The sequence below is a fragment of the Elgaria multicarinata genome, chromosome 2 (genome assembly GCF_023053635.1).
Source record: "Elgaria multicarinata webbii isolate HBS135686 ecotype San Diego chromosome 2, rElgMul1.1.pri, whole genome shotgun sequence".
Taxonomy (NCBI): domain Eukaryota; kingdom Metazoa; phylum Chordata; class Lepidosauria; order Squamata; family Anguidae; genus Elgaria; species Elgaria multicarinata.
Window position 1 is genome coordinate 95,105,004 of NC_086172.1, and position 122,474 is coordinate 95,227,477.

Below are 122,474 nucleotides of genomic sequence, written 5' to 3' on the forward strand. Positions count from 1 at the left end.
CTGTAGCCAACAGCTCCCCACCTCTACAAAAATTTTAGTCATAAGCTTCCCACTGGCCTGCGAAGTGGCCAGTTAGGTGCTAATGGATAAATGTTCCCCATGTCTCCTCGGCATGGTCACTGTGGTACAGGCCTTAGTAATCTCAAGACTGGATTACTGCAATGTACTCTGTGTTGGGCTGCCCTTGAAGCTGCTCTGGAAGTTGGAGCTAATGCAGAATGCAGCAACTCGGCTGTTGTGAGGAGCTGCCCCTTTACAGCCTGCAACTCCTTTGCTGAGGGAACTGCACTGGCTGCCTATTTGCTACCGGGCCAGGTTTAAGGTTATTGTACTAGTGTACAAAGTCCTAAACAACCTTGGACCAGGATACTTGAGAGAGCGTCTTCTCCCTTACTAACCTGCCTGGTCACTGACAGGGCATGTTCCTGGTGGTTCCACATTGACCTAAGGTCTGATTGGAGTCCACCAAAAGTGCCTTCAATTCCCTGCTTTTGGAGGTCAGGCAGGTACCAACATTGTATTGCTTCCGGTGCCTCTTGAAAAACTCACTGTTTAAGGAAGCTTTCCTTGAATAACCGGCCACAGTATTACCAGAACTGTTTTTATCAGAACTTTGTTTTGTTTTAAAATAGTATTTTTAATATGGTTTTTATACTTTTTTCCTTATTTGTTGTTCACTGTTTTGAAATCTTTTGGATACGTAGCAGTATATAAATATTGTAAAACAAATAAACAAATAAGCCTTCAAGCAGTGGCATTCAGTGCCCACTCCCACAGGCCCTTCCCCAAAGTTGGGCTACTGTGGACCATGCCATGTTGGACCGCTGCTAGGAAGCTTCCCAAGGGAAGGGGTGGTAGAGAGCGTAGAGGGCTGTGTGGCTGGTCTTTCCACTTCAAAGCTACTCGTGTGGGTGGGTTGACCCCCACCTTGACCACACAGCTACCAAACAGCCATTAGTCAAGATTATCAACAGCTGCCAAGATGACGTCTGCCTGCCTCTGCAGTTTCAAAATTGGGAGGAAGGCTGTGGCCGCTCACCATATTCATCAAAGTACTATTCCACTCTCAACATGATAAGACCAGCTGAAATCTGTATAAAATGCATTGATTTTTGTGAACCGCCCAGAGAGCTTCGGTTATTGGGCGGTATAAAAATGTAATAAATAAATAAATAAATAAATAAATAAATAAATAAATAAACAAACAAACAAATATAAAATGCATTGATTTAATAGCAGAACAAATGTTGCACAATTCCTGTGAGAATGATTCATCCTGTCCCAAACTGTCTTGATGAAACAAAGTACTCTTAACCCACAAGGTATTGCACTGGTACACTGGGATAAAAATGGACAGACTGATTCCTTTAGAATGACAGAGTCATGATAAGAATCTTAAACTGGTCTTAGGAAACTGTATGGTTATTAAGAGCTATAGGAGGCCCTATTGAGAAAACATCTGGTAGAGGATACCCAAACAGGGATACACTTCTGCGACATTATACAGGACTCAACAGTTCCCAAACTATTCTCCCCTCCCCGTCCACCTCCATTAAGTGACTCTCCACATCCTCCATGCGAGCGATTTTGTGATGGTCCCCACAGATGTTTCTCAAATTCCCAAATGTGCCCACATATCCAAAAAGATTGGGGACCCCTGACTTAGTGAATTAAAAGCATGATCCTATGCATATTTACTCAGAAATAAGACCCACTGCATTCAATGTTCTTCAGCATAAAGATTTTTTTTTTGTAAAGGCTGCTCCTGCATTTTTTTTTTACCCTTTTTACTAGCTGAGCATTGATGGTGAAATTTCAATTAACTGCACCTTCATTCCATAATCCATTTTGTGTCTAAGTTTTATACTTACAGCTTTTGGTACTTATATCTGGAATTTGCTCTGTAGTCCATGTGCAAGACTGATTTGCTTCTTTAAAAGTATAAAAACACACACACAAAAAAAACAATGGCTCTCATTGGGGTTTTTGTATGATTCAGGTATACTTTAGGGAGGATTCATGCATTGAGCAGGGGGTTGGACTTGACGCCTTATAGGCCCCTTCCAACTCTACTATTCTGATTCTATGACTCTTCCCACCCCACTTCCTAGCATAGGCTTGGCTGTCACTTTTTGAGCATTAGTTGCTGTTTTCTCAGAGATGGATCTTTTGTGATGTTTTAAAATCTGTCCATTTCCAACCTAGTGCTCTAGGAATTCATCCCATAATAGTGCACTCTTTAAAACCTGGCTTTCATTTTGGCTGAGCTCAGCTGAATAGGATTATAGTTGCAGCTTGAGCCACATTAATTGAAATTAGAATTGAACTGGCAATACATTTTAGTAGTTTGGAAAGATTGAGCAAAATCAATATGATGGCATTTCTGTCGAGAGCGCAATTCACTTGTGTAGACCTTTTCACTCAAGTAGGACTACATGAATCTAAATAGTTGATTGACATCACTGGAAACTGTGTCATTTATGTGTTCTGGCAATTTTTGACTTCAGATAAATAATTATGTTTGCATGAAATTATGTTTGCATGAAAGTTTGCACCATCAAATATTACCATTTAGGGAAGGTAGAGAAACATCAGGTTGGATCCCAGATTCATCTTCCATGAAGGGAAAGGCTCCATTCACAGAAAGGGACAACTTTGAATTTTCAACCACAGCTCACCCCATTCAACAAAGTACCCTGATCCTCTGTATAGTATTTTCAGGGGGCTGTGAGGAGGCTGCTGTGGGGCAGAGGCTGCTTCCACCAGCGCAGTTACACACAGCTAAATCTGGATCCAACTTATTTACACTTTTAAAAATATTGTAATGGGTCTAGCCTTGATTTTGACAGGGATATAAACGTTTAAAATATAAAGGCAGGAAAATTAGGGCTGATAAAGTCAGACAGGGTTTGTTAATGACTTCAGTAGTAAGCTTTTATTCAAAACCTTACATTTGGATATAAAATTTAAGATTTCCGATAGAGCCATCAGCCAATTAAAAGCAAGTATAGTTAATTAATCAAATAAGTTGAAGTTGAATAGTTGTTTATTCAACTAAATCTTTATAATTTTGCAGATTTTAAGCTATTACATTTTATGCTATATTTTTGTGGTTTAAATTTTTGTGAACCACTCAGAGAGCTTCAGCTATTGGGCAGTATAGAAATGTAATAAAATAAATAAAAGAGTAAAACCAATAATTTTGAGGTAGAAACCATATGTTTCTAGAGCACACACATTGGTTTCAGAGGAAGGATCAGGGACATGGGAAACTGTCTTCTACTGGGTCAGACTAACTTATCTGGTATTGCCTACTCTGCATAGTAGTGGTTCATCATTTTAGAAGCATTTCCTCCTGTATAAAAGAGAAAGAAGAATACCTTTTCCAAGATTGTGCCTTCCTTGATGGTTATTGGTGATGTTTCCATCACCCCCTAGTTTAGCACAAATTGGTTCAGCATAAACCAAGCAATTCCCTCCAAAATTATTCTAAGCCAATTCCAGTTAAATTCATTTTATCCTAAGCCAATTCCAGTTAAAACAGACCTTGAGCTTTTCTACATTTAAAAAAAAATTCTGCTGCTTTACCAGGGTTTTCTGCTTCCGCTTTCTTTCTGGGATTGCAATCAGCACAATTACATGAGCAGCCACATGGTTTAAATTGACTACTTCCTCTCTCTGCGTGCCCAGTTCACTTTCATTGAGAAAATGCCATCTAGTGGTGGAATTATTGTGCAACACGAAGATTACACACTGGGAGATCACGCCTTTTCTGGATATTGCATTATCTGTGGTTCTTTTAAAAGCAGGATTTCTAGGTGATAGTGTGGGGGGATTTATAGGTGATAGTGTCCTTTGTGTGCACTGAGAACTCAGACACATTCTATCCTCCTGTGGGAACTGTCAAAAGCCAAAAACTTGCTATTTATACTGGAAAGGAAACTCTCATTCATCTCAATAGGAGCTTTCCTTCCAATGGAAATAGCAGATACGGGCTCCCCAGTTTGGATTGGGACTGTAGCTGGGAGAAAATGGTGTACAAGATTAAAACATAAATAAATAAATAAATACAAGATTTAAAAAAACAGCACAGAACAATGAAATTCAATAAATACAATACTTATAAATAAAACTAACTAATTGCATAAATGGTGTCATGTGTACCCTCAGATGAAATAAACGAGGGTGAAATCCTATGTACGTTTTACAAAAACTTACAATTCCATGCTGGCTGGAGAATGCTGGGCGTTTAGGGACATTTTTCTGTCTTAAATGTGCATAGAATTACACCCTAAGTGGACTGAAATCAGACACACTATTCAGAAACAAAAATATATGTCTGCTGCAACCCAGTGCAATGTGTATTTTTAAAGTAAAGTGAAACTGAAATGGGCACAATATAATATGGGACTTTAAGAATTCATTTTTAATCTAAAAGATGTCTGATTGCTATTGTCAAGAATATTCATCATGTTGGATGCTTTGTAAAGTGAAGAAAATTGGAGTTTGGAACAACAGTTCTTTATAGAAAACAATCCTTTAATTTGTCTGAAGTTTACATACATAGAGAAAGACTTTTTTTTAAATGGACACCTAGCATTAGCACAGGATTGTAAATATAAAATCTGTTGTGTCATGTTTCTAAACATGAATCCTGAGTAAGAGTGGAACATATTTGTAACATTGACTAAAAGAATAACATCCCTTAATTATTAAAATAGTGAAATAGCTTTTATGTTCTTTTACAGAACAATGAGAAAAAGGCAACAGGTGTATCTTTAGTAAATTAGCCTGTATACTCACTGCAAACCTGAACATTTTCAGAAAAATAAAATGGCAGGTTATGCACCACAATAAAAAGCATCAAACTGATGCACATGGGATTCAATTCTAACCACAAAACCCAGAATTTAGCTATTCTGGTTGCAGTCATCAAATGGTAAAATCAATTCAAGATAACATCATTAAGAAAACTACTGCAAATCAAACTGGCGTGAACTGCAGCATTCATACTGGTAGTTAGGCACAGTGATTTTTAGATTCACATTAAAAATAAAATACACATTCCGAAACATTATAGGTATTAAGCCAAATAGCTCTTAAAAGCAAAATGTTCTGGTGACTTTGGTAACTGAGGCTGCTGATTTCCCCCAAAAAAACTGTAAATACCACTTTGTTAATAAGCAGCTATTTTCAGCAAGGCAGCAAAACAAGGAAATTGAACACCAAGTTGGGCATAAAACCTTTGCATCATGGAATACAATATTCAATATATCTCTGAATAAAGTTTTCTAATTCCATGTGATAAAAGTGCATAGGAGTGGGATACTGCTAGTGAAACAAATGTCATTTCACAGTATTCAGATCTTTCATAGTTCTGTCAACTGTGTCAGTCTAAATTCAGCATTACGAGAAAGAATGCTTCCTATAGCAATCCTGTATATCAGTCTGAATTTTTTTAAAATGTTTTTCCTTCTCCTTGCTGACGTTCCTCTTCTTCATCTGCTTCCTCAATAACCTGAATTTCATCTGTTTGACATAAGGATGTGTTCTCTGACTGTTTATCCTCTTCTGAGTTATTTAGTTCTTCTTCTTCCATTACTTTCTTCCATACTTTATGATTTTCATTCAAATGGTATATTAATTGACAAAATATTCGCTGTCTGCTTTTTCTTCTCTGTAGTTCTGCAAAAGGGAGACGGGGGAAAGCGTTTTTCAAAACCTAGCCCAAAATAAATGTGAAGTGATTTTTCTGTGTTTAACAAATGTATGTCCTCCTATTCACGTATTACATGAAACAGGTTTTAGTATTGCTTTCAAATTGCGTATCTCTGATGTGCTACTACTGGGTCAATGTGAATGGGACTATGAGTAAATTTTCATAACTATTTCTGGTTGATTAAGCAGGGAACAGGATAGGAGGAAGAAACGGCTAGTAAGCTCAGAAAGGTGAGGTATGGCAGGGCTTTCAGAAAAGTGGAAACGAAGGACCTTGGAGGCAGAAGGACTTATGGCTAGCATGGGGAATCAAAGTGGAAAATATTCAGAAATGGTTGGTAAAAAAGCAAGCTTCACAGATACTCATGGTGATATTCTACTGCAGTATCTGCTACTGTACAAGTAGCTAAATCCAATTCAATTTAAAATTTTATATGTCAGTTCAAATAATATTTAGTCTTACTTGTGCAAAAATCTTCCATTTCATCTTCTTCACTATCAAACTCGTCTGCATCATAATCTTCAGAACTTCCCATATCATCTTCTTTTTCATCAACCCATTGGCCTGGAAGCAAGCCAGCTGCATCATAAGAATTACAGAGGGGACCAACAATGTGAGTAATAAAAGATTCTTGTAATTTTGCAAGTTGAGGAGAATGTCGGTCCATAAAAGGGCTTATAGATAATCCCAGACTTGCTTCTTCATCTCCCTGAAAGTTCATAAATACAAAACACTTAGAACAGTGCATATCAGTGTAACGTTTGGAAACTGGAGAATATAAAAAAAAACACAAACAGCATGTTGAAGTCCAAAACACCAGGTTCGGGTAGGCTGATATTAAAAATCCTAATATACGCCTACCTGCTCATAAAATTCATTAACAATGCCGTCTGTCCATTTCAAGTGTAGATCTCTAACTTTTGCTGGGCCATTGATATCTGCCAGCTTGATGCATATCTGACACACTAACAGGCGATCACTCTCATTGCTCCATTCAATACCACGATTGTTTCCATCGTTAACCTGTCCAGAAAGGAAAGAAGACTTTTGATGATTTATTAAACTACAGGTTTTCCTTCATTCCTTTCATAGCATCATTCAGTGAACTTTGTTGCTGATTGTATGAGGAAGAGCATAATTTATTTTATAAACTGTGCAGCACAATCCTATTCGTGTTTACTCAGATGCAAATCCCATTTATTTCAATGGGGCTACAGAGGGAAGGGGGAGGAGAGAAAGCCCCATTCTGTGAACATGAGCTCTGTTCTGTTCACAGAAGTTAGGATCCGAGCCCAAGGGACTGACTTCTGAGTAAATATGCATAGGATTTCACACTGTCCCCCCAGAAAAACTACCTCAGCTATAATATTTTATCCCTATTTATTCAAAGAGAAATTTACTTAGATTATGTTCATTTTCTTTTCTTCAAATAATCAAAGTTTCTCTCTGTCTGTGTGGCTCCTGTGCAGTTTCCAGCAGTGGAGAATTCTAGTACATAAAGTTGGCGGTGCCTCTTCTCAGCAAAATGTACTTTTATGCACCTGCTATTTCAGAGAGGAAGGGCCATCACCTTGCCCATTTAGTTTCTTCAGTAGCACGTAACATGCTCCTAGCAGCATATGACAACAAGGGATGTAGCAGCTTTTTAAGTGAGAGTATATGACTGGCAGCATGATCCTAACTGGGACTAGGGGGGGGGGGGGGGGCGGGAATAAAAGTAGTGGATTGCCTGCCACTTCCAAAGCTGGTGGCGGCGGCTATACTGCACTATTTAGCATGACAGCTCTTTTGGAGGATATAACTGGGGGCAGACGTACCCCTGCCAGTGGAGTTAGCGCCTCTATCCGAGGGAATTAGGATGTTCTGTCCCACATGATGGAACTCAACCTAACTACTTATTTATTATTATTATTATTATTATTATTATTATTATTATTATTATTATTATTATATTTATTTGTATCCCGCCTTTTGCCCAATACTGGGCCTCAAGGCGGCCTTACAAAGTTTAAAACATACATTGAAAAAGAAAAAAGAAAAAACACGTTTAAAATACACAACAAAATTATAAGTCAATTAACATAAATGGAGGGACAGATTATTATCCAAAGGCCTGCTGGAACAAACAAGTTTTAGCCTGCTTCCGAAAGCCCATCAAGGAGGGAGCCAGCCTAGCTTCCCCGGGAAGAGAGTTCCAAAGCACTGGAGCAGCCATCGAGAAGGCCCTCTCCCATGTTCCCACCAAGCACGCTTGTGAAGATGGTGGGACTGAAAGAAGGGCTTCTCCAGAAGATCTCAAAGCACAGGCAGGAGCATAAGGGAGAATACGGTCTTTCAAATAACCTGGACCCGAGCTATATAGGGCTTTATAGGTCATAATCAGTACTTTGAATTGTGCCCGGAAACAGACTGGAAGCCAGTAGAGCTGTTTTAACTGGGGAGTTGTATGCTCCCTGTAACCAGCCCCAGTCAATAATCTGGCTGCAGCTCTCTGAACCAGCTGGAGTTTCCAAACACTCGTTAAAGGCAGTCCCATGTAGAGCCGTTACAGTAATCCAATCGGGATATAACTATGGCATGTGTCACCGTGGCCAGGTCTGACAGGTTTAACTTCCTTTCTGTCTTGTTATTTTTATGTGAGCAGGGGATTCTTAATACGACAGAAACATTTAAAGGAGACTGAATAATAAAACGTATGATAGCCTGATGAAGAATTTTTGTTCCAAATTAGGCAAATGAATATATTGAAATAAATATGTGTTAGAATATATGGCTAACATTAGAATTTTATCATTAGAATTTTATGATTTATAGTCTATGTGAAAGCATAAACTTGGGTAACAAACCTTGGCATTAAATTCAGCAAGGAAATCAAAATGTTTCTTGAGATCTGTAGCAAGGATTGCTTCAATCACTAGGAATCGAAATCGTTTGAACTGTACATGATCAAGATTAGGCAGAAAGTTATATTCTGGTAGAGATAAGAAAAGGCTCCATGCAGCAGCTGCATGATGATTTTCCAGAACTGATCTGTCGTTGTACAGCACAGCCTGCAAAATAATTGAATGCAAGTATTTTAAAGACCGAAACTTCACAAAAATATAAAGACCAAATAAAAGTACTTTAGTTTTAACTGAATAGTTTGAATATTAAATTGTCTAACTAAATAGATTGATTAAATGGTTTTAAATTGAATATTAAATTGAATATTGAACTGTTTTACAAGTTGAGCAAAACCATCACTTTTGTATGGGAAAGTGAGGCTAATGACAACCCAGAGATTTTTTCAGCAGGTGTCATTTTTATAATGAGAAAGGGAGATGAAAGCTAGACTGAAAGAGTAGAAAAACAATCATAGAGCGTATATGGTATGTAGTTGATTCCCCCCTTTAACTTTGCAGAACAATTTCGAGTATTTATTACTGTGTCCCACTAATAACCCATTTCTGGTGTCTCCATCGGTGACTAAAGAAATAAACTAAGATAAAATTACTTAGAAATTATGATTTTTGTTCCTTAATCAGATTGATTGTAGCAAGATCCTACCTGCGGAGCATTTGTAGCTACCAGAAAAGCATTTGTACGACCAGGATGATCATAATCATGCATAGCTGCTGCTACATACAAAGCCATTAATTCTAAGGCTGGAATATTTGAGGCTAAGCATCCATAGTTCTCATCAACAATTGTACAGGTCTTGGAAGAAATATAAGTAACTCGGCCAGTTGAAATACCGTCATCCGTATCTAGGAAAAATTAAAATGATATTTAAGAATATTCAGGGACAGCATTATCATAAGCATTTTCAAGTCATATCCATCAAACAGATTTCAATGGCAAAATTCTCCCACAGAAGGATTCCCCCTGCAGGCCCCTATATCCTCAAAAACTTTTGTGATCTGCCCAGAAAGTTCCAGCTATTGGGTGGTATAGAAACGAAATGAAATAAATAAAAATCCACTCTAGAGCAGTGGTTCTCAACCTTCCTAATGCCGTGACCCTTTAATACAGTTCCTCATGTTGTGGTGACCCCCAACCATAAAATTATTTTCTTTCTTCTCTACACGATCCATTGTCATGGGATGGTTTGCTAATGAAAATAATACATAACAATAGCTTTAATAATACAAAAGATGATACATGACATAGTTCAGTCAATACAGTTTCCTAAGACCATCGGAAATATTTGTTTTCCGATGGTCTTAGGCGACCCCTGTGAAAGGGTCATTCGACCCCCAAAGGGGTCCCGACCCACAGGTTGAGAACCGCTGCTCTAGAGGATTGGGGGACCCTACAGAACAGTGGGGGAAGCTGCACTCCCTCCCTTTCTGCCAGTAGGAGCTTTCTGAGAAGAACTCCACTTCAAGATACTTCTATCTGTGAAAACCTCCCTCCATTGCTTCTCCATTGTCAGGAAAGGAAAAATAGGGTCATTTTGGGATAAAATATGGGGAGTTTTTTGATCTGCTGGATCTCACCTAGAGTGTGACACACACACACTAGGTGAGAAAATAAACCCAGCCTTGGAGCTGGGATAATTATTTGCCTTCCCATTGAACGCAGTGGGAAGAGAAATTTAAAAAAGGAGCGGGGGGGGATCCAAAAAGGGGGGGGAACACTCCCTCTACCTGTTGCCTAGCCTGATGTGAGCCCAGTCGCAGACTCTTCTCCCCACTCCCTATAGAAGTACTCTGTTAAAGTCAGAATTTGGAATCAGTTCCTGGAATATGTATTATCTAAGGGGAGTGGAAAACCACCTCCAGAAGAAACAATGAGATTTTGGAAACAGGAATAGATCCCGGGGTGGGGGGGTGCACTTTATGTTATGAGATGATGTTAAAATATTAAATTAGAAACGTTATAAGGTTATTCAATTCTATGTATTATGATTTTAATTTGTAATTTTTTTGTTTTTTTGTTTTTGTTTTCTTACTGTATTGATGTATGTTTAAGTTTAATAAAAAAAATTAAAAATTAAAAATAAAAATAAAGTCAGTACATGTCTAATGCCCATTCCTACATACCTATCAGTATTAACCATCTAAACAGTTATACTCTTGAACTGGGGTGGTATTTCTCAGTGAACATTTTTTTAAAAAAAAAAATAGTTTTAACAAAATTATTTTCTCACTTTTCATATGCGTCTGCACACATATATTAGCCTGCCAGATTTCAGGAATGCCTGAGACAATTGCCTTCCCCCCAAAACACAGCCAGCCAGAAGTTGCGTGGTTTCATCACAATTCACCAAGTTTATTTCTACGATCATATTCCGATACTACCAGCTAAATGCAAATTGGGCACTTTGGGGTGTGGGTGGAGGCTTCTTCTGTAAGGTTCAAGGGGGAAGCTCTGAAGGGAACTTCAACAGGCTCTACTCACTTCTTCAGCTTATGAACTTACCCTGTACAGCAGGGATGAAGGATCTTCAGCTTGTAAGTTTGAAAATTGTCCATGATGATGATGATGATGATGATGATTATTATTATTATTATTATTATTATTATTATTATTTATTTATTTATTTATTTATATAGCACCATCAATGTACATGGTGAGAGGTACCATCTGGCTTACTAGCTTTCCCCCCCACTTCCATCCCAGAGAAAAATCTTTATTGGAGATAAAATACTTTCCCAGCTGAAAATCTCTTATCACCAATCTCTGCAGCGATTGGAGAGAAGAGATATCTGCTGCTCCCCACTCCACTGGTCTGCATTTAGACCTTAATAAAAGCCTCCATTGGTGCCAATGGCTATTTTGGTGTGTGGATTTTGGGGGTTATTGCTGGGGAAGACTAACTGTCTCCTCCTGAATGCTGTGACAGTCCTTGAAAAATCATCGCTCTCTGCTGCAAGCAGGCTTTTTAAAAGCCTCTATTGCTTCCAATGGAGACTATTTCAAAGCCTAATTGCAGTACAGAGCAGCTGGGGAGGGAAGAGCTAAACTTTAAAGAAGCCTAATTGTAGCAGGGGGGAGATATTCAGGAGGGCTGCTGAGGAGAGAAAAGCTAATTAAGGACACTGGAAGCTTTCTAAAAGTCTAATTTCGGTGTTTGGAGGGACATTTTCAGGACGTGTGTGTGTGCGGTGTGCGCAAGAATGCATATGTGTGTGTGTGTGTGTTTGTGCGTTTGAGAGAGAGTGGGTGCATGACTGTGAATGGGGTCTGGCCAATCATATCAGGGACCACATGCCAGCAGAGGGTGGGCCCTGCTTACTTTGGGTGTGGCCCCACCCACTTTGGGATATGGCCCTGCCCACTGCTGGCATAGAGCCCTTAATGTGGTTGCCTGGAGCCAATCTAGAAAAAGGTTCACCAACCCTTCTGTATAAGTTCCTCTTTGAAAGCTTGAAAGGGTGCTACCAGCTCAATTAATATTGACCAAGGTTTTTGAAGCTGCTCTTGCGTTTGTGTCTGGGCACTGAGCAACAAGGATAAGGAACAGAGTATCAATCTAGACAAAACAGAAGGGATGTTTATTGATAAATCGGGTGAGTTGGGGCAGGGAGATTAGCTGCATTGGACAAATCATATTCTCCCTGAAGGATCCAGTTTGCAGCTAGGTGTGCTCCTGAATTGTATTTTGCTAGTCAGTTCTTGGGTGCTGAAAATTGCAGGAGTGCTTTTCTATGAGCTTTGGCTGGTGCGCCTATTTGACTCTCTCTGTGATTGGAATTTTGTGACTGTCATTAATCTGATAATCTCTAAATTGGACTGATCTAACATAAATTATGTAGCTCTTTCCTTTAAGTTCCTTTGAGTGCAGAACTCTGTGGTTTGTCTAGTAAGAACATACTATCCATTCAAAGATATTGTATTTTATGTTGTTCTCCGCCTTGATCCAGAGGGAGAGGCAGGTAAGAATAATAATAATAATAATAATAATAATAATAATAATAATAATTCTGGTTTCCAACTAGCATCTGGGACTCATTCTAGACACTGATTGTTTCCATTAGGAAACATCCTTCCACCCCACCATTCCAATCAGAGTTTACTCTGAGTTGCTGTTTCTCAACAGTAAGATTGACTAGGACATGGGGCAGGACCTTCTATATAATGGCACCCATTCTTTGGAACTCTTTGCTTCGGAAGATCTGCAAACTGCTTGCATTTTGCCAATCGGTGAAGGAATTTTTATTTATAAGTTGTTTGCCCCACTATTTATGTTGTTTCCGATTTCTTACCATACTTTAACCAGAAGCTTATCTCTTAATAATGTATTTTTAATTGGGTATTTTTAACTACTATACTGATACCTTCAAGTCGCCTTTCATCTGAAAAGTAGCTTATACATTAATGATACCAATTACATGTGATGCTTTTATTGTATAAAGAATATATGATCAAAATAAGAAAACACCTGCCATTATCTCAATGTCTTTTATGCAATGATAAGCAGTTTTATTGCTTATCATATTGATCTAAACTTAACAGAACATTTTAAGATGGGTATATATATTAATTAAAACAAGATGTTGAATGTTCAGAACTATTTGAATTTTACATTGGAATAATTAAGAAAAACTCTAATTAAGTTAAATAGTTTAACCTTAGGTATTTTTAGTCTGAGATGTTTCATTTCCTAATTAAATAAAGAAATATTAGCCTAATGTATTTTAGTTGCTAGAAACCTGCTGACCGCTGCAGGAAGATATAGGTCTCATTCAGGAGAAGAGATCTAAGTGAAACAGTTTCCTTGGCTAGGAAGCAAAGTATGTCAGCAATTATTCATTCAATTATCCTAAAATCAGACACACATTGCTTGCAAATGACCAATGTTAGTTTTATCTTTCAACCATGAAATCTTCAAGTAAGAGAAGAAACTTAATATATTCTTTTTTAGTTCCTCCCCACACAAAGTATCCATTTGATCTCATTGGGAAAAATATCTTTGTAGAAAACCAAAACCAAATCACATACCAATAACAGTTCCTGTCATAGAATCACTGTGTATTTGCTGAAATCCAGGAACTGGTCTTGTTGTAAGATACCACACGGCATGAAGAACATCTGTTGCATGTATCCGATTGTGATCTAAAATCATATTTTTAAAATTTCAGTATTAACATCTTATCACTAAAGGCAAAAATTGGCAGTTGCTTAATTCACTCACTGAACTGCTGTCAGAGAATGTTCATGAACATTCTTACTGCTGTGGCAGAAGGCTTGTTCCTGCCACGTTGACAAAAGGCATAGCTTCTGTGAGGAAGTAAAAGTTAAATTTGGCTGGGAACATTATACAGAGGGCCCAAGGCCAGAAAGGACTATGAACTGTGGACAGGATGAGGATGGGCAGACAGAAACAAGAAGACTTGAGGCGAGGAAACTGAGTGGGAAGAGAGAACATGAGACTGTGGAATTACAATGCAACCATAGAGAGCCAAGGGTGAAAGAGGGCTGATCAAGGAGGAGACTCACATTAAGAAATGTATGGAGGCAGGGGCAGAATTTTATTTATAAGTAAATTCTAATTCCAGCAGAGGTTAGGAGTCCACAAATGATATGGTAATAACATTCTGCCCTTGCCATTAAACAACTTGCTTGCATACTCTTCATTAAAGTAAACAGACTATCAGTTCAGAAATTTAACCCAACACATCAAGTCACATTGTGACATTAAGCACTCGGATCAAAAGGCAAATCAAGCAAGCACATGACCAAAAACATTGAGTTGTTCTGGAGCCACTGCCATTTATTTAATTGCATGTTATGATCTTTTGATTAAAATAAAATAAACTGAAATGTAATTTTCTAAATATTTCTACTGCTTTCTGTTAATCTTGCACATGTGAAAGGTTAAGTACTGATGAGCATTTAAGATAATAGCTAGGTTGGTTGGGCACACCCTTTAAAAAAATATGTAGGTCAGGCCTGCCTAGAATTCAACCCCTTGGTGGAGGAAGTCTTGGAGTGGAAGGAAAAGGGAAGTTTCTTACTGTGAATTCCTGTTTTCTCTATCAACTGGAGGACATTCCAAGACATTTGGGTTAGTCTGTCTCACTGGTTGAATCTAAACAATCCTCTCCAGGGGGAGGGGCTACCCTGCCTTCCCAGACTGGACTGAAAAAGCAGAAATCCCCTCAACCTCCAAACTCAGAGAATAACTTAAAAGAACAAACACCAAAAACAAATGCAAAAGCACCAACTGAAAATGAGAATACATGGCAAAAATAGAACAGGAAGGAACTGACCCAAGAGACTGCATCTACCATCTCCACATGTATGGCAGAGGCAGAAGCTTGTAAGGAATATGTAGGTACATGAACTTACTATGGTGGGTAGAATGCCCCCCAGAAGATACAGAAAACAGGAATCATTGGTAAGAAATTCCACTTGTATTTTTTTTTTTCTGGAGGGCATTCCAAGACATTTAGGCTGTACCTAAGTAGTCCCTCCCTGGGTGAGATAAATGGTGTACCAACCAGTGTATGTGCACTCTCTGCAGAACCTGCCTACTAAAGGCAGCATCTGCCAATGAGAAAACATCTGTGCAAGGAAGCCCAGGTGGCCACCTTGCAGATCTCTTCCATTCAATGGCTGTAGTGAATGCACCTCTGAAGGAGACTTCCATAGAGACTGATAAGTCAAGTTAATACATTCTCTCAGCCACCTTAAAATGGTAGAAGAAGAGACCTTACCCAAAGAACTATCCTAATGTGGAACAAACTAAGCTTCCACCAGCCTAATGGCAGCTGCCCTATTTAGGTAGAAATGGAGGGTCCTTCTTCCATACAACTTGTGCCAAGCCTTTACCAGGGGATAGACAGGCTTAGCGAAAAACCAAGACTCTTAAGAGAGCAAGTGGCTAGAGGATCAATTAGGAACCAATTCAAATTCCACATAGGAAATCTATGAACCACAGTAGGATTAGAAAGAGTACCAAACATCCCTCAGAAAGTTCTTCCCATGGGGATGACTAGCAAAGGACTCCCACTCACCCCGCAGAGGTGGCATTTGAGGGTGCTGCAACAGAGCTCCTTTAGCAGACATATCTGGATAAATTCCAAAGCCCCTGGATAGGTCATTCTCCCCCATACTTTATTCAAGCTATGGCAGCAGGAAAGGAAGGCCTTGGTATTGTTGTATACTGTTAGTGGAACAGGGCCAAAGAGACAGCATGGACCCTGTTTAATGGGCTTTAGGCAGGACCAATCTGAGAAGGCAGGATAACCCCTTCTCCTGGAGAGGGCTGCTTAGATTGGACCCTGCCTGTTGACCAGTGGGAGGGGTTAGACTGAGTGTCTTGGAATGCCCTCCAGAAAATACAGAAGAAGAGGATCCCTGGCAAACCCCACCCTCTTTTACTGTATCTAGAGACGGAAGAGGCAAAGCATGTTGTTGATGCTGGCATTCTTATAGTAGGAAGGGAAGGGGTGGCAGAGGCATTCTTTTGCAGAAAGATTCTCCAATCCATTATCACACGGGTTGCCCTATTCTGTACGCTTTTAACTCTACAATAGCGTTTCTGAGATGGGGCTGAGGAGAACCATACACTGGCCATGTTCAGATGTAACTTTAAGCCATGATGGGTTAATAAGCTACTCACAGTATTTTGAAAATAAGCTATTGTGATCCCCTACACGATCAGACAAATACACTACTGTGTGTAGCTTATTAAGCTTCTATGCATAATCTGAGGCATCCCCCTGCCCCCTATCCTGTTGTAGTCCTCCCGACCCAGCAGTGGTGCTGTTTCATATATTGACATCGCAGCAGCCTGTTTGACCCTTCCACAATATCCCAATGAGAGGGGAGAGGTGTGGGATAAAGTACAGGGGCTGAATTCAGCTCTTCCAGCATCACGTTGACAAGGAAATGGTGGTTCTAAAGTGCTGGAAGTTTGCAGGATCAGAACAAAACTTCATACACAGCCTCCCCTAGTCAGAAGGCACCCAATGCACCATCAAAATGCACCCTGTCTGAAATGATGTTTTATACTTGGGGAGGTTGCAGAGTGCACCACTGGGGGAAGGGTTGGAGTGCGGTCAGGCTGCAAGCGCATTCAGTTGCTAAGTAGATCATGAAAGGAGAGATCCGCTGGCTGGAGAGCAGCGGCTGCAGTTTTAACCGCTCTTGCCAAGCAACTCTATAGGCAATGAAAATAATCCATTGTGACTGCCACCACACAACATGAGAACCTATGAAGGGTTAAATAACCCACTCTGCAAAGTGTAGGTTATCACAGAGGGTTTTTGGCCAAATAAGCCACCATGGCTTAAAAAATTCCCGAAAGACAACATGATGAACCCACAATGAGTTAAATAAGACATAATGGCTTATTTAACCCATCATGGATTATCACGACATCTGAACCTGGTCACTGTATTCCAAATGTGGTTGCACCACAGATTTATATAAAGCATTATATTAACTGCTTTGTTTTCCATCTCTTTCTTAATAGTCTTAACAAGGAATCTGTTCTCTACCCCCTTTAGTTTTCTCTTTCTGCTTTCCTTGGTCTTTCTGCCATCCCCTATAGTAAACAGGTTGACATCAGGTCTAATACCTGTAACAAAGGGAAAGGAGAAACAAGTGAGCACCTGAATTTTGCACCCATACAATTCTAAAGACAGTACAATCATAATTGCTTCAACCCTAATACCAGAAAATGTTCAGGATGGGGTGTATTAGCTGCTGCACAAAAGCAATTTCACAAACATGTATCACACAAATATTTCAAGAATTTTATAATAGTGCTGCAGACATACATAATAAAATAGGGCATGGAGGAGCAATGCAAATGAAAAAGAAACAGACTGGGGTTATGTTGCAAAATTTGAAATGAGAGAATTAAGACACATTAGAACCCTTAGGATTTGATGGGATGCTGAGAATTCTGTTAGAAATGTTCTACCATTGTGTCTACCAATAAAACTACAATAAGCTGAAGAGGAAAAACAGTTTAAACCAGTTTAACTCTATGGTAAACACATGCTCCCAAAAGAAAGAATCAAAATTAGAAGGCAGTCCAAATTTTTCTAAGTTCCAGCATAAAACTTTATATTAATTCTATAAATCTTATTAATATATCTTTGTAATGTATTTGCCAGGCTAGCAATACCTTACCAAAACCTCATTTGTGTAATAACACAAACTATTATTAGTTTTTAAAAATGATTTACTATAATGCATAAGAAAACATTCAGGACAGAAATGCAGTCACCATATTGTCATACTAAACTGTAGTAATAGTTCTTTGAAAATATAATATAGTTAAAAGATAAACCACAAAGTATGGCTCGGAAGAACAAAGAAGCCTACTGTTGTGAAGTATTACTTACAGGGAATGTCTCGGTAACCATTTTCTAGTGCCTGAAAGTAGTTCATGAATTGCCGAGTTGGTATTTTGAAAATTTCAAATAAACCAGTGTCTTGAAACAATGTGAATGCAACCTAAATGCATAATATAATTATTTTCATTCTCAGGAATGTTAAAGCACAATGATTTACATTTCACTTTCTTTTTCAGGTTTTACATTTTGAAATATATAGGCTTCCTTCTCACAGCAATCCCATCCATCCTCCAAACGCTATTCCGGAAGATCAAGAAAACCTCCAGAATAAAAGGGGGTGTGGAGCCTCCTTATGTAGGGGCATCTTCTGTGAGCAGAGAGAATCTCTGTATCCAAATTATTGATTTTTTAAAAAAAATCTAATATATGTTTATTGCTAATGAGGTTTCCTACTGCTAATGAGGTTTCCTAACCAAAAAGCTCTTATTTATCTGCTCTTCAAGAGAATTCTGTGCAAGATTCACATACCTATATTTTATTTATTATGTCCACATCTTAAAAGCACATACATCTCTCCACTTTTTAAACTTTGCTTTCGTGAAGCAAAGTTGTTCAACTGCATGAGTAATAAATGTAATTTTGCACATTTATATTGTAATTTGAGGTGTTTTTTTCTAGAACCTGGCACTAAAAGGGAAAGTTTGTAAAAGCATAATCTGCCTTTCCTCATTCTTCTTTCTTAAAAATCGATAAAAATGAAAGGTCTAATGGTAAATATATCTCTATAAGTTATCGAGTAAATATGCCAACAGAGAGATCTCCAGAAAACGTCGGCTCCACTTTCTGTGACCAAAGACATTCAAGCATATCCAATCACACCTGTGGTGAGAGGGGGGCTTCTTTGGCAAGCATGCTGATCTCTTTGCCATATCAAGTTCAAAGAATGAGGTAGTGCCATCCTAGAGCACAGCAATGTATAAATTTGCATGGTTTTATGGCGAGTCTGCTGAGCTGGCGAGCATCAGCAGCACAAATATAGGAAAAATGGGTAGGAGTGCAGACCTATTCAATACCATAGTGAGGCCTATGGGCCCTCCTGCTATTGTCCAAGAGTGCCAAAATCTCTTAGTGGTTGTGTAACTTGCAGATTGGCCACCTATGAATAATGGTATATCAACAATAAGGCTACTGGTTTCTTTGAGGTAACCTCTAGGATGTATATACTGAACAGTATGAATTTTGTCTTATTCTGAAAGCAGGATGTAGGATAATATATATGCCAGCTGTTTGTAATATACTGATCTAGCGCAAACACAGTGCTGGTCAGTTTACAAAACATGGTGTGCAAAATGTGTGCTCTCTCCTCTCTTCTCTGGTGCAAATTCTCCACACCTTTCAATAAGTTCCTGATCTTCCCTATGGTACAGTACTACAGTATGCTATGCATCTATTAAACAGTTCCATCTCAATCAAACCCCTGGTTTCAGATCCATACTACTTCCTTAAAAGATCAAAATAAATAAAAAGATGAAGTGCCAAAAATCATACAACTGGAGAGAGAAACTTACTCTCTAAATTATTTTTATCAACCATAGTGAAGCCTGCTTTATTAGTTTGACTGGAGGCATGGGGATGGTACTAGCATGACCCATGGTAGTGTGCAAGGCTAATCCTTTTAAGATGCAGTTCTATTGATTGCACCCTTGCTGCCCAGAAGCCTCCAAACTCGAAGGCTGAGATACCTATGCCCTGCTGGGCTGAAGCAAACAGAGTGGAAGGAGTGGTAGAAGCAATCTTTGCTTCCTCACTGTCCCCTTCTTTGTTATTTTGCGAGATGGGCTTTTAGTCATAGAATCATGGAATCGCAGAGTTTGAAGGGGCCTACAAACTACAACCCCCTGCTCAATGCAGGAATCCACCCTAAAGCATCCCTGATGGTTGTCCAGCTGCCTCTTGAATGCCTCTAGTGTGGGAGAGCCCACAACCTCCCTAGTCTAATGAGGGCACTTTGGAAGGTGAGGGAAGGGGGTTGGAATAGTCTCAGGATAAACAGTATCCTGGTCTCTTTGATCTCCTCCACAGCAATGCCCCCTTTTCCCCCCTCTCTGAGGTCTGGTTTCTGATTTTGGAGAGGCTGCCAACATGATTCTCTCCATGCCAACTGTGAGGAGGGGAATCGAAACTATTGCTCGCCTGGGGCCCATAGGATCATTATCTAAGGGTGTAATGCTATGCATGTTGAGGAAGAAAAAAGTCCTACATCTCCCAGCATTCCCCAGCCACCCATGCTGGGAATTGTAGGGGTTTTTTCCTGTCTAAACTTGCATAAACTTAGGTCTATTGCAGAGGCAGGCAGAAGGTAGATTGGCATCTACTAGTAGTACTGCCCCAATAAACCCTGTTAGCCTTTTTGTGCAACTCAATGCTTTCTACAGAAATTTGAAGGAAGATTACTTTATTACTCCTCTAATGTAGTCTCAATAATATTGTAGACAGAGTGCAGAAATGACTGTAGAAAATGATAGCAGAAACATCAGAAGTGAAGGAAAAGTTACGCCCTTCTTTTTTTACAATGTCACAAACTTCCCTCTGACTAAAAATCAATATTTAACATACATGTAGAGGCTAGAAAAATAGCATAATTATGCTACATATATCAAATAGTTCAGGAGGTATCAAATATAACTAAAGGCATCACGATATGAAATACGACATATTTCCAGTAGCAACAAACCTGACTAAGGATTTTTCTAGATTTATCTCCCATTTTTTGAACAAGATCAAATATTTGAAAATTCCAATTATTCATTTTCTCCATTAATGAGTCATGGTCTTCTATTGCCATCAGTTCAAATGAAGGATCTTCCTCCATCTATATAAAACAAAGTATAATAAACAGACAAGAATACTAATCTGTAATATGAATTTAGCAAGTGCATTTATAGCAAAATACTTCATTTTGTTATTTACTGTGATCACCTTCATGTAGAGTCAGACATTGCTAACTGGAGTAAAGTTAGATATTCGCAGAGTAACGGAACAATTTTATGTCATCTGAAACCGACACAGCATGAATGATTGTCCTTGTATAATCACTATAGAAAAACATTAGGCAACAGCCTTTGCTTAGAAGGCTCAGAAAAGCCTTTTATTTTAGTGATAGTGAATTTGGACCAGCTTTGTGGTATTTGAAATTGCTCTATCATCCTGATGCCTGCAAAGCCTATGGGTAGGATACAAAACTGCCAGTGGAAGGAACCGATTTTGAGAATAACGGGGTTACAAGGGGCAGGGGGAGACAGGGAAGTCTCATTCAACAAGCAGTATCCTTCCACAGGCAGAATGACAGGTCTAGATCCAAATCCTGTTAGTCCTTTCACAACAGGAGTCCTAAGATATTCCCTAGTATGACTGATAAATTGAAGAACCTGCCAAATCAGGTTCAAGAACTGTAGTAACACTTCATCACTGTTTGGCGGCTAATATCTATTCTTGGCTATTCAGGAACCTGTGGATCCAATATTTTTTATTTAATATTCTGGCTTTCTCGTGCTTCTTTTTCCTTCTACTCTCATACTCATGTAGAATACCCAGCCATATAAGATTGAATATCCACAGTGATCTCTGCATATGCAAGTAATCCTGGTGTAATGAGTAATAATGTCACAACAACTAACATTTTGCAATGGTATATTTTGTGTAAAATATATTAAATATTTTAATCTTGATCATACTCAATTGTTGTAAAGGCCTAAAACCAATGAACACTGAAAATACACTATCATCTGCAAAGAACTAAGACAGTGCATAAATATTTCCAGTGGGTCCAGTAAACAGTAACACTAATAGTAAAGTTAAACACATGCTATTAATCCCAAATATCACAGCTGAAACATAACTTATACGTATGAGAGGGGGGAAAATCCATGAGGATGACAAACCTTAACATCCAAATTTAAAACTCAATGGCTTTGTGGGAGTGGTGTGGGGGCTTAACTCTCCCCAGCAGCAGCAGCCCTGGAAATACTCCCCACATGGCAATTAGGTTTTTTAAAACCCTTCATTGGCATCAATGCAGACTTTTTAAAAGCCTACTTGGACCATAGGTGGAAGAGAGGAGGAGACCTTGAGAGTTGCATGCAGCCCATGGGCCAGAGGTTCCCCACTTATATATGGTTGTGCTGAACTTGCATTTCATGATCATGTTAACTTTTGGTATGTGTGCTTACCTCTATTTCCATCTGCCTCTATTCAATCTGGAAAGTCAGAGGGATGCAGATCTTCCTCTGCCTATACACAGCCCTCTCTAACAATCACAGATTAGAAAAGAAGATAGCAGGCCCAGTTTCTACTGGACTAGAATTGGGGGGTGGGGGAGGCAATGGAAGGTAAGTCTTTGCTCCATTAATACAACATAAGCAGATTATAGAATACGCTGACATGTAGTATTATTGTAGAAACTGAAAATGGATCACTTTCTAATAACTGATGGAATGTGGACTCCAAGAGATTTCAACAGAGATCATGTGAACCTCAATGGGAAAACTATTCCTCACACTTGTTTGAGTTGGTAAAGAACTAGAGGTGACTTTCCCACCTATATGGAGTATCATGGTGTGACATTTCTAGAGTCTGGAAGGTCTTGGTTTCTCTTTTCTAAGAGAGACTAAGCTTTTCTTCTAGTGTAGATTTTCTCACCAGGGTGGTTGTTGAAGGCCACACCCATGATTTGGGTTGCGCTTGTGATCACTTGGAGAATAATTCATACCTCCACATGTGAAGTATAAAAGGTTAGAAAGATAAAAAATCAGGGACAGAGTGCTAGTAAGAAACCACTGCCAAAATGTAGAGAATTATTGGAGTAGTGGCTTGGATGTCCTAGACAGAGGTAAAAATGTCCAGTAACTTTTGATAAGAGCATAAATAGAACTAAAGTGGGACCTACAACAAAATGTTACAGAGAGGAGTGTTCCTGTTCACTGTTCCAGTCAGTCAGACATGCCTTTCTCCAGGATACTCCATTCCATTTCCCCTACAATCCAGTTTTTTGTTTCCCTCACTGAATATTCAGTCAGTATTCCATGGCCATTGATTATGCCCAATCCTCACTGGGCTGCTTTGGGGGGGGGGGGTTGCCCTGCCTCTTAGGATATTTCCAAAAAAGGAAGGTTTCCCCCTACATTTTTGGTATTTTTACAAAATATTTTGTTTTGTGTGACTGATGCTGATCTGGCTACATATGCATCAGCACTCAGACACGAACATCAGAAATAATGGGAACGATCAGTAAAGCTGATCAGATGGGAACTCAATATATACTAACCAGGAGTACTATTTCAAAGGAAAATGGAAAACCAGCTCCCACAACTTAAACAAGGATGTTCAGACCAACTAAGGTTTTACTTCTGAGGCACAATAGGTGTTTTTTATTCTTCATTTCTATAACGCCCTACAGCTGAAGCTCACTGTTACTTTATTATTATTATTATTATTATTATTATTATTATTATTATTATTATTTATTTAGTGCCATCAATGTACATGGTGCTGTACAGAGTAAAACAATAAAATAGCAAGACCCTGCCGCATAGGCTTACATTCTAATAAAATCATAATAAAACAATAAGAAGGGGAAGAGAATGCACCAAACAGGCACAGGGTAGAGTAAAACTAACAGTATAAAAGTCAGAACAAAATTAAGTTTTAAAAGCTTTAGGAAAAAAAAAAGTTTTTAGCTGAGCTTTAAAAACTGTGATTGAACTTGTAGTTCGCAAATGTTCTGGAAGAGCGTTCCAGGCGTAAGGGGCAGCAGAAGAAAATGGACGAAGCCGAGCAAGGGAAGTAGAGACCCTTGGGCAGGTGAGAAACATGGCATCAGAGGAGCGAAGAGCACGAGCGGGGCAATAGTGTGAGATGAGAGAGGAGAGATAGGAAGGAGCTAGACAGTGAAAAGCTTTGTAGGTCAACAGGAGAAATTTATATTGGATTCTGAAGTGAATTGGAAGCCAATGAAGAGATTTCAGAAGTGGAGTAACATGGTCAGAGCGGCGAGCCAAGAAGATGATCTTAGCAGCAGAGTGGTGAACAGAAACCAATGAACGGATGTGAGAAGAAGGAAGGCCAGTGAGAAGAAGGTTGCAGTAGTCCAACCGAGAAATAACCAGTGCGTGAACGAGAGTCTTGGCAGAAGAGACAGACAAAAATGATCGAATCCTGGCAATATTATACAGGAAAAAACGACAGGATTTAGCTACTGCCTCAATATGAGGAAAAAGTTACACTGTGGGCATGTCTACACCATGCCTTATCTTGGGGATCACCCCGGGATCATCCCTGTGTGTCCACATGATGCACAGGGGATCCTGGGGGCAGGGTGGGATGATGCCTCCATTTCCCCGGGATAACTGGGTTGGCTTTTAGCCTGATTTTTCCCACGGCCTCGGTATCGTCCAGAGACTGCAGGAGGTGTGGGCAGCCATCGCAGCTTAATCCTGGCACAGGGCATGGAGCTCCATGCCCATCGGGGGTGGGAGCACGATTGAGTTTTTTTAAAAAAGAAACTTACTTTCATGTTGAAGCGCTTGTGCGCTCACGTTCAGTAAAAAAAAAAAAAAAAAAGGCAGACAAGACATCCCTCATTCCTCCCGGGATGTCGCACGCATCGTCTGTCCAAAGGGGAGGTTTTTACGAGCAGAATACCGCGAGATCCTCCCCGCTCCCTCCCAGATCGCCGGGAGGTGCAGACATACCCTGTATTTTGAATAGTACATTTATCACACATTTACTTCACCTTTTTGGTGATTTCCACATTTTAAACATTTATTTTTAGACCTATTTGGAATAACAAGAGTCAGCAAAACAATATTCCATTGCCAATATTGTAAAACAAATTAAATATAGAAACAATTTATTTAGTAAAGCTCTTATTAAATATATGAATTACATTACCACGTATTATTGCAATATTATTCTTACATCAGGTTGATTATTCTCAGTGTGATCCATCTGATAATTGTGATTTTCTGTTTTTCCTGTTTCATCCAGAAGTTTCTCTGTAAAATCGGTGGAATCTTTTGAAATATTGCTGTCTCGTTCTTCACCTTAAACGAATGCAAACAATACTGCAGTTTAATTAAAGTAAATTCATTCAACAACAAAAAGTTGTGCAACCTGTATTCTGTTAAGTTTCTATAACATACATTAGATTCTTGGCTGTACCAAACAGAAGCTCACATGACTGAATGCTCCTTCATAAAAAATATGCTCAGCACTTAGAAGCTAAGAGATTTGTAATGGCCTGTCTGGACTTCTTCACTTTCACTAGCTGCTTCTGGATGTGTTGTTCCATGGTAGCAAGTGGGAAGAAAGAGACTATGCCCTAGGAAGCAGCCTCTGTTATGTATTAATCCTCATGAAGCTTCTCATAAGGGCTACTTATACCTATGTCTTAATGTCATGTTTAGTTTTCAGTTTAATAGTATTCTCGGTTATTAAACAAACAGAAAAAAAATCTTATCATTTAAAAATAATTTTAAGGGCAACCTTTCCAATAGCTCTCCTACCACAAATATTTATAGTTCAAAAAAGAGAAGAAAACATATCAAGAGTTTGGCATTTCCTATACTATTCTAAAATCTGTGGGGAAATAGATTCGAATTTTTGCATATACCTATCAGTGGTTTGGATACTGAAGAACTTCCTCACTGGATGAAGAGGGTGGAGCAGCAATTTTCAGCAATTCCTCCAAACTGCTACACCCCCAGCACCACCTCCCATGCTGTTCAATGGGTCCTCCAACCCTCCGAGCAGATTTTAGTGATTTGAGGGGGATACGGGGAGAGGAAGACATCAGGGAAAATTGCCCCCCCCTTCCGCCCACATGATTTTGAGTCCAACTCTGCACTGATTTAAATTGATTTAGATTAATTCTGTTGAGCAACATGAATTCATCTTCTACAAGGATTAGTCAATAGTAACAAAGGATGTCAAATGTACCTGTGTTGAAATTCCCACCTGATTTTCGGCTTTGATATTCTGCTATAGATTCAGATAATGAAGCTGCAACAGACTTGAATATCTGTCGTCCACAACTTATGGAAAATTTAAAAAGATACAAAAGTCATTTCACATTTCTGTTCACAGTTTTCTGAGTATCATATTGTTTTCCCTTAAGAGTACATACACAAACAAGAGTTTTAATCACTGATAGTATATAACTAGTGAAACTCCTATTCAGAGTATCTACAATCATGCAATTTTAGTTGCTCCCAGGCAGAAGGTTTCAATGAAAATTAGAGGGCCAGGCATCTTTATATACCAGGTTTTTTCAAGCCCTAGTGTCCCACACTATTTGCAGAAAGTATGCAGGAGGACATGACTATAAAAGAGGAAAATTGCCAACAAGGACATTCATGAAATGTTTTCTGTTACTTCAATCTGCTATCAACACAGAGGGCCATCAAGGTGGAAAGCTTATAAAAGTATGAGGAAAAGCAGCCAACAATATGCAAAACATGTTACAAAGAGCATGACTCAAGAAATAAGATACAAAGTGTAGTTTGGAAATAAGTAGGAAGGGATGCCCCTTCTCAAATTTTGACTGTAGAATTAACCAGGAGAGCATGACAGAACTGCTGGTTAAATAAAAAGAGAACATTACCTACTACATGCATAAGGTGAAGATGTTCTAAATTGTTGCTGAACATCTGAAGAACTAAGTGGGCATCCCAGAGATTTATGCATATTAACACTTGGCTTAGTAAGGAAATCAGCAGTATCAGGAAATTCTACAGGTGATCGGTTTCCATTACTAGTTGAAGTCACAGGACATAGGTTCTGGGAAGTTCCTACAGTGGGGATGGGAAGTCAAAGAAATAAATCATTAGAAGCACAACACATGAAAAGCACCTGGTGTGATACAAGAAGTTCAGAAATGCATCCTAAAATATAGCTTGTGCATATGGGTGAATATAAACCTAAATATGAGTAATCATATCAGTTTCAATGTCTAGAATTTATATGTGTGCATCACAAGGCAGGACTGGAGATCTGAGTAAACTGCTCAGCATACTCTGCTCCGATATATCCAATCTTTCATTAGACAGAGCCTCGTGTGGCGCAGAGCAGTAAAGCAGCAGTTTCTGCACCTGAAACTCTCCCCACGGCCTGAGTTCAATCCCGGCGGAAGCTGGTTTCAGGCAGCTGGCTCAGGTCGACTCAGCCTTCCATCCTCCTGGGGTCGGTAAAATGAGTACCCAGTTAGCTGGGGGAAAGGTAATAACGGCCGGGGAAGGCAACGGCAAACCACCCCGCTATAAGGCCTGCCAAGAAAATGTCAGCGAAAGATGGCATCCCTCCAAGAGTCAGTAATGACTCAGTGCTTGCACGAGAGGTTCTTTTCCTTTCTTTTCCTTCATTAGATAGTGAGGTTCTCCTTAGGCTGCTTTACTCTAGCTGTTCCACAAGCATATTATGATATACTAAGAATAATAATTATAAAAAGGACAATGTGTATGCGCTCCACGGACATTCCCAAAACTTTTTTTTTATTGATCAAATAAGTACCTGCTGCACATCAGTTTCAAAATAGAATCTGTATGCTAATACCAGCTATCTTACACACACACACACACACACACAATATGGGCATCATGCTAGGTGGCTTAGCAAGGTTGTAGAAAGATCAGAGCCTGACAATTTTCGGAAACTGAAAGTATCACCCATATAGTAGTACCAATTCAAGTCTTTTTGTGCTTGCACTTATGTAGCCAAAACAACATCACCCACTCACAAGAAGACTCTGGGTAACCGAATCAGCAGACTCAGGATGACTCTCAGGTTTGTCAGAGTATAAGTAACTTTCCAGAGGAGGGGGAAACCTAAGTGGGGAGGGAGCCCCAGAAACAGCCTAAATAATATTGTTCAGTGCCCATGGTATGCTGACTGATTGGTGAGAGTGGGGAAATTAAAAACAGGTTGGAGTGGAAATAGAATGGAACACAACAACCATCTCTGGATGGGTCCTTTCCTTATTCACAATGAGGAGCTATTTTTAAATATCCCCAAGGGTGGAAGAGCTGTCCACAGAAATCAATGGAAAATCCAAAAATGTGATGGGGCTGGGATTGGACACAAGTGTATCCATTCTGCCTACCCGCAATCCCCAAAACAGTTGGGATTGAGCAAGGAGTGCTGACTAGCTGCTCAAGGGGGAAGGGAGAAAAGCAGAACCATGAGGAGGAGACTATAAGGGAAATGCTAGAATCCAGAGAAAAGCATTTTTTAAAAAACAAAAACAAAATGTAATGGCAGTTTCCCCACGTGTTACATCTAATGGCAGTTTCATGAAATAGAATAGCATTTGTACTTAAGCAGCAGGCTGCAGAATCCAGATTATTATTATTATTATTATTTATTTATATAGCACCATCTATGTACATGGTGCTGTACAGCGTAAAACAGTAAATAGCAAGACCCTGCCGCATAGGCTTACATTCTATTAAAATCATAGTAGAGCGATAAGGAGGGGAAGAGAATGCAAACAGGCACTGGGTAGGGTAAACAGGCGCAGGGTAGGGTAAAACTAACAGTATAACAGTATAAAGTCCAAACAGCATCAAGTTGTAAAAGCTTTAAGAAAAAGAAAAGTTTTTAGCTGAGCTTTAAAAGCTGCGATTGAACTTGTGGATCTCAGATGTTCTGGAAGAGCGTTCCAGGCGTAAGGGGCAGCAGAAGAAAATGGACGAAGCCGAGCAAGGGAAGTGGAGACCCTTGGGCAGGCGAGAAGCATGGCATCAGAGGAGCGAAGAGCACGAGCGGGGCAATAGTGTGAGATGAGAGAGGAGAGATAGGAAGGAGCTAGACCGTGAAAAGCTTTGAAGGTCAACAGGAGAAGTTTATATTGGATTCTGAAGTGAATTGGAAGCCAATGAAGAGATTTCAGAAGTGGAGTAACATGGTCAGAGCGGCGAGCCAAGAAGATGATTTTAGTGGCAGAGTGGTGGACAGAAACCAATGGACTGATGTGAGAAGAAGGAAGGCCAGAGATCTCCCATTGCTGGCTAGGGGTGCAGTATCAGCACCTTTAGGCTTAGGAATTTGGTATAATCTACCACTTCAAGCTGCCTCCTCCCTACACAACCACTGAACAAGAACTATTTTGTGAATGTTAACAAATAAAACAATAAAAATAAAATAAAAAGGGACATATGCAACTACATGCTTCAAAAGCCTCAGTTTCAAATAGCACACCATTCTAAATCAAAAAGAAGAAAGGGAAAGTAGTATAAATTACAGATAAATTTCTGTGAAGACAGACCAAAAGTCTAAATAGAAGTCCATTCATAAACAGCGCCTGTATACCACTCTTCCAAATGTTTCTAGTGTTGTTAACTTCAATCCACCACTGAACAAGAACACAGCACTGGCCTTAAGGCAACATTATCCCAGTACTACTTAGCTATTAGGTAGGTTAGGAGGGGTTACCTCTAACTCCAACATAAATCCTCTGGAGATTTTAGCATGTGTTAGCCACATTTTCAAACTTATCTTTGCAGTTATAAGAATCAAAAATGTGCTTTTTAAGAGAAAGCCAAACATTTTCACTGGTTATGTAGTGAAATGGTGGTCACACAGAATTTAAACACTATCTTATTGTATCTACCTTCCCAAAATATAATTTAACCTGCACAAATAATGTCACTCTTAGGCCAATCTATATTAATTTTATAATACTTATCATGATTTCTCCCAAAAATCCTGAAACTGTCATTTGGTGAGGGTACTGATAACTCTGTTGGAGATCACAAGCTCAGACTAGTTCCCATGGTTCTCTTAGGCGATATAATGATTATTAAAACAGTTTATATCTCCAGCACAGATATCCCCTTAATTATAAATTACTTGTGAAATTGTAGAAACTAGCAGTTTAAAACCCACATATTTGGGGCACAATTCAGAGATCTCTTTTAGCTGTACTCAAGCTTTTTCAGAAATCTCTTATGCTGCATGGAACTATTTTCAGCCTCTTCCAGATTGTTGTGTGGTTAGTCACTAGATGATTGCCATTATCTGCAACATGCAAAATATTATACAAGTGGGATTAGCAACAAAATGTGGCAACATGGAGTGCTCCTGTTCAGTATTCCAGCCAATCAGCCACACCTTCTTCCATTCCCCTCTCCCACCCAGATTTGTTGAGTCCCCCCGCTCCAAAAGAAGATACTCAGCATTGAATGGGTTCAGATGATCAGCAGGGGAAACAACACAGCATTGGTTGTTTCCCCCACTCCCACACGTGCTGGTCATATGACTGGGATTACTCTAATTACCTGTACCGTGGGTTGCTGTGTTGTCTGAACCAGGTACGTGGTAGTGACTTTTCACCCACCCTTCAACCAATGGCTTGCAGTGGGATGGTTGAAACGTCACTGCTGCCACACTGCATGCCAGGTTTGAACGACACAGCAACCTGCAGCATGGAAAATTAGGTTAATTCCAGTTGCACAACCAGGATGCATGGGGGCAGGGGAAACAACCAACACTGCATTGCTTCCCCCACTGATCACCTGAAAACCCTCATTCTGTGCCCAGTGAGAATCCTCATTGTTGTGCTGGGAGGTTTGCCCCCTCATGTTTTTATCTCTACAGATATTTTGCACTTCTGGAAACCTTGAAGTTGCACTGAGCATACTGGTAACTCTCTCTTCGATGGTGGTGCTGTTTTCACTCCATTAAGTATATGCACTGAGACAATGATGTGATTCGCGTGTCATGACTGACCCATAGTTAGTCGTGATCTGGCCATGCTAGAACGAGCAAGCGCTGCATCCTGCACACTCATTGCTTCTGCTTTGTATCGGGCTTTGTTCCTGGGTTGTTGCCATGATGGCCGAACTTGGCACTCTGGGTTGTTTAGGGTTAAACAACTAAGAACTTTAACCCAACAATCACCATATTTTTTGGTTGGGTTAAAACTCTGGGCTGTTTAATCCTAAACAACCCAGAGTGCCGAGTCTACACATCGTGACAACAACCCATGAACAGGGCATTCCTGGGTTGTTTACAAAGCTAGATATAAAGTGGAAACAATGAGTGTGGGGGAGGTAGGGTGCTCACTCACGCCCACTGTACCCTGGCAATTCATGGGTTGAATGACCCTTGAATTGCCGTTGCATGCAAACCAAATAAATGAATTTGTTATTAGTATACACACGAGTGGGAAATGTTGCACTCTGGATTGTTCCATGTCCAGGATTCCAGACACTCTGATCCATTCACCCACCCTGCTTCTCCATTCCTCTTCCCCAGACAGTCAGCCTTCCATGGTCATTCAGCATGCTCAATTCTCATCAGGTTGTTTTTAAGGGTCCTGCCCATTAAAAAAAAAAAAATCTAATTTTTTTATACTTTTCAAAACCTTGGAGTTTTCCCAAGGTTCCTGATTTCTCCATTTTTGTGTAGTGGTGCTGCTGTTTTGGCTACTTAAGAAATGGCATTTACAGCCTGAACATCAGAATTAGAAGAAATTATTATGATATGCAGTATCTTTAAATCCTTTGTAAAAGATATATTTTATTTGAATAAGCAACAAAATACATTATTTAACTTAGATACACTTATGAGAATCTTAACAAAACAAAACTATTTTATGTGGTATAAATGGCGCTGCTATTCAGAAAACTCTATCATTCGAGAGTCACTTCTGCAGCCAAGTCATAAAGAAGTAATTCACTCTTATCCTACCAGCTCGTCTGGATCCTATATTATGAGCTAGGGTCACTGAAGATGATCTTTGTTTTGGTATTGTCAACAGGTTTGCGTTCAAAGGTCCATTTGGATAAGATCCTTGGCTAATTGAAAAACAGAAAAAGATTTTGTTTTTCTTTTGTTATTCTACTCGACCAAAATGCAGATAAGCACATTTTAATCTTGTGACTGAAACATAAACAATCAAAGCAAATTACAGCATTGGTGATTATTAAAAATGAATTCTATACACAAACATCTCTAGACACAAATCCATCAGTAAATGATTAAAACACACACAGTTAAAATAGCATAAGCCAGCCTTAAAAAACTGGTTAAAGACCTAAACAGAAAGATAATTTGTAAATAAGGAAAATCATGCTGGGTCAGACCAAAGCACCCTCCTGCTCATGCTCACCAGCAATGTCTTCTTAAATATTATGGGTTCAATCCAGAGTTCTAGTGAGCATTGGAGGAAAGTGGGGGAGAGGTGATTTTTCACTGATTCCTTCTTCCCCCTACAACTCACTTCCTCCAGTGGGGACTTTGTTGAACCCAAGTCCCTTCTCTTTTGGAAAAGAGACACACTGGATCCAATCCAATGAAATAATTCCAAAAGTATTATGAAATATGTATAGAACAAAAGTTATGCTTTAGAAGAGTTGACTAACAGCCCAATCCAACACACGTGTACTCAGATGTAAACCAGATTAACCCTCTTTGCTAATCATTGCAGCCCACCATGTTTAAGCCATGGTGGGGTGCGGTAAATACCATGGAGTTTTTGAATCTTGAAGCTGTGGCTTGTAGTGTTGTCCTAACCTGGGCAGCAGATGATGTGTAAGTATTAAACAATTCTCATATAACTCTAGAACAGGCCATGGGTTATGTGAAGTTGTTTAACCCTCGCACAAACCCTTTTCCCAATTTCAGATGACATGGCAAGCTCCATTATGGCTTGAATATTAAAAATGTCTGTCTGCATGAGCTGTAGCCCACTGTGTCTTAAATAAGCTATGGTGGGTTGTTTGTGCGAACCAGTCCATTGATTTCAATGGATCTTACTCCTTAAGTTACTCTGTAAATAATTAAGGCTGCAGTCCTAAATACACTTATCTGTGAATACGACCCATTTAACTAAATGGAATTTACTTTTGAATAATCATACATAGGATTGAAGTTAGTTTACATTATATATAAATAGGGATGCTCATGGATTTCATTTGATCTGTATTTTTAAGTGAACTGACCTGATTCACACTTCCTGGACTGAGATGCAGATTTGAATGCAGTTAATCTTAGTTTTCATACTTCTCCAAATTTTGCAATGCAATTCTTAAAAAACATGAAAAAGTGCATTAAAAATGCTTATTTTAGGTTAAAATGTGTACATGTCTATGTATTTTAAGATAAAATGCATACAAAAATGCATCTTTTATGAGAAAAAAATGTTAAAAATAATGTGAACATATGTGTGTGTTTTAAAGCACATATTGATGCAGAAATGAGATAGGACGGAGGTATGAATGACATGGACCAGAAACAGACTGATTCACCCATTCCTTGCTATAATCGTTAGATGTACTGCAATCTTTTAGTATCACTCACACTGCCAAATTTGTTTTGCCTTGACTTACATACAAAGACAGCATAAACAGTTATGATACACTGTTACTAGTTTTTCTCCTGTATAAGTAGATGCTAATTACACTGCTTGAAAGAAATGGAGAACCATCACCTCAATTATAGCACTTTGCTTAATTCTAACATCATGATAATTGCTCAAATGAAACTAATACCAATCCTTAAAGGTTTGGTTCAGCTTTTAGAATCAAGTGTAGTCAAAGCATTCATGTTGACTGTTTAAGATAGCTATATATAACTGATTTAAAGTCTATGCCATTATTTATTTATTGCATTTTATACGGCCCCACAGCCGAAGCTCTCTGGGTGGTTTACATAATATTAAATAAAGTGGTTTCACTTGTTACCACTTCCCACTAACAAAAGAGGAATTTGTTAATTATTAAACATTGTTAAGAATAATGATTGAAGACAAGTATTTTCTGTTTCCACTGTGTTAGCTAATGTATCCATGGAGAAAAATTCCTAAAATGATCACTTTTACCTTAAAGTCTTAATGCGTGTTATGGCTATTCTGAGAACTTGCTTTCATTGCTAACAGTTAATCTTTGTGACTTGGTGAATCTGTCAAGCTTAATTTCATTCAAGTTACATTTTCCACTGCTCAGTTTGTTCTGTCCCATTACCATATCAGACTGTGCATTTTTCAAGATGTACAGATTCTTGAAACTTACATATTTTGTGCAGTTTTCAAATGTACACATTTTGGCAAATGATTTTTCCATTCAATAAAACATTTTTGTATGCATTTCCCCAAATGTACACATTTTTACGCAGTGTTTCAAATGCACACATTTTCAAATGTACACTTTTTTGCAAACTGTATCGCAAACTTCAGAGATGTACAAACAAATTACAACATCTAGCTGTGTTCCAGTTCATGTTTAGGTTCAGAAGGTGTGAATTCAGTCAGTTTGCAAACCAAACACATTTCTCACCCCTCTCTAAACATGACATTTATTTATTTTCACTGATTGTAACTTGCTAAAGAAGAATTTTCCAGTTTGTAGTAGTAGTTTCCAGACAATGCTGCTCTCATTATTTGGAGTATACAAATTGAGAAACTGAATGTTGAGGCATGTCTGACTGAATGCTTTTTCACTGTACATTTATTGCCTTGCCACTTCTGTGACTGTGTGTTGATTGATTGATTGATTCAATTATTTCTTATAATGCTGGACATTTCCTCACAGCTACTTGCAAGTGGCATGTTCCAGGTTAATCCTAACAGGGGACAATCCCTTTGAGATTCAAATAGCATATATCTATTCCTCTTCTTTCAATACTTTCTATGTATCTTTTCCCCTCCATTTTCTCTTCTCCTTCCCATTTTTGTTTCACAGCTCCTTCCAAATACACATACATGCATGCTATCCATATGTATTCCTCTCCCAAAGCCACCCACCTCTTATACTGTAGCAGCTTCTCTCTTCCTCAGGCAGTTGAAACTCACTTAATTTGTCATAAAGAATTGGTTATTTCCTGTATTATTTTAAATCATTTTCTACTACATTTAGAGTACAATCCTATGGCCATTAGACACTGTCTAGAAGACCATGGGGTTGTTTGGTTTCTGGGAACCACACTTCCCACCCCTTCCCTCACCCCATCACAGCCGGCACAGCATGGTTCTTGCCATGCCAGCTACGTCTCTGAACTCGGAAATGGTGCATGGAAATGGCAAAAAAGGGGCAGTCCCAGAGGTGAGAAGAGAAAGAAACTGTGAAAGCCGCTTTACACAGCTACCTATCGGGTCTCCAGGCCCCTTGCTTCCCCTTCCCCAAAGCCATGCCTAGATGGGCGAAATGCAGGATGGCAGGAACCCTGCATAGGATAGGTTTGTGCCCCCCAATGTGTGGTGCCAACCTCTTCAGTAATGAATCTTAACATCACCAATTTCGTAAAACACTGTTGTGTGTGAGGGGAAAATAGTGAAAAAAATGTTCACTTTACAATGATAGACTATTTTTCAAAATTCACTCATTTATACATTTTTTTTAAGATAAAGCTTGTGTTTAGTGCACCAACACATATTTAACATTCAAAATCTTGATCAAGGCTGTTTTGGTCCTTTATTCAAATTTAATACTAATAATTGTTAAGAAATACTTCTTTAAGCTCTGTATTCTATCCTTTTCAGTTTTGATAGCTGACTATAAACTGGCAGCTATGTTGCTAAACTATGCCATCTGCTGTTTGAAAGCTTGAAAATACATACACAGCATACAATTTAATAGACATGTTGTAAAATCCATAAAGTTTTCAAAACCTTGTCTTTTATTTTCTGGGTAGAGAGAACAAATGTTAATATATTTTGTATGCAACCCAAGTGACAATTTCCACACCCTGCATGATATCTATATGTTTTTAGTCAGGTCCAGTGGCTAGCCTCTTGACTTAGATGTCTACTTGAAAACCTATACCATTATACTGCAAAGTAAACATATTGTGAAAAATCTCACTACTAAGAATAATTCCTAAATTTACTTAAGATGAAAGATTTATGCTACCAGTTACTTTTATATAATAATTCAGATATTTCCTATTGTTACTAAATGGCAAGTAGAATGTGACATTTTATATTAGCAAGCATTGCATCACCCCCTAAAACAGCCTCCCTCAACCTGGTGCCCTCCAGATATTTGGGACTACAACTCTCAGCATCCCTGAACATTGGCCATGTTACCTAAGGCTGATGGAAGTGTTGGGAGGTCAAGAATCTGGAAGAATTAATAGAGTAAATTCTGAAAAGCAGTACAACCATCAAGGATGATAGATTTGTAACATGTTAATATGTTACTTGTAGGTCCTCGGTTTCTATATGAAATACAAGAGCTTTGCAAGAATGAGTTCTAATGGGCATAAACTAGTAACTACCAGGGTTATGCACAGAAGAAGATATTCAAGCCTGAATCCACTGTGTGAGCTCAGATAGGGGCCTGCTTTGGTTTGGAGACTTGGAATATTACCGTGTTTTGGCTTGGGATTTGAGTTGAAGGGCTGCTTTGTATCATTTTCCAAAGCCTCAGATGACTTCCCCATTGAGTGTAATGGGAAAAATCAACAAATACCTATAACATTTATACGTTTAGGCAGATTTGGATAAGATCTGGCATATTTCCAATAAATAGGTCCAGGGGTCTGAGCAAGGAGTCTTTTAACATTTGAGGTTGTTGGGTTGTTGTTTTTAAGGGCTTTTTAAAAAGTTTGTACTTTTTTACTGAATGAAATAAAAATGTACAAGCTTTAAAACTTGATGAAATTTTCAGGTATACTACATAGGCCCTTATTAGGGGTAAAGGGGGTTTGTGCTAGTGTCTGTAAAGATGCAAGGGGTTTTTTGCTGGTGCCCTTAAAATTTGAGAGTGTTTCAAAAGGGAAAATAGTCTCCCCATGCCCATAGTTTTGTGGTTAATTTGCTGTGTTCTTAGTTGTTTGTGACTGTGATTTATGTGCACTCCTTCTGATATATTCCTTCTCCATCCCTCCCCAAAGCACTTTGACTGGAACTAAAAAGGAGAGCTCTGGTAAAGTCATTCCTTGATTGGAAGCTGGCACTCACAGAACTACATCTACCTTCCTCACCTTCATCCTGCCACTGAATATGGTTTAGTATTATGAGCATGAGCAGCAGCAAACCCTCACAAATTCAAAATCTCTTCCTTCATGACTGAGGAGAACAAATTGAATAAACCAGTTTTCCGTCATATCCAAATAAAGTTAGTTAACAACTCAGAAACTGAATTGACAGTTTGATTCTGGTGGATTGTTGTCCTGCTTCTGCCTCTGATACTGCAAGCACCACTCTCCCTTATACATGTATACCTTGAACTTGTGGATGACTTGTGGACAGGGCTTAACTTGCTTGCCACTGCACCACTACTTCCAGGTAATCTTCTATATCTTTTCTGAGCAATAGGTTAATTCCTATTTGGATAAAATCTGGCATATTTCCAGTAAATAGGTCCAGGGGTCTGAGCAAGGAGTCTTTTAACATTTGAGGTTGTTGGGTTGTTGTTTTTAAGGGCTTTTTAAAAAGTTTGTACTTTTTTACTGAATGAAATTGAGATTGGGAGGATTCCCAAATTGTTAAATTAGAAGCTCTACACAACAGTTTTCTGATAAAGTTCTCAGTTTTGCTGTCTAGTACTATAACACCTCTCATTTGTGCAGAGGTTGGACTTCCTTCAATTGTACCTTGTATCCATAATGCTATAATTAATTATTTTTTTCCAGATATCTATCTTTCTAAGTTGTGTTACTTCAAGTTACAGAATTACAAGGATTGGGTTTCTAAATACCACAAGGTATTCAAGTTTTATTTTATTTCTTCACATTTTGGGGTCACACCTACTATAGGTGCTAAATTCAGAGACAAGATTTTTGAACGAACTGCATTTTCTGATAGAGCAATAATCTTAAATACTACATTTTCAAGGTGACTTTGGATGCATAAAAATGATTAATTATTGAATCTCTTATTTGGTTAATGTTACTTTTCCCAAGCCCAAACAAGCCTTTGTACCTACAATGCCATCAACCATGGTTAATGGGTAACATCTTTGGATTCCTCTGGTCCAGTGTAGATGCTCTTGTGGAAATGCTGAGATACAGTACATCTTGTTTTGTTCTATGTACTCAGATCCTTATTTTAAGTTTCTAGATAGTATAATTGGGATTACATTAAAAAAAACTCCCAGAAAAGATATTTTATTATTAGATATCGCCTTTTAACGTCAGTCTTTTTGCACTGGCTGCAGCAAAGATCAATGCAAAGGAGCTATCAGAGATAGCATGAAATTCCTATAGCGATGCTCTGATTTAATCATTAATACTTTTATTTTTTAAGTGCTAGTACTTTCAGCAATTGTGTTTGCAAATGTGATTTGTGGGGTCACATGTTTTGAATTTTTGCAAAGGCCTTTGGACATAAAGGTCTTTGCAAAAAGGCCAGTGTGGCATAGTGGATGAAGTGTCGGACTGGGAGTTGGGAGATCTGGGTTCTAGTCCCCACCCTGCCATGGAAGCTCACTGGGTGACTTTGCGCCAGTCACAGACTCTCAGCCCAACCCACCTCACAGGGTTGTTGTTGTGAGGATAAAATGGAGAGGAGGAGGAGGATTATGTATGCCGCCTTGGGTTCCTTAGAGGAAAAAAGGCAGGATATAAATGCAATAATAAATAAATAAAAATAAACAATAAACGTTTAACCTGATCTACTTGATTCCTCTTCCTACTCTTTAAGCTCAGCATGCTAAAGTTACAATATTGGGCAAATAAAAAACTAAGAAATCCATAAAGATTAATAAATCTAGTTAATATATACTTTATTACTCACTAATGCTTCCCTGAAGAGCAAAATAGAATTTTAGGATGTTGACGGCATCCATACAAGTTATATTACTTTTGTTGTGTTTCTACCCTAAAAGAGAGAGATAAATTGATGATGTGCTTCCACTGATGCCAGCCTCCAAAATTTTCTCTCACTATTTTATAAGAAATATATAGATAGAGAACATATTATAATTTATCTTTAATTGTAATTTCCTTTAAAACCTGAGCTTCAGAAATAGTGGTTGCCATCAAATATCAATTGCATATCATGAGACATACATGGTGGGACACGGGAGAGGGCTTCCTTTGTTCTGGCATCCCAGCTGTGGAATTCCCTCCTGCTGGAGGCCTGACTGGCACCGGCACTGGCTTCATTTAGGCGCCAGGTTAAGACATGGCTTTTTTAACAAAGACTTTGATGGCTAAATCCACCAGTCTGCACACTGTCTTGTTTTAATTGGATTTTACTGTTTTAAAAAATTCATACTGGTTTTAACATATTAATAGTTTAATTTGTTTTGAATTGTATATTTATTGTTCTATTTTATATGTATGATTTTATCTGTATGCCGCCCTGAGATCCTTGTTATATAGGGCAGGATATAAATGTTTTAATAAATAAATAGTAAATAAATATCAAAGTGTCACCCTTTAAATATATTGGATGAATGAAGTAACACAATCATACATAATTATTTTTATACATTTTTACTGTGGCACCTGTAGTGTAATTAATTTTGTATAGTTAAGGCAAAGCATTTTACCTGAAACATTTTCTCCACTTCATCCCAGAACTCAAGTCAAATTTTAATTCTAAAAATTATAAATGCTAAATAACATGGACAGTAGAGGGAATTTTATATTTATAAAATGCTGACCTTAATGGATTATATTCATGATGCAATCTTTTGCCATTATTGCGTTCCCATCTAGACAATGGATCAATAGGCAGCAATCCCGAGGCTCCTGAACTCCGCCTTAACTGTGGTGTTGGTAAGCTATTTCGGCTGTTTAGTACCTGTTGAAAAAGTTAAGAAAAGTTATGTTTTTCCTACAGAAAACAGTTTATAATTCTTCTTATTTCTACAACAGTACACAAACACACTCAATATAAGCATTATTCAGTTAAAATAAAGTTATTAAGATGGATTACACAACTGGCTGAACTATTTTAACTTTAAATATCCATATATAAAACAACTGTTTGAACATTAGAAAAGTATCTAGCTCTATCTTTCATTTGTATTGCAGCCCACTCCTAGAGGAACAACTTGGCACAAACGTAATAAATGTTCTATAATGCAGTTGTGACAGTGAAGCCTGCAACACTGTTTGGCTGACATGGAATGTTCTGTTTCTTAGGAAATTTAAACAGTTTGTAATCTAGCTTCTGGAAGGAATGGCAAATTTTCAATTTGGCAAGGATTAAAACCTCAAACAGGGATAGAAGACAGAGAGTGAAGGAAAGATGCAAAATTGGCAATTGAGTGAAAGACGAACCTGAAGGAATGGAGGGAGAAAGCTGGAAGAAAAAGGAAGAGAAAACAGGGAAGTGGCTAAACTGAGAGGGGGGATTGGAAGAAGTTGCACAGTGCTTATGAGAAGAGGCCATGCGATATGGGAGAAGGGAGAGACAAGTGACAGGGCAACAGATGAGGAGAAAGGCTGGCTAAAGAAAGTGGTCCAAACACCAGGATTCTGGGGAAACAACAGCTAATAGAGAAGCCAATTAGAAACTAGGATAGGAGAAAACCATAAAGTAGGGCTAGGACAGTGCATTATTGACAGGAAGGAGGACGACAGGGTAGGAGAAGTTTGGAGGGCTGGTAATTGGGACAGGGAGCCAAGGGTAGCTAGGTAAAATGTCCAAGTCCTGACAGGGTTTTCTACCAGGTGTGGTTTGTACTGAATTAACCAGCCAATTATTTGTTGCGTTCTTCAATTCAGGGATGGGGTAACTAATCCAAATGGTGGGGGACTCAAATGTTTTTCCCATTTCAAGTTTTGCTCAACCTTCCATTGATCTGGACCAAACTATCTTGCACCCTGCCTAACACACAATTGTTCAGTGCAGTCAGAGAGTCATATAATATGTATATAATTCTGTTTTGTTTTCGTTTTTCATGTTTGTCTACAACCTAATCAAGAGAAATATGAAAGTTATCAAATTCTGAGTGAGGGGAGGGGAGGGGAGGGGGGCAGAATCCAGAAGTGTTTCAAACCTCAATATAGATACATAGATATTGCGCTTGAATGTATTTTAACATGTCATGTACTGATTACAATTGTAATATGTTGACCTTGTGCAGCTTACGATCTCCTCTTTCAGATGAGTCTTCCATTTCTGGACAGGGGTAAAAGCCCGGAAAAGGGGTGAACAGGTTAACCTTCGGTCTGCATGAGCCTGAGAAAGCACTTATCAAGCTATTGATGCTTCGCAGGGAAGAAATCACATGTGGGGGAAGGACTGGATCACTCAGAAGATCAGACACCATGTTGCGAGTCTCATTTAGTACCGAAAGATCAACTCCAGTTCCACTGCAGGCATTCTAAAACAGAGAGAAATATTGTCCGCTATTAACAGCAGCCTGTTTATTGTAAGATCGATATATCAAATCTTCATACAAATAGGAACATATGTCATGAGAGTTTTGATAAGGTGGTATTATAATATATTTAAACAAAAAGGTTTTAGATACATCGATATTCACAAATTAGTACAAATAATGTTCATATAAATATACTACAAAAATTAATACAAAATATTTGATTATGTCATTTTATTTAGTTTGGGGGAAAAATAATGTTTGCCACCAAACATTTATATGTGAACTTGTAGCATTTATTCTGTTCTCCAAACATAGGGTTTCCTCTACAGTTGCCATGAAATACATGATTTGTTATTAATTTGTTCACATTTTAAACACTCTTTCCTTGATGTTATGCTTTGTTGAAACAATATATTTCCTGAGTGAAATACAACATATTGTTCTTTGGAAAATTAGATGCCTCCTCAATATAGCATACTTCTACTACTCACCATGGGAGAGGAGGTCACACAATGATAAATCATACTTTGACAAGCAACAGAATTCCATGGGCGTTGCAAGCATATCCATGAAACTTTGCAAATGTCCTTTTTCAGATTTGGAATAATAATTATTGTCAGTAATCATGTCTGATGAAGTACTCATAAAGAAATATTTTTAAAGCAGTAAAAACACAGCAAGACTACCATTCCTGCTACCACTATGTTAATATTTTCCAAATCTCTTTAACATTTTCATTGGTGGCTTAGCACACACATCCCTTTTCTGTGCTGGAGCAGTGGAGTATGTAACTAGCTAGATTTCTTTTAAAAGGGAGAACAGCAGCACAGCACTTGCCATGGAAAGTAGCTGCACCCTTCTGGCAAGTGTAATGAGTGGCCAGTCTTCCCAACTTTGAACCTGCAGATGGAAATTATCTGGGCAGTTGCCAAGTCGCCTAAAGATTCTTAACCACATAGGACCAAACTGGCAACACCTCACCCACCCAACCAGGTGGGGGTTGGATGCTGCTGTTGCTGCCTGAAAGCCCTGGAGTGCCTTCAAGCAGTGGCAGCCAACAAAGCACACTGTCTTCCTATCCTTCCCTTGGGAAAGGCAAGTGGAGGGTATTGTGCGCCACTACCGGAAGGCAGCCCAAGCAGCTTCAGTAAGCGATGTCCAACCTTCTTTCTTGCTCACCTTTCTGCCTCTGGGGCAGCCAGGTAAGCCCCCCTCCCCCAACTTACCTGGCTCCGTCCCCCACACCTAAGGCTGGAGATACACCGCGGCCTACTTCCGGTCTTAGGCATTGGTGGCAGTCGAAGCCACCTCATGGAGGAGTAAGCCCCCCTCCCCCAGTTACCTGGCTCCACTGCCGTCGCCGCACAGACCGTGGCTGCGGCAAACAGGGGAGCCAGGTAAGCCCCCCCTCCCCACTTACCTGGCTACAAAGCTTCAGAACAGTCCAAATCAATTTGGACCGTTCTGAACTGCTTCGGGTCGATCCAGACCTCCCCTGATCCGAAATCGGGCTTAGGAGGTCCGGATCAACCCGCTCCACTTCGGATTCATGGATCCGACACAGAGTGGAGCACGCCCCTAACTGGGACTACAACTCTCCAATGCAAGTGTAAGATGCATTTCTGCCTCTAGGGGGCACTGCCATTGAAGCAGAGACTGAAACTGATAGTGATAGCCATATAATAGCTCAGAAAATGAGTCTGATTAAATTTCATGCATATTCATTGAATCTATTGGTCCCCCACTTTTTCTCAGTTCTTTTTATGGGAATGGGTGTTTTATTTCTGCTTGACACTGTGGAGGACTAGTGGAGACATAAATAATTTTCTTTGTTTCTAATGTTGATGGTTTCTTCCAGGGGTTTTTAAATTGTTCTTTTGCCTGCTCCTCATAAACTGGCAAAACCAAAGAGGTTCCTTATAGTTCAGGTGTTAACCTTACAGTTCAGGAGCTTGTAACTCCACTTGTTACAAAAAAAGGTAAAAAAGTTTAAAAAGTAAATTCAATTTGTAATAATTGCTTGAATACACTGTAGTTTTAATATACTAAATGTGATTATTTTATGCCAAACCAACTTGAACAGAATTACATTTTATGTCCCTAAAGTAACAAACTGACTTTCAATCTGTAAAAAGTGTTATTATTGCTTTTTTAATTTCTCCCCCAAAATTCGGTTCTTTACCTAATTTTTTTTTTTTTTGGAAAAAAACCCATTCTGCCTTCAAAATTTCCAGAAATTTTGCATCTCTAGCTATGCATGCAAATTACGATTGCACACCATTGTGCAGCTTTGCCCCTACCAAAAATAAAATTTCAGCAGAGACTCACAGATAAGGGGCTTGATACAGAGAAAACTCAGCTGACATGGTTGCTTTTCTCAAGAACTGCCATACTTCATTAACTCACTTTTTATGGAGCATTCAGACATCCTCATTAGTGGCTCACTGCACTCCAGTTGTTGTTGTTGTTTTGTATAATTCTCCAGTGTTTTTTCACACCAGATTAGTGGTAATTCTTTCATAATAAAATGCAACTGTAGCAACAGCCTGTCTAATATGAAGAGGAAACTCTAGTGTGGACTATTGAGACCTTTAAGTGCAGCTATTCCTTTAAATTCAATACATCCTGTTTGCAGTTTTCATCTGTTTTATTGTTTCCTGATGAGCCGTTTATTGTTTCCTAACGAGAACTGGTTAGGGGATTTGTTGCTGGCCTATTAATTGCTCCTAGAATAGCCTCTATTAATTCCCTCAATGTCAGTTTTTATGCCTGTGGAATAGAATTAGTGGAATTAGTGGTTTCCTCTCATTTTTCCGCCTTTTGTGTTTTATAGTGAAATCTTGCTATTTCAGATTGATAAATAACTGGTCAAGGAACTCCTAATTTCTTTGAATGAGTTCAAATCTCCAGGGTCCGATGACCTGCACCCTAGAGTATTAAAGGAGCCAGCAGAACTCTCAGAACCACTGTCTATTATCTTTGCGGAATCATGGAAGATGTGTGAAATGCCAGATGACTGGAGAATGGCTAATGTTGTCCCTATCTTCAAAAAGGGCAAAAAGGAGGAACCTGAGAACTACAGACCAGTTAGTCAATTCCTGGGAAAATTTTGGAGCAGATTATAAAGAAGTTAGTGTGTAAGCACCTTGAAAACAATGCCGTGATTGCTAGAAGCCAGCTGATCTCATTTTTTGATGGGGTAACCTCCCTGGTGGACTGTGGGAATGCAGTGGACATAATATATCTTGACTTCAGCAAAGCTTTTGACAAAGTGCCCCATGACATTCTGATTAGCAAACTAGCTAAAAGTGGGCTAGATGGAACAACTATTAGGTGGATCCACAGTGGGCTACAGAATTGAACTCAAAGAGTGCTTATCAATGGTACCTTCTCAAACTGGAGGGAGGTACTGATCAGGGTTCCGTAGGGCTCAGTCCTAGGCCCAGTGATCTTCAACATTTTTATTAATGATTTGGATGAGGGGGTGCAGGGAATGCTTATCAAATTTGGAGAAAACACAAAATTGGGTAGGATAGTTAATACCCTGGAAGACAGAAACAAAGTTCAAAGAGATCTTGAGAGGCTGGAGCGCTGGGCTAAAAATGACAGAATGAAATTTAATAGGGATACATGCTAAGTTCTACACCTAGGAAAAAGAAGCCTAATGCACAGTTACAAGATGGGGGATACTTGGCTCAGCAATACTACAAACGAGAAGGATATGCAGGTTGCTTACCTGTAACTGTAGTTCTTCGAGTGGTCATCTGTGCAGTCACACAACAGTGGGATCTGCGCCTGCGCGGAGTCCGTTCGGGAAAACTTCTATAGCTAAGCCGTTTTTGGCTGGAACCCCTCCCGCATGCCGAGAGTACGCATGCGCAAAGAAGGGGGTTCCTGACGATTACCTCAGTTCCTGGAGACCGACATTGTGGCCTCGGAACTGAGAAAAAAATTCTCGGTATCAATGGAGACATCGACACAGAGGAAATATATCCATAACACTAACACTTAAGGTACATAAGATGGTAAAGAAAATAAAGAAAGTGAATACACTTATATTCCCCATAGACACCGAAGAGGGGATGGTTGGGTGGGTTGTGTGACTGCACAGATGACCACTCGAAGAACTACGGTTACAGGTAAGCAACCTGCATTTCTTCTTCGTGGTCTCTGTGCATCACACAACAGTGGGAGATTAGCGAGCTGACTTACCGGAGGTGGGTCGGTGTCCTATGTCAAGATGGATGATAAAACAGCTCTGCCGAAAGAGCAGTCGGCTCTGGCTCTCGTATCCAAGCGGTAGTGCCTGATAAAGGTGGATGGCCTCGACCATGTTGCCGCTCGACAGAGGTCTGGAATGGGAACACCCTTTCCGAATGCTGTCGACGTAGCCATCGCTCTGGTGGAATGAGCTCGTATTGGCGTGTCTAGCGATAGGCCCGCTAATTGATATGTTAGAGTGAAAGTATTGACTATCCAAGCCGAAAGCCTCTGTGAGGAGATAGGCATGCCCTTGCGTTGTCTGGAGTAAGACACAAACAGGCGAGGTGATTTCCGAAAGGGTTCCGTGCGTTGTTTATAAAACGCCAGAGCTCTTCGTACGTCAAGTGTGTAGAGAGTAACTTCCAATTTCGAAGAGGGAGACGGAAAGAAGGCAGGCAGAACAATGTCCTGATTTAGATGAAAGTCGGATACTACTTTGGGAAGAAAAGAAGTATCTGGATGTAATACCGCCTTATCCCTGTGGAAATTTAGATAAGGGGGATCGACACAGAGAGCTGTGAGCTCACTAGCCCTTCGAGCAGTGGTGATGGCTATTAAAAACGCTGTTTTGAAAGAAAGTAGGCGGATGTCCGTCGTGGCCAGTGGTTCAAAGGGTTTTGAAGTTAGAGACTTTAGTACCACTGAAATACTCCATGTTGGGACACGTGTGCGGATTGGGGGAGCTAAGTTGTTAAGCCCCTTCAGAAAACGCTTGGCGAGAGGGTGAGAAAAAACAGTAGTACTGTCAATATTTGGACGAACTGACGAAATTGCTGATAAATGAACTCGTCGATAAACCTTTCTCAGACAACGTGAGTAAAAACATTAAAATTTGCTGAATAGAAGAGGAAAAAATATCAAAATTGTTGTCCTTGGCGAATGCCGAAAAGGAAGACCATTTGCGGTTGTATGATCTTTGAGTCGATGGCTTTCTAGCTGCATCGAGAACAGTTTGTAAACGCGAGGAAGTTAGATCGATGGGGATAGTTGTATCTTCCAAGCTGTTAGACGTAATGTCTGCAAGTCGCGATGTCTGATCTTGCCGTGGTGTTGCGTGAGCAACATTGGAAGTAGCGGAAGCCGTCGGTACCGAGTGTTCGATAACCATAGGAGTGTGGCGAACCACGTTTGCCTCGGCCACCAGGGAGTGATCAAAATGCAACTGGTCTTGTCGGCAGGAATCTTGGCAACTACCCTGGGTATGATGGGAAAAGGGGGGAAAGCATAAAACATGGCATTTGTCCATTGGAGTGCAAAGGCATCGCCCTGTGAATGTCTGCCTACCCCCGCACGACTGCAAAAATTCTGTACTACCCTGTTTGCCTCTGTGGCAAACAGGTCTATGTCCGGGGTGTCCCATGCCTCGAATATCTCCTCGACAATAGTTCTGTGTAGTTGCCATTCGTGTGCAAGATGATGGGAACGGCTTAGGAAATCTGCTAATCCGTTGTCGGTACCGGCAATATGAATGGCCATTATCGTAATGTTCCTTGGGATGCACCAGTTGAGAATATCGAGTGTCAGATTCAGAAGTCTTTCTGATCTGGTGCCCCCTTGTTTGTTTAGATATGCAACTACAGTTGTATTGTCTGAGGATATCTGGGTGAGGTGACCAGTAACTTCTGACTCGAAGGAGTTGAGTGCTCGTTGAACCGCTCGTAGTTCTAGAAGATTTATGTGGTCCTTGGATTCCTTGGTGGACCATCGTCCCTGAGTTGTGAGCATGTCCAGATGAGCTCCCCAGCCCCTCATTGAGGCGTCTGTGGTGAGTATCTTAGTTGGTTGTTGTTGAGTAAAAGGAACTCCTTGTGTGAGATTTTCCATTAGGGTCCACCATAGAAGAGAGTCCTTGACCTCGATAGGTAGACAAAGTCGGAGGTTCTTTCGATCTTTTTGAGGGTTGAAATGTCGTATGAACCACGATTGGAGAGGTCGCATCTTGAGGCGGGCATATTGGACCACAGCCGTAGTCGAAGCCATAAGGCCTAGCAGTTGCTGAACTGCAAACGCCGAGGTGTGCCGCTTGTGTCGAAAGCTCTGTGCGAGGTGAACTATGCGTAGGCACCGATTGGTTGGTAAAAAAGCCTGGGCAGAAATGGAGTCGAGGGTTCCTCCGATAAATTGGATAACCTGTAAAGGTTGTAATTGGGATTTTACGTAATTGATATAGAGTCCTAATTTGTGAAGCAAGGAGCAAGTAATTTGGATAGAATTTTGGAGTTGCTGTTTCGTCAATGCCACCAAAAGCCAATCATCAAGGTAGGGGTATACTTCTACTCCCATTAAACGGAGGTGAGCACATACCACAGACACACACTTAGAGAAAACTCTCGGAGCGGTCGAGAGACCAAAAGGAAGAGTCTTGTATTGGTAGATGTTATGTCCAATCGTGAATCGTAGGTATTTGCGGTATGTGCTCTCCACCGCAATGTGGAAATATGCATCGCGAGGGTTTCGAATTCTATACAGTATCCTCTTTGGATTATCGAGAGGACCCATATGTCAGTGGTAATTGCTTCCCATTGGTGGTAGTAATGGGAAAGTCTCTCGTCAAAGAAAATGGTGGGATTGATGTATCGTGGTGGTGGCAAAAAGAATTGAAAGGAATCAAAGGCACCGTCTAAGGGAGCCGTCAAATTTGCGAAAAGAACCCCTGCCTCTGTAATTTGTAGGTTGCTTACGTTGTTGAAAAGTTTGTTATTGCTGTTGTTGTTGCTGCTGTTGTTGAGGTCGGGTTTGTTGGTACTGCTGCCTACTAGGATAATAGGAGGAGCATGGTCGATACCAACGTCGCTGAAACTGTTGTTGTGGTTGGTTGAAACCCATCAGACGAGCTGTAGTTCTTGCTTTTTGCACGTTATCAAGCGAAGTGTCAGTGTTGGCGTTGAACAGACCGAGTCCGTCGAAAGGTAAGTCCTCGATTCTGGAGCGTGCCTCCTGGGAGAGACCCGCAGATCGCAGCCAAGCATGGCGGTGCAACGCTATAGTTCCCATTAGGGTTTTTGCTATGCAGTCAACCTGGTGTCTTGAGGTATGCATTTGCTGGCGAGAGAGCTGTGAAGCCTCGGAGTGGAATAGCTTGGCCAAGTGTTTTTTCTCCTCAGGTAAATGTTCCATTAACTTTCCCATTTTATCCCAGAGAAGGAGCTGGTAACCAGACATAGCTGCCTGGTAATTTGTGACCTTTAGGGCTAACGAAGATGAAGCATATAATCTGCGAGCAAGAAGATCTAAACGTCTTCCTTCTTTATCTACAGGGGAGGAATGCTGATGATTACTTCTACCCTGGGCCGCTTCGACAATTATTGAATTCGGCAGCGGATGTTGGAATAAGAACTCGACGTCGGACTGCTGTATCTTATACATACCCTCCAACCTCTTGGAAGTTGGTGGGTTTGTTGAAGGTGATTTCCATGTCTGTTTTATGGTGTCAAGTAAAGCTGGTAACATAGGTATAGCTACCGGTTTTGTCGTGTCAGAAATAATAGAATCAAAAACTGGGTCCTGTGTGGCGGATGTAGGTTGTTCCACCTGTAGACCTAATGCTTGTGCCATTCTGATGACCTGGTCCGAAAAATGTCCGAGGTCTTCTGACGGAGATATACCCCCCTGTGGGGCGACCTCTATGTCAGGGGATGAGAGTGAAGGCCGTGCCGACGACGATAAAGATTAATCGGAGCCATAATCATCTTGGTCCGATATTGGAGAGCCAACTGGAGCTGTCGGGAGTGGTATCAGTGGGGCTGACTGAGACTGTGTCAGAGCTAGAGCCTCCGAAGTGAGTGCTATAGATGGTTGCACTGGCTGTCGACGTGCTGGTGGGTCGATTCGAGGTGGAGGATTCGAAACAGTGGCTGTTGGTCTAGTCCGGTGTTGTTCCCGAAAAGACCGATCCTGATAATAATGGTCCTGAGGGAAATCTTCCCATTGACCTTCGCACGGTCGTCGATAATAGGGATCCCGGTCCCGATAGTGATATCTCTGGGGACTTTGTTCCCATCTGTCCAAGCAGCGTGGTGAACGGGACCTGTCCCGTGATCGAACTGAGCGATCGTAGTAATAGTATGCTCTTCCAGAACGAGCTGAGTACATGGAATCTGGGGAATCATGTCTATATCGCCTGTCCTGGGGGTGCACCTGTCTAGGTGGTATCGGGGCTGGCGATAGATCTCTAATCTCGCCTTCCGATGTCGAAGTGAGCCTCTGATCACGCACCACAGGCAAACGTACTGTCGGTATAGGGGACAGTAACATAGGCGGCAGAGGAGGCGGTAGTTGTTGTGCCGGTATCGGCATCGAAGGTGTAACCTCGGTCACCGAAGGTTGTGGCAAAGGGTCGTCTATCGGTACCGATGGATGTTGCACCGTATCGACGGTCGGTATCGACCTATTTGGGGTCAGAGGAGGAGTAGACGGCCGAGTAGGGTTCGGCACACTCTTTTTAAGAGATTTTTTCTTTCTCTTTTTGCTGTGCTCCTCCGAGCCCGTGGCGGTATGTTTCGCCTTCTTTGCCCTTTTTGTGAGCTTTTTAGCAATGGAAAGCGTGACGCCTCTCCCAGGCGTGGCTGGCAATTCAGGTTGCTGAGAGTCAGCAATTAATGGCGACTTTGGAGAAACTTGAACAGGTTCCATATTAGAAGCCGTTGATGTCGATGGTTTGTCCACTGCCTGTAATGCCTTGCTCCAAAGTAAAGCTTTGAGTCTATCTGACCTGTGCCGTCGCGTTTGCTTCGAAAAGGCTTGGCAAGAACGACAGGTCTCTACGACGTGGGACTCACCCAAACACAAAAGGCAAAGGGAGTGCCCGTCTGACGGAGGGAGCTTACTCCCACAATTTTTGCATTTTCTGAACGGGGCCTTGAGGGCCATGCGCCCTTTCGGGCGGTCGCTTTTCGCGAAAGAAAAAAAATGAATTTATGAAAAGAAAACAACGCTAATTAGAATAAAGAAGAAATATGAGAAGACAGAAAGAGAAGAGAAGAAAAAAACGCCTCTAATAATGGTTTTATTTTGTTTTCTACAGAGAATTTCCCAAACGATGCTACCACAATAGAGGTCAAAAGAGAACTGAGGTAATCGGCGGGAACCCCCTTCTTTGCGCATGCGTACTCTCGGCATGGGGGAGGGGTTCCCACCAAAAACGCCTCAGCTATAGAAGTTTTCCCGAACGGACTCCGTGCAGGCGCAGAGCCCACTGTTGTGTGATGCACAGAGACCACGAAGAAGAACTTGGAGTTGTTGTAGATCACAAGCTGAATATGAGCCAACAGTGTGATGTGGCTGCAAAATTATTATTATTATTATTATTATTTATTTATACATGGTGCTGCACAGAGTAAAAAAGCAAATGCTATTTTGGGATAAATTAATAGAAGTACAGCTTCTAAATCGCATGAGGTATTGGTTCCCCTCTATTCGGCATTGGTTAGGCCTCATCTTCAGTATTGTGTCCAGTTCTGGGTACCACACTTCAAGAATTATGCAGACAAGCTAGAGGGGGTTCAGAGGAGGGCAACGAGGATGATCATGGCTCTGGAAACAAAGCCCTATGAGGAGAGACTGAAAGAACTGGGCATGGTTAGCCTGGAGAAGAAAAGACTGAGAGGAGATATGATAGCACTCTTCAAGTACTTGAAAGGTTGTCACACAGAGGAGGGCCAGGATCTCTTCTCAATCATCCCAGAGTGCAGGACACGGAATAATGGACATCAGGAAAAACGTCCTGACTGTAAGAGCTGTATAACAATGGAACCAATTACCTAGGGAAGTTGTGGGCTCTCTCACACTAGAGGCATTCAAGAGGCAGCTGGACAGCCATCTGTCAAGGATGCTTTAAGGTGGATTCCTGCATTGAGCAGGGGATGGATTCAATGGCCTTAGAGCACCCTTCCAACTCTACTATTCTATTATGAAAATGAGAAGAAATCAGTAATCAGGCCTCCACCCAAGAATAGAACCTGACATGGGGCACCACCAACTTGGATGGCTTTGAAAGGAGATTAGAAAACTTCATACTAGAGTGACCAGATACAAAAGATGGCAGGGCTCCTGCAGCTTTAACTGTTGCGATGAAGAGGGAATTTCACCAGGTGATACATACATACAAATGACAGCTGCTGAAATTCCTTTTTCTATGCAAATGTTAAATATACAGGAGCCCTATCCTCCTTTTCATATGATCACCCTCCTACTGTGGCACTGTGGTGACAGAGGTCAAGCTTGTACCATAGGAGGGGGAAGGAAAAAGAATAGTAGCTGGATAGGTAAACACAACAGTGTTGGCTGAACTTATGTTCTTACCCCCATTTCTGTCTAGAGGCAGAATCCATCCAGTCTAGTGTGCACATTCAGAGTAGCAGAGCACAGAGGGGCAGAAAAGAGACAGCCCTGGCATGCAGTCTTATGAAAAGGACCTTGTTTAAGGCAGAGTTCTACTTGGGCTCAGCCTTTCTATGCACTGGGTTGGCTGGAGAGACAGAGATCATCATCACACAGGGGAAAATTCGGTTTCCTTATCGTCTTTTCTCCACCTCCACTTTTGTCCTTCATTACTTCCTCTTTCTTCCCAGAGAGGAAAGAGGAAGTAAACAAAGAACATGTGGCCCATTCAGGGGCTGTTTTTATCACGTCACTTTTCCTGCACACAGCAGGAGATCGCGGCACGTTCCATTTTTAAAAAATGGATTAAGAGACGTCTATTTTGCGATGGAAAAATGAGAGGAAGGAGCAGGCAGCGGGTGGGGGATGTCATAATCTAAAGGACACGCAAACATCCATAAGTGGGCAGTATTTATTTATTTATTTATTACATTTTTACACCGCCCAATAGCCGAAGCTCTCTGGGTGGTTCACAAAAATTAAAACCATAATAAAACAACCAACAGGTTAAAAGCACAAATACAAAATACAGTATAAAAAGCACAACCAGGATAAAACCATGCAGCAAAATTGATATTAGATTAAAATACAGAGTTAAAACAGTAAAATTTAAATTTAAGTTAAAATTAAGTGTTAAAATACTGAGAGAATAAAAAGGTCTTCAGCTGGCGACGAAAGGAGTACAGTGTAGGCGCCAGGTGGACCTCTCTGGGGAGCTCAGTAGTGAGCATGCGATAAAACACTTGTCTGATGATGCCCAGAGTATGGGGGAAAGCAGTTAGTAGGGCAAACACATTGCAGCTGGCTTGATTTGCACTTTTCTCTGTCTCTTGTCCCACATAATCCCCACCAGTGGAGGCAGACAGGCAGAGAAAGAGACAAGAATAATCAAGCCAGCCTTCAAGGCACTAAAGCAAAGTTCATCTTTTTGGAAGCAAAGGAAAAAGAAATGAATCACATGTAGCCTTCAGGCCTATTGAAAACAGAGCACTGTTCCAGGATAGGCAGTGGGATTGTGCTTCCTCCTGTTCCAGGAAGGGGAAGGGAATTAACCCCAAGTTCCACTTATGTAAAAAGTAATATTTTAAATAGGGTAGTGCTTTGAAGGCTCGATAGTCAGGGCTCGATATGCCCTTTGTCTAATGTAGGATCTATCTACTTGCATGACCCTGACACTACCAACTCCTGATTTGGTAACAGAATCAAGCAAGCATGAGTGTACGACTCCCACAAGATTAAGTAAGATCTTCCAACAGACATCTTTAAATGTTGGAAATAGCTTGCTACCTGTGCAACTTACTTTATATTTGAATGATGGGAGGTGAACATTTAATTTGTTAACCCTGGATTGGATCCAGCTTCAGAACATGCAAGAGGCTCAATGGAAGTGGAATTTCATGTTTCCTTCTGAAAATGTTACACACAGGACCAGGAGACCCTGCTGAATGGGATGAGCTGAGGTGTGTGTGTGGGGAGGGGGATCCCTAAAAATGGGTAGAGTTAAGTGAGTAGAACCCTTCTCTTCATGGAAGTCAGATCCTTGATCCAATCATTGTCTTGAAGAAGATTTTCAAGTAGCAACAAATTCTCTTACAGAGTATTTTGGCCACTGCAAAGATTCTATCAGCTCACCACTATAAAGACACATACAATTCTAAGATCATGGAATGGTTGTGTTTTGATCAGGGATCTTGGAGAGAAATGTACTTCCTCTATTTTGTATTTGGATTATCATATAAGAATAGAAATCACATATATTTGTAATATTATATTAGAAACGGAATAATCTTTACTGTGGCAGAATATAGGCCATGTGTAAAAAGAAGATAAACTACATTCAAACAGGCATCCTACACAATTTCGCTATGGAAAAAAAGTAGCAGTTCCTCTGAAATAGTAACTATCATCTTGGTTCAGGATTTTTGATGGCTGAAAAGCTTCAGAATGTTTGACACTAATACTAGTTGTTCTAGGTTAATCAGATTTAATAACAAAGTCCCTCTGGTAATGTATGAATCCATCAGCAAAAAGGGAATTTTCAGTGGCAGTTGAAGCTACAGATTAGCAATAAACCACTAGCACAAATAAGATCTCTGGTTTTAAAACGTTATAAAACTGATTTTCAGTTAAGTTTCCATAATATTTAAATTCTTCGTATTATAATTAATTATATGTTAAGGTATGCTGTACATAAACTAGACAAGCAAATGGGGAGTAGGTGGAAGGACAGAAAAATCTTTCACTATTGGGCGGTTTAGAAATGTAATAAATAAATAAATAATAAATAAAAAGCAGCAATAATATAGAGGTATGCAAGAGATTTTACAGTTGCTTGGAGTACTGTGCTACATCCTAAGTCAAAGATTGCATAATAAACATTACTTTTCTCTTACATTAAAACAGAATTTTAAAAACTCACAAAAACTGTTAAGGAAGAAATGCTTAATTAGAAAATATGCTTTTAATGAGTTATCCAAAAGAAGAAACATATCAGGATTTGGCAGAGTTACGTTTCTAACAATATAGTAAAGTTGAAGAAAAAGGACAAATAAGACATATGGTAGGTCCAGACATAATTACAAAGTATAGGGTTGGATCCAATGGTATTGTTTTTCCAGTAGAAGGGGAACTGCTGACAGGATGAATTTTCCCTGCATGCCCCCAAACCTGCTCTCTGGAGCAAATGGGAGCGCAGGTTTAGATCCCATTGAAACCAATGGAGCTTAAATACATCAGGATTAACGTCTCCCATTGATTTTAACTGAAGCATGACTAACTTGGTCTACATCCAACCCATTGAAATGTATCAGAACTCCCAATAGTATATGTAGTTGTCTTTTTTAATAAGAAAATATACAAGAGAGGAAGAGTCAACATAATTTGAAACAAGTTCAATATAGATAACAAACATTTAGTAGAAGTTTTACATTATTTTCCTCTTTAGTAACAACTTTAGGTTCTTTTATTATATTGAAAATATACTGACCTGATAATGAGGTTTATACCATTGCTTTAAATCCCAGTCCCAAAGAATCATCTGTAAGAAAACAAAACAGGAAGTTATAAACAATAGAGAACTGCATACAAAACGTAAACATTTTACCATCATCATCTTGAATTCTCTCAAAATAACCATGAATTGTAAATAATCTTTGACTAGATTAACAGTGGTTGCTGCACTTGCACTCCAATCAGTAAGACTGAGAGAAAAAACCTCTCAAATGAAGTTAGTCTGCTTAGCTTGAACGGAAATTCAACCTTAACTTTTGAATTGGCAAAATTTAGAATGTAGGATCCTGAGGGCATGAACTGTTGTTGTTTTTTGCTTGCATGTAAATGTTGCTATTTAAATAAATAAAATGATCATACATTTACAAAATCAAAGCCAAATTTTGCTAATCAGATATAGCAAGGCTGTGACCATAGAGCAGGGATGAGGAACCTCTTGCACATTTCACGATGGAGCAGTAAAGCTGATGGGAAATTATGCAAATTACATAGCGGCAGACTTTTGAATCTGTGTACTTGCCAAGACCAAAAATTATTATTATTATTACTTAAAAAATAAGATTGCTAATCTGTTTGGGAAACTCTTCAGTGTCCTTTCTTCTTGATTTTTAGGTTCATGGGGGTGAGGGCACTGACATGGGATGAGGGAGGATGATGACAGCACTAGCAACATCATGAGGAGGAGTAGAGTTTTTGCCGAGAGGCTTTCTAGCCATTCCCAACAACCCACAATGTCACCCTGCTGCATTTAAATATCACGACAAGCCACCCTGAAAACAACCCATCTTGAACAGCCCACCAACAAGCCATCGGTTTTCAGGGTGGCTTGTTCATGAAAAATAAGCTACCTTGTGGGGACTTGCCAGTTTCAAACATCACAACATCCCACCATAGTGGATTGTCATGTCATGCGAACTAAGTCAATTAAGAGGCAGTTTGATAGCCATCTTCAGAAATATGAAGGGCTGTTACATAGATGATACAGAACATTTGTACTCTGTTGCTCTTGAAGAAGGACGTGAACCAGTGGGTTCAAATTATAAGAAAAGGGATTTAAGGTGTAATCCAATGCATGTTTACACACACACACAAATACTACAACTCCCAGCATTCCTCAGCCAGACTAAACATTAGGAAGAACATCCTGATAGTATGAGCTTTTCAACTGTCCATTGTAGATTTATAAGCAGAGACTGGATGACCCCTTGTCAGGAATGCTATAGTAGTTGATTTCTTGCACTGACAAGAGGCTAGACTAGATGACCATTGGGGTTGCTTCGAACTCTGATTCTATATGTTCTAGCCAGAAATAGTCTTTTAAAATTTTACAACATTCCACAAGGTGGCACTCAAACCTAAAATCCAAGAAAAACAATAATAAGTTACTTGGGTTCATGACTAAAACTTTATATTCTAAGAGAAATGGGAAGAAAGCTGAAAGGCACCGTTCAAATGCTTGTATTCAGTATTAATAGATGCATCATTGTCCTCCGTGTATTGCTTCTCCTACTGTAAAAATTTAGACTGTAGGATCCTGAGGGAATGAACTGGTCTGTTTTGCTTGCATATAAATGTTTCTATTTAAATAAAAATAATAATAATCATACATTTACAAAATCAAAGCCAAATCTTGCTAATGACTGTACAGCAGAGATAAGGAACCTCCAGTCCACAATCTGGCCCACAGAGGCTCCCTCCCTCACCACTCCCCTTTCCCAAGACCCATCCACTGGAGGCTACTAGGGAGATGAATCCACTCTATTATCTCCAATCAGTGATCAGAGATAACAGCAGAAATCCCCCTTAGTGCGCCACTCACCATCTCATTTGGGAGGGCAAAAAGCATACTAAATACTTTACCCACCCTGCATTCTTCCCAATGGGAGGATGCAGGCAAACATGTCCTGACTGAGGTGCAAGCTGGAGGAATGCTCTTCCAGCTGGCTCCTCGGTCAGGGTGGTCTTGCTGCACCAAGGCTTTCCATGGCCGCAGAAAGCTCGCATGCAGCAAAGTCAAATCCCCAGCGCTCCTCCAGCTGGCACCTCAATCAGGGAAGCTTTGTCTGACCTGCGTTTCTCACACTGGGAACTAACACATCAGTAACCACGTGTTAAAACTGACTAGCGCAAACAGGTGTCAAGAGACAAACTACACATTATCCACCAAAACGTGCAATGAAGCCCTGATGGCCAGTTTTAGGGAAACTGCTTAGGGTGGGGACTTTTTTTTTCATATTTACTCTGCCTAGCATCTTCCTGCTGCAATCTCAACCACTGCTCCCTGTGACCCAAATCAGATTCCAGTTGCACGTACTGGACAACTGGAATTCCAAAAGGAGTAAAGTATTCCCCCCCCATCACAGCTCTGTATAAAAACACCCTCCGAGAAACTTTTATTTACTAAAACTCGACAACAAATGTGATTACCCCATTACAAATGTGGTTACTTCATATAATTACGGAAGCTTGTTCCCTTGATCCAGCAAGTGGGAGATACCTCCCAAGATTCTTGCATAATGAAGGGACCTCAGGAGAGAGCTTTCATTTCATCCTGAGGGGGAAAGAAACAACCCTCTGTACTCCCCTCCACTGGCATACACAGGTGAGGAGCGGGGTCTTTTTTCAGACCTTATGCTGGGAGGCTTCAGAGATGCTCAGAAGTTCATCATGAAATCACAGATAATCTTTTGTAAACCACCCAGAGAACTTCAGCAATGGGGCCATATAGAAATGTAATAAATAATAATGAATAATAAGCCTCCATCCTTCACCTGAGCATGTGATTCCAGGGAAGGCAGTCTCTGATATCATGGTGTTCTCATAGTGGGTATAGTTACTGGGTAGCAAATTACATATTCAGACACACTTAGAAGCTGTGAAACATCTGAGTACTAGTCTAGATGACCCCACAGGAGAGTAGTGTCCCCTGCTGTTTTGCCAAACCTCTGGATGTGTCCCCATTCTCCAAACTCGTCATTGCCAGTTTAAAGAGTGTTCAGACAGTAAATAAATCTGTTCAGACGGATGTTCATTCCCACATCTGTAATACAAAGTGACTGTTGCCTTTTTTCTAAGGGTCTCTTCTGTTATGGATATTTGTTATTAATTAAGGTGCAGTTCTATACCAACTACCTAGGAATAAGCCTGATTGAACATAATGGGACTTACTTCCAAGTAGATATCTATAGAATTATTTTCACCCCAAGGCCAGGAATGCTCCTTTTCTGCAGCAATATGAACTACCTATTTGTTTCCCTATTTTGTTCTCACTGATCTTTCAGCATACTGAATAGTGACCATTTGTTGTTATTATAATTTGTATAATGTTGCATCGTACTCCGAATTTCAGCAATATAAGGCAACCTTCCCCAACCTGGTACCCTCTAGATTTTTAGACTTCAACTCCCATCAGCTCCAACCAGAATGGCCAATGGCCAGGAATGCTGGGAGTTATAGTCCAAGACATCTGGAGGGCACCAGACTGGAGATGGCTGGTATAAGTCATATGGTACCCTGAATGCTGCATGGTTGTTTTTGAAATACACATGAGTAGTTTTGTCTGGGGTAGCACCTGAAGGGTGCAAAGCAAGAGGCAAAAACAATGCTGTTGTATGTATAACCACTCAAAGGTAACACAAAATTTTGCTACTTGGTAGATATAAGTCTTCACATACAGCCATGCATTTGGCGGTGGTTCAGATGCCCTATAAATGACATCCTGTCTCCCAGAACTAAGCAAGTGAAGATTTGTTTACGCAGTTAGTTGCTCTGCTAACATAAATAATATTCTCTTTCTCAGTAGAGCATGCACTGGAGGTTTTCTTTTTTTTACAGCCTAGCCAAATTTAGCCTAGAAATGTGATGTGGGTGACTGAAGTGCATTAAAAGTGTTTTATTTACTAAAAGCAGAGATTTCAATTGCAAGTCTTCACAGAAGTAAGTCTCATTTACTCCCATGTAGGCATGCAGCTTCTGTACCAGTTAAGCTAATCAGGCCCACCAGAATCACAGAGATGAATGCACACACATTATCATAATTGATGTACCACCTACAAGATATAAAGCTTGACTTAACAGTGAAAAAACACTGTGGAAACCTATAAAAATGTAGATTATTTTTAGGAGACTTAATAACCTATTGTTTTTACTCAAAAAGTATGTGTAATGCAAAACATAACTAAAAGTGTGTGTGTGTGTGTGTGTGTGTGTTTCAATTTAAAAGTTTGGGTATTGTATTGATTAAAAATTATTTGTACTTGCTAGCAGCATCTGTTTGACACTAGTTAGACACTAGCCCAGTAAATAAATATTTCCATAGAAACTCAGCACAGAATTAACCAAACAAAGATACTAACACCATAGCAACTTGATTCAGAAGTCAAATATGTAAGAAATCTTTTTTTAAACATACTTTTGACAAGACAAAGAGAGAAACACAGAGCCATCTTAATTTTAATAACAACTTAGGAATAGACTTTAGCCCAAAGGGAAGGGTTCAGTAACAAGTGAATGCTGCCACTGCAAAGCCTGGCACCTGAGAACCAACCTTACTAGAATTACAAAGGTTCATGTTATACTGGTATGGGCTTCAAAATAAAGATGAATAAAACAAAACTATCCATTACTATCTTCAAAATGTCAATTTGGAAACATTATTTGCTATGTTAATTGTTCACAATTAGGTTGCCCAGCCTCACTGAGGCAACTTCCAGAAAGGCAGCTGTGTTAAATTTGTTGAAGCAAAAAAGCTAGTCTTGTGGCATCTTAAAGACTAACAAAAGCTTACTGCAATTTCTGCAATACACAAGGGTTGCCTCTGAGCCAAAGGATATGTTGGGGAATTCCCCAAATTGGCTAAAATTGTTTTAATTGTCTGGCCCAATCCAGTGAATTGGTACTTTGCCAGGTGGAGCAGTACTTTCCATTTGTTCTAGAAACAAAAGGGTGGAGATCATTGGCAAAGCAGAAACATTTGTTAGAGATAAAGTTTCCCTGAGATAGAGCAAGTAAGTTCAAATGTGTATATGTCAGATTTTTAAAATAATAAATATCTTCACACTTCATATGCTCTTAGATTTTTAACCATTTTGTCTTTGTTTATGTCTCTGAGAAAAAGACCAAAAGATTTGGCGAGCTGGAGAAGGACCACCTGAACAAATTATTTAAGCTTGGTAAGAGGGTAATACACATTTTCCTTTGTCCCCACTCATATTTCGTTGTCTCTTCACCTACTTCTCTCTCGTTTTTCCATCCCAGAGGAAAATTGCCCTCACTCCATGCAATTAGGCTTATGGAATAAAAGCTTCCACTGGCACCAATCCAAGGTTTTTCCCAAACTTAATTGCCACACACAGAGGGATGGGGGTGGGGAGGGATGCAGCAGTCCCAGCTGCAATGCAGTCCCTCCATAAAATAACCCACCCACCCCACTTACATAGCAATTAAGCTTAAAAATAAACTTTCACTGGCAACAATATATATTTCTGGGAAATCGATTAGACCTAGGCTTAACAATGCCCTGGAAGTTACAAAAAGAACTAAAAAGAATTAAGGGGCTCTGAATATCTGGAGCACACACACCAAATTTGTATTCTTCTATCTAGTGGTTGCTCAGATATGTCGCCTTTGCCAACAATTGCCACCCTGCCAAAGATTAAGGCAGCTGCCAATGGATAGGAGATAATAGAACCTTTAAGCCTGCAATCCTATAATCAATTACCTAGGAGTCCTATTTGGCTTACTTCTCAGTAGACAAATGTAGGATTGCACTGTAAATAATGTAAACTCTTTCAGTTCTTCAATTAATGCTGTTTTAAAAATTATCCACTGTTACTTAAACTATAAATATCCAGAACAAAAGTTTGCTCTAAATGCAATCTCTAGGTCATTTCTTCACATGTCAGATGGGTCAGTGTTGGGAAAGGAGATAAGACAAAGACAGGGTGACCATATGGAAAGGAGGACAGAGCTCAGGTATCTTTAATAGTTGTATAGAAAAGGGAATTTCAGCAGGTGCCATTTGCATGCATACAGCACCTGGTGAAATCCCCTTGTCATCACAACATTTAAAACTGCAGGAGCCCTGCCCTCTTTTGTATACTAGAGTGATCAGAATTTCACCAGGTGCTGTACACATACAAATGACACCTGCCAAAATTCCCCTTTTTGTACAACTGTTAAAGATACAGGAGCACTGTCCTCCTTTCCATATGGTCAGCCTAGAAGATATTTAACCAACTTGATCAAATAATTTATCTATCTTCATCAACTGTTTGCACTGAAAGCTTTCAATTGATATTCCCAGTGATTGAAGCAATTGGTACTTCCAAGGTTTGTGAATTGTTGGTAAAATATATCAGTCTAAAGTACACTGTCAGATTGGTCACCATCTGTGCCTATTCTAAAAGGATGGTGAGTTATTTGCATTAATAACAACTCTCATACTATTACAGGGTTGGTGGGGGAAAGGAAAACAAAATAAAATCAATTCACATACAATAGCCCCAGGAGAGAGAATGGGTGTCAAGCTTCATGTTCAGGTCCCCTGACCCTCTGAAGCAGATTTGGGGTTTGCAGGCGGAGAGGGAATCCATCGTCCCAGCAGTTTCCATTTCACTGACAGACAGCATTGGATACAACCCTGTTTATCTAAAAGTGTTTGATATGATAGTTGCCTTGAATGTCTCTTTATAAAGGGTTGAGTAACTAAAGGCCCAGAAAGTCATCATGCTCTTAGGGTAAATTCAGCAACAGAAAACCCTATGACAGTTATTATTCAGGCCTCAGAGCTTCTCTACATGAGAGATTGATTGCACACTTATGATAGGCCACTTACAGAAGTTTGTGGGTCCTTTATATGATGATATCAACCTCCAGGATGCCACCTGCGCATTCCCCAAGTAATCTCGCTTTTAAAATTAGCAGAGATAATACACTACTAAAAATTAACGGTGTATTTCCTCAGTGTAATAAGTTGGCATTGCACTATAATACAGCCACTAAATGGTGCTGTTTTATTGAACTTTATGGAGTATTGTCAAGAGGGGAAGTTTTCAATTACAAGACACATGATCGCCATCTAAAGGAGCTGTAGAAAGACCCAGACAAAGAAAGCCTAATAAGGGTGTGTTATTTCCTTAATGTAGAGATGCTCTCAGTTTATTTGGCAGGCATTCAGAATAGGACCTTTGAAGGTGATCTTAAGGTTCAGGTAGATACATATGGGAGAAGGCTCCTACTTGGATGGCCGATTCCAGAAGGTGGTGCTGGGGGATTATTGCTCTGTGCCATGGCTTCTAAGCCATGGGGTTCTACAGGGCTCTATCTTATCCCCTATGCTGTTTAACATATACATGAAGCCGCTGGGGGAGGTTATCCGGAGATGTGGACTGAGGTGTCATCAATATGCGGATGATACCCAGCTCTACCTTTCCTTTTCATCAAACCCAGGTGAGGCAGTGGCTGTTCTGAACCAGTGCCTGGGCACGGTAATAGACTGGATGAGGGCTAATAAACTGAAACTCAATCCAGACAAGACGGAGGTACTGTTAGCGGGTGGTTCATCTGTCCGGCGAGGTGATGTTTGCCCTGTCCTGGATGGGGTTGCACTCCCCCTGAAGGATCGGGTCCGTAGTTTGGGGGTGCTCTTGGATCCAGGACTGTCACTTGAGGCACAGGTGAACTCAGTGGCAAAGAGTACCTTTTACCAGCTTAGGCTGATATACCAGCTGCGCCCTTATCTGGACAGAGATAGCCTAGCTACAGTTATCCATGCTCTGATAACCTCTCGTTTGGATTACTGCAATGCGTTATATGTGGGGCTGCCTTTGAAAACGGTCCGGAAACTTCAACTGGTACAAAACAGGGCAGCACGCTTACTAACAGGGACTGGCCGACGAGACCACATTACGCCAGTCTTTTTCCAGCTTCATTGGCTGCCAGTCCAGGTCCGGGCCCGATTCAAAGTGCTGGTATTAACATTTAAAGCCCTAAACGGCTTGGGGCCAGGTTATCTGAAGGAACGCCTCCTCCCATATGTACCTGCCCGGACCCTAAGGTCATCTTCAGGGGTCCTTCTCCGTGAGCCCCTGCCAAAGAAAGTGAGGCAGGTGGCTACCAGGAGGAGGGCCTTCTCTGCTGTGGCACCCCGGCTGTGGAATGAGCTCCCTAAGGAGGTTCGCTTGGCACCTACATTATATGCTTTTAGACGCTGGCCTTGTAGGCCCCTTCCAACTATGCTATTCTATGACGCCAGGTGAAGACCTTTTTATTCTCCCAACATTTTAACAATCTATAAATACATTTTAACATGGTGTTTAAAATTTGTAATTTTGCATTGCTGCTGTTTTTATCTGGTTGAGCTTTTTTATTGTATTTTATATTATGGTTTTATACTGTTGTTTTATATTATGAATGGTTTTAATTTTTGTGAACCGCCCAGAGAGCTCCGGCTATTGGGCGGTATAGAAATGTAATAAATAAATAAATAAATAAAGGCAATCTTTCAGATAACTTTTAAAACTATCTAACCTTTATGACTTTAAAGGTTAGGACACAGTACTTTAAGGTGGACATGAAAAACTTAGAAGAGTTCAGCTGACTAAGCGCAGGCATATGATCAAATAGCACAGTCCCAGTTAATTATCCTGCAGACCAATTGCAATTTCTGAAACATTTTTAAAGGCAGCCCAGGCATTGCAATAGTTTTATGATATGACATGGATTTTTGGGGGGTCTATGTAGAAATGATCTGTTACTATAGGAGATAGAAAGCAGAATATTGCTCCAATTCTTTTACCTTAAAAGAGTTATTTTGGACATAGCAATTGTTTTGGACATAGAGATGCAGGCTATTCCAAGCTATTTCTCATAGGAAGATACATTTTTAAAACTAATTTCCCTCTGAAATAAGGATCATATCTAATCTTAAAGCTGTCTATCTCTGTGGAATATGCTGCTTTTGTAGACAAGGCAGCCAGTTTAGCCAGTTCAGCTATTCAATGAGTTTTTATAAGTACATATAGAATCCATTTAAGCTACCAGATGGGGAAATGATAGATTGCTAATAAGGATAGCACCTAGCAACCCTAGCAAAGCATAATCAGTAATTTGTCCCCACCTCCTTTAAACTTCTTAAAGGAAGTCCACTGCACTACAAGGCATGTGGCAGTGAGCACACGGCAAAATCACAATGGAAATGAATATGCAAAACAAAGAGAAAGGAATAATCTAAAAAAAAAAGAGTGTACAAGGAAGAGGAGGAAAAGTTACAGGCCTAGCTTGCTTGGTTTAGAAGAGTGAACTTTTTTTTCTCATGATGCTATTGCTGCAGTAGTCACAGAAGAACTGAGCAGAAAGCCATGGAGTCCACCTTTGGTTATGTATATTAGACCTAGGAGTGAGCACAGAAGATGCCCTACACAGGAGCAGGTTTCCCCATATATGTATTTCTCCGCTGTGGCACCCCAGCTGTGGAATGAGCTCCCCAGAGAGGTCCGCCTGGCGCCTACACTGTACTCCTTTCATCACCAGCTGAAGACCTTTTTATTCTCTCAGTATTTTAACACTTAATTTTAACTTAAATTTAAACTTTACTGTTCTAACTCTGTATTTTAATCTTATATCAATTTTGTTGCGTGGTTTTATCCTGGTTGTGCTTTTTATACTGTAATTGTATAAAATTTGTAATTATGCTTTTAACATGTTGGTTGTTTTATTATGGTTTTAACTTTTGTGAACCGCCCAGAGAGCTTCGGCTATTGGGCGGTATAAAAATGTAATAAATAAATAAATAAATAAATTTATACAAAGACCACGAAGACGAACCATTACAAACAGCATTATATACAGTGTCTGCAATAAATAATTGCACAATTTCTCTAACCTTGCTTACAATCTTAAATATCTCTGAAGTTTTTTTCTCAGAAGAGTCTTTCCTGACCCAACATCTCACTGAAGATCTAGATCTGGTAGATCTAGGCTTTATTTCTGACCTTTCTTCTGTCCTTCATACATAAAAGAAAATCAGGTGAGCCTTTTCCTTCAGCACTGCATGCCTGAAATATTTCTAAAACAAAGTCTGCCTCCTAATGGACAGAGTGGGTATCTACAGAGTCTGAGTGATCATAGCTCCTGTGTTGGTTCCAAACTGACAAAGTGTATATAAAGTGATTGTACCTCTACAATTAATAAAACACAGATTCAAAATTGTTTTAAAAGAGCATTACAAAAACAGTAGCAATGCTCAGAATTTTAGATACTACTTAAAAAAAAAACACAGCCAGATCATCTACCTTCAAGCACAAGAGATACCAAGGATGCTGCAGTCTGGGAAAGTAGCTAGTCTGGCTCAAATACAACTGCACACCCAAAAAACATTAGTAAATCACCCAACAATACTCAGTTATGTAAGCATTTTAAGTTATGGGCCTTTAAACAGGATCAGAATATTATCACCCCGCCTGAAGGAACTCAGCAAACCAGCCTTCCCCAACCAGGTTTTGCGCTACAACTCCCATCATCCCTAGCCAGCTGGGTCAATTACCTACTGGTTGGGGATGATGCAAGTTTAAGTCCAGCACATCTGGAGAGCACCAGGTTGGGGAAAGCTGCAATAAACTAATGTGGAATGGAGAAACGCACACACCAGTTTGATATTTCCTTCTTAATCATTTTTAGTCCACAATTAAGATAAAATAACACATTACCGTTACAAAATACTTATAAACATTGGGCAGTGTCCAACAGTTGCACTCTGCCTACACTGGTACCATTGCTCTCACAGACCCACTGCTTGCACAATGATTTTTGACACTTTTAAAAATAACCCTAGAAACACATGAAAACACTCATTTCTGGATCAGGACAGATTGGCAGAGCCACCTTCTGTGAGTTCCACTGACCTACCCAGTTCCAGAAATGAGTGTTTCCACTTATTTGGGATTATTTTCAGAAGCACCAAAGCCTTATTCTGTCAGCAGTGGATCCCACAAGGAGCACAATAGGATAATCCAATGGCTGAAATTGTCACAAGAAAAAGTGAATAATAAGTTAAATATATGCTAATTAAACAATATCCAATAAATTAGAATTTTGGGGTGCAATAATTATTATGGAAATCTCAGCAAAGATTTTGAGGGTTAGCAACATTTAATAATTTCAAAAGATAATTTTATGGAATAACCACTTTTTTGCTTTTGTTCATTTTCCTTTGCTAGAAAAACCATTCATGGATTCAACCCCTTGTTCACCTACACAATGGGAAGCAGGTGGCAAAATACATTTATTCCAAGTTATTAATATACATATGGCTAGAATATCGCTTACATTTTTATTCAGCTTTAAAGGGTCATGTTATGTATAATTCTACTTGATAAAAAGTAAATAGTAATAGGGCTGTCATCAGTAATATACCATCAGTGATTATTGAAGGTAGTGGTTGAAGACAGAGACAACCTAAAAACCACTTTTTTGTTTTTGTAGGATAAAGCTTTCATTTCTAGTTACATTCTTAATCGAGTTCCACCAACATTGGCATCTACCAAGTGCCTCTTGGATGTTTAAGTAGCAACGTAAGAGCTCTATTGGAGTATACCAAATGTCTACTTAATCCAGTATCCTTTTTACAATAAGGCTATCCATATACTCCCAAGAAGCCTACAAACAAGGCATGAAAAGAACAGTCCTTCACCACTGTTGCCATTCCTCCAGGAACTGGTATTCAGAGGCACAGTAACTCAGAACCTGTTGGTTCCATTTAGGTTGTACAGCTAACAGCCATTTATAAATTATCATCTGTTTATAAATGTTGAATGCTTCTCCCATATAGATCCTTGGAAGGCTACATTGCTTACACCATAGAGATTAACAGCAGAAATGCCATTAACTGCTAGCCCCCACACACCAATACAGAAAGATTCAGTATGTTCATTTCACCTGGATTTGAAAATTTCATAACAATCTCCACACCTATGAGCTGAGTGCATTTCTCTTATTGATTGTCCTGGCCAGTCACAATATTAAAACTACAAAACTCTCAGACACTGTGTACACAAATTATTATTATTATTATTATTATTATTATTATTATTATTATTATTATTAATTACATTTATATACCACTCTATAGCCAAAGCTCTCTGAGTGGTTTACAAAAATTAAAAGACTGAACATTATTATTATTATTTATTTATTTATATAGCACCATCAGTGTACATGGTGCTGTACAGAGTAAAACAATAAAATAGCAAAACCCTGCCGCATAGGCTTACATTCTAATAAAATCATAACAAACAATAAGAAGAATCAATATACAATAAGAATCAATAAGAATCAATATACAAAATTTAAAACCATAAAAACACCTAACATTTAAAACAATTTTTAAACTCTTAGCCAGGCCAAAGACAATTCTGGAGCCAGTTAAAACTCAACACATGCTGCTAAATGCCTGGAGAAAATGAAAAGTCTTGACCTGGTCCCAAAAAAGATAATAATTGGGGACCACCAAAGAGAAGGCCCTCTCCCTTGTTGCCATCCTCCGAGCTTCCCTCAGAGTAGGCACCCAGAGGAGGACCTGAGCTGTTGAGCGTAGTGTACGGGTAGGTTCATGTCGGGAGAGGTGTTCCGTCAGGTATTGTGGTCCCAAGCCGTGCACCTTGAATCAGGCTCGGATTTAAAGCAGACTAATTTTATGACCCTGAGAGCCATACACTGAAGTGAAATATCTTAGATGCTAATTTCCTCAGTTAACATATTTAACATTACAAATATTCATAGATGCAAACGTAACTGTTAGAGTACATATTGATTTACACATGTTATGGAGTCCAAAGAATCTTTTACTTTCCCAACCTCCTGCAAAATTGCTTGCAGCAATTTCAAAAATGTTTTCTTGCAATTTTAGTGGGTGGAAAAATATTTAATTTCAACCAGACCCTTCTGTAAATTTCATCACTGGTTCCAATAAAAACTTACAGCAACAATATTAGTGGTAAGGGAAGGGAATTTGTAAGAGAGAACAGAAGGAGGAGAGGATGAAAAATAGGAGGGTGGCAAAAAGAGAGAGAGAGAAATAATGAAAATTATAGGGATGAGCTGAGAAACAAGAAAAAAATGTAGAATAACAGATAACCAAAAAGAAGTGGGACAGGAGGGTAAAGTACAATCCACATCCTATTCAAATGTAAAAAATGTTCCATTGGTTTTAGAGAATCTGGTCATATCTTGAGTGGAATAAGTATTTGCTGGAACAAAACAAAACAACCAATTATGGATGTATTTTAATTTTAAAAGAATTATTCTAATTTGTGGTACTAATTAAAACAAAATAAAATATGATACTCATGTATTTATAACATAAGGAAAACTACTAAAAAGTGAAGGAAGATTTTTAATATGACATCAGAGATTAATTACAATGCATATTTCAAGCAGTCCATGTTTTAATGGAAGTAGTTCCATTATTGTCTTAAGAGATGTATATTTTAAAAAGTGATACCAATCTTTCATACTCCAGATGTGATTTGAAATTTGAGTAGCACTAACACACAATTATAGTACAAAAATTGGGCATATAGATTTACTTTAAGGAATTACAAACAGTTCACTGTGAAGTGAACTTTGCAAGATACTAACAATAACATATATAATTTTCTAAAAGTGCAGTTCTAAGGAATTAATAGAAAGCGGGCTCTGAGATAGGAGCCCTCTGACTATACTATGCCCTGCCTGCAGAAGCCAGACAGGACAAGAGGAAAACACGGATGAAAATACCACCCATTTCTCCTTTTCTTTGCAGTTTTATGTTGGTGTGGGCAGGACAGGCCCACACCAACAGAGTTTAGTAACCTGTGGATCCTGGCCTCTTCTTCCCTTTTCATCCCTAGTGTCTTGCCCCCCATTCCATCTTCCCAAGCTGTTGCAACCTTGAAGAACAGCTGCTGTACTGCTTTCTGCGGCAGATGTGGGACTGTGGTGGGAATGGTCCTTCCCAAAGTCATAGCAGTGTCTATGGTCTTAGGAGGTGAGATCCATCATAACCTGATGCTCTCCCAGGGATTGTAGGATTGATTTGTAATATTCTAAATTAAATGCACAAAATCACATACAAAATATTTATTTTAATTTGAATGTATTTCTATTATCTTGAGTGTTTTTACCTGATAAACACATTTTATAAATAAATTAAATGCAGATAAATACAAAGTTATGAACATTTGTGAATTTTGTCCCTTCTTTTAAATTTCAGGAAGTCGTAGTTTATGACCATCTGAAAACTTTCATTTGATGAAAAATAAAATTCTAAAGTATTCAGAGTGAAGAATCTGAATGTAAACAAACAAACCATAATGTAAATAAACAAACCATAATGTAAATAAACAAACCATAATGTAAATAAACAAACAAATAAGAATATAAGACAGAGATCACTGCAGTCAAGCAAGGATGCAATGCCTGCAGAGAAGAGTGCCACTGGGTTCAATAGATCAGTTCCCCCCCACCATCCCTCCCCACCAACATGAGCATGAAAGTTCATTTGCAGACAGCAGAGGGAGGCATTAGGAGAAATGGAAGGTCTGCACACTCCTCACATGTCCTCATCCAGCTGTCTCTCTCCTTGTGCCATGCAGATTCCTTTTACACTCACATTGGAGGGGAAGCAGAAGAAAAGTGTCACTTCTACCAGTGTTTTGCTCAACAAAGCCTTTTGTGTGTGTTTTAAATTAACTTCATTATTTTGAGGTTTATCAGCATTTCATAGAATCATAGAATCATAGAATAGTAGAGTTGGAAGGGGCCTACAGTATAAGGCCATCGAGTCCAATCCCCTGCTCAATGCAAAAATCCACCCTAAAGCATACCTGACAGATGGTTGAACATCTGAGATTTCCAGAAATAATCAAAATAAGTACATATGCTTTGGCTACTGGGCAATATAGAAATATATACTCAGCCATCAACATCCCTCTCCCCTTAGGGCTCTCTGCCCCACAGGAGCCCCTGGGGCCAGTCCCCCTGCTTCCAGAGGAAGTCACATTGCTATCTTCAGATTCTGAGGGCTCTGTTTCTGAAGCTGCTACCACACTCTAGCTGCCTCCATGCCATCGCAGCCAAAGGCTTCAAAAGCAAACATTGTCCCTTTACGGGAGAAGGCTTCATGCAGTACACAGAAAAAGCAACCAGCCTTTAGAGATCCCAAGTCCTATTAAGGGCTCAGTCTTGAGTCCATCTGACTTCCATCCCAGGTATCTGACCTCACCTCTGGATTCTCTCCCCTGGAACTTTACTTGATCCCTGAGAATATGATCGGTATGTTAAACTGGGGCTAACCCCAGATTTAACAGGATGCACAGATTATTATTATTATTATTATTATTATTATTATTATTATTATTATTATTTGCATTTGTATACTACCTAATAGCCAAAACTCTCTGGGCGGTTCACATAAGATAAAAAAAATCATAAGAACAATATACAAGAATTAACCACAAAAACATGCAATATGCACATACATCTAAAACCACTATAACAAATTTAAAACGATGAGCCAAAAAACAAACCCAGGCTCATTACATATTGCTAAATGCCTGGGAGAAGAGAAAAGTCTTGACCTGGCGCCGAAAAGATGACTATGTCAGCACCAGGCAGGCCTCGCCAGGGAGACTGTTACACAGTTGGGAGGCCACCACAAAGAAGTCTCTCTCTCTTGTTGCCACCCTCCAAGCTTCCCTCCGAGGAGGCACCTGGAGGAGGACCTTAGATGTTAAATGCAGCGTAGGGAAAAGTGTTCCATCAGGTATTGTGGTCCCAAGCTGTGTAAGGCTTTATAGGTTAAAAACCTTGAATTGGGCTCCGAAACATTCAGACAGCCAATACAAGCGGGCCAGAGTGGGTCTCATATGCTCGAACCTTCTGGTCCCTGTTATCAATCTGGCTACTGCATTTTACATGAGCTGCAGCTTCCAAACTGTCTTCAAAGGCAGCCCCACATAGAGTGCATTGCAATAATCTAATTTGGAGGTTACCAGAGCATTGACAATTGAAGCCAGGTTATCCCTGTCCAGATAGGGGCATAGCTGGGCCACTAACCAAAGCTGGTAGAAGGCACTCCATGCCACCGAGGTCACATGAGCCTCAAGTGACAGAGACGGTTCTAAGAGAACCCCCAAGCTACGAACCTGCTCCTTCAGGGGGCGTGCAACCCCATCCAGAACAGGTTGAACACCCTCCATCCAGTCAGCAGAATCACCCACTAAAAGCATCTCAGTCTTGTCTGGATTGAGCTTTAGTTTATTATCCCTCATCCAGTCCATTTTTGTAGCCGGGCACGGGTTCAGCACATCCACAGCCTCACCTGTTGAAGCTGAAAAGGAGAAATAGAGCTGTGTGTCATCAGTGTACTGATGACAATGCACTCCCAACAGCTTCATGTAAGTGTTAAACAGCATGGTAGACAAGACTGACCCCTGCGGAACTCCATTCTGGAGAATCCACAGAGCCGAGCAATGTTCCCCAAGCACCACCTTCTGGAGCTGACCAGCCAAGTAGGAGCGGAACCAAACTTTACAGGTGTTCATTATTATTATTTATTCAATTTATACTCTGCCTATCTACAAAATACCCTCAGCAGCAGGTATTCATTGCAGGTGGGATGGAATAGTTTTTAAAAATCAGAAGTGGGGACCAAATGCAACCTAGTTTACAATTGCCAATTCTTGGGATATAGTCCTGTGACTCCCTGAAGACTAACAAATCCATTGTGATAGAAGTTTTTGCAGACATGCATCTGATAAAATAGTATCTCTGGCTTGTGAAAGTTTATGCCACAATAAATTTGTAGCAATTAAATTTAAAAAACCAAGAACATCTTAATCCTTTCTCACAATAATCAATTTAGAAACTTTAATACTGATGTCTACTGCCAGATTAATTAGATTTCTGATATTTTTCACATACCTTAATAGATCTATAAAACAAAACAGTATGAGCTGACATTGTGAGATTTCAGATTCTGCAACACTGCATTAGATTCATTTGCTTAATCAGGTGACCCTAATCAGCTCTAGTTGAATCAGGAGACCATTTGGAGAATAAAGCTTAAAGTATCAAAGGCTCTCTGGAACAAATGGTGAACTGAAACCAGATTGGTAGAAGGCAATTTATGATTTGGGTGCATAATGATTAAAAAGTGTGGATATCAGCGATTGTTTAAAGAAAGGGAGAGAAACCTACAAAAAATTCCTATTGAAAACAAGGGCAGATGATAGCATTTGAAAGACAGCAACCCTCCCCCAGTTCAAGAATGGGTGACCATATGAAAAGGACAGGGCTCCTGTATCTTTAACAAATGTATAGAAAAGGGAATTTCAGCAGCTGCTATTTGTAGGCATGCAGCACCTGGTGAAATTCCCTCTTCATCACAACAGTTAAAGCTGCAGGTGCCCTGCCCTCTTTTGTATCTGGTCACTCTAGTATAGTGAGGAGGTTAGCCTCACCCCAAGGTTGCTGAGAACAAGGAGCCTGATGAACCATGATGACAGTCCCACAAGTTATCTAACCAATGTGAATTATAAGGGTGAGGAGGTGGGACTGGGGAGACATCCTGAATCTTGCCTTCCAATGCAGAAGTGATCAGGTGAGGTTCCACCATCGAGGCTGGCACGACCTCAGGAATCAGTGACGACAATCACTACATCACAAAAAATAAAGAAAATAAAAATAACACAAGTGGATGGTTCCCACCAAAACACCTCAGCTATGGAAGTTTCTTGAACTGAGTTTGTGCACAGAAGCAGATGTCGTATGTGTGATGAAAGAATTTGTTGTGATATTTCTTCTTCTGTTGTGATTCTTTTGGTCAGTCACTACATACTCTGATTCATGTAGTCCTGACAGTACCAGGAAAATGTTCAGACTGAGCTAACAATTCTTGTTGAATCCTTACTGAACTCTTCCCAATATGGTGGATCCCATCTTAGATTGTCTTTATGAATTCCTACTGCTTAGGATTTCTAAACCAGGGGAAGCAACCCTTTCGGACAGTGGGCACCTTTTGCAATTTAGATGCCATTGGAGCCATGGCAAAGGAGAACTAACCTGTCCAAAAAGACTGAGTAAAGGTAAATTATAGCCCCAACACATAATTCTTTTGAACCCACAATTTTCAGCACCAACAGAAACCTATTTCACAACAACCCCAGCTACCAGTAAGAAAATATGTTAATTTGAAAAAAGAAGGAGTAGGGGACCTTGGCGGATGTCCAGAAAGGTGTCCAGGAGCACATTGTTGCCCTTTGGGAACTCTTCCTAACTGCTGCTACTCTTTAATATGGTTGGGGGTGGAGTGGGGGGAGACTAAACAGGACATTTTCTTGATCTCTGTCAGAAAATAACTGAAGCTAGGAGCAGGCTACATAGAATAAGTTTTTCAGAAGGTTCAATACTACTCATGTACAATCTTAATAGGACAGCGGAGAGAACATGAACTACAATAACCATTGTAAAAATATTATAACTGATCCATCAGAAATTAGGTTATAGAAATGAGCTCCGGCTATTGGGCGGTATAGAAATGTAATAAATAAATAAATAAATACTGTAAAAGTATATAAAATGGTAAAATGTATTTTTGGATCATTTAACCTCTAATTGATGAACTAAAGTGACTAGTCAAGTATGGCCTCAATTAACAGGGTTTGTATATATTTTGTTAAAATATTTTCAGGGTTTATATTTATGTTATGTTATCTTTTGCAGTCTACACTATCACCTTAGCAGCTACATGCTGAAAAAGGGCTTATAAAAATTAGCACACAGTTTTTCAATTAAATTGATGAAACTAACAAAGTCAGTTTTAAAAATCAATTTCATTTAAGCAACTTCAGTGCTTTTTAGTTTAACAGTAATCATTCCAATTTATACTATTTTAGACGCTTCCAGTATTTTCAAAATTTAACTTCCAATTGCATTTATTCATCTCCCAAATCTTCCTCTTCACAGACGTCTGCATGAGTTCTTTCCTATGATAATGTATGGTCATTCTTAAGTCACCATTCAGCATAACTTTAACAATGAAACAGGTATTATTTTTATAATTTCAATTTAGAGTATCAATTAATTGGTCCTTTATATTATTTTTCAGCTAGAAACAGATTCAAATGTTATTCCTAACAAAACAAACAAAATTAGGAACTGTCACCAATTAGCATGGCAAGCTGTATCGATGCTTACTTAAGGAACAGATCCTGTCAGCCCTCCACAGATCATCACACAACCTTTCTGGTACACCTCCAACTGACGTCAGAAGTTTCTTAGAAACACTCAGTGCAAACGTGATTGGGAAAAATCTGTTTGTACAAATGAAAGATCAGGCTTGCCTATAGTTCTATGGAAGAAAAACGAAACAACAAAACCTTAAAAACTCTTTCCTAACTACTTCATTGATATTTAATTGTTTTACAACAGCTTTTCTTATATCAATAATCCAAAAGAATTATATCTCGGATTAGTTTTTAAAAGCAAAGAAATTTTGGAATATGTTGTTATATCTCCTCAGTGGAAAAGCTCACACGCATATACACACTTTTCCTCTAACAAAAAAAGCCTCAGTACTACTGCAACAGTACTACTGCAATTCAGTAGCAGATCAGCCAAGTCAGTTTCAGTGGAGTCCATCAGAGAAGCACCTATTGAAATTTTCTGATCTTACCAGCTGTTTCAGCAATTATGAACTTTACCAATTTGGAAACAGGCATCAAAATAACATAAAAGCACTGTAGACAGAAGAGAATAAGAAAATTTCCCAAGAGAAAATCCATTTTATAAGAGGGATTTGAACATGGGTTCACCCAGTCCTTCAAAATTCAAACAATTAGAGTGCTCAAGATTGGGATGATTTCTTAATCATTCTGAACATCACATCTGCTGATAGGAAAAGTAGCCTCTGTTCAGACCTGCTTTTATAAATGCAGAACTCTCAGTAGGCACTGTGTTGCAGCTTACATTTCACTTCCAAAACATATTGTTTTGTTCCCATGAAATGGCTTAATACACTGCCTGCAGCAAATCTGAGAACAACTCTGATAACTTACTAAGCCATTTCATGAAAATGAAAACATTTTATTCATCATGCTAAAGTTAAACATCCTATAATCTGTTTTTCTTCATTTTTTCCAATTTTCCAGAAAAAAACAAGAAAGGCTTCCGGGCCAGGGGGGGGGAACAGTTTCCCCGAATTTCCCCATTTTTTCCCCTTCAGATCTCTATGCTAGAGTAGTTGGATATTGTCTCTAAAGCAGAAGCAAAAACTTCTGAATGCCTCATGGCCACACCAGAGGGGGGAAATGGAAAGGAAGGGAATGGTGCATGAGCCTGAGGCACACTGTGGCTCATTCTCATGATGCTAAACTATAGTGTAACGTAACATCGAAATGTAGCCTCTGGGTTTTAAAGTTGGCCCACAAAATACAACTGGGTGATTTACAGATATTCAGAGCTATGCTACATACAACTTCGTTAGTTCAAACAAGTAGATCCTTCCCTTAAGACTGAAATCCTATACCAGCATTCCCCAGCCTGATGCTTTCAAGATGTTTTGGACTTCAACCCCCATCAGCTGCAACCAGCATGGTCAATGGTGAGGAATGCTGGGAACTGTAGTCCAAATCATCTGGCACCAGGCTGAAGAAGGGTGTTCTATACCAATTTATTAGAGAGTAAGACTGATTGAACACAATGGGCCTTGTTTCTGCATAAACATATATAGATTTCAATGCTCAGATTAATTTACATTTAAAATGAGTAAACATGGACTTTGAAAATGTCACGCCTACAGCAATTCATAATTATTCTCAACATGAAAAAAGCAATGTATGTAGATTATATACCAGCAACAATGCATATTTCTTGCTCAAGTATTTTAATTGTTTATTTTTCATTTAGTTAAGTTTTAACAAAAAGAAAAACATTTCAGTTATCTGAAAACTAAGCACAAGGAAACTCTTTAATTAATAAATTAGTATTGTCTCAGAATCAGGACAATTTTCATTATAAATGGGGATAAAATTGCAACATGCTTTTAACTTTTTTTGTGTGTGAACATTTCCCACAAAAGCCATGTCTTCAGAATCTGATTGCAACAGTATCATCTGAAGTCAGCCTTTTCTTTGTTACAGTGAAGTTCAGCTTACTACACTATCAAAAATAAAGCACTGTAAGCTAATTGCTGGGTAGAATGACGCAAACAGTTTCCAAGACAACAGCCAGAGTACTGGAGTGCCTGCCCTAGCATTTCCTCATCTGTTTGCATTCACGCCAGCAGTCTGACAGTATAGTCACTACATCCTGTTTCATTCAAAAGACACTGAAATGTAGACTGCAAAATTTAACCCTTAACTAACATTTTAAATATTCCAAATGATTCTTTAATACCAATATTTTATTTTACTATTTATTTTTCTGATTATGAAATATTAAATATTTTAGAATCTAAGTCTCCTTTTCCTACTTTATCCCTAAAGAGAACACTCTGTTAAATGGCTCTTCTCAGGGAATGCAAAAAAGACCTAATCTTCAAATTAATAAGTGATAAAAGGACTAGCTGCTTACCTATAGTTAGTGTTCTTCAAGAGATCGCTGTACATTGCAAAGTATGTTCTGAACCTGTACATAGCATTTTCAAACCTTCTAGAACGCTAATAATGACACCACTCTGCATTTGCTTCAAACAACTAGATGGTGCTTTAGAAACATCTGCAGACTGAACTACTGTACGAATAGCATCCAACTTGAAATAGATGCAAGCAGCTGTGTCCTAAAAGTACTTAGCAAATAGATCATAGAAGGCTATCAATAGTTGCTTCATAACACCCTGAGAGCCAACCTGCAGAAGACCTTGAATCATTCAGAAAAGCCCCACAAGGCAGAACTGTGAAGTGTGTGTGTGTGTGTGTGTGTGTGTGTGTGTGTGAAGTATTGTTTCTTCACCAAGCAACCACAGAGTAGGCTGAATAATGAACTTTCTCTTGCATCCAGATCACCAATTCCAGATTCAAGAATTCTAAAAGAACTCATATGTGAAACTGCTGAACTTCTAACAACAACAAAAATGTAACATGTCCCTAATATCAGACTCTGAACCAGAGAGTGGCCAATCTAATCATTTTTAAAGCATAACTCAGTATACTATTATCAAGCATATGGAAGGACATATCCTGCTGAAAAAGAATCAACATGGTTTCTGCAAAAGTAAGACCTGTCTCACCAATGTTTTTGAGAGTGTCAATAAACTTGAGGATTGGGTTGATCCAGTAGAACATTGTTTACTTGGATTTTCAAAAGGCTTCTGACGAAGTCCCACACCAAAAACTCCTGAGCAAAGTTAGCAGGCATGAGATAAGAGGAGAGGTCCTCATATAGAAAGATAACTGGTTAAAGAATAGAAAACAGAAAGTAAGAATAAATGGTCAGCTCTAATAACGGAGGGATATAAATAGTTGAATTCCCCAAGGATCTCTATTGGGACTGGTACTTTTTAATTTGTTTATAAATGATCTGCAGGATTTAGGGGTGAGCAAGGTCACCAAGTTTGCCAGCACCAAATTATTTAGGGTGATTACAGCAAAAAAGAAAAAAGGAAGGGGATTGCAAAAAGCTCCAAAGGGAAATGGGCATTAAAATCTCAAATGTGGTTTAATGGAAGCAAGAGTAAAGTCATGTAGTTTGGGGTGGGGGTGGGGATACTAACTTCACATATACACCAATGGGGTCTGAGTAAATTTGTGACTGACCAAGTAAAAGATATTGGGGTTGTGATGGGATAACTCATGAAAATGTTGACAATGGCTGGGTTCAAACAACACGATAACCCAGACTCAAGGGTTTGAGTCTGGGTGATTATTGAAATGTGGGTTGTTGTTGAAACGTGGGTTACATGGCCAGCACCCAGGAACCTGCAAGGCCAAGCCACTTTGGGGGGCGGGGGAATCTTGCTTTGGCTTCAGCACCAAGACAAGGCGGGCACCACCTGAAGCATCCCGAGTCAAATCTTCACCTGCCCCATCTCCTTCCACATTGCAGGAATGAGGCGGGCTGTACGAAGCCAGCTAAGTCCCCTTCATTGTTCTGTTGAAGCAAAGGGACACAGATGCTTCTGCTTTGACTGTCCCACCTCTTTTCCCCCATTGCAGGAAGGAACATGATGATTGAAGATGGAGCTAATCTAATGTGGTCCCCGTTGCTGCACGGCAAACCCTATGCACAGTGAAGCCTGGTCCCTGACCAAAGAGCAGGGTGTAAGATAACATCAGTTGGGCATGGCCATGTCAGGGGTGTGGCCACACCCACCTTATGTCATCCAGATTACAGAAGGCTGGGTCATCTGGCCTCCCACCCAAAACTAGTTCTGTACCCTGTTATAGATAAATGTTTGTAAGCATATTATGCATAGTTCTTTGGATTACTAAAATGAATAAGTGTTGACAGTTTTCACCACCTTCGTTTTTCCCTTAAATTTACACAAAGTACATGCTATTATCTTTAACTTTTGTAAGTATTTCACTAAAATGTTCTATATCATATAACATTTAAATCGCATTAACAAGGCAGACCTATACATGTCTACTCAGTGTTTTCAACAATGTATAGGATTGCAGCCTAAGAATGCTTTAATATCTCCCATCAAATATTTCAAGTCAAATTCTCATTAGGAAAGAAATTGAAAACAAAACTGCCACTATCATAATGCCTTTGTATAAATCTATTGTACAACCACACTTAGAATATTGTATATATGTGTGGTTAACACACTTCAAAAAGGATATTTTACAGCTGGAAATGGTGCAGGAAAAGGCAATCAAAATGATTTAGGGACTGGAACAACTTCTCTATGATGAAAAGTTACAAAACTCAAAGCTTTTTAGCTTGAAAAAGGCAAGTAAGGAGGCAAAATGATACAGCTTATAAAATTATTCATGGTACAGAGGATGTACCATGAATAATACCAAGCACCCGAGCTCATTCAGTGGTGGAACATTCAGGACAGATAAAAGGAAATACTCCACACACTGCATAAACTATGGAATTCTTTACCGCAAGATGTATTGAGGGCATCCAATTTGGGCAGTTTGAAAGAGATTAGACAAATTCACAGAGGATATAGCCATCCTGTTTAATGGCTGCTCATGTTCTCCACTTTCAGAGGCAATAAATTTCCATATGCCAGTTGCTGGAGAATATGAGTCCAAGAATGCTATTGTATTCATGTCCTGGTCTGGCCTACCCATATGTGTTTGGCTGGCCACTGTAGGAACAGAATGCTGGACTAGATAGGCCTCTGGTCTGATCTAGCACAGCTTTTCTTATGTACTTATGCGTTCTGTTCAATTCACTGTTACTGTACAATTTAAATGTAGGAACTGCATGGTTTTAAGTTTTAGAGGTTAACAGGGACACAAAGCAATACTAATCACCTACCGAAGGCTGTATGAGGGGATAGGATGGGGAGGAAGGGCTGTTCCAACATCAAAGTGTCTTATCCACCCTAGAGGCTCCTGGTATGCCCAAAGAAAGCTCCATGAGTGTTGGGGTACCGCCATTCTGTTCCCCCTCCAGTGGTACTACTAATTTGAGGAATTCAAGGGACCCTGGCTTGCAAGAGGGAAAATCTCCTTGCTCCACAAAATGTCCCTGGATTGGGCCTCTTAACTGCGCCATCCTGAACCTGGTGTAGTCAATTTCCCTCCATTTGATTTCAATGGGAGGCAAACATTTTTTTAAACTATCACAAGCCCCCCCCCCCCCAGCCTGCAGTGAGCTGCCAGGGCATGGGAAATAGCGGATCATCCACTGTGTAACACACACACACTTAAAATTGTTGTACCCAGTTATTTGTTTATTATTACATTTATATCACACCTTTCTTTCACTGTTGAACTCAAGGTGGTGACATTTGATTCCCAGGTGGTTTTCCTTCTAAGCAATGACCAGCTCCAAACCTGCTTAGCTTCAGCAAGGTGGCTGCATTGTGTGCCTTCAGACCATGCTTTATTTTGGATCATGTACTGATGTGGTTTAACATCATAGAGGGAAATTTAGCAAATATTTTTAGAACTCTAATGACAAAGCTATTAATATCTGCAAAGTACATACCAGCCTCTAACTGGAAAAACCCTCACCTTCAATTCAAGAATAGTTAGTAAAGTTTTTTGGATTTGAAAAAAAATGACAAAGTGATTGATACCATTCACAGTCAATCTGGTTACCCTTAAATAATGACTCTATCAAATAAATATATTTTCTGTTTAAGGAAAACATTTAATTAAACAATAAAAGCAATAAAACCGTCAAATCCAACAACTCAAAAGCAGAGGATGAAATTAGCTGTTGTTCTAGAAGCTTGCATCTTTTCCTCAAGGCCTTTGAGCAATCAAAGCCTGCAAAATGTACCCAAAATTGTCTGTCTTCACTTTCACAATGAAATCTGAAAGTGTTAAGCAAGAACATTTACAAATTACCTTCATTTCATTGCCAGTGTTTATTATTCCCATTCTGTCATGGATACCCTAACCTAGAAGATTCTCTAAATATCCAACAACTTCATGACTTGCAATATATTTTGAGTAAAAAATGGGGAAGATATCCAGAGAAAGGCATGTGATTCTAATGTACATGGACATGCAAATGCCCTGAAGCACTTTATTTTACTAGGGTGACCATATGAAAAGGAGGACAGGGCTCCTGTATCTTTAACAGTTGCATAGAAAAGGGAATTTCAGCAGGTGTCATTTGTAAATATGGAGAACCTGGTGAAATTCCCTCTTCATCACAACAGTTACAGCTGCAGGAGCTATACCAGAGTGACCAGATTTAAAAGAGGGCAGGGCACCTGCAGCTTTAACTGGTATGATAAAGAGGAAATTTCACCAGGTTCCCCATATATACAAATGACACCTGCTGAAATTTCCTTTTCAATACAACTCTTAAAGATACAGGAGCCCCGTCCTCCTTTTCATATGGTCACCCTAATTTTACTGCACATGTTCCAAAACTAAATCTTGATACTACACTATCCTAAAAACAAGAACTTGAATTCTCAACATAAGGAGAGCAGCTTTGCTGGATCATACCAAAACTCTATCCAGTCTAGCATCCTGTTTCCAACCATGGCTAGCCAAATGCTTCTAGGAAGTCCACAATGTTACAGAGAAGCTCAACCACAGCAACTTTCTGTATATGTGTAGTATGTGCTTTGTAATTTTTGTTGACATCATTATGGCACTTTGGCTAAAGAATCCATTTTGTTCTTAGATAGGCTGTGAGAGACTTGAAGGCTGCCAGAAATGACCTCCACCAATTAAATTAAAGGGAGTTGCTCCACAGAATACCAGATATATTCAAATACTTACCTGACTGCCAAGTCACCACTCCAGCCAAACAACACAAGAGGGTACCTTTAAATTGGACAATCTAGATGCTTGATATGAGACATGTTCCAATCCAGAAGTATCTCCTACCAAAAAAGATTAACTGAAGTATCACCTGAGCACCACTACCCCTTGTGATACCTTTTGTTCAGCATACCTCTACCTGTCTCCTAGAAGCATGGTTTTTGTAATGTTCAAGAAACCAACTGTAATTAATTAACTGAAGTAATTTTACCCCACTCCTCAGCCAAAAAGGCTCCTGGAGCAACTTACAAGCTTTCAATCTTAAAAAAAAAAAAAAAAAAAAACTACACAAGGGGAAAGGGATGGGTAGGGAAGAGGAAAAAATTAAGTAGTCTTTCAGCAGGGTTGATGGAATGGCCCTCCTTCCCCGCTTATCTTCCTTTGTACAATATGCTGGAGTTTAGCCAGGAACCTCCTTGAGAGTCTGCTAACTATTGATCCCTTCGTTCTACCCCATCCCGAATCCACCCCCAAAGTCATTGATCCTTTTGTACTCCTTCAGTTGAAGTTTGGTACATTTTTTTCTTCTTTCACTTTCTTTCATCATAGGACTCAAGCTTATGGGAGGGACAGACTTGCTGTTACACTGCTCTAAAATAGCCTGGGATTCATTTGACTCTCAGGCCTGTTCCTTGTGATCCTTTCCTAGCACTCTCTCTACTCTACTTTGGTGCTCTCTCTTTTTGCAGTAGCTGCTCATTCTCTGCAGGAGTTCTCTGGGCTCCTGGAGGAGGTTTTGCGGGTGGGGAGTCAATAGACCTGCCACTCCTCAGCTGCACGACGGCTGGGGGAAAAGAGGAGACTACAGGAGCAAGCTGCCAAGTAGTTGTGGTGCAGGATGAACCAAGTCATAAAGAGCAACATGATTAGCTAGCTGCAGTGGTGTACAGTGCAAGCACTGGAGGGGAAGCTGAACGTGCATGTGTGAGAGGGGGAAGAATAGTAGCCAACGTAGTCATTCTGAGTTTCTCCAGTGTTAGAAATTTGTTCAGATTTATGAGATCCAGGATGGGCCAAAGCCCTCCATCCTGCTTGGGCACTGTAAAATACAGGGAAAAGAAACAGTCGGTCACTAGAGGTGAAGATATTCTCTGAATAGCCCCTTTGTGCAGGAGAGTTTGAGTCTCTTGTTCTAACACCTCCAATGGAGTTGTTGTTTTTATAGTGCCCGCTGGAGGGAGGATATCAAACCCTATTTTGTAGCCTTGATTGACAATAGCAATCACCCAGGAATCTGTTGTTATCAACATCCATGCTGCTGCCTAAGGCCATACTACCTTGAACACGCCCGATCTCGTCTGATCTCGGAAGCTAAGCAGGGTCAGGCCTGGTTAGTACCTGGATGGGAGACCGCCTGGGAATACCGGGTGCTGTAGGCTAAAAAAGAAAAGAAAAAGAAAACAAAGAAAAAAAAACATCCATGCTGGTAAAAATGGTAAAAGGCAATTCCTGAACACAGGAAGGTGAGTATTGATGCAGTTTCCCCCTATTATGTCAAAATCTCTGTGCAGGTGCAGTTGTTGTTGAGCAGACTGGTATTGAGAGGAACGGTCAAACTATGAGTGGAAAAAAAAATAGGGTTGTTGATGCTGCCTAAACCAACGATGGGGCTTGTAGGATTGTTGTGATTGATGTTGACCAGGACCTGTCTTTTTAACAGTGGACTTAGCCTTCTGAACCGAGTCCATTTGTTCATCAGTTTTCACGTTAAAAGGGTCTTCTCCATCAAATGGGAGGTCCTCAATTCTGGAGCGAGCTTCAGCTGTCAAGCCCATCGATCTCAGCCAAGCATGCCGTCAAAGTGTGATTGCACCCAACATTGGCTTGGTGCCACAATCAACTTGACAGCGGGTAGTGTTGATTAGTAGTTTAGATACTTTGATGGCTTCCACCTGGGACATCCTAGCCAGCTCATGTCTATCTTCTGGCAAATAGTCGCATAGCAAACTCATACTTTCCCACAAGAATAACTGGTAGCAGGACATCATGGCCTGGTAATTGCCAATACAAAGTTCCAAAGCTGCCAAAGTATATAGCTTTCACCCCAGTACATCAAGGCGATGGCTTTCTTTGTCAATGGGAGAGGCGTGAATCTTTTGAGATTGCCCTTGTGCTCATTCTACAATAATAGAATTTGGCCAGGGATGAGAGAAAAGAAACCCAGCTTCCTTTTCTTGGACTCCGACTCGAGCCACATCGATGTTGAAGGCATTGATGAAGGGACAGCCCAAGTTTGCTTCACTGTCTGCAGTAATGTTGACAGAAAGGGAATTGCTACTGGTTTGGACTCCTCTGAATATACTGCTTCAAACACTGAGTCTCAGATCTGCTCCACTGTTTGTTGAACATCAGTGCTCAGGGATTGTGTCAGTCTGAGGACCTGTTCAGGGAAAAAGTCATATCCTCTGATGGCAAAGCTCTGTCATGGGTCCCAACAACTTCTTCTGGTAATGGTAAAGAGTACCACTGATGAAAATGAAGAGGAGTCAGAATGATAATCCTCTCCTGAAGTAGGAGACAACAGTGGAACCGAAGTTGTGTCAGCAGCTCCTTCTGCCATATTCTGTGGAGGTGGCAGAAGTTGCTTTTCCTTCTCAGTCTCCTTTCTGTGATCTCAAGAAATTGACATTGAACGCGATGGTACTGGTGGTGGGGGCAAAAAGGTATCCCAACTGGCAGACAGGTATGAAATATATCAGGGTGAGGCTGCACTGAGATATCTGGTACATTCACAATATATATTGTAAACTCTACAGTGCTGCCATTCCTCGGTATGGTAGTGTCTCATCAGTGGAATCGACCATTCTGAAAACTGGTCCAAATTTCTCCTGAGAAGCAAAAGCTATCTCTTAAGTCTCACATGTAACATATGTCAGCATTTTTGTAGGCAGACAGGCTCGATTCCGATGGCCAGTGCTGAGGCGGCTGCTCTCTGTCCCGTATGATCTGCAGCAAAGACCCATGCTGTGACGATTGCTGGTGCCTAGGACTAGCCACAGGATAGTCCTCTGCCACCAGTTGAGGTTGGAGAGCATATCAGCATTGGGGACTGTATTCGACATCGAGCCGATGGTGAGGAGAAGGTAATCAATCTCAGTGTTAAGGAGAAGGCGATCAACTTCAGTGTGAAGAAGGTGGTCAAGTTCTATCTAGAGATAGCCTAGCTACAGTTATCCATGCTCTGATAACCTCTCATTTGAATTACTGCAATGCACTATATGTGGGGCTGCCTTTGAAAACGGTTCGGAAACTTCAGCTGGTACAAAACAGGGCAGCACAGTTACTAACAGGGACTGGCCGGTGAGACCACATTACACCAGTCCTTTTACAACTTCATTGGCTGCCAGTCCAGCTCTGGGCCGGATTCAAAGTGCTGGTATTAACATTCAAAGCCCTAAGCAGTTTGGGGCCAGGTTATTTGAAGGAACGCCTCCTCCCATATGTACTTGCCCAGACCTTAAGATCATCCACAGGGGCCCTTCTCTGTGAGCCCCTGCCAAAGGAAGTGAGGCCCGCTGTGGCACCCCAGCTGTGGAACGAACTCCCCAGAGAGGTCCGCCTGGCGCCTACACTGTACTTCTTTCGTCGCCAGCTAAAGACCTTTTTATTCTCTCAGTATTTTAACACTTAATTTTAACTTAAATTTAAATTTTACATTCTAATTCTGTATTTTAATCTTATATCAATTTTTGCTGCGTGGTTTTATCCTGGTTGTGCTTTTTATACTGTATTTTGTATTTGTGTTTTTAGACTATTGGTTGTTTTATTATGGTTTTAATTTTTGTGAACCGCCCAGAGAGCTTCGGCTATTGGGTGGTATAAAAATGTAATAAACACAATTAAATAAAAACATGAATATGTCGAGGAGAAGGTGATGTAATTCGGCCTCTGGGGGACATGGAATCCCTGATTTCTCCTTCCAACACTGTAGAAACTAGTTCAATGGCCAGGAGCTCAGACTGCACCTACATCAGTATAGCTGCATCCAGCAAGGGAGGCGATGAGGTATAGACAACCCCAACAATTGAGAAGGAATCAGAGGTGTAATCTTCTACTTTTTATCTTTTTTGAAAGAACCTCCACTGGTGCCTTAGTTTTGGGGGGATTTTTAGAAATCTTCTTTGCTAACATAATAGCAAGCAATCAACCTGGAGTAGGAGGGTCCATCCTTCCCACATCTTGCACCAGCTGTGTCGGAGAGGTGGGTGGGGTTGAAACCATAGTCTTAGTGATGGTTGAAGATATACTGTTATGATGTTCCAGTAGTATTTGAGTATTCACAGGCCCTTTCTACACCTAAGGATTATCCCAGGCAAATGGAGGGATCGTCCCTGTCTGCTCCCGGGATCCCCTGTGTGTCATTTGGATGCACAGGGATGATCCCAGGACGATCACGGGGGAAAAGGCAAGCGTAGGGCCACAGTCTCCATTCCTTTCCTCCACAACACTGCCTTCAACCTGTCAGAGCTATTCCTACATGTCTATTTGGAGGACCGGCAAAGCAGGCAGGTTTTAACGACGTGTGATATGCCCAAGCAGAGGAGACAAAGTGAATGACCATCAGATGGAGGCAGCTTGCTGCCACACCAGACACATTTCTGAAAGGGGCTTTCAAGGCCATACACTAGTAATGCTGCTAACACAACGAACAGATTGAAAAAATTCGGGGGGGGGGGGGAGGGTTAAGAAGAAACTACAATCCAACTAGAAAGGGTTGAAAAAACTGGGAAAAACACCTCAGCACACCGAAAAATGCACAAAAAAGTGAGAGCATTTCCCAATGAGGTACCCTGAGAGCCAGTCAAAAGAGAACTGAGGGGAGAGGTGGGAACCCGTTGGGATATGTGCAGTAGGACAGTGAGGGAGGGTTCCCACCTAAACGTTCCTCAGCTATAGAATCTTCCCAAAATGAGGCTCCACACAGATGCAAAGCCCATTTGTGTGATGTACAGAGACCACGAAGAACAGGTAGTGACTGAATATTTTAATACAGCCTGTGTCTTTGTACACATATTTTTCCTGCTGAACGCTTCACCTTCAGTCACTGGGTTACAGAAGAGCATTTATGCACTTGCTGAAACACTGAAGATAGCGTTCGGCTTTAATCTCGCTGATTGTAAAAGACAGACAAAGTAATGCATTATTGTAATGCATTCCTGTGTTGTATCAAACTAATTTGTTATAGCATGGGAAGAAAGTAGTAATTGGGCCATGGATTAAAGTACATGTGGCCAAGCTTAACATACTTGCCCCCTGTAAAAGTTTAGAATAAATTACAAGAAAAACTGTGGTGACAGGATAGCACTTGTTACTTTAGAAGAAGTATAATTCTGCACACTAACATTTAAAATGCAAAGTACTTTGAGAGTATAAGTCTATGACTTGTTAGATCTATGACTTGTTTTTAAGGGTTCAGCTAATTTATCGATATTCCAGTTAACTTCTACAGTGCCACAATACTTTCTGCTTGACACAGTAGAATAACTCTGCTCACCTTCTGGAATTTGTTTTTTTTAGGGTGCACATGTTTCAACAGGAAAAAAAAAGTCCTAACATTCCCAGCATGCCCCAATCAGCATGGCTGGTTGAAGAAATGCTGGGAGTTGCAGGACTTTTTTCTGTCTTTTTTTCACAGGCATAGGCTTGTGCCCTTAAAGTGTACATTCTTAGCAAGCAATAGTAAAGGGTAGAAACAACCATGATAGTTTCTATTTAGATAATAAAAAACTTATGCTTCAAATTCAAGATACTTACCCAAATACATTTTCCTAGTGAAGTCAAAGCAAGTACTCTCATGTTTTGAAAACAGCCACAACAACACAATAAGATTTTTAACTAATGAGGTACATTATGGTAATTTACGTTTTTTAAGATGCCCAGACCCTACTGAAATAGCAAAAGTTTGCACAGCTCACTGCAGATGCATATGTTTGGTCTCTGTCTGATGCCTGGGGAACCACTAAAAGAAACCAGTTTGTCTTGAGAGAGGCGTTTGGTAGAAATTCTTTTCCTGGAATGCGTAATGGAAAGCTAGTCCACTTCTAAGTGGAAGGTCCCCAAGCTCAGATGTATGTCTTTCATGACCTTCCTAGCCCGGATTAGCTTCTACATACGCTACCACTACAACAGAGCCAGTGTGGTATAGGTTTAGAGTGCTGGGCTGGGACAGGGAAGAACTGGGTTCAAGTCCCCACTTAAACATGAAGCTCATTGGGTGACTTTGGGATAGTTACTGACTCTCAGCCTAACCTACCTCACAGGGTTGTTGAAAGGATAAAATGGAAAGAAGGAAGATTATTTAAGTTGTCTTGGGCAGCTTGGGGAAAGACAGGATATTTATTTATTTATTTATTTATTACATTTCTATACCGCCCAATAGCCGGAGTTCTCTGGGCAGTTCACAAAAATTAAAAACATTCAAAGTATAAAACAACAGTATAAAACCATAATATAAAATACAATATAAAAGGTCAACCAGATAAAAACAGCAGCAATGCAAAATTACAAATTTAAAACACCAAGTTAAAATTTATTTATAGACTGTTAAAATCCTGGAAGAATAAAAAGGTCTTCACCTGGCGTCTAAAAGCATATAATGTAGGTGCCAAGCAAACCTCCTTAGGGAGCTCATTCCACAGCCGGGGTGCCACAGCAGAGAAGGCCCTCCTCCTGGTAGCCACCTCCCTCACTTCCTTTGGCAGGGGCTCACGGAGAAGGACCACTGAGGATGACCTTAGGGTCCGGGCAGGTACATATGGGAGGAGGCGTTCCTTCAGATAACCTGGCCCCAAGCCCTTTAGGGCTTTAAATGTTAATACCAGCACTTTGAATCGGGCCCGGACCTGGACTGGCAGCCAATGAAGCTGGAAAAGGACTGGCGTAATGTGGTCTCATCGGCCAGTCCCTGTTAGTAAGCGTGCTGCCCTGTTTTGTACCAGTTGAAGTTTCCGGACCGTTTTCAAAGGCAGCCCCACATATAACGCATTGCAATAATCCAAACGAGAGGTTATCAGAGCATGGATAACTGTAGCTAGGCTATCTCTGTCCAGATAAGGGCGCAGCTGGTATATCAGCCTAAGCTGGTAAAAGGTGCTCTTTGCCACTGAGTTCACCTGTGAAGTGACAGTTCTGGATCCAAGAGCACCCCGAAACTATGGACCCGATCCTTCAGGGGGAGTGCAACCCCGTCCAGGACAGGGCAAACATCACCTCGCCGGACAGATGAACCACTCGCTAACAGTACCTCCGTAACAAATAAATAAATTAATATAACATATTGATTAGTTCCAGTTCTAAGGGCTTGTGGATGCCTTTGTCAATGATGAATGACTTCCCTATTAAAGAGGTGGGACCCACGTCTACTGGAAAGCTCAATTCTCTTTCTTCCAGTGTAATTTTACCTCCTGATGCTTATCAAAAGTACTTTTGTAACTGAAGCTGCTCCTGGCCAGAGATAGCCAAGCATATGAAACCTGGGACTGTCACATTATGATTATTTATTATTATTATTTATTACATTTGTATACCACCCCATAGCCGAAGCTCCCTGGGGAGTTTACACAAGGGGTTAAAGACCAATAATAATAATATATTTATTACCCGCCTCTCCCTCTGGGTCGAGGCAGGGAATGCATTGCTGCTCAGATTTATTCTGGTTGTACTTTTATATTGTGGTTTTATATTGTGGTATAAGTTTCCATATATTATACTTCTAAGTTGTAGTTTATGGTTTTTGTTTTCATGAACTGCCAGGAGAGCTTCAGCTACTGGGCAGTATAATAAATAAATAAATAAATAAATAAATAATACAGTGTCTGGGATTTAATTCTTAATGCCTAACTATGCTTAACCATTTTGCTGTGTTTCATGCTACTGGTAACCAGATACGTTGGCTGCTACAAGAGAAGCTATAGCATCTCAAGTCGCTAGAAAAGTTGGTGTAATAGATTTGATGATCCATGAAATATTAATAAATCCTCTTTCTTCTCCTCACTACTTCTCCTACTCCCACTAATACAAAGCACAAAATGAGTCTTATAATTACAACAAATATGAGCTTGACATGTTTCTTTGAGGCAGAGAAAGCACGATTCATCAATGAGATGTGCTTCCTGTTTTGACAGGGCTGATGTGACATTAAAAAATTAACTTGCACTGGAGAGATGCACAGGTTATTTTCTCATCTGATACTTGCACATCTCTCCCCTGAAAATTCTTTTCCAAAGGTTATACCAGCTTCAAAGAAGAACTGAAATCACGTCACCGGTCTCTCAGTCATCAGGGTAATATGCATAGCTGTTCTTTCTGTGGTGCATCATATATGTGGTCTGATACTGAAAACAAATACTTTTTAATGTTTAAGCAGCTTGCAAATAATTTAGTAGTTATACTCAAACTCGTACTGGTGTATAAAGTACATGTGTGTTTGTTTCCTGCTTGGTTTGTTTGTTTTGTGTTTCAGTGATGGCATCATAGTATTACAAGATGCCACTAATTTTCAGAAAAGTCTCAAGATTGGAAGACATGCTGAGTAATGGCCTGAAAGCTTAGTATTTTCACAACATTCCCCCAAATAGAAGAATTTAATTTTTTTTTTTGTATTTTTTGAAAATGGAATATTAACATGTTGTACTTACAAAGCAAAATGTTCAAATGCTCAAATAAATTATCTCTGATTTATTAGAATACATTTACTAGGGAAACACCCCCGCCCCCAGTGTACTGGTTTTAAAAGCGGAAAGCTAAGAAGAAACATTGCTTCCATTAAGATTTGTTATTAATATGTTATTTAACTTTTTTAAAAGGTGGCTTTTCTCTCCATTAGGAAAGAAAGGGTGTATAAGTGTTTTTTTAACTATATAAAACTAATTTAGCATAAATTCCTAGCCTAAGACTGTCATGATTTGAATGTTGAGCCCACAGACATTAAAAGTTATCAACCGATATATTTAGTACCTGTTAACTCCTTCAACAAATATTTATAAATGTTTTTAATGTTGCAAACTATATGGCTCTAACATGCATCTTCCACTACTAGAGATGTTTCACGGTTTAAAAATATATCTACATAAACTGCAACCCTATGCATGTCTTCTCAGAAGTATACCCATTGTTTTCAATGTACCATTGTCCCTTACTCCTAGGAAGGTGTATATAGGATTGCAACCACAATGTATCCATAAAATTCTCTACTGTGTATATGTTTATTGTTAGTTTATGTTTAAAGTAGCCAACTATTTCTGATATGGCTAGTAAAAAGTATACTGTACTTCAAAATATATATTTCCAGAATTCCAGCATTAAAAACAATGGAATACTCTGCTCAGTAACAAATATAAAGATCACAGATTTTAAATTCTAACCCATTTGAAGTAAAATCAACATGTAAGTTTCTTATCACTGTAAATGTGAACAAAAGAAATTATAGAAAATTAAAGAAGTAACTTAAAAATAGCGTTCTAGAATGCTCAGTACAGATCATTGATATTTGAAAGGTGAGTAGCCCAATCATATGCATTCAGAAGTAAGCCCTACTTAGTTCAATGGGACAAAGTATGTAGACATAGAATTGAAGCTGTAATATACCAATTAATAGAGAATTCTCTTGTCAAGGTGTGAGGAGGTACCAGATTAGGAGATACTCCTCAGATGCTTTCCCAATTTGCCACTGGACAATTATTTTGCAATGGTCACTTTTTCCAATTATAAGAATGTCCCATACCCAAGTCTAGCAACTATTAAGCTTTTCCAGCCACTGATTATTTCCAATTGGGGCATTCACATTCAAGTAAATGCAATATCCTTAAATGAGCAAGGTAAACAGTGGATCAATAAATAGACAATTTCTGCCCACTAATAATCCCTTTAAGTGCAAATACTGCTGACGAAGATGCTTGATCCAATCACACAAACACACTAAGTTTGCTGATAGCTTCCTATAGAACTACAACCTATAAATGCTTTGTGTCCATTCAGAGTTGAATTTCAGCTTTTCAGAGTCCAAATGTCACCTGCTTAACAATTTGAACCCCTATTAACAAATGTTGGTACAACTCTCCCAATATTCTTTCCTCAGGCCAAGTGTTTCTTGGCATCCCATGAAATATGAAACCTTTATTAGCCCCTTTTGTTATCAAAGCTTAGCAGGTTGCCTCTCAAATTCTCCTTTATTTTATTTTTCCTTAGTGAAGCTTGTTGTGATTGTTCAGTTTTACTGAGCAACTCAAATGATAAGCAATGCTGCAAAAGAAACTGAATAAACAGCATCTTGTGGCCAAAAAAACTCACAGTTTACATGTTCATACAACTTTTTCCCCTTCATTATGGGGGCTGACAGTGGAGTAATAAAAGCACTGTCAGACTAGCTCCAAAACTCCACAATTTAATGTCTATTTAACTTGCATTCTGTGTGGAAATTTTCAGTTAACATTCTAGAAATCAATGTCAACTTGGCGGCTCAGAAGCCTAATTACTGTTACAAAAACTGGCCCAATTAAATGTATCACTTCATCATATTTTTTGAGTTTGTTTATCATATAAAACTGGAAACCCAGACAGTAACATGCTAGCATTGTTAGAAGTCCTAAGAAAGTTTAGATTTTATCTTCCTGTGTAATAAATTAGGCATGGAAAACGCAGTTTTGCACAAAAGGTGGCATGTCAGGAAAACCAACAAAAATCCTGTAATATCAATATTAGTCATACAGGCCTCTGCAGTTTTTGCTGCAACAGACTAATAGGGCTACCTCTCTGGAAGTTGTTTAGGAGGAACAACTTGAAAGGAAGCTGTTTAGGAGGAATTGGGCAATAACCACTCACTTTTGGAAAATACACCGTACAGCCCAAGTTCAATGTAAATACTATACAGTTTGAAGCAAAATTTAACGTAAACATCACTGTTTGCTGGACTCTAACACACACAAGATGGTCCAAGCACCTAACTTAATACAAGGGTTTACTTTTCTACGTGTTGTTGGAGAGTTGCAGGATGCTCAAGTACGAAGCGTCGCTACCTACGAATAAAGATTTCTGTTTCAAAAGTTATCCTTCGCTTCCCTCCCAGAAGGCGGCTGCTAGTGCTTACCTGTTCTCTGGAAATGCAAGGCAACGAGGGTCTCCTGGACATCTTGCAGCTGCCATAGTAACTTGCAGACGTCTCCCCCAAAGACACGCAGCTGGATCTCCTCCTGGGTCGTATGACAGGCACTTTCTCCTCTGCGCTGCTGGGCAGCTTCGGGTGAGAATATTGAGGACGGTGCTGCAGCCCCCGGCCCGGCGGACAGCAAGGGGAGAAGATGCCGCGCTCCCCACCCAGCAGCGCCAGAAGGCAGCCCGCCACCCCGACGAAGCCGGACAGCAAAGGCCTAAGGGCCGGGGGTAGGGAGCCCAGGCTAGTAAGCGAGACCAGCCACACGAGGCTGGAGAAAACCAAGACCAGAAGGCTCCTGCGGAGCTTGAGGCTGCGCTGCAAGAGGGTCAGCCCGGCCACCGCGCTCAGCGTGGCCAGTAGCCGCCCGGCCACCATCTGCAGTTCGGCCGGCGGGGGTTGGGGGGCGCCCTCCTCCGCCTCGTCCTGGTGGGGCAGCAGCAGCCACTGCAGCGCCACCACGTCCCCCGAGTAACAACACACCGGCAGCGCCAGAAGCCACCAGAGGCCGCCGGGTTCGTCCCGGGCCAGGTAGCAGGTGAGGAAGAAAAAGGCGCAGGCGAGGCTGAAGAGGGGGCTGAGGCACTGGCACAGCCCGAACAGTCCGGCTGCCTCGCGGGGACTCCGAGCCGCCGCCCTTTCGTTGTCGCCCCAGCGGAGCCACCACCACACGAGGAGCGCCAAGGCAGCCGCCGCCGCGCACAGACTGAAGAAAAGAGCCCCGCGATAAGCGGCTGGCAGCAGCGAAAGGAATCCCAGCGGCGAGCTTTGCGGCAGGGGGGTCGCGCATGCTTTCACGTAACCGTTCCTCAGGCTGTTGGGCTCAGGACGAGCCAAGGCGCTATCCGGAGCCTGGCGGGCAAGTTTGTTGTGCCCGTGCGGAGGCGCGGGGGAGGCGGCGGAGGCTTCTTTCTCTTCCCTCATGGTGGTCGGGCGGGAACAGACAGGACGAGGAGAGGGCGAGTTCGTCAGCTGCTGCTGCTGCTGCTTCTCCTCCCTCCTGAAGCTGCCGCCTCCCTCATCTTTTCAAAAGAAAGGCACGCCGAGGGTACCAGCAGCCACGGGCTCCGCTTCTGGGGCACAAGCGGCTGCGGCGAGTCCGGACTCGGAGCATGGTGGGTAAAAGGGGGAGGGAGAGCGAAAGGTAAAAGTATCTCTTTCTCTCTCGCTCGGAGCTGCGCTCCCTGAGGGAACTCGCTGTCGCCTCCCAGAGCTCAACGGCAGTAACGTCCGTTCGCGCGCTTACAAGACACACCCCCGGGCCGGGTCGCGCCGCTCGCGGCGGTGGAAACGCGAGCAGTCGGGGCTGGTGGCTCCGATGTCGGTGGAGCTATAAATCCGCTCTGGGTTTCAGTCAGAACCAAACAAAACTCTGAAGGAGCTGTCCAAAGTGCTGGACCTATTTCGGGGGCTGAGGTTCAGCGCTTTGGATACCTCCATTAGAGTTCTGACAAACACAGAGCGGAATCAGAGGTCCACCGACATCGGAGCCACCAGCCTCCACTGAGTGCATGGTGGGGCGAGAGGGCGGGCGGCGCGGAGAGGTTGAGAAATCGTGGCGACTGCGATTCAGGACTTAACTTTTTTCTTTTATTAACTGCCTCCGCCACACTTCTTCCCTCTGTGGTCCGGAAGGACAGGCAACCGGAGAAGCCCAGAGAAGGTTGGATTCTAACGGTCGCCGTTGAAAGGGAGGGGGCGGAGGGAGAAAGAAAGAAAGGAAGGTTTAACAGCTTGATATCCTTTACACGCCTTTCTCAGAAGCAAGTCCCATTGAGTTCAATGGGGCTCGCTCCCAGCAGGTTAGTACGGTTGCAGCTTGGGTCGGCGGTGCGGCTCGCCTCCCCTGCGGCGGGGGAGGGGCGTTCTGGAACGGAGCGCAGATTTCAAATGAACTCGCGTCCTCTCCTCTCCTCTCCCGCCACGAGGAAGGGGATGGCGAAGTCCGTGTCAGATTCTAGGATCCCTCTTACAACTTTCCGCTTTGGTTGCGTTAGAAGCGCTTACGCTGTTGAATTCCCTGCCAGCTCTGCCGCTCGGCCACCCCCCCTTACACACACAGGCTTGTAACTATCTTCTTAGGCCATAGCTAGACCTAAGGTTTATCCCTGGATCGTCCAGGGGTCAAACCTGTTCATCTAGTGACACACAGGGGATCCAGTGCTCAGGCAGGGGTGAACCCTAGATGATCCCAGGATAAACCTTATGTCTAGCTGTGGCCTTAGAATGTCTCCTTTTCTTCCTTTGGAAGTATAGGGAGTACTGGGTCAAGCTGAAGATCTGATTGACAAAAATTGATAGGAAAAGAGTGGACCTTACTACAACAGGATGGAGGAGGACAAATTTACAAAAAATCATTCTATGAAGAAAGGAGGTAGACCTGGAGATCGCCTCATGAAACTGGCTGTCCGTAGATTCAGGATGAAACAAAAGAAGCTACTTCACAGAACACATAATTAACTTATGGAATTCATGAACACAAGACATGGTAATAGGCACTAGTTTAAAGGGAGAATATATTAATTCTGACAAGGCCTATTAATTCTGACAAGGCCTATCCAAACCTATTAGCCATGATAGCTAATTGAGACATAGTTCAAAGATCACCTAGCTCTGAATAACTGTTGCTTGGAAGACAAACAATTGTGGAGGACCTTCAAGTCCTGCTTGTGGGTTTCCTAGGAGCAACTGGCTGGCCAGTGTTGGATAAGATGCTACACTAGATGGACTAGATCCAGCAGGGCTCTCCTCATGTTCACATACCTCAGCCACAACAGGATTAAACCAACAGTTGCTCATGCAACATCATTTTTCTGGACTACATTTCATTATTAAATGGCTAAGTTCCCTAGCCTTTTGTTGTTTTATTTTTATTTATTTGAGTGGAAAGTAATCAAGGGGGAGACTTCTGGCTTAGAGCCTAGCAATACCCTCTAGGTGCATTGCTGGATTAATATGGAGATGTGGATTTTCTGTGTCTTATAGGTGTGTGTTTTCTTAGGGGTGCAGGCTCCTAGGGTATAGACTCTGGCTCAAGAGCCCTGAAATTATAGATTTGGGCTGAGGCTCACGCCAGGTCATAATGCAAAGGCCTGGGTTGGTTTTGAGTAGGGCTGTGCACGGACCCCCCAAACAGCTTCGTGGCCCGATCTGAAACTTGCGGATCGGGCTGATTCGCTTCGAGTCCATCCGCCCCTCCCCTGCTCCGCAGAGCAAGATCCGGAGGGGTAGACTGAGATTTTGTCCCCCCCCTTCCCTACTTACTTGCCTTCGCGGCGGACGGTGGAGGCAGGTAAGGGGGGACAAAATGGGGCCAAATAAGCCCCCCTCCCCCCTGCCCCCCTACTTGGCTACCTGACTGCGGCAGCAGAGCCAGGTAAGCCCCCCTCCCCCCACTTACCTGTGTCTGGAAGCTTCAACTGAGGCCCAGGCCTCAGTTGAAGCCTGTGCCAGACTGCGATGGACAAAGGTAAGCCCCCCTGCCCCCTTACCTGGCTCCTCTGCCATCACCACATGGACTGTGGCGGTGGCATAGCCAGGTAAGCCATGCTCCCCACACACACTTACCTGCCTCTGGCGCAGGCTTCAATTGAGGCCCAGGCCTCAAAGCGGAAGCAGGTCGCAGCCTGCTTCCGATTTGAGGCTTGGGCCTCAGTTTATGCCTGCACCGGACCGCGACAGAGGCAGGTAAGCCCCCCTCCCCTCTTACTTGGCTCTGTCACCATACAGACTGCGCCACCGCCAGGTGATCCCCCTCCCCTCTTACCTGTGTTCGGAGCTCCGGATGGAGGCGAACCACTTCGCCTCGATCCACAGCTCCCCCAACCCGATTCGGATCCGCTTTTGTCAGAGGTGGAGCGGGTTGCTCCGCTCAGGATTAGAGCGGAGCACAGCCCTAGTTTTGAGTACCTCTGTTTCCACTGTTGGTCTGAAGGAATCAGATGGACCCTTCAAGTCAGACCCAGAGCCCAGGTTGCTTCTCAGGGTGGGGATTCTAGCAGCACCCATATATACTTTGTTGCCGTTCCTTAAAACATTGCTGAATGCTTCTTCCTTAGTCCAGTTGATTAAAACTGCCTTTACAAACACATCTAGTTGTGACATCAAAATATACTGCTCTCCAAAACTGCCACAGTGTGCCTTTTTAGAGTAAGGCATGGCACTACTTTCTCATTAACAAAATTGCCCGGGCCCTCAAGAGAGTAGTTGTTTATGTGCATGAGTACACAGAGGCACAATACACAATCCATCCAGCTGCCAGTTATTCTATATAGCAGGATCCCTGTCCATAACTCTCCTGGAAAATATTACTGAAAGTGCATGCTGCCACTCCACCATTTGGGAACACCTGATTCTTAAAGCAGTCTCAGGGATCAGAAATAAACCACACCATGCTATCAGCTGCCGTTCACAATATATAATAATAATAATAATAATAATAATAATAATAATAATAATAATAATAATTCCCTCAAAGAATCTATGCTTAAATGTTGATTCTGTGCACTGCATGTTGACACACACCATTTAGTAAAGCAACCCACGATCCCTGCCTCTTTAACAGCCAAGGTCTGCCAAAGTATACACAGAACTCTTCTATCTAGTGTCCATAGTATACTGCTGAAATCCTCCCGAACGCACCTCCACTTGCCAGTTTGAAGCTGGGCATAGTGCCGTTATCTCATTTATGAAAACAACCGTGAACTCTCGGTACCAGTCACCCAAGTCACACATCTGGCTGGCACTCATGATATTCAGCTGAAAATGTCTCCAGAATTGACATCCATACAAATGTCTGTTCCAGGAAGGGCACTGTGCCATCTCTTTATGCAAGCTGCCTGGAACACCTAGTTCCCAGGCAGTCATGGTGATCCTAATGAAACACATAGAACATAACTGACGGAAAGCTCTGCTATACTGCACAAAACCTTTCTGGACCCCTATCACAAATGTCCATTCCAGAGAGGGCACTCTAGCCTTCTTTCCACTTGTAAAGGAAGCTGGGAACATCTTGTTCCTAGGCTACCTTTGAGTGGTCATTATTGGGGAAGGTCAGCTGTGACTTATATAACCATCTTCATGCGTAAACTCACGCGGGGCAGAGGAGGAAGCTCAGTCATCATTCATCATTCTATTTGGGCTGACTTTGGGTAACCTAGGGAATGGTTGTGGGAATGGTGGGTTTCATTTCATGTTTATCAGCTTCTAGTTTTGTAACCCCACTTTCCCCACCACCTCCATCTTCACCTTGGATGAAAAGGATAATGCCCATAGGCTATGTTTTCTCCAGACCGTTAGCTTTTATGCATAGGCAGGAGGAGGCAGGAGCCACTGGAAAAGTGGTTGATCAGCATATCATGTTCCTTCTGAATTTTAAATCTCTTCGGTTTCTTCTCCATTCGCTACAGCTACTCCTCTGGGACAAGGAGTGCTTTAAAATTATCCATTATAAATATATTATAATGGATAATTTTCATATAGTTAATATTTTAATGAAGACTATATACGGAGGAGGGAGGGAGAGATTAACCCATCCTGAATATTTGGGATACGGTTGACATTTAAGTAAATAAATATTGCAGCATTAATTCTACTTTTACTATATTCTATATATTCTCTAGCAACGACATTGATTCCCCACTCCTATTCTGGTGATAGTATATCCAGAAGGTTTGGTGCCATAATATCTGCTGCAAATAGTGGAGACTAGCTGATTTTTTCCTTCCTAGAAATTATATTTTATTCCATGTCTTTCTCCAAGAATCTGTAACAGCTGTGCAAATATGCCAACAATGTGGTGATACACCAACAGCTATTTTAATGCTTATGCATATCTACTGAGCAGTTTCAGTGAATGATGTATGAAAGCTGCCTTGAAACCATTATAGATGTACTCCAGGCCTGCACAACTTTGGATCCACCAAACCAAATGATATCTACCAGCCACAAATGGTGGCCTACCGGGGGCGGGAGGTGCACAGTAAAGCTTCTGTTTTTGCTGCATTATTGGGACTGCAAAAGCAGGAGAATCATCTAGCCATCAGTAGGCCACCATACATGAATGGTGGGATCTGGTTGCCCTGAAGGGTCACAAGTTCTGTAGGCCTGCTTGTAAGCATTTTACCAAATGTTCCATGGACATCGAGAAATCGAGTGCATTCATTTTTTAAATGTCCTTATATCCATGGAATTTTTAATAATATAGGCGTCATGTATGATGTACTGTCTGAACTTAGGAATCTGTCAAAACAATCGCAGAGGGAGGATGTTACATTGCCAGAAGCTGTCTCACTGTTGTCAAGGCCAGATCATATTTCTGCTTCCAAAGCAGTCTTGGTGCAGAGATGGTTCTGCCAAATAAAATGTGTGCTGTACACATCCTGAACTGAATTAACACAAAACTGTTATAGTCAATGCATCATTCAGGGGATTGGCAAACTTATAAGTATATGTGAATGATGACAACAGGACTTCCAAAACTAAAGTTCACTCTCAAATATTTTTCTGAAATGCAAGAACTTGGCTGTGCATCACATACCAAAGTCACTTCCTGCAGCTGTAAAATAGCAAGTAGTACAACATTTTTCCTACATCCACAGCTACCATCTTATACACATAGTTGCTTCTTACTTACATTAGGTATATCTACATTTTGACCATGACCCAAACAGTCTTCCAGGTGCCTATCCCAATTTTGTAAACATTGTTCTTGAATGGATGAAATACCAAAATTCAAAGCAATGCCAATTGAAGCTAGGACAATTAAATTTTCCCCACTTATATTTTTGTCCACAAGTAGTAATGCGGGGAGGGGAATCTAAACACTAAGAATTTTTTATTCTACGAGGGGGAGATTTGAACCATTATCCTTCAACAAATGTACACAGAATTGCACATCCTCATCTACAACAATAAGTAAAAACCGGGCCAATTATTTTGGAAGTACCCCAATCAGGTCAGGCTTTCTAGATTTGGGGGAAATTATTACCTAGAATACCGTTCACTAAATTCAGCAGATGTGTTCTAAATATTCACCCATAAGTATGATCCACTGGTGTCAAACCTTAGGCTTTCAGGCTAGCTAAGCTATGCAAAGCTCATAGTGCAAGCAGCGGTACTGTGGCAGCACTGACATTTGGATGTTGCTTCCTAGTTGTGTGGGGAGATCAGCAACCTTCTTCCCCTCACTTCATGTTCAGAAACATGAATCAGAAACTAGGAAGACAAGAAAGCCAGGTCAGTTTTCAAAGTGGAGTGGAGCAAAGACATAGAATCTTTGGATCAGATTGTTGAGAAGAGTATCAAGAAATAATGTGGCCAATAATGATACAGAACTCTTAGGGCTTTTGTACAAGAGATATTTATTGTGCAGTCATCATTCCCTACTCATAGTTGTTTAACAATTCTTTATATGATACCATGACCGTCCAGGTTCGCTTATATCTAAATAGCACTTTCAGCTATGTTTGGTTTTTTTAGAGCAGGGAAAGTGTGGTGTTGTGAAAACTAAAGAAAGCACAATTTCCTCTTGTGTATTTGCACTATTCTGCTATACCAGTGCCATCTAGAGGTTATGTAGCAGCAAAGCAGAAAGGAAATGGTCATGTAGTGCTCAGATCTCAATTTTGTGACAAAATCAAAAGCAGATACACTGGATTAACAGCCTCATATAGAAAAGCTCTTTGGCACATGCCACAGTTACGGACATTTAAAAAGTGAGGATAGTGAATAGGGTGAGTTGAACAATCCACAAGCCTTGCTGGGACACTTCTAACTCTGACTTCTCTTTTGGAAGTGTGTCTCATGAACATATTACTAGTGCGTCTCATGAACAAATTCAATTTTGTATAGGAAGTGGTGGGTTTTGAAAATGCCAGAACAATCACAGAAGTTTAATTGGGTGATAATCAAGCACTTGCATATATTTCATTTGAATATATCTGACAGTAAAAAAAAAACACCTTTCATTCAGTATGAGATTGTTGGAATTGTATGGAATTCACAAGTCACAATAAGCAAAAAGCAACTAGAGGGTGACCCACAATAGCTAATGAACGTGTGTGGCAAAACCACTCTGAATTCTTGAAATGTAATTTCAATCCAGAGCTACAGTTGATCACATAAACAACAGTCCACTCACTGCTCACATGATCCCCATTAGTGTTTTCTATATGCTGTCATTTGGATGATGGCAAAGTATATCAAGAACAGCACTGGATATTCAAAAAGACAACACTGAAGAGATTATGCCAGTCTTAATGAGGAAAGTGACTTTTGAGGAGAGGTTTGAATCAAGAGAGGTAGCATAATGGAGGGCATACCGGGGATAAGGAGCAGCAAGAGAGAATAAGGGATATTTAAGGGACTAGGAGATACTCAGGCAGCTGAATTGGTTAGAACTGGAGGAGCTACAGTCATGTGCGATTATCAGTAAATAAAGGCAGAAAGGTAGCATGAGATTATTTTATGCCATCACCATTATCACAACAAAATGTACGTTTCTATCAGTTTCCAAGTTATTTTTCTTTAAAAGTGTTACATTTATAAAATTGCAACCTTAATCCAGAAACAGTGCATGAACAGCAAATATGATTTTTTCCAGTTAGGGTTATTAATATCTTACCTTAAACGTATCATATTGGATCCAGGAACTGCCTTCCGCAAGAGAAAGTGATCTTCCTCTCATGAGTTCCACTCATCAAAGGTCGCACCATTTGATTTTGGGAATCCCCTCCCTCCCCTCTCACTAACACCACAGCTTACACTATTCATCAGGGTCTCCTTGCTCTGTGTATTATTTTCAGGGGGCTGGAGAGGCTGCTGTGGAAAAGAGGGGGCAGGGAAGTCCACTTCCATCGGGACAGCTGATCCAGCATAAATGTGGATCCAACACATGCAGAACTGACACAGCAATTCACATTAGAAGTCTCTGTTGCACTGAAGGGTTGCTTTTATATCATACTAACCAGACTGGCACAGATTTTAAAATATTTTTATGTCAAATATGTTAGCAAATAGAAATTAGACAAGATCTTGGGACCTGCATTACTAGAGAGGAGCTTGCAAACTTTGGTCCAAATAGCTGGCTCGCTTACAAGTGCAACACAAGCACATGTGACAATCAGTCAACAGAATGAAGAGAGGTGAGGCAAGTAGACAGGTTGAAGAACTGTCGAAAGGAAGGTTTGACAAAATTCAACTCTGGTCCTTCACTGCTCTGCTCCAGATAAACCAGTAGTATGTATCCTTTAAGGCTGCCACCCTTTTTCTGATATTTGTTTATATTCAAATTCCCTTCCCATCAAAGCAAACCTTGGCATCAAACTGCAATAACCTACAGGACTCAAAATTACACAGGAAAACAAAAAGAGGTAATGTGCCTTTGAGAATCTGCATAACAATTAGGAGTTAGATCTTTTCCCATCACAGAGTCACTAATTTGCAGTTTGTTAGTAGAGTATATTTTCTGCTGAAACGAATGATTAGTGTTATATTTGAGGAAGAATGGTGATGTTTTAGAAAATATATATATAGCCATTTTAGTCACTTGTCCATCACACGGCTGTTCTCTTTGTCCCACATACACCAAATTTACTTATGATGAAACAGAAACTAATCATGGCCAGTTTTGTGAAGCACGAAATTACGCTAAGGGTACATCCTATACATGCTTAGATAGAAAAAAGTCTGTCTGTGGAATGCTTGAAATTGTAGGACTTTTCCCTGTCTAAATATGCATATGGTTGTGCCCCAAGAGTTATTTAAAACAAACAAGCCACAATACATCACTGATTTTATTCAAGTTTTGCTTATAACATTATTCCATGGGCAAAGATTATTCTGCAATCTGCAATACATCTTGGCTGTGAGCCTATGAACATTTCCGCTTGTTTCCATTTATTAGAGGTGTATTTATGTGTTTTCAAGAACTGCTACAAAAACTGAGCTTCACTGTCTGTAAAGATAACTTTGCAATATCTATGGCCTTTGAATATATTTTATGATGAAAAGTAGAATTATTGGCTGATTCAGACATGCTCCCATGCCAAAAAGTGCTGTGTACAAGTAGTTCCATGTGATGAAGCTGCAGGAACCAGGCATGATAGAACATAGGCATAAAACCCTATGTGCCTGCATTCAGAAGTGTTTAACAATTCACATGTACTGCTGAGAGCAGGAAGAGGAAGCTCCAGCAATAGCATCTATAGCTATGCGCAGACAGAAGTGGATAGACCCCCCACCCCCCGGTCACATCTCTGTTATTCTGTACATATTGGGAGCAGTTCTCAGATTAGTTATACAGAACACAGCCCTGTAATCTCTCTTTTATTCCACATGCTACAGCACATGCAGTGCAGACGATCATCACTAAATCAGGGTGACAAGATTTTAATACTGCAACTATGACCACATTTACCTATGAATCAGTCCCAAAGAAGTCACTGGGGCTTACTTCTGAGTAAACACATGTAGGATCACATACTGGTTGATTTTCAGGATACACATGCAAATAAAATATGCTAATGTATTGTTGATTCAAAGATAATTTCACATGCATTAGACACAGGGCTGAATCTAGAGTCTCTGTGAGCAAAACTCATAGGATACTCCCACTGGAGAATGACAGGGGAAAGTCAGATTTTGCCTATGCCTCCTTCCCCCTGAAGCCCTTTGAAAAACAGCTCTGGAGGGTTGGGAGACTCTCTGGAACACAATGAGAAATGGTGCAGAAGGCGGGAGCTGCAGAGGGGAATCAGCCAAAATTGGCCTTCCCCCACTACTTCTTGCTGGATCCTTCCATTTGCAGAAAGGAAAACTCTGGATTCAATTCAATGTCTTTCTGTAAGAAAAATCTTGATTACATACTGATCTATAATTCATTTTCTCATTTCCTGCAGTTAGAAATGACAGAGTGCAAATATAGTCGAACCTTGGTAAAGTATTTTAATAGTTTCATTTCTGCAATATAGATGACATTTTAAAAAATATTGTAAAAGAACGTTCTCAACTAGATTAGAACAAAAAGGGAGAGAAGTCTCAGGATACTGTAGAAAAATTTATTGTACTAAAGCATAATTTTATGGGAAATGCAAGTTTTCAAAATGGTGACATTCCAAGTTGGTTTTAAGAAACATTTGCTGGTACATCAGTTCTATTGTGTAAATTCTGTGGTCTGGCTTTGCATATCTTAATCAACAAATTTTCGACTGACTGAAGACCACACCTCTAGAAAGAAATCCAGATTTTTCTGTTCAATAGGTTTCATTTAATATGACTATGTATATTGTGACATCAAGTAATTTCATGTTAAGCCTTCTAATAATTAATTTTTGGGTAAGTTAACTGTTCGGCACTAGGCATATGAGGCATTAAGCCTATATACACCAGTTGCTGGGGAACATGGGTGGGAGGGTGCTGATGCACTATGTCTTGGTCGACAGCTTGTTGGGCACTGTGTGACCCTTGGTCTGATCCAGCATGGCTCTTATGTTCTTATGCCTAGTGCTAGAGCGCTAACCTACTTAACTCCTGATAAACATCTGCCACAAGGCTGCTACACTACCTTACTTCCTTGGGTGTAAGACTTGTTCACTTCAGTGGGACTTATTTCCAAGTAAAAACACATCAGATTGGGCTTCATATGTTTCCATAGCCCTGTCCAAGACTGCAAGAACCACCTGGTATGTCTTCCAAAACAAGCCTGTTCAAGTGTCTCCTCTCTCTCTCTTCTGCACTGCATGCTGTAAGTGTAATGAATAATAGAAGATCCTTAAAGGGGGAAAATAGATACCTCTTGGCAGCAAGAATATTTTTAAAGTAAAGTAGGGCTTTAGCAACCATTTTAGAAGTCAAATAACATTAAGGAACAACATGTAAAGAACATTTTATTTACGTTTTCATCTTTGTAAAGGTCAAATGTTCCATTAGAGAGTTCCCTAATGAAAAGAGCGGAAGAAACAAAATTAAGAATGAAAGCAACTCTTTGTTTCAGTAGCTAGACCATCTGCTGTTCTTCCTTGGGTGGCTGTTGGTGCAGAGGATGTAGTTTGGGTGGTTGTTGCTTGACAACTAAAGGGAAAAATGGATGAGTAAACACAACTAGCAAATAAGATATGAAAGACAGAAAAGCTTATTTGCTTAACAGGGCTCCCAGCTCTGAGAGTGCATATTTGTTAAACAAAGACATAATGAAAATAATAGATTAAATAAATAATAATCAAGGCAGTCATTCCTGTCTGGTCGTATCGCAGGGAACTGCAACGGCAAAAGGACAACACTAGCATTTCATTTAGTGAATGAGATTCCAAACTACTTTTTATTCGAGATAGATTGCCATATCCGTCTATTACTTTTGACAACAGTAACGTTATACTGCAGGGAACTGAACAATATTGTTTGTTGAAAAAAAAAAAAAATCAACAAGAATTCCTCATATGTCATCCACACTGGTTAGGGAGATGTCCCAGAGCAGCTAGGTTACATCAGCCAAGAATAAAGATGAGCAAGAAAACTTTCAGAGGTTTCAAAAGCCCCTGGATGGGACAATAACTCTAAAATTGAGAAAACAAGGGAAATATTTCTGTGCCCATTACTCCCCACAGGACTAAATATTTAGGTGAATATCTCCTGTGACAGGAAGGAATGATTTTATACGTGAAGACATTGAGATGGATGTACAGAAGGGCTATGGAAAAAGTAGAGCAAGCAAGGCAATGAGCTCTGCCTTACCCAGAGTCTGCAATTCCCCACATTACATGTGCATCATACACTTTTTGTAATAATTTATCAGGAAAATGATAAAATGATACTGCATCACACATAGAGATGATCGATTCAGACCAACGAGAGCCAATGGGCCAGTTTGCACATAATCACAAGCCACTCTGGGTTCATTTCACTGCAAGACTTGCCATTTCGCAACGGCTGACATTTTAAAAATGGGTGGGTGGGTGGTACAGCTTATCATTAAGTGTGAAAATGGCCAGTGTGAGGTGTTGTGGTGATTAACAAACCTCTCACAACCCTAAAACAGGCCATGGGTTCTGGGTGGTATTTTTAACCACCCCACCAACTGAGCCTGGCCAGGTTTTCACATATATGACAAGCTGTAGCATGCTCCTGCTCTGGCTGCATTTTAAAAATGGCTGTTGGTGCCACAATGACAAACACTGCAGGGAAATTAACCCATGGTGGTTTGTTGTTACTTGAGAACCAGGTCTCTATGATAGAGCTGTTAGAGTGTTGGACTAGGACTAGGGATATCCAGGTGCTAGTCCCCCACTCAGTCAGGAAGCTCACTTGGTGACTTTGGGCCTGTTTCTGACTCTCAGCCTAACCTAACTCACAGGGTTGTTGAGAGGATAATGAGAAGAAGAGGAGGTCCATGCACATTGCCTTGAGCTCTTTGGAAGAAAAGGTGGGGTACAAATGTAATGAAGGCTATGCACATTAATTGGTTGTCTTTAGTCAGGGATGCTTCCAGATGAGGCTTTTATTGTCCTGTTTCTCGCCTCTTTTGAAGTAATTCGCAGGGACTCCAGACATCATTATCTTCTACTTATTTAAAGCATTTCTATCCTGCTCTTTAATCATAAGACTCCCAGAGCAGCTTACAGACACCAACTATCAGACCATCAAGTACAAGTTCACTTGTAGCTATCTATGTCCACCCCCACCCCCATTTCTTCTATCTTTTTTCTTTCTTTAAAAAAAAAATCTGTTGAGTAAAAGACAGAATAGGTACACAATGTCTTTTGATTGGTAGTGCAAGCAGCTGTCCATCTGGACAGAAGCCCAGGTTTTTGTGCAGCTCTATTGACCATTTTGAGAGTTTTGTGATAATTCAAAACTAGAATTGCATATGCAACGTAGGGTCATGGGGTGCAGTAAGTCATTGACTCCATTCCAACCCCCACTTTGACTCTTATTACTGGACCTTGGGCTTTTAGTAAAAATCAAAATAGACCCCACAAGCCCAAAGTCTGTTTACTCCTGACCTATTGAAATCAATAGGTAAGGAGTATTACTTATGCCAGGGGTCGGCAGCTTGTAGCTCTCCAGATGCAAGGGCCTACAGCGCTCATCAGCATTAGTCAGCATAGTGAGGACTGATTATTATAGGGCCAAACTTCTGGAGGGCCACAAGTTGTCCACCCCTGGCATAGGAGCATCTAACTGTATTAGGAGTTAGCTGTAGCAATGAAGTCAGTGGGATTTACTTCCAGTAAACATACTTTGGGTGCTTAGTTCCTAGACTATGCCATCCCACTATGCCACCTGCTGCTCAAGTAATATCACAACTTATTATTTAATCATTTCTATCTATTTAGACAGTTATTTCAAAGAGCAACAAAAGGGAGAAAAAGTACTGTGAGAAAAAATAAAAAGGACAGGACCTTATCACTTACTATTAACCCATGCCAGTTATGAAAGAGGAAAATAGAACAGGAATGACACAAAGGGGTAACAAGCAGAAATACAGTATCGGTGGAAAAAATATACAGGCATACCCCACATCATAAAGCATCACAGAGTAGGAAAGTGTAAGGTACAATACTATGCATGTTGAGAGGGAGAGAGGAGTCCTACAGCTCCCAACGTCCCTCAGCTAGCATGTCTGCCTGGGGAATGCTAGGAGTTGTAGGAGTTTCTCTCTCTCTCGCTCTGTCTAAACATGCATAGAATTGCGCACCAATACTAATAAATAAATCACATTACATGTGCAGTGTTTCACTTTTTGCTAACCTCTGCAGTTTGGGAATTGACGTCTTTTTATTATTTGCACCCAGTCGCTTCAGTGGCATTTATTTATTTTATGATCATTATTATTTATGCATGTATTATGCGTTATTTATTATGCACTGTCCCGAAACTGAGAACCCGCAGCTATCTCACATTGCAAAACACGGAGAAAATGCGTCCGAACACTGCCACGGACATCATAAACGTTATAACGAGAACTGAGTGTTGCACACAGTATTCTGCGCTTCCTTCTCGACTGCATCCTACCCACCTCTTAAAACCGCCACATACAAGCCGGGGATGAAGGTTTAGTAGAACTGACTACACTCATCGGCCAATCAACTTCCAGCGCGCATGCGCCGGTGTGAGGGCGTTCCACTTCCAAACTCCGCCAAGTTAACCTCCTGCTGCTCTTCAAGGAGGAGGAGCCAAAACGAGTTCGGATCGGAAGATCGCGGGTCGGCTGCTTTTCCTTTGTAGCGCGAGGCGGAAAGAAGTGTCCAAGGCTAAACTGGTCGCTTGCCGAGCTATTCATTTCTCCTTTCACCATCTTCGGTGGTCAGACGCTCCCGCTGGTGCCCGAGAGCAGCCGCTATGGTGAGGAAAGTGGGAACCGCGGTGCGGGGGGCGGGAGGGAATAAGCGGGAGGGAGAATCAGAACGAGCCCGAGGAGGGACGGCACGGAGGCCGCGTCTTTCTTGTCCGAGTTGGTTGTGGCGGTGAGTCAGCACATCCTGATGGCGGTTTTGCGGCCCAGAGAGCGCTGTTGCTCCTCCTGCCGCCGCCGCCGCCGCCGCCTTTGAGAAAGCCCTAAATCCACCGGCGTTGCCTCTGCATCTCTGCATGAGCCATCCCGGAGGAAGAGGAGGAAGGTCCCTTTGTAACCCCCTCAAGTCCACCCGCCGTTCTCACCTTCAGGCCCAGCATCTCTCGCTCCACTGCAAGGGATGCTAATGCCCCTCGCACCATTTCTTTTCTCTGTGTGTGTTTTTTTAAACGGTCCCCCCGCCCTCCCCCACTGCCATAGGGACTGTAGAGTTTAAAAATCCCTGCCCACACGTCTCACCTCGAGATCCCTAGATTTTTCTCTTCAAAACATAATCAAAGGGCTTTCCTCAGTCATTGGAAATCAAACGTTTGCCAAATAAGGGAGATGCCTAACAATTGACACATGAAAGTGATCGCCATCTAGTTTTGTATATTCTCAGGCCAACGCAAGAGGAAACCCCAGACACCCCGATTTTCTTGCTCTTCAATCAGACCCCACTATTTGCATTCCTATTTTTACAAGGATCCAAGTTTTCACCATTACTCTATGATTCAGCACTTTATTCTACTTCCCGACTCCTGGTGTTTGCCTTGTTTTGATTGAGAAAAAAGAAAATATCTTGATTACTTTCTAGACAGAAAGCTTAACAAACTTTATCAGATGTCTTTGAGCCTCGGTGGGCTCAAAACAATTTAACTGTTTCTGGCATTCCATGAGCAAGTAAAATGTGCTTCAGCATGACTTCCCTGAATTAAATACAACTGATGTGACTTACTTTAAATTATCAGAAGAGAAACCAGAGTATGGTTAGCTGCATATATATTTATGTGTGACACACACTTCATATAGTCAAACTTGTGATTTATCAGATTTCTTGCTTGGGACATATTTTACAATTACATTGATTCCCTTTGTTTATTATATCTGCAAGTAGCTCTGTAACAATTTTCTCAGAAAAATAAACAAAACTTGGAAAAATAGTATCAACAAATAAAGTAATTAAAACAGCTATACTCGTATCAATAGCTGTACTCGTATCAACTAGCACAGTAAGAACAAAAACTATTGCATAAGTCTAAAAGCACTAATAGTAGACACTCTTAAAATGTTCTACTATAGGGCAGAAGAACCCTATAGCCACTGATGGGGAGTTCCATGGGCAAAGGAAACTTATCCAAAGCCAGGTGTATGCCAGCAGAGTGGAGTGGTGGGAAGTGCTGTATATTTGCTACCCCCTCCCATTTCCTGGCCATTTTTTTTAAAAAAATGAAACATTCCTTCCCATTTATTTCAGTGGAAAGGAACTAATGTGCATGAAGGCTGTGCTGCTGGTTTGGGGGCATGTCAGGGGAGTAGGAGGACTGTAGAATGACTTTCTCCTTGGACACTGCTAGAGAATCACTGGCTACAGAGGTTTCTGTGGCAGCAGAAACGGGAGTTCCAAGATTGGGTCCTTCTCCATGGTTGGATCTCGCTTTCCATGCTCAGTGGTGTATGGCTCTTGGGAGGTCAGCTCAGGGACAATAGGATTGCAGTCTAACAATAATAGTTTAAGGGCAAAATCCCATGCATGTTTAGACAGAAAAAAGTCTAGCTGTGGCATGTTGGAGTATTAAATGTCTAAACATGCATAGGAGTGTGTCCTTACACTATAACGCAGGGGGTGGGTAACCCATGGGCCACATGCCCCCTCTCACCGTCTTACATGGCCTGTACTGCCAAATTTCACCAAAAACAACAACGTAGTAGTTGTTTAGAAAGGCCAAAATTACATTGTTACAGTGTCCCGTTAAATTTTATTTAGGAGGTGATTAGAGTTTGATTAAAATATAAAGGATGCAGTTTTACAAATAATTAGTAGTAAAGCCCACTTGAGTAAACATGGTTAGCTTTGGGCTGTTAATGTTGTAGCTAACAATTTTTTTCCTTTTGGAGTTCTCCAGTTGATCTTCACTGGACTGATTAGTCAAGAAGTGTGCATTACTGCTCCTATGGAAATTGAAAGCAAAACTCCTGATTTTGAGAAGTAGGATTGCAGCTTTAGTGTTACTAGGAAGTGGAATTTGTTTCTGAGCTATATATTTAAAATTGGGTTGCTGGTTACTAATTTATTAAAATTTCTCTCAAAACAATATTTTCTTACTCTTGATTCAAAATAATGTGGTTTGGCTAAGTGCCCATGCCACAGCATTTGTCCACGTGATCTCGGGTAATTCTGCACGCTTCCTTGCCACACCCTTTGTCTAGCTTTACATCCTGCATTTCTTGGTAAACCTTAATAATTGCAAATGGCCTACCTGCTGCTATGAAAATAAATAAATAAATCCAAACATACTACTTCGTTCAATCTTATAAAAAGAACATTAACCCTGTGCCTATATTTTCAGCTGAAATAGTTTAAAAGTTCTAGTTGCTCAAAAATGTATTTGTTTCATTTATAAAAAATAAAACATTTATAGTAAATGTAGTTTTTTAGGTTGTTTTTTAGGTTGTTTTTGTTTTGCTTTTCCAACTGTTAATGCTGCCCATTGTAACAGATTCTTTTTTGTTCATTTTAGTTTCGCAACCAGTATGATAACGATGTCACTGTTTGGAGCCCCCAGGTATTACTTTTCTGTTTTGTTTCTTCTTGGGTGTATATTTTTCTTCCTCTTTCCTCACTGCTATGATAGTAGCATGAAAGCGTTTTTACCCCATTTCATGGGGTAGAAAGGAATGTGATGGTGAAGAGTTTCAGAAATGGGTTTAATAAATTGCCTAGATGTTGTGAGAAGTGCAGTAGATATCTGTTTTAAAAAATAATTAAAAAATTGTGAGTAAGTATGTGTGTTCTCTGCCTTCACACAATATGAATTGTTGTTTATGTGCTATGTGTACATGAACAAAAGGGATCATCTTAAAATGGAAGGCAGTTCATCAGGCTGAATGTACTAGTTTTTGTGGAAAGTGACTCTCGAGGTACTTGAGGTTGCCTGACCAGAACCTGTATAATGGTACCAGTACTAGGCACTGTAATGTGAACCTATTGACTCCACTTAAACATAGTAATGTATTTGTTGCAGTTGGCTGATAAATTCTGGAATAATAAGGGGCATACGTGTGCAATAAGCGACACCTGGCAACTCAAAGTAGGAGAACCTCCTGGGAAGGGTATGGTGATGAGAGAGAATCCAAATGCAAGCCAATGATTAGCTATGTTAATTCAGAAATTACTAAATGAAGATCGCTCTTCACTGCAACTTGGTGTGCATTTGAATTTACTCTCAAGAATTATTGTGCCAGAGGGTTGCTTATTGCCAAGCCTGTTATTAGCATTCCATACATCTACATACCCCTTCAAAAGACTTGGGTACAAATTCACACAATTTTGATAAATATGTGGTTTGTACTATTCTGTACTATTCTCACGATCTATAGGAGGATACTTTTGTGCTCACTGAAAACAGCATTAAATGTGAACATATAAAGGAAGTGATCAGTTGCAAAGAAAGAAGAAAACAACCAGTAGTTTGGTTTTCATTAACTTGAACATTTTCATTTGTTCACTTTTTATAATTATTATTGCAGGATGTTCTAATCACTTGTAAAGTCAGCACATTTCTAACGATTTTGCATGCTGCTATTTATTCAGGGCCGAATTCATCAAATAGAATATGCAATGGAGGCTGTTAAGCAAGGCTCTGCAACAGTTGGGCTGAAATCAAAAACACATGCTGTTCTGGTTGCTTTAAAGGTAAACTTTAGAGTGAAATTTGGGTTTAATATCTTTTTGTTAAAAAAGGCAAAAGTGTATGCAACCCCCAGACATCTTTCCTGGTGCCTGCCAAGGTTCGCTACCACTCTCACTTAAAAACTAATAACACATTTCTTATTTGTCAGCGGGAACTGATGTGAAATTGGTTTCTGTTGGTGCTGAAAACCCTAGGTTCAGTGGAATAGTTTAGTGTGCTGAGCCTCAGACCCCACCTCTCCCTTGTCTTTTGGGTATGTTACTTGTCCTCTGCCATGCATGTGAATGGCAGCCATTTTGTAGAGGTGTCCAGCACAGTTTCTCAAAATGCCAAATGTGTCCATGGCTTAAAAAGGTTGCCTGTTTCTGTTCTAAAACATCACTGGGGATAGGAAAGGCTTCTTGGAATAAAGATGTTTATTAAAGATGTTTGAATAGACCTTGGTTCTCCATAACTGTAAACTTAGTTGATGAGAAAAGTATGGTAAATATTGATTATGGCTGCCATTTCTAGGCTTCAAAAAAATCTGCTCACCATGGCAAGTGTGGTGCTGCCTTCTGGCTAGTATGATTAGTAGGCAGCCTTTCTCCCAACTTGGAAGAAGTGGGCAGGGATTGTCTGGGCAGTTGCATGATGATCTCCAACACCTTCCCAACTCCAAAATTGGGGGCAGGGGACTGTTTGGCAGCTGGGTGGCCACAGTACCTGAAAGGTCTTGGCCATACAAACCCAAACCAGGAACCCTTTCCAACCTCAGAGGTCTTTCTTCCTCAGCAGCAGGAAAAGTGGGTGGGAAAGGCTGATGGGGAATATTGGACACCACTATCAAAGAGCAGACAGGGTGCTTTCATCCAGTGATGCTCAACTGTGTTTTAACTTTGTAAAGCTGCCTTGAGGCCCAGCATTGGGCAAAAGGCGGGATACAAATAAAGATGATGATGACAAGTAACAACTGTGCATGCTTTCTGCCCTGGCCTTTCAGTTGGGAAAAGCCAGGGCTGATGGGAAGCTGGCAGCTACTATTTTTGGCTTGGTCAATAGGCAACTGTTCAGTTTCATTTCCAATACTAAAAGGTAGCCTCTCTATCTTTCTCTTTCTCTCTCTTTACTGTGTTTAGTTTCTTTTGCCAAGAATACCAACTGAGATTCACGGGGAGGGGATGTAACCAGGTGGTATAATACATAGGCTTGGAACCTGGCTTTCCTTCCATGGAAAGAACAGAGTTCATGTTCATGAAAAGGAGCTTCCCCACCTCCCCTTTCTCTCTGCTGCCCCTTGCACCCCTGGAAAATTGCTCCTGGGGGCTAGGGGACCCTTGGGAATGATGAGAGATACGATGCAGGGCGGGAGATGGCAGAAATCACCCCTCCCTTTATGTGAAAAGAGGAACAATTTAGAATTCAAGCCATGGTTTGAATGCAGAAAGCCCCAAGTTCAAGCTCAGTATCTCCAGCTGAATGGATACCAGCTGGGCTGAAAATGATCCCTGCTTGAGACATTCCTAAAAAACTGCTAGTTGAGTAGACAATACTGGATTATACAGACCAATTGTCATATGTGGGATGGGTCAATCCATAATTGTGTGCAGTTTCTTTTGGCAGCCTATGCTCAGTTGTTACTATAGATGTTTAGAGAATTATAAATTAATTATTCTTGTCATTGTCATAAGTGTGTTTTGCTCACAACAGTTTTTTGTGTGTTTAGAGGGCACAGTCTGAGCTGGCAGCTCATCAGAAAAAAATCCTGTATGTTGACAACCATATTGGCATTTCGATTGCTGGACTTACTGCTGATGCAAGACTCCTATGGTAAATTTGCAGTTTGGTTTATTTTATGTAATATTAATAATAAATAAAATGTAAATCCACAATGCTGCAATTCCATGTGGAGTTAGAGCCAGTTAATAGATATAACGCTATGAGCCTGTATCTGATTCCTAGTTTACTTTCTTGGTTCCTGAGTACTGTGAGAACATGCATTAAGATTACTAATGTTAGCATTTATTTCTTTTGCCAACAGTATATTTAGGTGATAAATAGAATTCAAAATGACACAACCCTTGACTAAAGAAATTTACTGTGCAAGGCTGTAGTCCCATGTGTGCATGGGAATGAGTCCCATTGTGATGTGTTCCCATAAACTTTAATTAGTATTTTAACTGGTGTGCATAGTGACGTCTATATCAGGTGGGCAATTTAAAGCATTCTGGGGGCCAGTTTAACACCCCCCTGACCCGCATTTCCTGCCCCGCCACTGCCAAGAAAGTGGGGGGAGTTTTTTAAAATTGCAGTTGAGACTGAAGCAAACTAAATTTGTCCCTTCTAAACCTCCATAGCCACTGTGGGGCCCTAGAATGGAAAAATGTAGCTTGAAAACAATTATGGCGGCAAACTTCAACTTTTAAAAACATTTTTTCCAGTTAAGATAAAATAGGTGTATTGGGGATGATGGGCCACAAGCAAGCGTCATCTGTCCCCCTCTCCCCTCCCCAGTTGTTGGCCCTCACAATCATCTGTGAGGTATGTAGGTCACAAAAAACTATTTTTAATTATCTTTTACAAGTTATGACAGCAGGGCTGAGATTGAGACATAGAGTGATTTTAAAGTTGAACTGGGCCTTGAACCCCTTATCACAGGTTCATACCTAACAGTTGTTTGCTAGTTTACATTAGTCTCAAAAGTACTTTACCCAAATAACTTTAGTAAATCTTTTTTGGCTTCTTCCATTACTATGTGCCATTTATAAAGCACATTTCAGTGTAAAAAAGACTCTATACACACACACACACACACACACACACACACACACACACACACACACCATCCCTGCCACTCTTACAATGACCCTATACAGTGGGCCAGTATGTGGGGGTTACACATGACCCCCTCGTAGGGTCTAGATCTGCTCTCTGCTGTGTTTCCCTGATGAACAACCACTTGATTATTCATCTGTGCCAAAACCTCTTTCTGGTGGTTCAGGGCAGAAGGTTGGCGAGTGGGGCCAAGGCTTGGAGTGGGTTGCGTAGACCCCCTTTATTGAAATTGCAGATTGTGGGGTGGGAGGAAGAAGACTGAGATGGACAGAATAGCAACTTCATGGATGGAAAGCCATCCAGTAACTCCATGGCTGAGGTGAAATTTGAACAGCGGACTTACCCTACTTGACATGGTGCTCCACTAATTCTGTTACACTTGAGCCACGTTCTGGTTGTACAGTCATGCTTTCTAAAGAATAATCCTAAGAAAGCTATAAATGGAAGGAATCCCATGATTCCATCCAACTACTGATGTGTTTTGCTTTCTTTTTTAAAATTTTGCAGCAATTTCATGCGTCAGGAGTGTCTGGATTCAAGATTTGTATTTGATAGACCTCTTCCAGTGTCTCGACTAGTATCTCTGATTGGAAGCAGTATCCTTTTTTAAAAAATAATGTCTGTCTTGGGATACTTATGGTTGTGAATATGATATTCAACTGTTGGGCAACGGTCTTACTGCCATGGACTGGGTCAAGTGTGTTGGCTAATACATTGTCTTTAGGGGAATTACATTAGTACAGGCCATTGGAGGCTCTTTGTTTTGATATAGAAGACATCGGATCCATTGATTCCTGGGAAGTCTCAACTACGGAACAGAGTAATAAAAACTAAACTCAGAAACCCAGCTGCTCTTTGTCAGAAGTACACACTCCCCCCCTGTCTCTCATACACCCACCCCACCCACACATTACGTTATATTTTGCATGTGTGAAATACCATCACTGATCAAATACAATAAAGCTTTTATATCACCTGTCCTCATCTCAAACAGTTTCTACAATGTCATGTATGTTATATACTCTTATTTATTCATCAGGCATTTAGTTTACCCTGAATCCTCTCTACTGTATATTAACAAGGCTGTTTTTAAATGTTCTGCTAGTGGCTGTTTTGAATTTAAATAGTCTGCTTTTACTGTTATATTTGAATTCTGTATATTTGTAAACCTCCTTAGGAACTGTTTTCAAGGCTAAATGATGGTGTATTAGAAGTTTTTTTTAATAAAAGAGTGAACCAGCTATTTGAGACATAATCCTTAGCTTGTTCAAGAAACACAGATACCCACACAGCGCTATGGCAGAAGACCATATGGTGTGGGACTTCTCATTGCAGGCTATGATGTAAGTTCTTTGGGTGCTTTTCATTCATTTTGTAAGAAAGCTGTACTGGAGGATAGGTTGTAAAAATTGTCTTGAGAGTTTTTCATCCCAGAACTTTTAGTATTATCAGCAACCCTGGAAAAAGTTCAGAGTCTTATGCCAGGTCATGAAACAGCATATGATACCACTATCGTATAACTAGATCTTTGCATAGAGAACCAGTGATTTGGAAATGGGGCATCACATACTATATATACTTGTTGCACATGATATATGTACAGTGCATACTGAAATAAAACTGTTCTGAAGATAGCTCTCTGACAACATTCCTCCTAAAACTTGCCCCCCTTTTTTTTAAGGATATGGGCCCCCATATCTTCCAGACCTGCCCTTCTGCAAATTACTTTGATTGCAAAGCAATGTCCATTGGTGCAAGGTCCCAGTCCGCTCGAACTTACTTGGAGCGACACATGACCGAGTTTGCTGACTGTAAGTCTTGGGTCTCTTCAATTTGATTGTAGCATGCTATTTGTTCCCTTTTCTTGTACGTTTTGTGGTTTTCTTGGTGATTTTTTGCTGAACAGATGTTTGGCTACCAATCACGGGCATGGGGAGGGAGTGTTTTGAGACATCCCCTTCACTGCCGGAGAAATGAAGCACTTCTAAATTGGTCATGAGTGTATATATTTTTCAGGTAATCTGAACGAGCTAGTTAAACATGGACTGCGTGCTTTGAGAGAGACACTTCCTGCTGAGCAGGATCTGACAACGAAGGCAAGTGCTGGGACTTTTCTTGGGAGTCTGCCCTGTGATCATGAAATGTAGCTTAACAGTAGCTATGAACCATATGGAGGGGCGATGACTCCTATCTATTTTCATTTATTGTGGGAGACAGCACTCACAACTGACCTGCATCTTGCTTCACCTCTGCTGGCTTACATTCACCTTTAAAACATGGCTTGGTTAAAAAGTATTTCCTGACAGTCTGGCTCTTTTTGCTTTGATCTATGTGGAAATTTGCCATTCTATTTTAGATTTGTTTTGTTGTGGTTGTATGCCATTTTGGGTGCCATTTTTGTGACAGAGAAGTGGTCTATTGATATATGTGTATAGATATAGATCTATACACACACACACTCTTGAGATGTGGAACACCTGTTATAATTAGATACTTATATGGTATGAATTAGCCAAATTTTCATTTATCTTGAACAAGATTGTCATATAAAGTTTTAGTGAATAGTAAAAGCTGTAATCCCAAAAGAAAGTTGAAGTAGTCTCTCACTTTTACAATTGTCATTTAACAGAATGCTTCTATTGGGATTGTTGGTAAAGATATGGAGTTCACTATTTATGATGATGATGATGTGGCATCATTCCTTGAAGGCCTTGAAGAAAGACCACAGAGAAAGGTACGCACGTGTAATAGATTACAATCACATTTGTAGAATGCTTTGTTTTACTGTTTCTCTGAGCTATGTTTTCTTTTACCCCAAATTTTTTTTATGGCAACTTTTTTTTTATCTTGACTTGCAGTGACTGTGCTCATTTGTTAAGATCTTCACCAGAGGCCCTTATCTAGGCTTCCCCATCTTCAGAGATTGGGGTTGTGGTGATCAGAGAGAAACTTTTGGGATGTGGCATCCCATCTGTCAAATGTTCTCCCCACTGTAATTTTCCTGGTTTTTACTCTGTTGTTTTTGGTGCCAGGCAAAGACATTTCTACTGGTCCAGGCTTTTAAAACAACCAGCCTTCTCCAGTTTTTAAACTCTGAAGAAATATGTGTCCTCTACTGTCCCGTTGTTGCTATTTTTAAAGCTTTGCATGAATGGACTTCCTTTCCTTCCTCCTACTCCTGTGCCCCTCAAAACTTCTTTGGAGGGACCTCCAACCGTCTAGAGAAGATTTGTGGTGTGTACAGGGGACTGCAAGGAGGAGAGGGAATCTGTTGTGCCAACAGTGTCCATTCCATTGGCATTGGATTTCACCTTCACTGTTTTAATTGTTCTAAGTATATTTTTAATGTTTTTATGGACGGCTGGCTAGGGAATGGCTGCCTATTCACTACCCGGCCAGGTTTAAGGTTCTTGTACTTGTGTACAAAGCCCTAAACAACTTGGGACCAGGATACCTAAGAGAGCGCCTTCTCCCTTACCAACCTGCCCGGTCACTGAGGTCATCCGAGGGCATGCTCCTGGTGGTTCCACATAGACCCATCCTCCAATTGGAGTCCACCAGGGGAAGAGCCTTCAGCATGGTAGCCCCCTCCTATGGAATTCCCTGCTTCTAAAGGTCAGGCAGGGCCAACTTTGTATTCCTTTCGGCGCCTCCTGAAAACATTATTCCAGGAAGCCTTTCCTTAATGACATTTTGCTTCTTTTAAAATCTATTTTAAAGTGTTTTATTCTGTTTATATTTTATCTTGTTTTGTTTTATTTTATCCTCTGAAATTTTCAATGGGGAGCAGTATATAAATATTGTCAATAAATAAATAAAACCAGTTAAGACACAGTTACTAGGTTTTGCTAACTACTTCTTATAAAAGCTCTGTTGGGAACATATGAGAATTTCAGCTCCATTTTTTATTATAAGATTAAACATTTACAGATAAACCAAGGATGTATAGTATGATTGTCAGGCTGAGAAACTAAATGGGAAATACATGAAAGTAACTAAAAAACCTGACAAAGATATCAAAGCATCTTTTGGCTTTGTTTACATGGGATTGTTAGTGCAGAAGACTGGAGCAATGAATATCACATCTTACACTCACTACTGTGGTCTCTAAATTGAATATTGGTAGCATTATATATTTCCTTGTAGAATTTTATTTTGTAACTTGCTATTAGTGACAATTGAAACTGACTTAATTTCTTTACTTCCCCTGTCCCCCTTCAAGACTGCTCAACCTGCTGAGGATACAGCAGAAAAGGCCGAGGAACCAATGGAGCACTAATTATTGTGCAGGAAGTATAGGTTACGTCAGATGCAATAATGCTGGAGCATTTGTTTGTATTCTGGTAACTTTGAAATAACTGCATATTGTAGAGACATGTTCTAGTGAGTCAGTCTTTAAAATGTATTGCCAAAAATCTTATGCTGGCTTCAAAGAATTGATAACTGACCACTTCTCCTGGGAAGAAAATATGTCATTTTCTAGAAAAGTATGGAATATTGTTTTATATAAAAAGCACGTTGCTTTTATGTCGTAAAGACATCTATGAAATAAATCTGTTCGAGAAACATGTTGCTCTGACTTTTTTAAAAACCTTTTAAAGAAATCACCCGACCCTGCTATTCTTCTTTGATCCTGCTGTCAATATTTGATTTGTTTTTATGAGTCTCATTATGTCAAGTTATACTGGAGCATGTGGTCATATTCTATTATACAATCAGTCAGAAAATTAGGCTTGGATCTTAAGATAAGTTAATTTAAAGTAGTTCAAAGACGGAAAGCTTTCCATCGCTTGCCCACCAAAAGCCTTTCTAGAGATTCAGGAGGGCCTCCTGAAAAATGTGGGATGGGGGGGACCTCCACCCAATTTGAGGTGATTCCCCCTTCCCACATTGGCCAGGAGGGGCCCTTGACCTTCAGAGTGTTTTTGTTTGACATAGTTGACTGCAGGGGAGAGGAGGGGGTGGGAAGGGGAGAGAAAGGTTGCCTTTGTGAACTTAGATTAAATTATCTTAACAATCCAAGCCATAATTTATATTGTGTTCCTTCCAATTAATAGCTCCCCACCAAACACATAACGGAGATAAGAGAACAGGTGAAGATCAACCAATACAACTTGAAGTCTGTGCTACTAGGCAAAACTTTTTAACAAAGCAGCTGCCACATGCTTTGTTATAGGAAAGAGGCCATCTTTTCTTAGTAGTGAAGGTTGGAATCCTATTCATGATTAGATAGAAAAAAGCCCAATAACTCCCAGCATACCCCAGCCAGCCATGTATAGGATTGCACCCTTAGTCACATTTAAGGAAAATCTAAATTTCCATTAAGTGGCTAGAACCTTATACACACTTATCTGGGAGTAAGCTGCATTTAATTCAGTAGGGCTTACTTTGAGTAGACATGCATAGTATTGCACTGTTCAATTCATAATTGGAATAGCTCTCAAAGGCCAGACCTTGAAATGTAATCCAGCGCTAAGCATATTCCTGTGTAGTACAAACAGTACATAAAACAAAAACTAGTTTGTATTTTTAGCTACTCATTCATAAATTAAGTCCCATTGAATTCAGTCAGTTTGCTATAAATATAATGAAGTCTGGATCCAACCCAAAGCCTGCACAGCAACTTTATTTTTTTTATTCTGTTTCTAATCCAGGCCTTTATTAGAACATATTTATTTATTTATTACATTTCTATACCGCCCAATAGCCGGAGCTCTCTGGGCAGTTCATCATATAGTCACACTGATATCCCTTAATATTATGCTGTAGAGTTTTAACAGTACAGAAAGATATTTTAAAATTAGGGACTATAGAACAAACTAAGAAAAAAGTGTTTGATTCTGTGAGAAGCTTTTACAGAAAGAGTCAAAGTACAAAGAAATGAGAATGCTTGATTTGCACCAAAATTACTATAACTTAATCCAGTACTTAATTCCCAGTTTTCAATGGAACACAACTCTTTTGAGAAGAATGTAAACCAGAGAAAGTATTCAGAAGTAAGCCCTATTAAATCCAATGGGATTTACTCCCTGGTAAGTGTATATAGGGTTGTAGCTTTAGCTGTGGCCACTATCCTAAACAAAATTACTAGGACATAAATCCAGTTGAACATAATAGGGCTTACGTCTGAGTAAGAACGCATTGTGTTGCACTTTTAAGCATTGACTGGTTCTACCAATGAGAGTAGGAAAGGAACAAAGAATACATTTTTTCTGGTGACTTAGTGTGCTTTTCCTACTCTGGAGGAGATTATTACTCTCATCATAACTACTTGAATCAAATGGCATACAGGCAAGCTATAAATCTGCTTCTCTATACAGTTCTCAATGTATTTATATTTACCAACACATTTTCTTACCAATAATCTGAACACTTCGAAGTATAGCTGGGCTTGCCTACGATTAGGCGGAGTGAGGCAGCTGCCTCATGTAGCAGATTTTTGATGTAGTGAAAAAGGCAGGTAATTGCTGGATACTTGTCAATGGTTATTTTTATTTCCATAAAGGGACAGAGATGCTATTTGCTTCTCTGCCTCAAGCAGCAAATGCCTTGAGCTGGCCTTGCAGTTAGAGCATGAGCTCCATCCATCCATCTTCACTTCTCAGAAGTGCCTCTGGAATGTGTGGGGATTGGAGATGTTCTTAGGAAATGAAGGTGGTTGCAGGAGGACACTTTCCTCTGCAGTGTGCACAGCCCCCAAGGAAAAGGGTGGGGTGGGGGAATAAACTCCCCCCCCCCTTTTACCTGCTATCTAGTAAGCAGGATGGGAATTAAAGAGAGCAGCAGGGGACTGGGGAAAGCAGTTGGGAAGGATAGGAAGGCAGGGAAGTCTGAGGGGTGGGAGGGGAGCGGAGGGAGAGTTGTATGTTTGAATGCCTGGATAGATGAAGTTGCATGCGAGGAGAGAAGATTTAGGGGTGATCCACAGAGTGAGGGGGAATTTTGAAGGGATCTTGAAAGAGGGTGTTTGTGTGCTTGGAAGGAGGAAGTGTGTGTGCATACATGCATTTATGTATGCATGCATGTATGATGGGTATGTGGGGTGTTTGCTTTTGTGGGACAATAGATGGGGTGGTAAGAGTGCATGTGTGTATGGCTGATGACTGGATGCAACCACAAGTATTTGTGTGAGAAAGAGATTGTGGGAATGAGCTGGCTGGCAAAGGGAAGGGTGAGAAAAAGTTTGTTTTCTGTAAAATAGGTTTCTGTTAGTGCACAAAACAGTTCAAAGGAGTTGCTTTTATATGTTGGGACTCAGAGCCCACCTCTGGTTTGCACTTAAGGCTTTTGGGCAGGTGACTTAACCATACCCCACAACACCCATTTTAAGATGATGCCCAAGACAGTTTCTCAAATTGCCAGATGTGCCTACAGGCCTGAAAAGGTTGAAGCCCTCTACTCTAGAGCCAAAGCACCATTATACAAAGTATAAAGCCCTTGCCATTCTCTGGCTTTCTAGTTTGGATTAAACAAGTTTTTATTATACAGCTTCCCTTAGGACGCAATCCTACGAATGTTTAGGCAGGAGGGGGAAAACTTTTTCTGTCTAAACGTGCATAAGATCGCATCCTTGAAGTTTTAAAAGGAGCTGTGAGCCTGAACCCAATACTAAATATATTTAGTACTGCCCAATACTAAATATATTTACCTGGAAATACAAGATCCCCTAAACTCAGTGGGAGATCCTAGCGACTGTACGCTGAGACTAAACCCTTAGTTCGAAATAAGCCTTTTTGAACTCGGGAGCACTTCAATATGGACGTGGAGAGGATTGTGTAGGAAAACTTTATAGGCGCACTAACTGGCAGCTAAATGCCATTCCATCACACTGTTACTTCCGAGTAAACATGCTTCGGATCTGGTTCAACGAAAGCACACAATGGGACCCATCTTTGATAACTTAAGCAGGGAGACAGACGCACACTCTGGCTGAGTTCGGACGAC

General features: G+C 40.5%; 2 protein-coding genes and 1 non-coding gene across 3 annotated transcripts; 2 read left to right on the forward strand and 1 right to left on the reverse strand.

Moving 5' to 3' along the window:
- Positions 1–4,189: 4,189 nt before the first annotated feature.
- Positions 4,190–93,591, reverse strand: PDE3B (phosphodiesterase 3B). Its single transcript, XM_063117241.1, has 16 exons — positions 92,412–93,591; positions 54,859–54,909; positions 40,983–41,231; positions 39,561–39,700; positions 31,702–31,808; positions 26,618–26,804; positions 25,972–26,048; positions 24,934–25,058; positions 20,693–20,830; positions 18,007–18,118; positions 13,646–13,759; positions 9,266–9,465; positions 8,566–8,769; positions 6,581–6,742; positions 6,182–6,428; positions 4,190–5,685 (listed from the first exon to the last, which is right to left on the reverse strand). Exons 1-16 carry the CDS (start codon positions 93,396–93,398, stop codon positions 5,459–5,461), a joined length of 3,327 nt encoding a protein of 1,108 aa, XP_062973311.1. The 5' UTR covers positions 93,399–93,591; the 3' UTR covers positions 4,190–5,458.
- Positions 82,589–82,707, forward strand: LOC134393847 (5S ribosomal RNA). The gene has a single exon (XR_010025126.1). It is a non-coding gene; the product is annotated as a 5S ribosomal RNA (ribosomal RNA).
- A 14,125-nt stretch (positions 93,592–107,716) lies between the features above and the next one.
- PSMA1 (proteasome 20S subunit alpha 1) lies at positions 107,717–119,096 on the forward strand. Its single transcript, XM_063117238.1, has 10 exons — positions 107,717–107,813; positions 110,544–110,588; positions 111,617–111,718; positions 113,422–113,525; positions 115,038–115,126; positions 115,803–115,873; positions 116,212–116,341; positions 116,547–116,626; positions 117,160–117,264; positions 118,753–119,096. Exons 1-10 carry the CDS (start codon positions 107,811–107,813, stop codon positions 118,807–118,809), a joined length of 786 nt encoding a protein of 261 aa, XP_062973308.1. The 5' UTR covers positions 107,717–107,810; the 3' UTR covers positions 118,810–119,096.
- The last annotated feature ends 3,378 nt before the right edge of the window (positions 119,097–122,474 follow it).

What these genes read in the sequence shown, in the direction of transcription:
- PSMA1 (XM_063117238.1), top strand. An exon ending in GCTGATGCAAGACTCCTATG is followed by an intron (nt 113,526 to 115,037) that starts GTAAATTTGCAG and finishes AAAATTTTGCAG; the next exon opens with CAATTTCATGCGTCAGGAGT. An exon ending in AGCAGGATCTGACAACGAAG is followed by an intron (nt 116,627 to 117,159) that starts GCAAGTGCTGGG and finishes GTCATTTAACAG; the next exon opens with AATGCTTCTATTGGGATTGT.
- PDE3B (XM_063117241.1), bottom strand. Translation starts at nt 93,398, where the DNA reads ATGAGGGAAGAGAAAGAAGCCTCCGCCGCCTCCCCCGCGCCTCCGCAC. An exon ending in ATATCAAAGCCGAAAATCAG is followed by an intron (nt 25,059 to 25,971) that starts GTGGGAATTTCA and finishes CATTCGTTTAAG; the next exon opens with GTGAAGAACGAGACAGCAAT. An exon ending in TTGCTGAATTTAATGCCAAG is followed by an intron (nt 6,743 to 8,565) that starts GTTTGTTACCCA and finishes CTTTCTGGACAG; the next exon opens with GTTAACGATGGAAACAATCG.